The 144,179-nt window shown below is 41.7% G+C and overlaps 2 protein-coding genes across 16 annotated transcripts in view; both read right to left on the bottom strand.

Moving 5' to 3' along the window:
• The window catches only part of TRAF3IP2 (TRAF3 interacting protein 2), a 20,263-nt gene extending 5,084 nt beyond the window's left edge, over positions 1-15,179 (bottom strand). Inside the window, exons 1-8 of one of the 3 annotated variants that reach the window (XM_028723192.2) lie at positions 14,999-15,179; positions 11,966-12,038; positions 10,738-10,804; positions 8,379-9,134; positions 4,750-4,939; positions 3,812-4,008; positions 2,870-2,958; positions 1,507-1,575 (exon numbers count right to left, since the gene is read on the bottom strand). In XM_028723192.2, coding sequence (XP_028579025.2) covers positions 1,507-1,575; positions 2,870-2,958; positions 3,812-4,008; positions 4,750-4,939; positions 8,379-9,134; positions 10,738-10,753 — 1,317 coding nt within the window. In that variant the 5' untranslated portion in view covers positions 10,754-10,804; positions 11,966-12,038; positions 14,999-15,179. Of the gene's footprint in view, positions 1-1,506; positions 1,576-2,869; positions 2,959-3,811; positions 4,009-4,749; positions 4,940-8,378; positions 9,135-10,737; positions 10,805-11,715; positions 11,914-11,965; positions 12,039-14,998 lie in introns of those variants that run through there. The other 2 variants (XM_028723191.2, XM_077926077.1) reach the window with 2 other exon arrangements.
• Positions 15,180-30,977: 15,798 nt separating this feature from the next.
• Positions 30,978-143,944, bottom strand: FYN (FYN proto-oncogene, Src family tyrosine kinase). 13 transcript variants are annotated; one of them, XM_077926079.1, is made up of 16 exons: positions 143,406-143,944; positions 128,310-128,420; positions 87,296-87,368; positions 81,323-81,410; positions 74,382-74,535; positions 57,523-57,780; positions 56,500-56,596; positions 53,273-53,371; positions 51,697-51,800; positions 50,699-50,848; positions 45,913-46,077; positions 43,247-43,426; positions 38,257-38,333; positions 38,016-38,169; positions 33,549-33,680; positions 30,978-32,618 (listed from the first exon to the last, which is right to left on the bottom strand). In XM_077926079.1, the coding sequence occupies exons 6-16, from the start codon at positions 57,767-57,769 to the stop codon at positions 32,410-32,412; spliced, it is 1,614 nt and encodes a 537-aa protein (XP_077782205.1). In that variant the 5' UTR covers positions 57,770-57,780; positions 74,382-74,535; positions 81,323-81,410; positions 87,296-87,368; positions 128,310-128,420; positions 143,406-143,944; the 3' UTR covers positions 30,978-32,409. The 13 variants fall into 13 exon arrangements, with proteins under 13 accessions (XP_077782205.1, XP_077782208.1, XP_028579030.1 ...); XM_077926082.1 differs by lacking the exon at positions 81,323-81,410; XM_028723197.2 differs by lacking the exon at positions 81,323-81,410 and having other exon boundaries at positions 74,382-74,460.
• Between the last annotated feature and the right edge of the window lie 235 nt (positions 143,945-144,179).

Here is a 144,179-nt window from a genome sequence, read left to right as displayed (position 1 = left end):
GAGCTGTTTTATTTCTTTGAATAAAGAGTTAACTTCACTGACATCAGGGGCTTTTATTGTTTTATTGCTGACCTGCACCAGACTCCAGCTCCTGACAACGAGCCTGCCTGAGCATGAAGATCAGCCCCATAGGCCCTACTGCCTGGTCCACTAAGAAGATGAACAGCAACTAGGGACATGGCCTTTTCAGTGAGGCTCCCGTATTTACAGGATGCCCTTCTACAGGAAGTTAATATGCCCACCCTCGTCACTGGTGATTTTTAAAAAGAACCCGTAAGAGCTTTTCCAGTCTGTGCTTTAATTGCTGTGTCCAGAAGCAGTTTGCCAGGTGGGACAGAGCCACAACACCAGCTTCTTGGCAGGTGAGTCGCCATGCTGTTGTTTCTGCGACCTCCCCGTCCAGGTAAGCATTAGTGGCTCACTGCTGGGAAGCTAGCGTAGCAGCTGTGCCCCAACAGCTTCAGATTGTGTCTTGATTAAGTTTTACTTTTCATTTGAAGAGGTATAATGAGGATTTTAACTGAATTTTGTTCATACACACACACACACACACCCATGAGCAGCCAATTCACCTTGCTGAAACATTTTTGAGCCTGTTTTCATGGTTTGGGGCCCCTGGAAAGAACTTGTTTATTTTTAAATAATTAAAGTGAAGGCATGATTCAGCGTTCAGCTGTACACTTAGCACTAACACAATGTCATTGTGGAATGCACACAGCTTGTCAACAGTTATTTTAATCTTATGTAGGTCCTCCTTCCCCAAATGCTTTAGACTGCAAGCCTAAACTCCATTTTGCCAGGAGTAAGCCTCCCTCAATTCAGTAGAACTTAACCTCTGAGCAGATATGCTTAGGATTGTGCTCTTTCGTTTGTGATCCTGAAATACTTAGCGGTATCTTCTATGCAAAGCCTCTATGTCAACCAGGGTTCCAAAATGCATAGGTTTCCTATCATGAGGAAATTTGGAAATGGAAAGTGTTTACAAACTTTTTTCAGACTTCCTGAGAAGATTGGGGTGGGGTGTGCAATGGACATTGAAAGTGCACCCACAAGGATGTTGGGGCATGGCTGGCATAAATCCCCCTCCTTCCCCACGCATTTGGAATGCTTGAAAAGGCCTGATGTGTTAATTTTATTTTGTTTGCATTTATAAGCTAAAATCACAAATGTTTTTGCTTCTGCGTGCAACATATAAAAACCTAAACAAATAAATATGTGGCTAACACAGGCATTTTACAGATCTATGAAAGCCAAGTTCTCCTATCTCAGAAGGCTCACATTTTAAATTAGACAGAATGGGTGGGGAGGCAAGGGTAGGAACAACATGAATAATTAAGTCACAAGGGGGGCAGGAGATGCTTCTGTTTCAGTCCGTGGGTTCTTACCAGTATTGTCTTAAGGACTGATTCATTAAGGATTGCCGTTGAGCTTCCTATGCCCAAAACTGTCTTTGAGCTGCCTGTGGAAAATACTTGTACAAGAACCACCTTTTCCCCCTTTACTTACATCACTCAGGTAGCGTTCCATCCACTTGATAATGTCAATACCTCGAACTGTGTCCTCAAATATATCAATCTATAAGAACGGGGAAATATTAACATTTCTTCAGCTCTGTGCGCAGAGGCAAATATTTCCATCAATACAAAGAAGATTCACAAAGTATTTCCAATGCATATTGAAGGCATATGACTTCCCTCAAAAGAATCCTGGGAAGTTTAGTTTATTCTTCACAAAGCTACGATTCCCTGCAACCTTAAACTACAGTTCCCATAATGCTTTGGGGGAAGCCATGCTCTTTAAATGTTTATTGGATGTGCTTTGAAGGCATAATATGGTTCTACCCTCAATGTGTAGTTTCCCAGTTCAAAAGCTGAGGTGCAAGTGTACATAGTCTAACAAGGCTCTCTATTCACAAAGAGCCAGGGCATTTCTGCAGCTTGGTAAGTTTCTGCTAGCAATATCACAGCTGACAAGGAATCTCCAGGGACCTCAGCTAATTATTTTCCCCTTCTGTCACCTGAGGCCGACTCCAGATGGGTCTTTGACAGCAGGTGTATTCTGCAAAAACCGTACACACTTTCAGTGTATTTTAATGGTTTTGTTCTGGACCTCCTGCTTCAAAAATGTTCTTCTGTACTACTGCATTATTGACTCTGTACTGTCCTCCTTTGATTCCATCCAATGCTTTGTTTCAATTTCCATTATCTGCCTTCCCCTCCATGGTCTTTAGCAATACTGAGCCATGGCTCCATATCACCTTGCCTAGTATTCTGCAAGATTGAACCCCAGTTTGTCAAAAGTGGCAAAGAATCACTTCCCCCTCTAGAAAAAAAGAGGCATTATTCAGAGTTTGTGAGGTCATTCCATCTTGTCCCCTGTGCTGTTGTGTAGGATTCTTGTATTCCAAGACAGTTCACTGCCTGGGGTTTGGGCTGTGATGCAAAGTTTAGACCACTGTTTAACCTTGAACTCCTTCAGTGACCTTGAGGGAAAATACAACCCTATCCACACTTGCCCTGAAGCCCTATTGAACACAGTGTGACTTGCTTCCAAGCAAAACTGCATAAGCTTGTGTTGTACAGGTGATGTAGAAACAGTTTCAATGTTCCAAAGGATTGTCAGTACAACCTTACTCCACTTAGTGTATTACATAAACTTTGCATTGGAATTTCAAATACACCACTTAAGCCTCTTCCCCCCTCATTCATATATTTAGGGTTTGAGTACATGCCATTGCATACACAATTCATCAACGCAGGCAGGAACATTAAAAAGGAAGACAAAGCTTTAAAGATATAGACAACTGATTTCATACATTCTTGATTGAATTCCAGCAAAGGGAAACACCCTTCCAGAATAGAGTACTTACAGCTGTCTGAAATCCATTTACAAACAAAAAGTTCACAAATTTCATGACCTCCTCAGCTGTGTCCACAGAGTAGGTTATGAAGACTTTACCTAAGAGAGATGATCAAAGTATTGTTCAAAGTACCAGAAAAAGGCGCTTGCCTTTTCTTTGTTATACTAGCACAGAGCAGACAATAAGCTCTATCTTGTTTGATTTAGATAATAGTCATAATAATTTATTACTTATACTCCACCCATCTGACTGGGTTGATTCTTATTTGTACAATGGAGCTGAACTGGCTCAGTGTCTTGTGATCATGCTAGGCATCTCCATTAGAGACCTCTAGAATACCTTTAATTTGTCCCATGTCCCTGCTCCGAAAAGCATAAACCCTCAGAGTATATGACACTTTCAATGGAAAATGCTCCTTCTCCAACCACCTAATGATTCCCTGGACCCTAACATTAAAAAAATGAAAGTTCATAAATACGACTGTTATAAGCCATGAAAATATCACTTCCTCCTAATCCTTCTAGCTGTCTGTTCTCCAGATTAATTGCATGGTGCCTGCCTAACACTTTGAACTGCATGCTACTTTGAACCCCAAAATGTGGATGTGGTTAAATCAAGGGTATGGGGAGTAGCAAGAACCTCAGGCCTAGCAGAGCTGTATCCAGGCAGTCTCCACCGGGAATAGTTTCAGGCCCTTTAAGTATATAGCTCGGCTTCTGGTGAAAAAGATCCACTTCCAGGACAACTAGAAGAAACCAATTTTAAAAGGCCATGCCCTGGTGTTATCTGCTGTTAAGATGAGGCAGCACTAGAAGTTACTGTGATCAACAGGAGAGTGTGGTTCTATGTATGCATGATTCTGCTAGGACTGGTCCATCCACTTTCTTCACTAACCAATGCTATGGCTTTATACACAATTTTCCAAACATGGCGGTGGGGTGAGGGACTTACGCAGCTCTTCTGGCAAATTACTTGTCCTCAGTGTTCCCCTGACTGCAAAATTACTTGGAGGCCTTGGAATGGCAGCTGGGCATAGTGGGCCATTAGGCTGAGCCATGGAATCAGAAGGGCACCTATAGATGTCCTCATGAGCGCCATAAGCCTTGGATGATGCTCCACCATGCAGTAGTTGGTTCTGAAACTGGCCACTAGGAAAAACATGAAGAGTCATTATAAAAGCTGCTGATTCTAACAACACATGCGCTATTTTTAATGAGAAAATTTTCCTTTTACGAAAAAGTCACTTTAGCAATAAAAAGGTGGCTCAATGCATGACTGATCTCATGCTGTCAGCTCCTGAAGAGATCACAAATAGCCTAAGAGAGTCTCTCTAGGAGGCCCTCCAGCATCTTTCCAGAGGCTGCTTAAAGATCCAATAGCCCCCCAATAAGCCCAGGGCAGGGAGCATGTGCCACTAGCCCCTGAAGAGACCACCAGAGGTCTAAAAGAATTCTGTGGCCAGTGCTTTATTATTTTAGCTTTTAACTTTGCTTGTTCTAATATCTTAAATTGCAAAGTTCCTGCAGTGCATTGGCCAAAAACTGGGTTATAAATGTAGCAAAAAAGAGATAAACGTACTCGGCATTCTGAAAAACCCTCTCTGTGTGATATAAAAGCAGTCTGGTACTGTGAATCACCCAGGCCTTTATACCAGCTCCAGCTAGCACAGTCAGTGATCAGGGATTATGGGAGCTGTAGTCCAAAATGTTGGAAAGGCACCTGATTGGGGAAGGCTGTTTAGACCTACTTTAGCTGCCACAGTTAAAACAACACCTTATGCATACCAATAGCACCACTGCTACAGTCAAGACAGCCTCTGAAAAGCTTGCGTTAGCTTCCGCCAGTTTCTTGCAGCTGAAATTTTCCAGTGAATCTCAGGACAAACTTACTACAATCTTTGAAATTCTCCAGAAGAGCTCTCTCTCTCAGGGAGCCTTTCTTCATTGCATTTAGGAGAAGGAGGACTGGAATAATTTGGGATTATTTGCCGGCCAGGATGGATGGCTCTTACACAAGGGCCAGGAACAGGAAGCCGTGGTTGAGGTGGCTGTGCAAAGTGTTGGTAGCGTCTTTGCCCATCTAAGAGTAGAAAAGGAAAACTTGAGCCACTGCATAGTTAAGTCACCTTTGAACAACAGAATTTAAGAAAACAGCTAATGAATATGATCAAACTACGAATTTAACACATTGCACCAATTAGAATCGATAGGCTTAAGAATGAAATTGTGTACTAAAAAATGGTCTCTGTCACTTTAAGCAGAACTTCCAATTTGCTGAAGGTGATGCCCGCGATGTAGTGGCAGGCTGTAAAGTTCGCTTCACTAGTTGAGTGATGGAAATAGGTTCACAGTATACCTAATGGGAATGATCCACTTTTTTACTTCCAGAAAAGGTTAGCAGTATGTTACCTCACGCTGGAAGATATGGCAGATTTGGAATCGAGAATCTTGACAATTAAGAAAATTGCCAGTGTTGTGAACAGACTAAAATGGTGTGAAATAAAATTATGAGCATCAATACTGGAGGGTTGTTTTTGTTTAAGTTCACAGTGCAATCAGGTTTCTCTCCTTGAAAACCTTGGGCACAATTCAGCCAAAGTCAAGCATTTCTACTAGGGATTTAAGCATGTGCTTCACTGTCCCACTGAAATCAATAGTCTTAAAATTGGTTAGTTGTAGATAGATTGTGTTTTGTATTTTTCATGGTTTTCTTATGGTTTTAGATTTTAAGAAAACACCTGGCCAAATTAAGCACTCTTTCAGCAAACTAATGAATAGGATAGAGGAACAGGGCAACCCTTTGCATATTGACATCAAAGGAAGCATTTGATTTTTTGATTGATTACTATAATCCAGTTTGATTATGAGTTATAGAAAAGTGGGAAACAAATGTTGGAAATAAACAAATAAATAAATGAGGCTTACTTCTAGATCAGTGTGGGGAGGATTGTGGCCTTAGACACCATGTTAACTCATTGAAATGAACAAAGTCTCAAAGTGCTTCACTTTGGTGTGATCATAAACTCAAAAAGCTACAAAACTTGTGACGGAAATGCAAGAACTAGGAATGCTCCAGCTCCAGCAATTTATCTTGCCCTTCCTTCCATGGGAATATGAGCTGGTTTCACCTCCAGCAATCACATACCTGTGATTTGAATACTAGGAACTCCCTTGCAAAAGTAACATTCATTTCAGAAGGCATTATCATTGAGAGAATGCAGCTGAAATGCAGTGCTGAGTCTATTATGAATATGAGAGAGCAGATGCCCTGGCTAGATGGCTGCCTGGGAGCACAGCACACTAGATTGTTTCTGCCTAGAAGGTGCACATTAGAACACATTAAGTACAAAACCCTATTGTGAGCGATGATTGCCCAGTAATCATTGGAAATGTGAAAAGCTGTCAGGAAGCCATTTTATGCCTCGTAGAAGATAGGAAGTTAGTAAGCAAAATACTGCCTCCAGCTCTGAACAAGTATGTTGTTTGGGGTTTTTGTGGGGTGGGGGGAGGCTCTTGAAATATGGCTCAAATTACATAATGGCTCATGTTTTAAAGAAAGTGTTGTTCAAGTAGCACTGTTAAACTAGTATATATTTAACAGGGCGAGAAATGAGGGGGCGGTGTAGTCTGGGTCCATTTAGCAGGTAATTTTTGTCTTTATGTTCTAGGTTTCCCTAGTGGGGTGAATAAATCTGATGTGATAGTGGCTCAAACTTTGAACACTTCCATGGAAAGGCATGATGAACCAGACTGTCCCAGGCCTGGGGATTCCTGAGCATTTTCAGCTATCCTCCTAATTATCACTTATACCTTTTCAAATACAGTGGTACCTCGGGTTAAGAACTTAATTCGTTCTGGAGGTCCGTTCTTAACCTGAAACTGTTCTTAACCTGAAGTACCACTTTAGCTAATGGGGCCTCCCGCTGCTGTTGTGCCGCCGCCGCACAATTTCTGTTCTCATCCTGAAGTAACCCAAGGTACTATTTCTGGGTTAGCGGAGTCTGTAACCTGAAGCGTCTGTAACCCGAGGTACCACTGTATCATCATTTCTCATCATGGAAATTATAAATCTTCATCTAGTGCAGCTTTGTGCAAGAACGTGGCACATTATGGGCACGTGGTGGGATTGCTTCTAGTTGGAAGCATCAGGGTGCCAAAATGCAGGGATGACACGAAAGAGGACATGGCATCCAACTATCTGTCAGGTAACAACACTAGCAGATGGCTATGAAAGCCATAAGCCACCCAGGGAAGATGAGGCACATTGATGTGGGTAAATACACTATAACAGGGAATCTAAAAACAGCTATAACTTTTCACAGAAGTGAATGAAACTTGCAGCCCCTCCAGAGTATGGCGCCTGATAAACTGTAGGCAGATACCCATAGGGGTTTTAATGCAGGAACAGGGCACCTTTCACATTTCCCCCCCTGAACACAGACATTACAATTTCTGCAGTACAGCATGAACCTGGGAACTGAGGGGAGGCAGGGGTGTTGAGGGAAAGAAATTTCTACATTGATTTGCTCAGGGGAAGGAGGGGTGGAAAGTTAGCATTAATTGCCAGGAAGGACTGGGTTGGTGAAGAAGAAGAAGAAGAAGAAGAAGAAGAAGAAGAAGAAGAAGAAGAAGAAGAGTTTGGATTTGATATCCCGCCTTTCACTCCCCTTCAGGAGTCTCAAAGCGGCTAACAATCTCCTTTCCCTTCCTCCCCCACAACAAACACTCTGTGAGGTGAGTGGGGCTGAGAGACTTCAAAGAAGTGTGACTGGCCCAAGGTCACCCAGCAGCTGCATGTGGAGGAGTGGAGACGCGAACCCGGTTACCCAGATTACGAGACTACCGCTCTTAACCACTACACCACACTGGCACACTGGTGGAGGAAATGTCACCCCTAGTAAGGCCCTTGTTACTCCAAGGGTCCGTGGTGGTGGTCGGGGTAGACATTTCCCACCACAGAGTTTTGGGGATATGTTAGAGATCTCTCCAGAGGAGAAGGCATTTAATGGTGCAATCAGAAATGTGAGAACCTTCCCCAGATCACCCTGATTTGCCTTGTAATTTTGGGTACATACAGAGTTGATGCATACCCTTAGTCTAGTTTTAGCAAGTTGATAATAGGAGAGAAAACTATTGAATCTTCAGATTCTGACAGAAAGGAAGGAGAAAAATGATGGAAGTGATTAAAGAATGAAAAAGGGAAATATTATCAGGACAGGAAGTTATAGTAGAGAAAGGCAAGTGTCAGATCACAAAATGTGAGGATTAGATTTGCAGAGATTTCTCGTTCAGAAGTGTAAACATCTGAACTGCGCAGCTGATTTGTTGAATGGAATCCCCAGCCTTTATGAGGTCACTGGTATAGCTAAGAACTGCAAACATAAAAGTGGATGGCAAGAAATGCTAGAAGCCAGAAGCACACGTTTCTTATGATTAAATATAGTTGGAAAAACATTGTGCAAAATTCTCTAAGCTACTTAGGAAAAAAAGTATTCTGAATACCTGACCAGTTAACTTACATGGATTCTGGCAATGTAAATCCCCAGGAATGTAGTATCTAGGATGCCACTGAGATTGTGGGGAAGGATGGGCTAGTTGTGGGAACACAGGATATGGCTGAGGGTCCATCTGCGGGAACTCTCTGGACATCAGAGGCCTTGGAAGGTCTTGGAGGTTAAACACGGAAGTAAGTGGCAATGGAGGTTCTAGCTGCCTGATGCCCATAAGATCCAGAGGCTGAGAATCATATCCTGCATCTTCTGTTCGTAGGTCTACTGGTGGTCTATTACATTGAGTTTGGTTTAGATTTGCATTCTCCTGACTTTCACCAGATGAATTTTGGTAAATGTCAGATGAGCTTTGTTGCAGACCACTAGAATTGTGTCCAGTGTCAGGAGAATCAGCTGAAGGCCTAGACCTCAGCAGCTGGTTCCTTTTGTCTATAGATAAAATATGAAGTTCTGATGAAGCTGTTGATTCAGTGAATGGACCAGGAGGTATATCCCTTCTAGAATCCTGGCATCGTTGCAGGTGATTGTGGTTAGACGCTTCCAGATCAGCATTATTATAATCCACACGATTAAGGTGCTTACAGAAACATGATTGCCTAGTCAATGAATGAGAAGCCATTTGAGAGGGATAAGATCCTATGGGCACCAAATTCTCTATATTTTCACCAGAGGGGTCCAAAGCCTCTTCCAGTGAATGCTCTGGAAATGGCGACCAATCTCCAGTTTCATCATGTTCAACTGGTATACTTCGACCCATCGCAGCACCTAAAAATAGAAAAGAAATACAGTATAAGGTGTCTATTGATTTGTTATATATAAAATACAAGCAAAGATGTTTGATCTTGTAAACAACTTGGATAGCTCAGTTGGTTAGAACATGGTGCTGATAATGCCAAGGTTGCAAGTTCAATCCCCATACTACTACTACTACTACTACTACTACTACTACTAAATTTAATTATACCCCGCCCTCCCCAGCCAAAACTGGGCTCAGAGCAGCTAACATATATAACATATTACCATAAAAGCAATCAATTAATTAAAATGCACCCTAAAATCAAATCAGAATCAAAGTGAAATCCAATCAGATGGCAACCTGCAAATTAGGGATGGGGACCTTATATGCTCACCAGGCCTAACTGTTTATACTGATCTTGTATGAGCCTGTGAGAAAAGTTGGGGGGCCACTTTCATGCAAGTTCTTATAAGGAGAAAGGGGAAGTCAGATGGGACCCCAGCCAAAGGCCTGGAGGAACAGCTCCGTCTTGCAGGCCCTGTGGAAAGATGCTAGATCCTGCAGGGCCATGGTCTCTTGTGACAGAGCATTCCACCAGGCCGGGGCCACAGCTGAAAAGGCCTTGGCCCTGGTTGAGGCCAGACTAATCTCCTTGAGGCCCGGGACCTCCAAGATGTTATTATTTACGGACCGTAAGGTCCTCTGTGGGGCATACCAGGAGACCATATGGGACAGCTGGATATTCCTGCATTGCAGGGAGTTGAACTAGATCAGGGGTTGGCAAACTAAGGCATGGTGGCTGGGTGTGGCCCACCGGGCCCATTAATCTGGCCTGCGAAACTTGCCACCCGCTCAGTCAGTCCTTGTGCTAAACTGGCCCGGTGCGGAAGCCTCGCCGCGCAGGAACTGACTTCTGTGATGCTGGCGCGGCTTCTGCAGCCAATCTGAAGCTGCAGATGCCTCTGGGTGACGCCCCTTTCTTCTCACTGAGGTGGCCATGTATGGCCAAGAGCCAAGTGGGAGGAAGCAGCAGCGGCAGGGAGGCTGCCTCCACCACCCAGGCCAGCGGCTTGGGCTCTGCGCCCTGCGGACCCCTGGCCGAGGCCGACGACGCTGCCGAATATGAGGTGGCGGCGCCGCCTTTTCTGGAGAGGGGGGCCTTTCCGGGGGGGTGTGCTTTTGGGAGAGGGTGGGTCCGGCCTCCCAAAAGGTCTGAGGGACAGTGGACCAGCCAGCCCCCTCCTGAAAAAGTAAACTAACCCCTGGACTAGATGATCCCTTCCAGCTACAATTCTATGATTCTATGCTCAGATACCTGCAAGCAGAATTAAGTTGGGCACAAGTCACCTTGAGTGGCCCCTAACCCCCAATATTTTCGTTTCATAGCCAACCCTTTCTTTTCATAGCCAACCCTTTTCTCCAGGTGAGATGTGTGTTTTTATGCCAGTGTTGGAAGGCATTTGGCATTCTTTCAAGGATAATTTTTCACAGCAAGCAGCACACTGTTTACCCATCTCTGATGTGATTCGTGATTAGACAGCCAAGAGATTACGATGCATTTTATCGTCACTGGTTGAATGGCTTTTGAAGAATTAAATTAACTCTGCATAGTTGTGGAGCAAAAATACTAACCTGTTAGGGACGCCATTTCGATATTTTTTAAGAAATCCGTCGATAGATGTACCAACTGCAGATGCAACTGCGCAGGGGAAGACAAACATATCATAGCTGAGGATCAGAGCAAAACTTTTGATCACATTGATCTCTCAATATGGATTCTTAAATCTAGTGGCAGCATTCCTATCTAGTCTTCTGTACCACAGATGCTGTGTTGGTTTGGATCCTTAGAACCTGGTGTTCTGGTCTATTTTTTTCTATTTTATTATTAAAAGTGGGCTCTGGCTAAAAATAGGTTAATAAAAGGTTCATTTATGCAATATATTGTTAGTGACGGTCTCCAACACACCACACATCTTTTTTCACTATGATTTTATTTATAAAATAGTTCCATTCTAGCTATTACACCTTCCCAAAGGACCTTTCATACTTTTTAGGGTCTCTGATACACAAATAATAATAAATCCCCCTGCTACTAAAAATGTTTTTAGTTTGACACTGTCCTCCATGGTGTAACACTTCAGAACCAAGAGTTAATACTTGTTAAGGACATCCTACTTTAGCTCTCCTGCGTTTTCATTTTAAAGCATCCATTTGGGCTCTGGGTGTACGGGTAAAATACCCTGAATTTCATAGTTGGTGACTTATCTAAATTAGCAATTTCCAATTCCATATTGCATCTCTTTTATGGAGGCAATAAACACATAAAACTAGGTAGAGGTGAGAATATTCTTTGTTAAACCCCTTAGAAGTTTTAGTTACACTTAAGAAATATGCATTTTGTTACATAAATTTGCCACAGAATGTCCAAGTATGGAGTTGGCGGCAGATCTAGATTGGAAGGTGATGCAGGAGAGGGAGGGTGCAAGCCTTTGCCTTTGCACTATAGCCCCAAATCAAGCCAGCGCCCTCCCAAAGCTGCTATTACCCACAGAGGGAAAACCTAAAGGACTTAGGATCCTAACAAGTGAGTATTTGTTTCTCCATTCTGACCTGTGCAGCTCTCTGGTCCAAAAATCCGTGTGTTTAATTTGAGGAAGCACATGTTATTCATGGTTAATTTTTCTTGCCAAGTTTGGAAGAATAATAATGTGTTCCAGTAGAGCTGATTTGATGCATTCCTTCAAGCCTCACTCATTTTGCAGTTGCATAAAGGGAAAAGTTCAATATTAAAACTGAAACAAATCCAATTTAACTTCTTCAGTTTCTGCTGGAGAAACCACTGAAAACTGCCTGCACATACCTAGAGTCCTGTAGACTTAAACTGTAGTAACCTCCACACCATCAGAAATAATCACTTAAAAATGTTTTTCTCTCTGGAGGAACATAAACAGGCATGATGAAAATCTACTCCTAAATGAAATATAATAGGAGATCTGCTGACTGGGTCAGAGAACAATCCTGTCCCCCTTCTTTAACCTCTAAAATAACAGACTGAATCTCATCCTTTCCCAAAGGACTGCAGAACCAAAAAATACATGGAAAGAAAAAGGCACCCATTAGTAGCAGAAAGTGAGATCAAATGGACACTGCAACTAGACAATCACTCTACAATTTATTTTTAAAATGAATGTTTTTTGTTTCCTTTATTGCTTCATGGTCACAATGATGTTTTATTGTAACTGCAGAGATGTTGGAAGAGAATATAAAAGACCCAGGAGAACATTTTCATACTGTATCCTCAGCTTGAGAAAAGTTCATTCTGACTTTTGTTTCCAAAGGATTGGGGCAAAAGTAATTCAATCCTGGTTTAAACAGCTCTGAGCTCTGTCTATAATACGGTCTTCAACCCTCCACTTCCCAACTCATCTGAATATACAATGAATATATCAGTGTGGCAGGGAAGTAACAATAGTGCTGCAGTGCCAATGTTAAAAAAAAAATAGAGCAGGAGACTCTTAACCTCAGGGTCGTGGGTTTGAGGCCCACTTTAGGCAAAGGTTTCCTGCACTGCAAGGGGTTGGGCTACATGACCCTTGTGGTCCCTTCTAACTCTGCAATTCTATGGTTCTATGGTTTATTTAATTTATTATTACATTTCTACCTCACCTTTCCTTCAAGGAGCTCAAGGTGACATACAGAGTTCTTTCCCTTCCCTGTTTTATCCTCACAACAACCCTGTGAGGTAGACTAAGTTGAGAGAACATGACTGGCCCAAAGTTCTCCGGTGAGCTTTCCATGGCTGAGTGGGGATTTGACTCAGGGTCTCCCCGGTCTTAATCACACACTCTAACCACTGCACACTGCTATGAAAACTTATAGCACTGATCATCTGTTCAAGGCGAGCATATGCACAGATACTTGAAAGCATGGGAACATACCGTAGGTTTTTGCATTATACTGACTTACACTCTTGAACAGTCTAGCTCAAAATTGGCTGCATTAACAAAATTTAGGATCTATTAACTCCTATGTTTTCTCTCCCTTCCTTGTCAAAACTACCGTATTTTTCGCTCTATAAGACGCATGAGACCACAAGACGCACCTAGTTTTTGGAGGAGGAAAACAGCAAAAAAAATATTCTGAATCTCAGAAGCCAGAACAGCAAGAGGGATCGCTGTGCAGTGAAAGCAGCAATCCCTCTTGCTGTTCTGGCTTCTGGGATAGCTGCGCAGCCTGCATTCGCTCCATAAGACGCACACACATTTCCCCTTACTTTTTAGGAGGGAAAAAGTGAGTCTTATAGAGCAAAAAATACTGTACATTATGCAACACAAATTCCTTCTGCAAATTGCTCTGGAGGTCTTCAGTGAGAGATTTGGCAGAAAACTCAAGCTCTTGTGAGTAGGCTGTTCCAAATCTGAGTTGCAAAAGGCCCAGACAGAGAGGCGATCTTCCATTTGGCCTGTCAGCGTGGTTGAAGGACTAGGAAACACCAGAAGCACGGGAGCAGTTTCCCCTTAGCTAAAAGAAAGAGACACAGCAATGTTGATAACTAAATGACTGTGCCAATGGATAACAGTCATTCAGGCTTCCAAGATGTGGTAGATGAGTAGGAAGAGAAGCAGATGCTAATAACTAGCTAATAATTTATCATGGATGAGTTCATATTGATGGTTGAAATGCACAACATAATAAGATTCAGCATTTAAGAAAGATCACATCTTACTCTCATGCTCAGTTCCAAATTCACACTGCTTAGTACAATTCTTCACATAGATTGTTTGAAATCTGTGTAGTTTCCTGCTTAAAGGCTTGTGTCGGCCTACAGATTTCCAAAGAACAGGCCTCGCTAAACCAGCCTGCTTTTGATTAAACCTTTTCTGACAGGAAGAGAAAGAATGCACAGTGAAGAATGGCGTACTAGGTAAATTCCTCCCACTTCAAAGGCCTTCAGTTTCATGCTGTTTAAGACAGGCCCATAGCTAGGATTCAGGCATGTGAAGAAAAGAGAGGAAGCAGACTACTGAGTAGAGAGGGGGGCAGGCAGGCAGGCAGGCAGAGGGAATAAGAGAATTACACTTGCCTTCATATGCTTTTGTCACAGCATTTTTCTTAAATTAAAAAGTGTACAGGACAAAAGACGCATGTTCAAAATAACTATTCATCAATCTCACTATTCTGCTTTCAACAGCACTCAGTTCTGCATATTTCATAGAAACATTTAGCAGTCTAAGGCATGGAACCCTAGCAACAACCTTCTTCAGCTATAGGTCTGTGACAATTACCTCTCCCATAAAAAGTGTGTGTTGTTTATTAATGTATTTCTATTTGTTATCTTGTATTTCTATCTATTATCTATTATTTATTAATCTCTGACAACTAAATCCACTAACATTACTAACTGCTTAACCATTTAACTAGTAGCAATAACTTGTGAGCCCCGTAAAAACACACCTTTTGAAAATACCAAATCCATTACAAATTGGAAGCCATACAGAGGTCGACACTTCTCACACCCATATGTTTAAGTAAGCTCATTTTGCATTGCATATAGGAGGAGCAGAAGAATTGCAGCCAAGGTCTCTCAGCCTGTGAGGATCTGCTGTAGCAAGGCTTGACATTTCCCCACGACAGTACTGCAAATGTACAGGGCAACAGAAGCAAACTTCCCGTGGTTTCAAAATATCTGTCTTCCCCACTGATAATCGGATATAACTACCTGCAAAGTGGTCACCAAAGCTCTTAAGCGCAACCCTTTTGCTACTGGAGATAATTGGCAACCAAGAAGAGCACACCCAGACAGAGAAGAACAAACCACATGAGAGAAAGTGGGTCAGCAGCGCTAGTGAGAAATACATAAGGAAGTGGGGTGGAAGGACCTTTGAGAACTTACCTTAGACCCCAGAAGATGACTAGGGAGGCAGAGAGGACCACCCTAGCCTTGCTAGGGTCCTTCTTCTCTTAGGAATTCTTCTCTTCCCCTCCCTTTTCTCTCTCTCGCTCTCTTTTCCCCTGCCTTCCTCTGCCAGGTAAGTTGCTGAACAGGCTTCGTCTGTACCAGGAAGTAAAACAGTCTATGCAAATCACACAGAAACAGAGTGGGACGCCTCTTTCTGAAAAGCCCAGAGGGCAGACAAGGGGGGAAATGCAATCGATAAGAGAGCAGAACGACGTTAAAAATTGACTAGAGATTGTCTAAGGAGGCGAAGCTCTTTTTCTTTCAGCTGTTCGGGGAAGTGGGAGAAGAGGGCATTCTACTTTAATTTCTGACAGAGAAAAAGTATGAAGATCTTCACTTTGTGTTACAGAGTGGGAGAAGGTAGAACAGCTGAATCAAATATTAGTACATTAGCTACAAATACGCCACTACATTGTACAATTCTAAATGCTAACATGAGAGTTTTCAGGTTAGGATATGATGGGTGTTAATTTTATTGTTGAAAAGTGGGGTGTACATCAGTGGGCTTGGTTTTAGGTGCTGTTTGTGAAAATATGTGATTAAAAAAAAATCCCCCAACCAATGAGACTTAAACATCTCTCAATATAAAGTATATAATTTAAAGTGGAACATAGCACAATAGCTTGGTTTTAATGTGGCCAATCCTGGGAAACCTAGAAAACCTTTAAAAGCTGTGTGCTGGCAGAAGCTTGTGGGGTGTTTTCCCTGACCCCCATCTCTGCAGCAGAGCTACAGAAGAAGCTGCACCTATTCAATCAGATCAGATGTAGTCAACATGGTTCCTCTCAGCCACTGCTGGACTCCCAACTCCCATCAGCCCAGGTGAACAAGTGAATGGCCAAGAATGATGGGAGTTGCAGTCCAACCACATCTGACGGACACCACTTTGGCTTCCCCCACATCAGATAGTATCCACGTCTTCCTGAAGGTGCACAGTGATGGCAGGAGTGTGCACTGTTGAGTGTTGCTGCACAAAGATGCATAGAGAGCCTTGAGACAGCCGTGTCCACTCTTCCCCTCTTGCTTTTTTCCATTTGGAAGCTAGACAGGTGGGTGAGGGTTGTATGGAATTGCTGATTTGTGTGGCTGAGGCATTTCAGAACCCTTCACCACCCAGCTGCCAAGCGGTCCTCTCCTTCCTAGCAACTTCTTGGATGATCCCACCCACCTCTACTGCTTCAATGTTGGAAGGAAGACTGGCTGCTTGTCACGCTTATCAGACGACAGGGCCTGCTCTTGTCAGCTTCGGCCCTGAGACGGAAGAGCATTTTTGTTTTATTATTTGAAGCATTTTGAACATCTCTTTACATGTACTTATTCTTTGATTAAATCAGTTAAAAGGAATATGATTAACGAACTAAACATCTTTAATCAGTGGAAGGGCCTCAGCAAAGAGCAATGGTGATTAGAAATGCCAGGAGAGTCTTCATTCTCCATTTTGAAGAGTACTTACCTTGTTCCTGTTTGCTGGTGGAGTGGGGAAGCTGAAATGAAAAGCATCACAATTTTCAGCCTAATTTTTGCTAGTAAGAATATTTTGCTATTTATTATTTAAATAAAAAGAAAATGGTTATAGTTGTGTGTGCAGGACTGGCCCAAGATATTTTACTGCCTGAGGCAAAAAACAAGCCCCACACCTCAATTTCATATACAGAAGCTGACCAGCCTGGCAACTTTATTATTACTTGACATCTTTCCGCAGGGCCTGCAAGACGGAGTTGTTCCGCCTGGCCTTCGGTCCAGGCCCGGTTTGACCTCCCTCTATCGGACTCTGTAAATTACCTCTTTGGCCCTTTTATCGGCTCATGTGAGACCAACATGGATAGCTGGCCCTGATGAGAACTTGAGGTTCCCAACCCTTATGGTTGTAATTCGTGGGCAATCATTTAATTTTATCCTGATTCTAATTTTTAAGCTGTATTTTAATCAATTGTTCAATTGTGTTTTAATGTATTTTATATTTGATGTTAGCTGCCCTGAGCCCATCTTGGCTGGAGAAGGTGGGGTATAAATAAAAAATTTACTTACTTACTTACTTACTTACTTACTAGAGGCCAGTGTCCTCCCTTGTGTTGGTGAGCAGCAGGCAAGCTTTGGGCAAGGCAAACCACCCCATAGCACATTCCTCTCTGTCCTCTCACACCCTACCATTGTTTCCTTTCCCTCAGCCTCTGCTGCCTGAGGCAGCCATAACAAATGGTAGGGATGGTCCTCTGTGTATGTATTACGTCACATAATTTTTTAAAAACACATTTCATTTTGATAAGCCCAGTGCAGGCATTCTTCTTGAAATTAAATTTCTTGTTCTCAGGAGCTGTATCTTTTAATACTGTACCACCATTGTTGGAAATGTTGGATACCTAGCAGTGAGTCATTTAGAGATTATTGGACAGGTAAGATACATGCACAGGTGGAAGGCTGAAAATTAAAGGTGCTTTGCAAATCATAAATAATTCAGTGACCCTCTTCCATGAAGCATGAGATCAGGAGGAGGCCCTTCATAGCTAACTTTGTGGCTTGTTTCCTGGCTTCTCCTATAATTATATTGCCATAGGCAATAAAACAAAGGCATTGTGCAGTAGGTTGAGGGAAGAACTTAGCTTTGGCCTTTGCATTAAAATAAACCTTTGTGTAGCTCATTATGTGACTATTGACGTTACTGCATATCAATCTCAGTACTCAGAATTATACAACACAATCCTATACATGTCTGTTCAACAGTAAATTCCATTATTATTATTATTATTAAATTTGTATACTGCTCTTCATCTGAAGATCACAGGGTAGTTCACAACATAAAAACACAAAATGATAACATAAAATACATTTAGATCAATGGGGCGCATCCCCAGATAAATATGTACAGGGATTGCAGCCATTGTGACCTGCCTAGCTGCTGCTGCTGCTGCTGCTGCTTCTTCTTCTTCTTCTTCTTCTTCTTCTTCTTCTTCTTCTTCTTCTTCTTCTTCTTCAATCACTCGTAGCCGAGTAAGATTGTCTTCCATAAAGATGGTTTTAACAGTGAGTCCATAAGTGACTTTGGAGGCCAATTCTGGATCCACACGTCCTTCCACAGTGGGGACATTGGTTTCTGGGCGGGAGTCGATCATGGTGTGGATTTGCCAAGCATGCCTTCCTCTTAGCACGTTTCTCCCTTGCGTCCTGAGTTTGAGTGTCTTCAAAGCCCATGACACCTTTGGTAAAGGCTGTTCTCCAACTGGAGCGCTCGCAGGGCAGTGTTTCCCAGTTGTCAGTGTTTATACTACATTTTTTTATGTTGTGAGGGCAAACCCAAGCTTACACAGCATTCTGCAAAAAGGGCTTCTATCCTAAACAAGCTTACCAGGGAGTAAGCCCCATTGAACTTGTTAGGGTTTACTTCTGAGTAAACAAGGTGAGGATCATACTGCAGAATGCTAAGCAGATTATTATTATCATCATGCAATGCACTTTTGTAGCACCACTGATTTCGGTATGAGAGAGAGAGAAGCTTATCTCTTCTACTGAAAAAGTGATCCACTTTCAGTTTCATATCAGACCTAAAAATACTTTCTAATTTTTGCAAACCTGGCATGTTTATTTCTCAGGCAATTTCTCCAACAATAAAAAATGATATTATGCAAGGCAGACTTCTCACTGTGAGCTGACAGCTGTCTTCTGGTTCCCTGATTGCTCCCAAAAGTTTTCCAGACGGTGTTTGCAAGAATATGGCAGCCAAGTGAGGAAAACTATTCCCAGTTGTTGGCCTTGTTACTATTCCATGGTCCCATTGCCTTTAGAAATGAAGAAGATCATAGACTGGCAAAACATAAGGCACACAGTCTGTGTTTCTTTTCAGGATAGAGCTCAAGTTTGAGAATGTGTTCATCCTAAATATTTTGCAAAGGTTTTTATAGTTAAAAAACCCACTGGAACCAATGCAGCGAAAGGATATATAGCCGTTACTTCATTTTGTTCAACTTGTGGTGGATGATATAAGTGATTTGGCTTAGCCTTTTCTTTCTGTGGGGAAAGGGTATCAGATGTTAATGCTGTGTAAGCAGCTGAGTGAGCGTTGTACATGTGTGAAACAGCTGGGCATGGAAGCAGTACGTGTGCTGCGGAGTGCCCTGGAGTTAAGAAAGAACAAACTCGCACACACATTTTGGATTTAGAGGAACCTTTATTGCACAAAGGATTCACACTCTAATGAATTGAGCCACATACTTGTGTGATCACAAGAGGAAAGACTGGTGTGAATTGAGCAGTAAAAATGGTGTAGTGGCAGCGATCTCCTTGATTTTGTAGCTCATGCCAGGGAAGACGGCTGGCTCATACATGTTGCGCAGGGCATGCTAACTATTTTCCATGCTGTTGCTAACCCCTGCCTATTGTGTGGAGAAATTCATTGATATGTCCCAGTCGCATTACACACATCAGTTGCAGATGCGAATGTTAAGTTGTGGACACTTAAGTACAGAGAGCAGGAAGCACGTCACTTGTGCATCCTGGTATATCTGAAGCCGCTCAAAATGGTAAGAGGAAAACACTTTGCACATGCGTGCCCAAATGAATGCAGACTGTGTGGTTGAGCCTTGCCGTCAATCCTCACAGAACACCTGGCTTTACAGCAGTAAATTTTAGAAGGGAAGATGCAGAGGGTTTAATGGACCACAAGTTATTTGTCAGCAGAACAATACAGCAGCTAAAAAGGCTTAATGCATCAGCAGTGTTGCAACAACAGATATGTTATGTCCAGGTCATGAAAAGAAACAGTACTATTATATTCTTCTTTGGGTCAGACTTCAGTGGAAGTATGGTGTTCTGGTCACCACAGTTTAAGAAGTGTGTCAGCAAACTACTGGAACGCAACAAGGTGATGACGACAGTGAAAGGCCTGGGGACAAAGTGCTGTGAGGAGAGGATGAATGAACTGGGTGTATTTCACCTGGGGAAGACACAATGTGATAGCCATCTTCACATAGATGATGGAGCACCTTAACCAAAGGGTTCACGTTACAAGGAAAGGGATAAGTTAAATTAAGTTTTAATAGGTTTTTTTAAAAATACTGTCAGCTAAACATTAAGAAGAACTTCCTGATGGCATTAGCTGTTCAACTTGGATGGCAGTGGACTCTTCTTAAAAGTTTTTAAAGCAGAGAATGGATGTAGATGCTATGGATGTAGGCTATAGATGCAGATTTCTGGCATCAGCAGGCGACTGGACTGGACAACCTTTGAGGCTGTATGTGTGCCTCAAAAGAACAACATCAGGATGCTGGGAAGATTGCTGAGGGAAAGCCTGAGCCCTCTTCTGGCCCCGTAATTGAATTTCTTGTAGAAATCATGAACTATTAACCAGGTCTCTAGGCAGCTTCACTTCAGTGGTTTCTTTACTGTATGACCTGCCTGAACACATCCTCGTTCATAAGACCCTGACGGTGATGAATGAAGCAGAAAATGTGCTCCAGTGTGGCAAGGGCTGACGGCATGAGTTATGATTTGTAATACTGCTGGCAGCAGGAACAGGCTGAATTCATACACATGCCAGGCAGTAGAACAGGGAAAAAAGGCTGCTTGAATATTTCTCTGGTGTGCCAATTTCAAAATAGTGTCAAAAATGCATCTTTGCGCAAATAAAAACGAAAATAAAGTGTGGGGCTAAGGTTTGAAGCATGAGGAAGAAGGCAGTGAGGAAATATAATATAAGGGTGTCCACCTTGAACAGTTTCAAAATGGAGGAAGTTCAGAGGCTGCAAATTGCATACAAATCGTTAATATGTGGGTCTGGCCTGCTAAAAAAATTGGCAACCTAATTTCTGCTTATGTTGAACAAGTTCTTTTCCTCCATTTTAATTGGGATGTGTTATCTCATTTATAATTTCCCCCACATGTCTTCCTTCAAGGAGGTATGTTATGTATGTTCTAAAAAGAGGTACTTTCCTTAGAGATGCACCCTACCTCTAAAATGGCCTCCCAGCAAGGTAAGCCTGGCACCAACATGGCAGCCTTTTCTGTACCAAGTTAAAACTTCTTTATTTGCTCAGGCATTTTAAAGGGTTATGTTGCATCAGCCCGCTTTAATTTTTATACTTTCCTGTTACTACAATTTGTTGTAAATTATTTGAGGGATGTTGTTTTATTGTATTTTTCAAAATTAATTCATACATTTATTTTCTCATTAATTGGTGAATAAAATTGCAGGAGACTATTTTTTAGCACACAACTATTTAATATTCAGATTTTGATCAGTATCTCAAGCTTACAATTGTCACCAGAGGCTCTTCTGCTCCTAGCAGAGGACAAAACTATAGATTCTAGGTAATGCTGGATGTATAGGCCCAGACAAAACACAAATCATGGCTTTAGCATTATGTGCATGAGCCACAGTTCCTGTCTGCTTTGAGGAGGCTATAAAACATCTGATTGTAATTTTGAAGAGTTTCCTGTTTTGTCCAAATATGTGAAACTCCAACATCCAAACCATAATTAGTTAACGAACCAGGATGTCAAACCATGGTTTCTTTCATTTGGATAAAACATGACACTGTTATTTGTTAGAAACCTTGAGGGAAATATTTACATTTCCTTTCCTTGGGTGAAGGAGTGCAGAAGGGGAGGGGAGCACGAGACCCAAAAGTTTACAGCTGCTCAAGAATGCAATCTGTGGTGCACTATCATATCTGAAGGGGGACAGAGACACTAACTTGTAGCAGCTGGTGTGGGAATAGGTTCAATTCATTTCAGTGAGCCTCTAAAATCAAATAACTTATTTCTGAGGATCAGTATGAGCGGAGTAAGAATGAGGGGTGCTTTCTAGGTAAGCAGCCTTTTTCCAGCTATAATATTCTGTCACCTATTTACAACTTTGTGGCTGATGAAGAAATTATAAATTATTTCCATTTAGGGCTGTATGAATTTTGTAGCTAGCTGAATCTTCATCTTATTAGGATTTAAGGCTACAAGATTTGTTACACCCTGCTGAGATGCAAACAAAAGAGTGATCACAATGCCTCTATGTTAATTTATAAGCAACTTCCAATTAACTCCCTCTTAATGATAAAAACCTCTCTTGCTATTTATTACAGTTTTCCCCACAGCAATACATATCTCCTTAATTAAGATCAGCAACAAACTAATGCTTTCCTTATTCCCTTTTGCTTTCAATTAACTGTTCATTGATCATTACCTAGCAGACACTTGATGATTAATAGAACAAGAATAAACAATAGGGGGGGAGGAGAGAGAGAGAGGAATTTACTTGGAAATTATGCTTCGGGGTAAAGGAAAATTCAGTCACTATGATGAGAAAGGCGTCAAGAGGCAACAGGGGAATGTACTGGATAGGAAAAGACAAAAACACACATATACTTGGAAGTGCATGTAGCATTAAGAAAAGCTAAAGGAGTTTTTAATTCAAGGTTGAGCATTACACGTAATGAGGTGCCAGGGATTTATAGGAGAAGCAAGCTTCTCTGAGTGGATCATTTTTCTGAATTGGGATCCACATGCACACAAGGCTGCTAGTAAAATATCACAATCAGTACCTGGGAAAATTGGCTGTACCTGAAATTATCTTCACTCACTAGAGCACTCCAGGTACCTGCTGCAGCCTGCAAGAATCTCCCACCTTTTTTCACCAAATATTTGCCTGCTGTTATCGTTTCTGACAGTTCCAATCAACTTTTTGTAGGTGACTGGCTTTCAATTGAATAAATGTTTGTCTGCAGAAATCCTTGTATGCAAGACTATGTGTATGAGGCTTGAAGAATTAGATTTCTGGAATGTTGATGTTAACCGACCTGACTCAGAGCTCCCAGACTGATAGGTGGATTAGATCAGAATTACCATATGGATTTTGCACTTCTCCGAATGTTGTGATACACTTCTCACCTTAAGAAGCACATCAACAAGGGTTTAAAATGTGTGTTTCAGGATAAATGCATAGATTGAGATAGAGTGTGTGTGTGTGTGTGTGTGTGTGTGTGTATATATATATATATATATATATATACATTTTCCTCTCTTCCTCTTCCTCTCTTTTCCAACACATGAAAGAAACAGGACACGAAATTAATTTTGCAGATTCCAAATTGCTCTTTAACATGGAACATCACCACAAGAGAATAATCATGGAAGCCATCGAGATAGAGAAACACCCTCACAACATGAACAAGCGTGACGACACATCCCGCTTGCCAGACATCTGGAAATTAGCCCTCCCCACAAAATCTGACACCAGATCCAGAGGCACACAGAACGCCATCACCAATCAACCACACCAGACCCAAACCCAGACCCTCTCCACAGATGAATTACAGATACCATCCAGTAGCCAAACCATGGTGGCACCTCCGGATGCTGCACCGCCCTGCAATCCCTACACAGATCTGGCTGGCACAGGCCACAAAACCACAGCTCGCCCCTATACACGAAGCCAAGCCAGAGCACAACCAAATGCAGTACAGCCATCTTCTCAAAAAAACTCTTCACAAAGTTCAAGAGTTCAAGACACAAAGGCTTGAGAAACTAATCCACACCTAATGACCCACCTAAGTGGGATTCAGGATATCGCTCAAGAAATCACTCAAGATATCCCTCAAGTAATTAAGGAACAAAAGAAGAAAAGGCACACTAGCCTGGGAACCTCCTCTCTGCCCAAAACATTGGAGGCTATACACCACACCTTCAACAGTATTTATAGGAACTCAAACACTGAGATCCTGCTCTGTTCCAGTAACAAGAAGCCGAAAACACCAGCCTGAAGATGACGAGTGAGACCTCGTCGAAACGTCGCCTAGACACCCCAACTTTTACACGGGAAGACACCCGAGGACACCAAAACCTGCATATATATATATATATATATATATATATATATATATATTATCATAGAACTGCTGGAAGAATTGGAAGGGACCACAAGGGCAATCTGGTCCAACACCCTGCAATGCAGGAATCTTTTGCCCAATGTGGGTTTCGAACCCACAACCCTGAGGTTTCCCACAGCTGCCTTAGAGTCATTCTTTTGTATCAACAAAGGATTGGGAACTCAAAAGCAGTAGGTAGCACTGAAATGCTATTTGAGATAGCGGCTGTTTTGGTGTTTGCAAAAATTTGATCAAGATTGTCATCCATGCCCAGAGAATGTTATCAGGAAGCCTTACTTTCAGATTTAATCTTAGTTATTACCAAGTAACCATGTTTGACGCAGTTCAGACATTATAAGAGAGCTACACCAGATGCTCTCTCTACTGGACAAGTTCAAGTCCAAGAAAGCTCAGTCAATGCAGTCTTTTTCCCACAGAGCTCCTGGCTCTCCTGTTTTATTCTCTTGCCCTGTTTAGTATCTGTTCTCTGCAATGTAGTCGTCCAGGAGGGGTATGTGAGAGGAACGCAGTAGCTCTGTAGCAAAGAAAACATCTAAGCGGCTCTCCTCCAGGAAATTTGATTGGCATGTTTTTTGTTTGTTTTTTAAAAGAAGGCATTACTACAATGGCAAAAGCAAATGATGAAGTGCAACATCTAGAGGACTACTGGTTTCTCACTCCTGGTTCCACAGGGAAACTGGCATCCGTATTAATGGTCCATATATGCGCAAGCCTTTAATGGTTTTGAATAGCATCTTATTTTATAAGATTATAAAGTACTGTATTTTTTGCTCTATAAGACTCACCTTTTCCCTCCCAAAAAGTAAGGGGAAATGTTTGTGCATCTTATGGAGTGAATGCAGGCTGCACAGCTATCACAGAAGCCAGAACAGCAAAAGTGATCGCTGCTTTCACTGCGCAGCGATCCCTCTTGTTGTTCTGGCTTCTGAGATTCAGAATTTTTTTTTTTCTTGTTTTCCTCCTCCAAACACTAGGTGCTCTGAGACCGAAAGGCAAACTTAATAGTTAATAAAATAATAAGTGACATAAAACAAAAAGAAAAAAGAATGGGGATAGAAGAGAAAAGCAAGCAGATTCATATGTCAAATTTTCAAGTTAAATAACCTTAGCGGAATCATCTGAGCATGTGGGCCTCCCCGCCTTTAAGTGCACATATTCATACAACCTAGCTGCCCTTAATCTTCTGGGGGATGGAGGGTGCTGGACCATAACACCCCCTCATTTCTGCAGTCCCCATGCAAATGGAGCCAAGTCTTCCTGCTGGCAGGGAAGGAAGAAACTGAGCTTTCTGTAGCTGATTTTTCTCTGGCTGTGGGAGAGGACCATTTAACTGTGCTGTTCTTCCTGGGAGACAGGGGATATGCAGGCTCCCAGTGGCCCTTGGCCACCTGGTCAGAGGCAGAAGTTAAGAGTGTGTTTTCCGCTCAGTTATGCAGTCTCAGGGCAACAGGGATGAGAACCAAGCATGTCACACACACACACACACACACACACACACACACACACACACACATTTTCAGCTGGGGGAGCCGAGTACAGAAATGTTGCTGAAAGCTCATCCCTGCGCTCACCGACTTGCTCTCATTGCATAGTATAAATAGATTATGCTTGCTGCCCTACTAAGGAGGCTTGCAAATTCTGGCAGGGAGATCTGGAGCTCAGATCCCTCTGCGCTGTAGTAAATCTGATTACTTGAATCCCTGGCAGGCTCTCAGACACAGATGTTCTGAGCACAACTGGTCTGGTAACCTTTAAACCACTTGCATGGCCTGATCAGATTTCAAGGCTGCCTTTTAGACAGTCACCTACTTTTCCTTGGAGAAGGTCCTCAGAGCACACAACATTACAGGAGTCTTGCAAAAGCCAGAATAGTCTTGAACTCCTTGGCTTTCGCATTACACAGTACCAAGGGATTTAGAGCAGTGAGGTAATCACAGGAGTCATCTTGCGGCTGCTAGATGGTTTCAGAAGATTGCACCCAAACCTGTCATCAGATTGGGCACTTCATAAAATTCTACACAGGGCATTTTTAAACATATAAAATAGTGGGGAAATTCCACACCAGCCCCCATGAATTCCCCACCAGTGAAGTAAAACTTCCTCACCAGTAAAGTTCACCCAGCTTCATTCTTCTACATGATATGGATTCCTTTGCTCCTCTCCCCATGCGACCCATCCTAGGTTCTTTCTTAGGAAACACAAATCACACCCCACTTTTCACCCTGCTTGCTTTGTGACAGGAGACAGACTAAAATGAATGACACGAATCTTATCTGAAGGCTCATTGGGAATAATAGGAGCCGTGAAGGTCAGTTTTAATGATAGGGCTCCGCTGAAAGAAGTGCAAGCTTTGGTCTTAACAGCGATGAAATATTAACTGCTTGCTTAAGTAATTTTCTATCTTAGAATAGGAAGTGGATAGAAAATTTCATTGTACCCAGACTTTTGGATTGCTCCTGGTGTTAGAATGGGAGGAGGGTGAAGATTTAATCCTGTGTTGCTAAATACATAATCATTTAAAGGGTATTCTGCATGTGTGCTTTCATCTAATTTGGGGATCCTTACACAGTGTATACATGCCTTGAATCCTTTGCCAAGCACCCTTTCCCCTTTGACTACAGATTACTGATTTATTTGATTCTGTTCATTCATTTGCCACCTTTTCCAGAGTCGGGTGTGCCCGAAGCAGCTTACAACAAAAGTTGATTTATTTTCAAAATACAAAACGGGTGGGGTGGGGGAAGAAACCAGTTTACAAAGCATATAAATAAATTCAGATAGGACAAACACCTACTGGTCTTGCCTAATATTAATAAAGAGGCAGTCTTAAGTCTAACAGGGAGATTTTGCTGGACTATGTAAGCCAACTGGAGTATAAGCAAGCACCATTATGTACTCTTCCTTTCTGCGAGAGACAGAGAGGCCTGGGTTTGAGTCTCAAGTTGTGAGATTTGAGTCTGTAGACCAGGGGTAGGCAACCTAAGGCCCTGGGGGCCGGATGCGGCCCAATCACCTTCTGAATCCAGCCCACGGACGGTCTGGGAATCAGCGTGTTTTTACATGAGTAGAATGTGTCCTTTTATTTAAAATGCAACTCTGGGTTATTTGTAGGGCCTGCCTGGTGTTTTTACATGAGTAGAATGTGTGCTTTTATTTAAAATGCATCTCTGGGTTATTTTTGGGGCATAGGAATTTGTTCATTATTCAAAATATAGTCTGGCCCACCACATGGTCTGAGGGACGGTGGACCGGCCCATGGCTGAAAAAGGTTGCTGACCCCTGCTGTAGACAGATATCTCAAGAGACCTGGAGGAGGGGTGTTAATGATGCCAAATGCTAAAAGAAATGCGAAAAGGGAGCAGCTATAGGCACTCTTCAGCCACTGCTATTGCTACCACCATTGTTAAAAAGAGATGTTTTGGAGTTAAGAAAGAGGCTGATGCTCCTCAGTTGTATAAAAGAATGAGGACAAACCACACACACCCAACAAGAATTAGAATCTGCAGCAGATGATATACCAAAAAGTGACCAGCTGTGCTGGACAAAAGAAAACTAATGAAAAGGGAGATAGTTATTATCAAGGCAAAGGCTTGATGTGATTTATAAATGAATGAATGAATGAATGAATGAACTGAAAATATTTGAAGCTGTTAGGATTTGGGGTGTGTGTGTTATCTTGCCCACAAACTGTGGCTAGAATATTGAGGAAGGGGGAAAGTGCTCAAATAAGTGGTCTAAGAGCTGAAAAGAGAAGACGTGATTTCAATGCTGAAATATATTTATCACAGTATTGCTTTACTATGGAATTTTTAGCTTTATGAAATGTTAAGAGTACCTTTGTGCATGTTTAAATGAGTCCTTTTGAGTTCATTCCCCAACAGTTAAAATTCATTAAAACAGTTCTGCAGGCTTTTTACTAGCAGACCATTTTAAGGCTTGGTTGCCCACAACAGATTCAGATAGATACTTCAGGGATTACAGTCTTTCTGTGTTTTCTTTTACAGACTATTTTCCCCAACCCCCAAATCTAAAGGATTACTCATACAAAATACCAACCTCTGGGAGTTTCCTCTTCTGTTCCTGGAATAATTCATTCGTACTCAGAGATGAAGGGCTTTGCCAGAAGTAATTATTTCCGAAACCACTTGGGTGTCTTTTGCCCCTAGAGACAGCATTGTTCAAGGGTAATGTTAGAAACGAAGACTCCTGGAGATATGGAGATCCTTTCTGTATCATGCCACCAAGACATACTATAATCAGACAATAATTTATTGGCAAAAGCTGGCTGTACTAGAAGCACAAGAAATTATATTTGCCAAGGATTTAAATAACGCCAGGTAAGGAAATCCTCTCAGCAGCATTCTGAACAGATACGTTTGATACCACGCTTCAATAAAAAATACATGCATTCTTTTTGTCTATTACACACTCTGAATAACAATTGCTTTCTGGTGTGGCTGTGGCAATGCTGTGAGATTTTAGTATTATGAATGAATCTCTAATTTTTGTTGGCTATGAATTGAAACAGGCAAACCATTTTCTGAGCCAAACATTGTGTCCTCCACACATTTTTCTACACCATCCTTGTTGAGCAGCTGCTTAAGGTGTTTTCCACATAATTATATGAGCAATTATATGTCACAGCAACCTCCAACGTATTTTCACATATCTCTTCTAAGTGTTATAAATACTGTGTTTTTCACTGTAGAATATCAGACAATGTGCAGATTGGTCTACCTGCTACTTACCCTGAAAACATCTGGAGAACAAATAGTATTGTTACCCATTTTGCTTCGGTTGTCACAGGTCTGCTATACGTTGGCCCACCAAACTGAATACAACACACAAGCCTTATTTTGTGGCCTGTTAGACCCTTATAGATCTCCTTTTTTGCTGCTTGTTGGCACTGTTGGCAACAATCTCTACTCAGCCATGAAGCTCACTGGGTGGGCCTTGGGCCAGTCAATGCCTTTCAGCCTACTGTCACAGGGTTGTTGTGAGGATAAAATGGGGAAGGGGAGAAGAACTATGAGCTCCTGGGGGGGGAAAGGTGGGACATAATGCAACAACAATAACATTAACAGGGGTGGGGGAAGCTGGCAGGTCAGGCATTCAGAAGGCCCAATGTGGTGGACTCTATTCAACATGATGGTTCACAAACAATATAGGCATCAGGTAACCTAATAATGAAGATAAATGGACCTGCCTTTCACGGAGTCAGAGCAGTGGCCCATTGTACAGAGCAGTCTTCTGTGACTAGGAACAACTTTCCAGGGTCTCATGAAGAGCCATTTCTTAGCTCCAAGATCCTTTAACTTGGAAATGTCAGCAATGACACCTGGGACTTGGTTCATTTAAAGTATTTGATCCACCATGAAACTGGGGCTTCATACCTGACAATGTAGGCCTGTTTGTGATCAACTGAGATAGTGCCAAAATAATTTTCAAGAAACGAGATCCTAGCTGCTAGCCTGTATCAAAAGAAACCAGTTACTCTTTGAGGACACACCATGTTTGCCATGCTGTTACAGAGGACTGATTCACATAATGCATTTGTAGCTGTTTTAATCTCAGTCTGACTCTATACATGGTAATAAAACTTTTGTGCATTTGGACCATAAAAACAGATTAGGGATCTGCACAATGTTTGGAGAGTTGTGTAATTCACACACACTAAGTATGCAGGTGATATCGCATGCTTGAATTGAGTTCACAGATTAGAGCTAGCTTTTGAATTGAGCTAATCTTTGTCCCTTCAAATGTTGCTGGACTACAACTCCCATCATCCCTGACCACTTGCCAAGGCCTCGTGGGTGTTGGAGGGCCACAGATTGGCTGCCCCTCTATTAGATAAACAGCTGTTCAGGGGTATAATTCAGACCCCGCTCTTCCCTGCAACTGGTAGGTGCAATTGTAACAAATCTGAAAGGGCATTGTAAAGATTGACACAGAGCATTTTTATTGAATGGAAAAATGTCTTGTACTTTTGTAGTTCTAGTGAGCCTTCCTGATGGTAGGGGTGGGGTGGCTGTGCTGCGGGATTTGACATCTTTCCGCAGGGCCTGCAAGACGGAGCTGTTCCGCCTGGTCTTCGGCTTAGATTCACTCTGACCCCTTATATGGGATTTGGTATATAAATTTTCCCTTGGCTTTTTTGCTGGCCCATGTAGGACCAGCATGGATAGCTGGCAGAGTGAATATCTGATCTTTCCTCCCTTTATGGTCTTGATTTATGGGCTACTACTAAAATGAGGCTGTATTTTAAGCCATATTTTAATTAACTGTTTGTTTGTTGTTGTTTTCTATTATGTTTTATTGTAATTTATATTTGGTGTTAGCCGCCCTGAGCCTGGCCCTGGCCAGGGAGAGTGGGGTATAAATAATTTTTAAAAATATTATTATTATTATTATTATCTGCCTGGCTGAGTTGCTGCAGCACACGAGGAGGTGAGGTCATTGCAAATGTGCTGGTGGAGCCAATCCAGTACTCCCGCCAGCACATTTGCACTGCACTGCTCTGCCCTTGCCACCGATGCATCGCCTCCATTCTGGGATGCTGCAGTGACTCAGCAAGATGGGAGGTCAGGTAAACAGGGCAGCCCCACCACATTATCAGCTGCTGGTGGTAGTCTAGCAAACAAACACCCTCTAAGGTTTCTTGTAACATTTTTAAAGACCTATTAGCATAAATGACCCTTTGGATTCTTCCAGATATGGATAGGATTTTACGTTTGTTTTGCTTCAACTCATTTGCGATAAGAGTTCCAAGTGCGAACGTTGGGAAAAATATATTTATTTCTACATAGAAAATAGTCTTCCTTCCTTCTGACAACAGTGCACAAAGACTCACGCTAAAGAAAGTAATTCTTGAATAATTATAAGAGTACAAAACCCTTTCACTTCCAGCCACCCTCTTAGGCTGAATCCCAGCTGTTTCCCATCAGCTTCATAATACAAGGCTGCTGCAAGAGCCAACAGGCCAAGGACACTTCTCCCCTGCTACAAACCTCCATCTGGCTATGATTTAAATGAAAGAACAAAAATCCAAATGTAAAATACTCTTTTAATTACTAAATTAAGACGGTTAAACATTTTTAAAAATGTAAACTTGCAAATAAAAACAACAACAAAATGTAATTAAGACTAAAATTATTTTTTTAAAAAAAACTTAAAAGAGACATAGAAAGGATGTGGCTTTTTTGTTTCTTTTTGGTTAAAGGTAAGAAAAGAAGGTATCCAAGGCTGATACAGACAACTGAAAAAGTAATACTTGCGTGTATCCCTCCATTCCCTCCCCGTTTCCCCATAAAAGAAGTGCATAGTAATTCCACTGAAACACTTGCAGACATATTGAAAGTAATTTCATCAGCAGTACAGGACATTTAAAACACCTACTTTACGATGGGTTATGGTATGTGAAAAAGGTACTCTAGCGGATGCCTGATGAATGGTTAAGCATGGGGACATGATTAAAATGCTATGAGGTTGAGACTATTTGCATGTGGTTGCAATGTTTATTAATTTTTTTAAAAAATCAGAAAATGTTCAGTATACATATTTTGATACAGGAAAGTACTTGCAGTTTCAGTCTTCCAGTCTGAACAGGTAATGGCGCATTTTCTTGCTTTAATAAGTTTGTTATTAAATTTTGATCACAAATTCAAACCACGCAGTTGGCAAAAGTTGCTGGAAATGCTGCACATGATTTCTGAAAGATCAAAAGTTACAACGACCTACAGGTACATAGTCAAACCCAAAAGTGCAATCCAATTTAAAAAGTCATGCTTGGCAAAAGCCAAAAATTCAGTCACTGGCTTTCAGAATCTTCACCAGTGTTTCATGTCTACAAGGAAATTAGTCTTTTTCTGGGTGCTTCAGCATTATGGCTAATCCGTTTCTGAAATGAGTTTCCTCTGCAGTAGCACCCACAACTATATATACAAGTATGTATATATTTTACATATATCTTATATATAAAAGCAAAAAAGGAAAAGGAAAAAACCCAACCAACCAAACGAAACCAAAATCCCCAAACACTGGTCCTGATTTTATTTTGTTAGAACGTGAAAAAATGTAGACAAAAAGAGGCCACTTTTGGAAAATAATACTTTAGTTGAATCAGGAGAAGACTAGTTAAAATCACATAACTTTGCATTATTATTATTTTTTAAAAAAGGAAAGCACTAGGATGTTATTGGCACTGAATTACTATTTACACTGAACAAAGATTTTGCAGTTTACATAACATCAAAACAATGCAGTTTCTGAGTCTCTGATGAAGAACAAAATCAAGTGTTCACTTTTCTGTTCATAGAAGACATTCAGATCTTTACGGCAGGTTAGGTCTGGGAATTCTCAGCTTCTGGCTCCAGTGCTTTTTGGTGCTCTAAGATGCAGCCTTTGGAAGTAGCTAGTCAGCCTTTGTAAGCTGCAGTCGGAACACCTGATAACTGTAGTCTGCACAGACCAGAAAAATTACAGGTTGTCACCTGGCTGGTACTGGGGTTCAGTTGCAGTAAAGTAGTCTTCAAGGAAACCCTGCAAGTACTCAAATGTTGGGCGCTCTTCTGGGTCTTTCTTCCAGCAGTGGATCATGAGCTCATGTAGGGAGATGGGGCAATCCTGAGGGCATGGCATCCTATAGCCCCGTTCTACCTGCTCCAGGACTTCACGGTTATTCATACCTGCAAAAACAACAACAGAGAGATGTACTGAAAATGAATTTTGTTTGGGGAAAAAGCAATAGGGCTGGGCATATTTCCCTTAACAACCATCATCTTGTCAGGACTCCAGTAGCAGATACCAAGATGAAGTATTTATCACACATTATCATTATGGTCAGTGGCTTCAACGTGCCAGAACTATCAAACAGAATAGCAAATTCAGTATTTGGAGTGCCCAGAAGTAGTTTGTGGATGAACAATACTTAAATCTGCATTTGATGGCACCTAAATTATATAGGTGCATCAAAATTGTGATTCAGAAAAGGTGTTGTCAGGTGTCTGCTGCAAACACATGAAGAGCACAGCGGGGCATGCACCCAAACCCTTCTCTCAGTGTCCCCATCTCTTTAGGGAGTACAAAGTTCTGGAGGGGATTTCCTGTGGGTCTGCAGAACACATGCAGAAGCGCCCCACCCCCATGGTTGGGAACCCTTACTGAACAGGGTTCTTGATTGTGGGAAGGCTTCTATGTGTGCTTAGCCAGACACACTTAGAAATCCCCCTTCAGATCTTCCTACTCGACGTGAGAAGTTCAGGGGTGGAGATGATAAGGCTAGGGATGGAGCCAGCCCACGTACCCACATGTCCCCTATGTGATCTGAGCAGAGTTCAGATAATGCCCAAACAGGGCTACTGACACCATACAATTGAGAGAAATGGCCTCTCGACCATGGCAAGGATTTGAAGCGCAGTGCATATGCGGAGGAGATCTCTGTGTGCAGATAGAATTTCATATTGTTTTTGCTGCCTGAAATGAGGTGGGGGGTTTTTTGGTGGTGCTCTGCCATGCACACGTATAATTTTTTGGGATCCAAGCATTAAAGCCACAGATTTCACCCAACTCACATAAGTGTCTGAAATCATTTTCAGCATGGTTTCTTATTTCCTTACCTGGATATGGCACTCTCCCTTTTGTTACTAGCTCTGTCAGCAATATTCCAAAGGACCAGACGTCTGATTTTATTGTAAACCTTCCATACAATGCAGCCTCAGGGGCAGTCCATTTTATTGGAAACTTTGCACCTAGGAGAGAACAAAGCAGCTGCCGTTGAGGTATCAGTGGCTGGTAGGAGGTCACTTCATTTCTTTACTTGGGGAAATAATTCAAAGCTTCTTTCTACTTAATATCAACTTCAGGCCACAACATTCTTTTTTTCTTTTATTTCTCATATTTACAACATGATGCTTCTGGGTATATTTGCATATAAATGACAGCGATTTGTGTGTGTGTGTAATAATCAGAAATTAGGGTGCATTTGGCACCATCAAAATCTATCTGTTCTTATTGCAAAATCTAGAAGCATAATTATTTCGAACATGATGCTCGCATATGGAAAGGCACCTAAGTATCATGAAAGGTTTCTAGAGAAGTGAGGAACCTCCCATCACTCTCAAACACATGCCTGTAACACGCATCTAAACACCCATCTTCTCTCTTCCCCTTTTCCTCTCTTCTCCCCAGCTATTAGCATGTCAGATTCAAGGTTTTACTACTTGTGTATTAAACCCTATGTGGTTCCTGACCAGGGTATCTGAGAAGCCACCTCTCCCTCTACTTTCACCCTGGTCTCTTGAGATCAGTGGATGAAGATTTGTTGATACTGCAGCATGCCATGGTGGTGAAGCATGCTGTCACTTGAGCACATGATTTTATCACTGTTTGACCAGTTCTCCAGAATTCTTATCCCCTGCAAGTGAAGCAAGCCCCAATATTTTATACGGGGGGGGGGGGATTCTTTTCTCCCAAAGCTTCATGAATTAGCCCATTTTATTTCTGTAGTTTTTAATTTTTATTGGCTTAATGTTTTCAATATTGTTTTATGGTTTGTATTATATTTTCTGTTTTTCTACCATAGTAGCATGCTGCAATGAAAGGGTTAAACCTTTCCTCCCCAAGTGTCAACCCCCCTGGAAATCCTGCTCCTTCCATCCAGCATTGCAGTTAGACCCTTGGGGGGGGGGAGTGGAGTCTCATTTATGTAAAACTAGCTTATCTCCCCCCCCCCCCAAATAAAATCAAGATTAAAAAAATATACATAATTACATATGAAAATGCAGGCATTTTGTGTAGGTGTGTCATGAACAGGGATAGATGGATCAGTCTATTTATTATTAATTAAATCTGTATACCAACCTTCCAGTCTATGTCAATTTCAAGTGTGTTCATTCCACTATAATATGTTAGGGTTGCCATATTTCAAACAGTGAGAAAACAGACAGAAAAGTTGAGCTTTTTTGGGGTTGGGTTGCCATACGTCCACCGCCATAAAAACTGCTTCTGGCTGCAGTCTTCCAAATATGTCTGGGAAATTCTGGACGTATGGCAACTCTATGATATTTTTAAAAAACATGATCTGCATGGAAATTGGTACTGAAGTTGTATCTTATCATGCATTCTACGATTCTATGTTTCTAAATGAATGTTGCCCTTAAATACGCATTTCAAAGATGTTTTGGTGAAGGGCAAAATCCAAATGATAGTTACATTCCAATCCACACGTAAGTCTGGGAGGACTAGATCCAGTCAGTTCACCAAGGAATTCACAGAAACTTAATTTGTCAAGCACCTGTAGATCATGACCTGGCCACTCATTCATAGTGATCAAGACTTGCAGCCAGACTTGCAACACTATGCAGGGAAGAGTGAGAAGGCAGTAACAGCTTTTGTTGCATGCCAGGGAAACCACATGTCAGTGCATCCCCGTCCGTTGCTTCCACATGATTGATAGGAAATAAATAAGGCCTATTTTGCTCTTATAAATAGTCAGCGTAAATGTTAGAAAAACACTGAAAAATCAGACTCAACGAATAGTACCACATCTTATAAGACCACTGGAAATGGGTATCAACACCATCTGCTTCCTTTTAGCAATTTATTCAGGGATTCATAGGAGCACTTTTTAGAGAGTGGAAGAGGCAGGAAGTCAGTTCTATTAATGTCAAGTACACAAACTATCAGGTGGCAAGAGGAAAAAAATGAAAGCCAAGTGTATTTGACATGCAACCTTCAACGCTTAACAGAAACAAGCGCTTCCTGTCTCCAAAAGCAATTGCCAGCCTGTATCATACTTTCCCAGCCAGTCTTCTGTTCCTGTGTGCCAGAGACACCATAGGAACAGTAGCTGGCTAGATAAACACGACAATCCCCCAGCTGCATCCCTCTGGAAAATCTATGTGAGAGGGTCGTGGGGGAAAACATACAAAAACAGCTATTGCTTCAAAGTGTTACTATGCCATCAACAGCCCCTCTGGAGTTAAGCAATGTTCGGCAAGGGGAAATCTATACAATACCGTATTTAAAAGCTTGCTTGAAAAATTATTTTAAATAATAAGGGAGAAATTCCAGACAGACAGTGATCTGAGTTACAGGCTCTAGAATGCCTTTAGAGAAGTCATTGCCAATAGGTCTGCATTAATTCATGTAACTCAGGCTGATTATAGAATTTCCTCTTGCAGAATGTATATGCAGAAGAATCTACAGAAGAATCTGCCAGTGTATTACAATCAACATTCATTTAATTCTGCATTTTTATATAGAGCATACATTTTTTGGGGAACTATTAGCAAAGCAGTTTGCTTACTGTGGGCCCAGACAATGATATTAAGTTTGCCCTTTAAGAGAAGATGCTAATGCTTTTCACAAAAGCAAGGTCACTAATGGAGGCTCTCCTCCACAGAGAGGGCCTTTTAAGAACATATGATAATCCCTGCTGCCAAAGGCCCATCCAGTCTAGCATTCTGTTCTCAATGGTATTTACAGTGGTGAAGCCCTGTGGATGGAAATCTCTCACTAGGGAAATGTGCTTGGCTTACATGTTTTTGGTGCCCAGTAAGACCTGTGTTCTCTTGGGCTTTTATTTTTTTTCATTTTCAGACTGTTTTATTTACTACTTTTAATCCGCTGAGGGTTTTTAACTGTGAATTTGTTTTATTTTAGTTTTTGCTCTACTCTATTGATTTTACTGTAGCTTGCATGTCCTTATGTACTGCACTGGCAATTATACTGGATAGTATTCAAATAGTTATGATAAAGTCAAAGTAGCATAGTTTAAGTATGCTATGAATTAAAGCATGGTACACATTGTGAAGTAAATTCACTTCATCCAATAAAATATTTAGAAACTAACAAGGAAATTGGAGAAGGAACTAGCAAACCACTCCAGTATTTTGCCAAGAAAATACCATGGACATAAAAAAGGAGAAGCTTTGAGAAGGCATGCTCTGGTTCATGGGGTCATGGAGAGTCGAACACGACTAAGACGACTAAACAACAACAACAACAACAACAAGGAAATAATTGGTTTGCATGATTCATTTTTACATGATCATGCTACAACCAGAATGTCTTACTATTACATTTAGTTTTCCTTGGGATGATAAATTTCAAGATATGCTGGCTGCACTAATCCATAAGAGAAAAAGTACTATATGGACTGATCCATATATGGGCTGATCCATATATATGGAATGAAGAATTTACAGAACATTTTCTTCCAAAATGTTCTTAACAGTACACTAAGGAAATAATATTCTACTTTAGTTATAGCTGTTGTTCCCTTCGACAGGGTTTCATCCATTGGTTGCTTAAGCTCACACAGCTGATCTTTCTCTCTGTAGGGTCAAAATCATCCTGAACAATAGGAGCTATTCTGTATGGGCCTGTATGGGTCTGCAGTGCAGGGGATGAATTGCCTAAATTTGGGATATTCCCCTTTGCACTGCAGCCCCATATTAAACAGCCCTCATGATTTAGGCACCCAACTGATGTGAGATGGTTTTGGGGGTACAGAGAGCTGTGGTGGAGAGGCGCCAGAAAATAAAGATCATGTGCACAAGTTGCTGCCTCCTTGAGCAGCCATCTAACACAAGCCATAGTTTATGCTGTTGTATGGTACTGAGTTTAGGGCAGTCATAGGCAACTTTGGCCCTCCAGATGTTTTGGGACTACAACTCCCATGATCCCTAGCTATCAGGACCAGTGGTCAGGGATGATGGGAACTGTAGCCCCAAAACATCTGGAGGGCCGAGGTTGCCTATGCCTGGTTTAGGGTCTGTTTCATTTTCCCTTACACTCAGCAATAGAATCCCATTCCTCTTTGTCTTTCAGAAATTCTTATTGAAAACCGCTGGTCAAATTGGCCAAAGAGGTCATATATTATACAATTACACTTACATTTCCCATGTATTGGAACTGATAAACAGTTTCATAATTCCCTTTCTGTACTTGTGAATTGAACATTGATTCACATTTCCTTTTCACTAGATGAGTAGGAAGAAGACCCATCAAGATTTTGGCATGTTTTTCTATCAATCACCTTTGAAAGCTACAGTAAAAGTTATAGTGACTACTTATCCTACCTTGTCTGGCTGTGTATTCATTGTCTTCAATTAATCTTGCTAGTCCAAAATCAGCAATCTTGCATATTAGACCATTTCCCACCAGGATGTTTGCAGAACGCAGGTCTCTGTGTATGTAATTCATTCGCTCAATGTAAGCCATTCCTGCAGCAACCTGTTGGATTTACAATACACTCTACTTAATAAAGAACACAGAACCTTGACATGAGTACATTGTACTAAGCACATACTCAAAATTTACCTGTGCTGCCATATCCACTAGGTTTGGCAATTTCAGAGCTCTTCCTTCTCCATCTTTTAAGAAATCTAGCAAACTTCCTGCAATGCAATACAAAAAGAAGAAGAAGAAGAAGAGTTTAAAGAGGTTTAGGTACTCAGTGCTGGACAACACACAGACACCAATGTTTCTGATTGAATGTAATGATACTTTTTTTTTTTTTTTTTAAAAGTGTAGGTCATACAATGTATTGAAGATTTCAGGTAAGATAACCAGATGGAATTTACAAAGTTACAGAATCTGAAATGGTAGATTAATTCAAGTGAACTACAACCCTACTTTCATACTTCAAACCTATTACCAGATTTTCTAACACCTAACTATCCCAGCCTAAAAATCTCCTGATGTATATTATTATTATGATGACACCAGCATAAGATTATTGTGCTGTCATAGTTGCCTGTACGCTCCATCTTAAACATTTATGGGCATATATTCATGAAAAGGATTCATGAGAATCCTTCCAAAAATATTATTGTAGAAGTTACTATATGCCTTGTTTGGACTGGCCATTATGCCTTGCTCACACCTTTTTTCCCTTAATACCATTCATTAATTTACATTTTAATATACAGTGAAAGATACATAGTTGCATATAGAGATAGATGGGCAAACAAATGTTGAAAGTGTGATGTCTTGCTGTTTTGACACTTGGCTGGGACTGGGCTTTGAGATTTCTTTACTTGGAGTGCCTGGGTTCTAGCAAGTGAAATTCATTTTGAGCAACGTAGAAATGTGCATCTTGAGAAACTGTTATAATTTTAATTAACCTGGCTTGTGTGCCACACCAAACCAAACTATGTCTTCGCATGGACATGCAAGTGTGTGGACTCTGGGAAAGGCGACTGTAGCTCCTTTGCACCTTTCCAGTTCTGCTTCTGTGCTGCACTCTGCAAAGCCATGGCTTGACTTTGTGTGCAGTAAGAACCTGGGGTTCTGATTTAGATCTCTCTAGATTAACCATGAGCTGTAACCAAAATTTAGCCTATGGTTTACTGTTTGTGGTTTGTCTGGGAGAGCTAAATCCCATCCTGGGTCTGAACAACATGTTAAATCAGACGATGGCTTAGCTCAGCACAGAAGCAAACTTTTTGGGAAGGGGAAAAGTGGCCATGACCTCCTCTCTGGGAAACTACATACTTGGTTTGTGCTAAGCCATGGTGCAAAGCAGGCCAATATATCATGTCACCAGGATGTATGTGCTTTTCATTAACTATCACCAAAGTTACCTCTCAGAAGCAAATGGAATATCTAGCAAGTGTATTCAGTAAACTATGTTTCTGGATGTAGAATACAAGACAAGAATGCTTAACAAGATATAGTTCTTTTATCCCTAAATGTAAATGCAGCGGGAAGTGTAAAACAGCTTAATAAAGCCCCCTTTGCCGAAACAAAATAGAAGGGAAAACAGTGTTTTACTCTGAATTTACAACTTTTAGTTATCAGTTTGCATGAAATCAGAGCAAACCCAACAAAGAGCGAGTCTTTAACAAGATCAACCAATTACTTTGTATGAATATTTTTTTAAAGGTAAAAGATGCCAGTGCCCATGCATGGCTAACTCATCATTAATATGAGTTCTCACCACCCTAACAATACCTTTCAGAGGCCTTCTATGCAGGTAATGTATTTAGAAGGTCAGTTCAGAATGCTTCGTTAAGCATTCCCTGATGGAGAAGTGGCTAGATCGCACAACAATGCCTGAGCTCAGCAAATCCATGGAGCCACAATTGCCTTAGGAAGTGGAAATCAATAACCCTTTCCATTTAAGAGAGAATAAGATGGAGTAATATATAAAAATTTAAAGATACAGTGTTAAGGGAAAATTGCCTGGTATGGATTGCAGAGCAGCTAGGAAAAGCAAGATGGGAAAGAAAGAAATGGACCATTTTTCAACACTGAAATGCAAAAAGGGTTAAGTAGTTGTGATAATATAACCAATCTTAAAAAGGGATTTCTATTCTTTGTTATTCTGTAAAAAGAATGTAGCACAGAGGCAAGGGTTAATCTTTTGTGCCCTGAACCATAACTTACAGAATCATTCATGTCTTCAAAAACAATAGTAATATCTAAAGTGCTAGATTTTGCAAAATTCTTTTTAAAAATGGTTTCTGTCCTAAACAAACAAACAAAAGCAGATGTTCATCTCTATGATAACATGGTTGCTAGGAAATGCTCAGAGCAGTCTGAGAAGGGATGCGGAAAACAATCTGACAACAAAGTGAAAACACAATTAAAAATGCATAAAAGTATGTTTCCTTTCTAGCACTTAAAAATAGCAACTTAAAACTCTTTGCTAGATTGTCACCCACAATCAAGTGGGCATAGAAAAATATGCATGCAAATAATTATATAGAGAGAGATGGAGGGGTTTTGACAGGGAGATTTTGTGCAGTCCTCACTGTACAGCAGAAGCAACAGGGGCAGGAAGACAGAGGCAGTTTTAATGCTCTGGGACCAGAAAGGTTATAGTGAAGCAACACATTCTGTCCAAGAAAACATTGCCATTTGTGAAACAAATGCCCTTTCATGTGAATTTATATTGTGTGTACCTACATAATTTATTTTATGCTGCCTTGTGGGGAATAGTACTATTTTAGCGTTTTGGGTAAATACATGATTTAATTAAAGTTGATTAAATTAATTTCAACATGTTGTTCAATAGGGCTTCATGTGTATATGATGAGGGATTCAAGATTGTTAACAACAACCCTCATTCACTCACGCAGGTAACCCTGGTGTGTTCTGGTCAAGACTATCAGGCTGAATTCTAATCCCCACTTAACTTGGCACCCACAAAATATATAATTCTGACATGGAGTAAATGGCAACTTTTATACCCTCCAATTAATGAAAGGCTGTTTTCTTTACTCATTAAGAGTTTAATTAATGAGTAATCAATTCATTTGACACTCAAAGAAACCAGAGGCCATGTTTATACTATACAACTAGTCAACGCAATAATAATTAAAGGAGGCATTTTCCATTACTGCTTCAACAATGCAATGGGAAACAGTGGGGAAACATGTAATGTAGAGGCTCAGGTATAACATGCTGATGGCAGGTCAAATCCTCCTTAAACTGTCCTGTGAGCAAGCAGAGGATAGCAATGAAAGGCAGCAAGCAGAGAGTAGTGCTGTGAAATGCCAGAGACAGCATACTCACCAAGACATGAACTTCATCTGGGGGAATAGGCTTTGAGCAAGACATTCTTTTTTCAACAATATGGTGTAGTCAAACCTTGGTTCTCAAACGGCTCCATTTTCGAATGTTTCAGCTCCTGAACGCCGAAAACCCGGAAGTAAATGCTCCGGTTTCTGAACGTTTTTTGGAAGCCGAACGTCCGACGTGGCTTCTGCTTGAGTGCAAGAAGCTCTTGCAACCAACTGGAAGCCGCATCTTGGCTGTCGAATGTTTCGGAAGTCGAATGGTCTTCCGGAATGGATTACATTCAACAACCGAGGTTTGACTGTATCAGACTACAGCCAGGGAGACTCTAGTTTAAACAATCATTTATTCAATGAAGCTCAGTCAATGTGTGGCCTTAGTACAGCCAATCTGACCTATTTCACAGGATTGTAACGGGATAAAATATGGCTGAGGAGAACTTATTTATGAATTGCCTTTTACAGCAGTCTCAAGGCAACATGAAAAGAGCTAAAATAGATTTTAAAACAGAAAAAAAGAAAATGACTGTAAATGAAATATAGGCTTAAAAACAGCACAAAATTAACATATAAGGCAGAGATCTTTTTATCCAGCTGAAAAAGCTTGCCAAAAACAAAAAAAAATCTTCAGTTGTTTCTGTTGTATCTCAACTGGGATGCTGCTTCATAAAACAGGAACAGCCATACTGAAAGCCCTGCTTTGAGTCTTGATAGTTTTGAGACCTGAAGCAGAAACTCTCCTGCAGTATGCAGTGACCTACTGAAATGTAAGGGTTAGACAGGGTGGTCTGTCAAGTAATCTGGTTCCTCTAACAGCAGAACTGGATTGAGGAGCACCACTGGAATATGCACATGCTCCTTCAGGGAGAATGCAATCACATCCAGGACAGGCAATTTACTGACTTCTCAAACCTTCCACCAGAGCTTCCATCTTGCCAGAATACAGGCTCATTTTATTAGCCTTCATTCAGCCCAACACTGCATCCAGACACTGGTCCAGGGCCTGCTCACCCATTCCCAGTTGAGATGTTATAGAGAAAGCTAGATATAATCAGGGTACTAAAGGCACCTTGCTTCAAATCGTCTAAAACTCACTCTCAATGGCCTGTGATACCATACAGCTCTAGTGTCAGGTCTCTGGGAAACACTCTGCCAAAATCACATTCCCTGGAGTTAAGATGAGAAACGCTGTGGAACAGTGTTCCAATATGCATCTCTCATACAGTCCAGGTTACCATGATTAACGGTATCAAAAGCTGATGGGTGATCCACCAGGAGTTGCACTTCCAGTGTTCCTCTCTTGATAAAGGGTGATCAAGGCTGATTCAGTCCCAAACGCAGCTGTGAACCCAGATTGGAATGAGACTAGAAAACCAGTTTCCTCCAATGATGCTGGCAATGGCACCATCACAACCATCTTGTAGACCTTGCCTAAAAAGAGGTATTTGTGACTAGGCGGTAGTCGTTAAAACACCAACAGGTCTAGGGTCCCCTCCCCTGAAGTGACCATGCTACTGCCTCTTTCAAGGTGCCAAGCACCACCTCTTCCCACAAAGATGTGTTCATCACACTCTGGATCCACCCAGTCTTGTGTACATTATCACCTTTTGTCACTATCACCTTCAGCTCCTTGGAGAGAGAAAAAATGCAATAAAGAACAATTACTTCAAATGGGTAGCTTTAAAAATAATGGGAAAGCAAATGGTTGAAGGTGATGCTAATTTGCATTAATCAAGCTAGAGAGTAATTCCTGACTCATATCTACAAGCAGCACGGTGTTAACCTACCTTTGCTCATATATTCTGTGACGATGTAGATAGGTTCTTCGGACACCACAGCATACAGCTGGACCAGTTTGTCATGTTTTAGCTTTTTCATGATCTGAGCCTCCTCCAGGAATGATTCTGGGGACATTGTGCCAGGCTTCAGAGTCTTTATTGCCACTTTAGTATTTCCATTCCAAGTACCTACAAAACACCCACAAATGCTGTCAGCAGAAAAATCCAGTATCCGCAGAACTCACAAGACTCTACTTGCAGTAGGTAAACAAAGAACAGAAGTAGCAAAGATCAGTAAGTGAGACATCTAAGAAGCAGTGGACATTAATGAGGCTGTGCATTTTTGGGTTGCCAGTTACTGTAATCTAGATCTATACACTGTAGTGGCCAAAGGGATGAATACCCATATGCTAAGCTAGTTTTAACTTCTCTGTTATAAACGAAGTGACCAAGGACAAGCCATTGATCTTAGGCTAATCTACTTCATGCTGTTATTGCACAGCTGAGACACAGCCCTGAGCAACTTGGAATAAATTTTTCTGCCTCTATTATTAAAAGAGGCCATAATTTTTGAGCTCCTTACACAAATCAGCAGAAGTCTAATTTAGTTGACTAGTGCAGATTGATATTTCAGTGCTAAAATTAGTTCCATTTATTTGAGGGAATTCAATATAAAAAGACTTCCTAATGGAAGAAGAAGAATATATATATATAGCTTTGGCCAAAACAGCACATCACATAGTGTTTTTTATTTAAAATAAAACACAGAGCTAAGGAATTTATTCACTCTTAGTTCTGCATTGAACCAACAATGGTGAGTGTGTTAATGCAGGAATTCACACATTAGCTCAATACTTTTTTGGTAATATTTTATCTGTTTATTGCCAAAGGCTGTTCACTATCTATAGATTCCGCCTGCCCTGAAATGAGAGGCACTTATTTTGATCCAGAAGAGAAAGCTGGATCATAAAGGGGCTATGCTGACATGTCTATAGATGTTAATACACACAAGCAACTTGTTCTCACGTATTCTGCAGAATAGGTAGTCTTCATGCAACTTCATGCAACCCAGGGTTGCTTAGCTACTTATTTGTAACCAGTTTGATAGGAACTGAGGCAGTAGTTACTGGCAAGGCATCATAACTATTTGACCTCCTGTCACTGGTGTCACTGTGGCTTATCGGCAGGGAGAGACGTGAGGTGGTAGCAAGGTCCATGTGGTGCAAATGCATGGGCAGAACCATGGGCAGAACCAATCTCCTGCTCCTACCAGTGTGTTTACTGAGCTCATTGCCATCTCACCCCTCCTCCCCAGCAGGTTGCAGCAATGCAGGTGACAGGTCAGGTAAGCAAAGATGTCCTACCTCACTGACTCTACAGGAGAGAGTGAAGGTTTTTTCCTCACTACTATGAAGTCTCCTAATGTAGTGCTTTACTATTCCCCATTGACATGTGGTAGCCATACACATATATGTGGAAAAGTGAACTTGGGGACAACTCTTTGGCGAGCTTCAACCTGCCCAGTGCTGCCTGACCCTGGTTACCCTGAAATCTGGAGCAGGTTTTCTCCCTTTTCTAATGTATTTCAAATTATAGGTCATTTACTTTGTTTCATAGAACTCAATAGGAACTATTGACAAACTAGTCAGTACATATTTGCATAGCCCCAATCTTGATTTCATTTCTGGAAATGTTGAAACTTAGGAACTGGTACAAAGGGCTGTATTCAACCAAATACAAATGATATGCACTGTATTATCTGCCTGCAGTGCTAGAATAAATTTCTGCAATGTCAGTGTTGCAGTTTGTGACACTGCACAAAGGCAGTACTTGGTGTGGTCTGCTCAAAGCCCATGTGGACTTGCATAGCTAGCAAGTTGACAGACTAGGCATCAAGAGACCATATTAAAAATTTAGATTTAGGTGTCACTAACTTTAGATGTAGGTGTTAGATTTATTTCACTTGGTTTAATGATAGCTTTCTGATTTTGAAACGCACAGGTTTTTTTATGACGGCTTTAAAGTTATCTATCCCAAACAGAACAGTTTCCACTGCCTTACCACTCCACACTTCAGCGAAACAGCCCTGACCCAGCTTCTTTTCCAGAAACAATGAATCTCGTGCCACTTCCCATGCATCCTTAGCCAATCCGACAGTTTGTGGAGTGCAATTCGATGCAATCACAGTTAAGTTAAAACATAAACCATCAGCTTTTTCTACAGGAAAGGAAATTAATAAAAGAAATACTTATAATCCACACAGTTATTACATGCACAGAGAAAGATGGAAGGTGGTTTTGTCCTTCAGTGCCCATGCTCACTTAATTTCGAGGTAGAAGGCTCATCACAACCTTTACATAATTAACAGATTAGAGTGCGTGAGGCTTGATTCTTAAGCTGAAGGTAGTTTGTCAAACCTGACATATAGAGCCAGGAGAGCATATGAGATCATCTTTCTTTCTTTCTTCTTCTTCTTCATCATCTATAAATTACTCAGTGCTCAGAATGAAAGGTTTTCAAAGTCAGAAGCATGTTATCCTAAGTAATCGAAGACACCTGCTCTTTGATGTTGCTGGTCACGGCTCATTTTGCTTCCACATTCCATCTTCCATACTTGCCCCCAAAAGTTGGGAGACTATGGGATATATATATAGATATGTATTTTCTCTGCATACCCATCCATACTTCCCCAAACTGCCCATTTCCCAGTCTCTTGATCAACTGTAGTGACTCTCGTGGAATTTCCCAGACATCTTTGGTTTTGACAGACAGATCAGTAAGCCTTGGCATTCCTTTATGACAAGGGACTACTAAGCGGCAGCAAAGACCTGCAGCTCTCTCTGATGAAGCAGAAGTGAAGCAGAGGGAAAAGAAAAGAGTAACAAACATGAAACATACACAGGAAGCAAGAAAAACAATGCTAGTAAACAAGTTACATCATTTGTTAGTAGCATTCTCCCCCAAAAGCTTGAAGATAAACAAACTGTACACTTAAAACATTCACTTTTGAAATATTCACTCAAGGGCATTTATTAATCCCATTATTTGTTTGGCATAAGGAGTGGATAAATCATCTCTTAGTTTCTTCCTATTATTGCAACATTCTGCATTTATGGGCGACTGGCATAATGTAGTTCAAAATATTCATTTAATACTGTCTGACTTGATAAATTATTTATTCGTTAAATTTTCAAATTATTTAACAAGTTAAAAAAACAAAGCAGCACATAAAATGAAAATCCTCACACCTCAGTCTAAGTTTATTACCTTTATGAGAATCTCACTTTTTATAATAAAAAGTGTTTTAAGTTACAAATTGTGGTTTCCATTAAAAGAAGAAGCACATGCTGATGAGATTTGTGTTTCTTCTCCCCACCCCAAGCCAAGGAGGCCATGAATGGATGCCATACATGTTACATCATTTTGTATTTTAATGTCACCATGAATGTATTTTCACAGTAATGTTGATCTTTAAAATGGTTGGCATGACAAAAGTCTGCAGAATTCTTTGAGCTACAAGGAAGCATGTGGGGCAGGTGGGGCTGGGAAAATAACTTTAGCTTAGCAAGTCCACACAAATGTGTGAGCTCCTGAAGATGAGCTTGCAGCCACTTTGCCCTGTCCTGATTCTAAAACTTGGCATAGCAGCAAAAGGGACCAGGGAGGAGAAAATGGCTGGGAGCTCCCTTCCAGGAACCTGCATGTTCAGGCAGTCTCACCAAACCATGGTTTGGCTTAGCATACCCCACAAATCAGCTCCCTGTCTGTACACAATCACAGATGGACTGATTGTAAAGTTATCACCCCAGTAAGCTAAGCTAAGCTAAGCTAAGCTAAGCTAAGCTAAGCTAAAGGACCCCTGGATGGTTAAGTCCAGTCAAAGGCGACTATGGGGCTGCGGCACTCATGCTTTTCAGGCCAAGGGAGCTGGCTTTTGTCCACAGACAGCTTTCCAGGTCATGTGGTCAGCATGACTAAACCGCTTCTGGTGCATGGAGGACCATGACAGAAGCCAGAGCACACGGAAACGCTGTTCACCTTCCCGCCGCAGCGGTACCTATTTATCTACTTGCACGGGCGTGCTTTCGAACTGCTAGGTTGGCAGGAGCTGGGACAGAGCAATGGGAGCTCACCCCGTCGTGCAGATTCAAACCCCCAACCTTCCAATCAGCAAGCCCAAGAGGCTCAGTGGTTTAGATCACAGCACTACCCACTCTCAGTACTACCTACCCCAACTGCTTCCTTGTAGTGTTACTTTTTATTATTTTTTGCTTCTTTCTTACAATGTGTTAAGAGGTTCCAAGTCAGGAATTAACACAAGTAGTGAGGACAAATATTGAAAGGCAGGAAAAGGACATTTAAACTGTAGGATTGTTAAAATAACAGCTATTTGATGGGCTGCAGTATCTTCTGGGTGGCTTTATCTAAGATATAAATGCAGTAGTGGCTACTGGATTATCCACTACTGGGTAAATATATATGATTTACTTGTCATAATTGGTGCTTTAGGAATAAGGGACATGGGGAAACAAATGCCCAGAAGCAAGTTTGTGGTGCCTTGTTTTTATTTTTAAAAAAGCTGGCATTGATTTAAAACTAATATGGCCCAAAATGATCTAAGCCCCAACTATGTGAAAGAAGGCCTTCTCTCATACCAAATTGCTACAGTTTTAAGATCAGTAGGATAAGCACTGCTTGTGGTCCCAAAGCACAATGAGATTCATGGGGCAGGAGTTTGTGAGTAGACTTTCTCTATAGGGACCCTCAGCTGTTGCGGCTGGTGCTATCTGTAATTGAAGCCTGCATTTTGTTTTATGCTGTTTTAATTTTATTGCTTAATTCTTGCTTAGGTTTGTATATGTCTGCCCTGGGACCTGGTTGAAGAGCAGATTATAAATAAATGATAAATAAACGTTTTTCTTTTCACCCATGAGTGCAGAAATACATGGGTATCAGACAAAATCAATTAATGGCTATTAATACAATCAAGTTTGTTCTTTGGAGCTGATAGGTACATGTTATACCTCTATCATAATACACAGGAGCCTGACTTGAGAGTTTGTAAATCTTTTAAATGGGGTTTTCTGAAATAAACATGGAGCAGATGCAGCAAACTTTTGCAGGTAAGGAGAAGAAAAGGGAGAAATGGTGGATGGGGTGAAAGAGCTAGGGGAAACCAATTAATAGACAATTCAGGGTGGTGTAGTGCCAGAATATGTGTGGAGGATCTTGCAACTTGTTTATGAGCTAGCTCAAATCTAGGCACAAGAATTTTCAAAACTGCTTTCCTAACACTATCAGAATTTGCAACATGGCCAATTATGTTCCCAATGGAAACAAAACCATAGCTTGAGGCCGAGGTTTTTTGTTTCTTTGTGAATTTCATTTGTTTGTGACCTTCATAGCAGAAGGCCGGGGGGGGGGGGATGTAGTCTAAAAGAGGAAGGAGTACTGGGACAGAACACATAGCTAGGAGCTGTAGAGGAAAAGAGCTGACAGCCATATCTGGCAGTGGCTGGTGAGGTGGAGTAGAAAGCAAAAAATGGCTGCCACTGACAGGGAGGGGAGGCCTGCACCCTTATGAGTGGGCAGCAGAGACAGGCAGTGGCTCATGCAGCACCCATGCAGATACACTGCTGGCAAATGTAACTGACCACACCCAAAGAGAGAGATGCTGACCATTCATCAGCAGCACACCTGCACACCACAGGGAGAAGCTTCTCCCTGCTTCAAATACCCTCAAGCAGGCCCACCTTTTAGTTTAAGCAGCTTCCCAGGATAGAAGAAGGAATTTCAATAGATGTGGCTTGCATGACCATCTGTATCTGCTGAAATTCCTTCTTCTACACATGTATTAAAAGTTTAAGAAGCCCTGTACTTAAAAAGCAAAAAAAAAAAAAAAAAAACCAAAACAAAACACACACACACACACACACACACACACACACAACAACTGGCTACCCCAGACATCCCACCCTCTCAGTTTCTGTTCAGTGATGGCAATTTACTGCTCTCCATTCTATCTCACCAGCCATCACACATCAATTTGAAACAGCCACTCAAATTTCTAGGCTGAAGCCAATGTCTTTGCAGCCGCATATTTTCCTACCAATGGCAAAAATCTGTCAAATATAACATTTCCAGCACTACACCAATAGAAGAGCTGAGACTAGAAACCACAAAGTATTAGAATATGAAAGTTTGAATGCGTATAGGGATAGAATAAATAGATCTTAGAAGCAAGATCGAGGGCTTTGGTGCAATGCAAAACAGGGAGTCAATGTATGAGAATTAGCCGTAGGATTAATATTAAGAAATAGTTGAAGCATAAATTGTCAGCACTCCTCTAGTTAGCATAACCTTAGACCAAGCAGAAATCGAAGGTCAGATTTTCTTTTCAGAGAAGCTCTGAGTAATATTACAAACAGAAATAAAATGATGCAGCAATAATCCCAAAATGATTCCCCTCCCCCTACAGTTTATGAAACATTTTAAAGATCGAACAATCTTAGGCACCATTATAGTTATGATATCCTAGACTAGAATAAGCAATTTTAAATATAGTTATGAATAAATTTACTTTAAAATAATGGTAGGAAACATCTTGAATATAAGAACTTTGCAGAATATTTATAGAAATGTGTGTGCGTGTGCGCGAGCGCATTTGGAACAACATACACAACATAAAAGTACGAGGAAACTATTTTAAATGATTAAGCAAATTATACAGACATGCATTTCTAATTATTTCACAGCTGTGCTACAATGCAAAGTATGGATTATTACTAAAGATACAATATATGGAAATCAATGTAATAAAACATGCATGTTAACTATAATGTACAGTACTACCTGGACGGAAACAGCCTTACTACAGTTATCCATACTCTGGCAACCTCTTGTTTGGATTACTGTAATAAATTATATGGGGCTGCCTTTAAAAATGATTTGGGGGGCACTTAGGGGGATGCAGGATGGGGGAAAGGAAAGTGAAGTCCTTTTGTACAAGCAGAAGTCTGGTTGCACAACATTGGATAGCATCAAAGAAAGAAAAATTACTGATATGCTACATAGCTAGCAAGAATTATCCAGTCAATGTTCCCAATAGTTTCTTTGTGGTTTTGTACTCTAGCAGTGCAATTAATGAAGAACATTGCTTATGTAGTGCAAAGCTGCTTTTATTTTCTTGGTTTTTTAAAAGGAAACTGTTTATTTGCTCTCATCAGATATTGCTGTGTTACATTTGGAACAGTTTAATGTGTTTTGCAATTGTATCTGTTTTTATAATTGTATATTCTATTGTTGCAACCTGCTCTGGTACCTCATGGTGAATAATATCAAAATTATTGAATGAATGAATGAATAATTCTTTAATGTATTATACAGAAAAAAGTTCTATATACACTATTGATACCTTATAGGAACTGAGAATATATACCAAAGATTCATCTGCAAAATTACCTGAATAATGCTGAACAAGCTGTTGAAGAGTTTCAAATTGTGCCCTGGTTGTAATGTAATATCCTCCATTGTCAAGTTTGCGAATTTTATAATGTTTGACATGATCTCCTTTCATATCATCCCAGTCACGAATAGACAATGAATAGGCACCTATTAAACAAGTTTTTAAAAGCTACATATAATCAGAAGTAAAGGAAATAGTCTTAATTCAAACTAAAAGTAATTTAAATTCTTTTGATAACATATTACAGTCCAAAGGAAAAAAAAGACCATTCACTGTAATTACAAAAGGCATAATTAAGGCATCATATATAATGTATGCCAAAAGAAGACCTTGCTGGATATACAAATTTACAGCTACAACTTTCAGTATTTTAAGATAAGTGATACCACTATATTGTAGTCAGCTCTGAACAACAATTATAACACCTGTATAGGTTTTTTTTAAAATAAAGAATTGCTTGATTGCTTTGAATTGCATAACAGTTTAAAACTCATGTCTAGGGCATGCTTTAAGTGATGACTTAAGCAAAACTAAAAGGAAATCATACTATAAATGCTATCTCTGTGCACAGGATCCCTTCATCTTCAACCTCCGTCCTCCCCTTCTTTTAAATATATATTATATTGATACACTTGATCAAATTCTTAACCAATTGCAAACAGTGGTTTGCTATTTATTGTGTCGAACATAAATTTCTTTTTCTGAGCTTTGCAAAATTACACAAGCATGCAGCAGAAGTTGGAGAAGTTACCCCATAACCCTGCAGTTGCTTTTCTATACTTAGGCAAGGCACTACAGAAGTAATGAACTAGAAATGATGATTATTCAATACCAAATACTGGTAAACTCCACACTGACACTCATAGGTCATACAAACAAAAAATCAATGTATGTATGATAGACTAGGTCCCACTTGTTATCAGCTCATCGCTTTGTAAGCATCCACCCCCCACCCCCCCGGTTTACTTAACAATTAAAATACTGGCCATACTACCTTTGGTGGTTTCACTCTCACGAATCAGGAAAGTTCCTCGAGGATTTCCAAATGTTAGCAGCTGCCTCTCAGCATCCTTTCGTCCAAGTTTGCCAAAGTACCATCTACCAAAAACACCAAGAAAGAAAATTTCATTTTAAATAGAAGGCTGAGAAATATTATTTAATTTGTACAAACAGGAGGTTATTTAAGGGAGATTTGTGAGGATCTTGTGCCCTGAAAATACAATCTGGAAATTTGTTATGGATAGTAAATGGTACAGGACTCTTCTGGAAGCAGAAGATGGAAAAGGACAACTGCAATAGCAGTCAAAAGTATGGTTCACCTCATGAAAAGTCAAACCATGATATAATGGAGATGCGGGGAAATTATGATCCTCCAGATGTTGCCAAACTACAACACCCATCTCCTAGCCATTATCCATGTTTGCTAGAGCTTATGGGAATTGTAGTTCAGTAACATCTAGCAGGCTGAAGGTTGCCTACCCCCAGTTTAGTCTGAAGCGCGCTCTCTGAGAAGAGTTCATGGCCACTTTGATCCTCTCTGATGGTTTTGCTTTTGCGCTGTACTAAGTCATGGCCTGGCTTATCTGGTGGTCTGAACCTGGGATCATGAACTAGCTCTATTCAGACTAACCATGAGCTGTAACCAAGGTTTGCTCTATGGCTTATGACTCATAGTTTCTCTGAAAAAGCTAAACCATGAGCTGACTTCAAACGACATGCTAAGCCAAGCCATGTCTTAGCTCTGTGCAGTGCAGAAGCAGAATGACCAGGGAGAAGTGTGCATGCTCACGAAAGCTTATACCCAGAATGAACTTAGTTGGTCTCTAAGGCGCTACTGGACATTTTGTAATTTTTTTAATATATTTTGAGAGAGAGTAAAGTTATTACGGTAATTTCTCTGGGAGGCTGTACACTCATGCGTTCACACAAAGCCATGGTTTGGCTTGGCATGATGTGTGACTCATGCAGATTTGAACAACTTGTACCTGTGGTGACAACTGCCAAGACCTGACTCCTGACATTTATTTGAAATGCACAATGCAGAACAGAAGGATACAGCTATTTAATGTGCATTCAGAATAGTTTTCAAACCGAACCACTTATGCTGGCAGATCTAGAAACCATTGAATAAATATGCATGTTTAAGATTTAAATTTTCAACTTCAATGGACCTTGCACAGTACTGAAAATCCAGCAAAAATTTCCCATAGCATTTACATTTAAATACTGTAGTCACAATTATAAAAAGTTTGTTCAGCTTGCAATTATTAACGCCTTTATCTCTAGTGAATTGGCATGTGCAAAATTTATACAATTTGTCTTCTGTACTGACATACCAACTGCAACATGAAGGACACTCAGGCCAAGAAATTCCGAGTGCTCCTACTTTGACCTAATGAGAATGAGTTTAATTTCCTCCCTTCCACTAATTTACCCAATTATTTATCATTGAGCTGAAGAAGGAAACCAATGTGAAATTTGAAAATCACCCCAATCAATCACACACTAAACCTTTTGCACTTTCTTTAAGCACAGCTTTAAACAGTTTCCATAAAATTAAAAAAGCATACTCCTCTGCTTGGATGGAGTCGACTGGAGCCACATAATTACTGGGAATGTATCCAGTTTCTCCTGTAGTCAAAGAACGGGCTTCCCACCAGTCTCCTTCCCTGAAAAACAAGAGGAATAAAACAGTAAGAGAATTCCCACTCTGAATTCAAAGCTGCTTACCATAAACTGTTATAGACTTAATTTGACACCTTTCATTACAGAGTTCATAATGCATAAAAAGAGAAAATTAAAGGAACAGGACAGAAAGAGTCAGAAAAGTGACAGAAGAGTCAAATGTGTATTGAAACTATTTATTGGTTTTCATTTGCTACCGCTGCCTAGAAATTCCACTAGATGGAGATATTTTATCACATCCATAAATACTGTGGCTGCTGTCGTTTAATAGGGGCTTCTCCAAGCGAAATAGAGAAAGGGATTGTTTTGGATTGCCGCATTTTGTACAATTTGCCTCTCTGTTAATGAATGTGCCAGTATGAACAGCTTCAGAAGCTCTAAAGTATATGCATCTACACCAGGGACTTTTCTTAATGGCAGCCCCCTGAGGTGCATTGTAAGAGGGTTTAGAACAGGGATGGGGGACCTGTGCCTCCTCCAGATTCTGTTGCATCTGCCCCAGTCAGCATGGTCACTGACTGGTCAGGGATGGTGGGAGTTATAGTCCAGCACCATCAGGAGAGGCACAAGCTTCCCAGCCCTGCTTTAGAGGCATGTGAGTGGGCAGGACTCTGGAACAGGAATGTGAGAAAGAGGCTGTGTACACTTTACCGGCTTAAAGCACTACGTCTCCTGCTCCCCGTTACTTGGATAAAGCTGGTATCGGAGGGAGAAACACATCAAAATGTGGTATTTCAGGGAAAACCATGACAGGATAGTTAGAGGATAGGTGTAGATTATGGTTAATTTTGTGTGTACCCCCCTTGCCAAACCAGTGGTAAGGAGTGCCCTGGATGCAGAGTAAATGGGAGTCTAAAAATTCTGTGGCATGAAAAATGGTATTGGGGCAATTTTTCCAGTATGTTTATGAAAGCAATGATGTGTTCAGCGTATGGGTTGGTATAAAGCCTATATGAGAGCAGGGACAAACATGCTAAGCTTTGCTCCTGCACTGCTATCTCTGTCACTCTCCACAATCTGGAATACGATTATCTAAGGTGGGGAGTCTCCACAAGTAGGAGGCAGCTTCCCGCCTCACACCTCTCCCTCCAACTTGTGGAGGGGGGATGGAGACAGCGATGGGGTAGGGGAAGAGCTAAGTAAGCACATCCGTACTCATCCTCTTTGCAGGTAGCATTTACACTAAAGCAGAATGCCTAATCACACACTCTCTCTCTCTTTGCTGTGCCCAAGATTCTTGACAGCAGAGCACCTCAAACTCACCCATTGCAGTTAAGAATTTGTAATGGATTTGTTTATTATTCAAGCATTACTTTCTTAGGCTTGCAGCAGGAGCATTTTGAAGCATAAAGGAAAGTGTATAATGTAAATATTTTGTCAGCTTTTTTCACTGCCAATTTAAAAGAAAAGGGTGTTTTCATTTATAAATCATAGCTCAAGTGACTGTGCTTTCATGTGCATAAAAGCTGTTCAGGTAGGCAGAATAATGAAGTATTCCTTGAAATTATCTCCTCTTTTTACTTCACTCTTCCAGACATCACAATGATTTACTTGCAATAAATGTTAAACTATAACTAAATACTATAACTAAACATCCCCATCGTTCAGCCCAGACACTAAGGTCCAGCGCCAAGGGCCTTCTGGTGGTTCCCTTACTGCAAGAAGTGAGGTTACAGGGAACCAGGCAGAGGGCCTTTTCGATCCTGCCCTGTGGAACGCCCTCCCATCAGATGTCACGGAAATAAACAACTATCTGACTTTTAGAAGACATCTGAAGGCAGCCCTGTTTAGGGAAGATTTTAATGCTTGAAGTTTTCTTCTGTTTTTAATGTTCTGTTGAAAGCAGCCCAGAGTGGCTGAGGAAACCCAGCCAGATGGGTGGGGTAGAAATATATTATTATTATTATTATTATTATTATTATTATTATTATTATTATTATTATCATGCCTTTGGTTTGCACACCACAGTAAACTACAGTTAGAAATAAACACGGCTTATCATGGTTTACCATAGTTATTTTCTACTGGTCATGCAGACCAAAGATATTTGGTGACAGTTTGTGCAATGACTGCAAAAATTTACTTGGCTCTATGTTCTGCTACAAAAATCCATGAAGATAGTCACAACCTCATAATGCTCTTAATATTGTTTATAGTTTAAATGTGTTGTTTTAAAAACTTATCCAAACCAGAGCAATGTACAAGCATGGTCTGAAATAAACATTCTGCAAATTGCATCAGTATAAGCACTGACTTCTAAAAGGTCATATTTCCATTGCTAATTAATTTATTCCATATTTCAGATTCAAGGACTAAAATCCAATTCAGTATTTAGCTGCGATCATGAAAGGTAGGAGTGGATCCTTGCGTGAGTGGGTGGAAGCCAATAAGCCAAGGGTTTCGGACAAGTGAGAAGCAGGACTGTCTCAAGTATCCTGCGTCTCTTCCTCCAGCTGTTTAGCTTACAGCACCTGAAGCTGTGCTTCTCATGTCCACTTGCACCAGGAGCAGAAGTTGCTCTGAGTGTGAAGATTTCACATAAGAGCTCCGGCTGAATCAGAAAAGGCCCCTCTCTAGTCCAACATCCTGCTCTCTCAGTAGCCAAGCAGATGCTTACAGGAAGCTCACAAGCAGGACATGAGAGCAGCAGCATTCTCGCCACTTGTGATTCCCAGAAACTGGTACAGTCATACCTTGGAAGTCAAACGGAATCCGTTCCAGAAGTCCGTTCAACTTCCAAAATGTTCGGAAACTGAAGCGGAGCTTCTGATTCGCTGCAGGAAGCTCCTACAGCCAACCAGAAGCCATGGAAGCCCCGTCAGACGTTTGGCTTCCAAATATAGTTCACAAACCAGAACAGTCACTTCCAGGTTAGCAGCTTTCAGAACTAAGCTGTTCGAAAACTAAGGTATGACTGTATTAGGAGTTATTCTGCCTCCAGTACTGGATGATGTACACAACCATCATGGCTAGTAGCCTTTAGTATCTTTATCCTTCATTAATTTGTCTTAATCCCCTTTAAAGCCATCCCTGTACATCTTTTGGGAGTGCTGCTGAAGGTACAAATCACTCAACAAATATTAATAAAGTCATGCGGTAACATAAAACTTACGAGCTGTTAAGTATCTGAAATTTTTCTCCTTTATGAAAACTTAAATCATCTTCTGTTCTTGCTTCATAATCATACAGAGCCACAAAAAGAGTTACACCTAAAGGACATAAAACAACAGTTTACAAATTTGCTACTGCATAATAGGGGTAGGGGAAAATAGATGGCCAACAAATTCTGCCTTTTTTAAAAAAAAATACAGAATTTGGTTTAAAAATTGTTTTTTGTTCCACTTACTTCACAAAGTATTATTTTTGCAAAACAAAAACAAAAACTGTGCAAGACAGAGGACTATCGTTATTCCTGTACTGCAGATAAGGAGTGTGTGTGTCTAAGGAAGAGATAGCAGTGGCTTTCCAAAGGCCACCTGTTGAGTTCATGAGTCATACAGGTGATATCTGAACGAGGGAATTCACATCTCAGTCTCTCAACCATCATGCTACACTGGATTGCACGTGCACTCAACAAAACTTTATTATTTATTTAAATGAGGTAAAGATAGGTTAGAGACTTTGAAATCAGTGTAGCTATTGCCTGTAAGAGCTCTGGCTTCCGTGTACTCTGTGGAAAAGAGTTCAGCACAAACAGCAGTAGGCAATGTGAATCACAAGGTCACCTGTTACAGACTGCAAGTATGAATGTTGCATAAGTATGAGAGCAGCATGTAAATTACGAGTGCAAGAAGTGTATATACGTGAGTGCTGAGAATGAGCAGCATGAGGGGGCTCTGTGTGCACTGTGTGAGACAGAGAAGGGGGAATGGAGACAGAGAATATATTATACCCAAAGTCACATCTGACTTTGTGCAGGCCTCCATTTGTGTGCTCTGCTTACATTGTGAATTATTATTATATTGTGAATTGTGTCCTACATGAGCAAGAATAATTTCATGTCTTCAGATCAGAGGTGGGTGTTGCAAGAATGCAAATGATCCTCAATAAAAGACTGATTTTTTTTGTTTTTGTTTTTTGTACTGAAGAAACCTAATATACTCTGAAAAAGATAAAGTTATTCTAAACGATATACCTGTGCCTCCTCTTGTTCGCAGTGTGCCTGTATGTGATGAGGAATTTACACCACCGAAGACGGTCAGCCCCTGTCCACCGGCTGTGGGGAAGTTGTTGTAGTTTGGAATCGAAGTCACACCAAAATTTGGGTAATGTTGAGGGGTGGGATCTGTCCCATAGCGATAACCTGAACTCTGGTTTAAACTGCCATCCCTCTCGTCTGTCAGTTTTGTTGCTTCTTTATCCTTACATTGCACACAGCCCATTATCTAAAATCCTGCAGTAAACAAACAAACAAACAAACAAACAAACAAAAACTGTTTTCATTTTGATGTCTGATATACTTTACCAACATGATATGGCACATAAACAGTTAATGCAGAAACATTTTTGGGATACATCAGTATCAAGCAGCTAAAGGCAACATATCTCTTTTCTGGGACATGTCTAGAAAGCAACTTCTTGAACCTTCCATTTGGTGTTTGTGCTCCAACTGAGAAACATGGTTGGGCAATAAAGAAGTTTCCTTTACAACGCAATGTCCCCCTTTTTGCGTTTCTGAAGTGTGATTCAAACATGGCTTATGCCAGTCCTTTGTTTGCTGTGATGTGAACAGCAAAAAGACAGACTATGGACCAACACAGGATAAAGTTTCCTACAATTCATAAAAAGCATCTTTGCACCCAATGATTTTAGCCTCTTGTTAACTGATCTCATAGGTATCTATCTCTTCTGTAGTTCTCCTGTTAAAGTATTGACGTTAAAGTTGTGTTGGCTTTCTGAAGTCATCTCACATCCTTTCTGAAGTCACTTCACATTACCACTTTGGAAAATATTGCTCATGAACCACTGAGCATTTGGTTTCTGATTCTATAGTCTCAACTTCTCCCACCCCATTACAAAAATTCCCCAACATTGAGCAAGCTGCAAGTAGAAAAGGCCACCAAGCTCTTCTGTCTGTTGTATTTGCTTTGGCAAGAGATTTACTCATGCTCTAGCTGCCTGACCTGGGCAAACCCTAACCCCACACCAAGTGTCAGCTCAAGGTTCTGACCATCCTCAGCTAAGATTCTCTGGAGAGAGATGGATTCCATGGCTCCTCCAATAGTCTTCCTGCTCCACACCTCTATCCACCTATTCTCTACTACACTTTGGGATGGCAATGGCAGCTGCTCACCCTCAATATAGCCAAGGAGCTGGCAGCCATTTTTGAGATAGTTGCACTTTTATGCTAGAGGCTGTTACCTCAGAGACAGCTGCTGGTTTATTGCACATATAGTTCCTACATACATATACATGCTGCATTCAGAGTTTACACTGCTTCACTTTCCACACACAGCATTACTCAGAATATACCACTCATGGAAGAGATCCCAACAAAAGAAGAGTGGCAGATGAAGTTAATGGACTATGCCAAGTTCAGAACCAGCAGGACCAGACCTTTTTGAAAGACTGGAATAAATTTACATTGTATTTGAGAGACAATTGTAAACAACTGACATCGTTAGTAGGGCTACAAGAAGTTTTGTACGGTTAGATATATCAATTATTATCAATATGATGTTTAAATGTTGTATTTAAGATTTGGATTTAAGGGTAACAACAACAACAACATGCAGTATCAGAGCATAATTAGGAAAACCATTAGTTGAGGAGGAGGGAAGTCTCAGGCCAAGATGGCCAAGCGGTCTTTATATATTATATGTAAGATGGATGTTTTGTCAAAAAAATATTTATAAAATTCAATCAAAAAATTATATATATAAAAACCAGAATATACCACTCATATGTAAGAGCCATATGGGAAAAAATGGTGTGGTGTGGGTTTAACCCTCTATCCCTCCCCATGCAACCCTACCAGATGATTCTAATGGGGACAAATTTTGTATCCTGCAACATACAGCCTTGCCGGGTGGGTGGGTGCTCTCTAAGCATCTCCAGGGGCCAATTATATCACACTGGCTCCTAGAGGCCTCCACACAGGATTGGAGAGTAGCGGCACACTGTGATTTCAAACTGCACATATTGGAAAGGGCAGAATATGCTTTGGAGATCAGAATCCCAAAATAAAACAAATGAAACAAAAAAACTTCTGCATCCACATTTGTGCATATGAATTTATGTGGAATTTCTCTTCCACTAGGTTTAGCCCCCATCTCTATTTAATAGTGCTTTATAGATATCTGAGCACTTTCACAATCTGAATTGAGCAAGGATATACTTTATTACAGAGGAAGGGGAGGATATGGCCCTAAATGTATTATTCACACGCTGAGCCAACAAAAAAGTGAATTATTAACTTTGAGGTGCCAAAAAGAAAAAAAAAGGGAAGAAAGAAAAATGAATAAAGCAGCTATTCAAGAAATGCAGGCCAACTAAACAAGTAACAGAAAACTAGGCCAGCAATGAATAGGTACACAGGCCTTCCAAACTGTAAAAAAAGAGAGACCCAAATGAAACAGATTTTTATAAGAGGTAATAGTGACATCAGTGCAACATATTTTAATGAATATATTTTAGTCAGTTTCTCCTCTCTCTCTCTCTCTTTGCTGGCATGTATTTATTTGTGAGAGGTGGGGAGGAGCAGGCAGAAAAGTTTGATGGAGAGGTCATTTCCCTTTCTATTGTCCTCTTCAGCTTGGCTCCAGTGCCTGGGCAGTGCACGTATAAAAGCTGCTTGATTGCAGGACTGTGTGAGATGTGACAGAGGGTGTAACCTACATGTTTCTTTTCAAGCCAAGACTTTGAAAAGCTGTCCATTCGTTCTTGAAGACACTAGCTATGGATGATATCATTAGTCGCCTAGTTAAGTTTCAGGAGGAAGTACAAGCACATTGCTGGACTCGATTCAAAAGGACTCCAGGGTTTTTGTAGATATTTTTAAATACATCCTCCATTCAGCAGTAGCACCACAGCTCTGAGCAACCAGAGGGCAAGAATCTATTTTCCGCTGTTATCACAAAGCATCTCAAATTCAAACCTGAGCTGAATGGAGGCATTCATGGTTTGGTAGAGCTGAAAACATGCATGCTCAGGACAAGCGGTGATGACATCATTCAACAAAATCTGGAAACTATTTGTGCCAGACCCCTTGGAGATTTATGTTCAACACCACAAGCGGTAAACAAGATTTTAATATGGTTCTAATGGATGATGTATTTCTTCCTCAAATGTTTGGGTTGCTGGGTCATAGGACCGTTTCAAAGTTTGCCATTACCGTTACCATAATTTTAGCAGCTTAATCTTGATCCACTTTCCCAAAGCAGTATTAGGCATTTTCTAAAGAAAGCTAAACAAAGTTTACAGGAATAATGAAACTTCAAGTGATAGAGCACAAATTTACCTTTCAAAATATTGTTCAATTGTACAACAATTCTACACTCACCAATGTGTTAGTGAAGTTGCAACACTATACATCAGAAGTGGGGAGCCTGCTATACATTCTTACGTGGGCTCCATTAAACTTGATAGGCCTTACTTCTGAGGTGTTATGTATAAGAGTCACTACAAGGCTGAATCCCATGAGTAAGCCCCACAGTGGGGCTTGATTTAGAGAAAACATGCACAAAATTATGCCACAAGTGTCATCCTTATGCATGAATATACAGTGGATATCTGTGGAAGGGATGGATAGTTAGGATCAATGACTCATCTAATTCTGTGAGGAACCATGAGAGTCACCTAGTCCAACCCCCCTGCAGTGCAGAAGTCTTTTGCCCAACGTGGGGCTCAAACCAATGACCATGAGATTGAGAGTCTCATGCTCTACTGACTGAGCTATCCCAGCTGTTGAGAAGCTTTGTACTGTTGATGTAAACTTTATTAAACGTATCTTATGTCATTTGAAACAAGATGATCATTTAACTGACATGTTCCTGCTGGAAGCTAGAGGAATATGTTGTATTGAAGGTAGAATAGCAGACAGAAAAGTGTCAGTTAAATTGTCACTGCAGTCTAGCATCGGGGGTGGGGGGTGGGGTGGCATTTTGCTTGGAGAGGTTTCTGGCTTTATACAGGCAACGACCATTTTATGCCATGGTTACATTCTGAGGCACTACAGGTTTAAGTGAAATTGCGTATATCAGGAACACCATTGAAAAAGCCTACAAACACCCTCTAAACCTCTGAAAACCCTTGAAAACCCCTTGAAAAAACCAAATTCCACCACAATTGCTCCTTCCAAACTGCCCTGTCTAAACTCCAACTCTCCACAGGACTCAACAGTCAGTGCAAGGGCTCCTGAGATTGCACTTGCAAAGGCCTATGGGATTGCTAAGCACTGCTTTTACACTGTTTTTGCCCTTTCTGCATTCCTTTAGGGCCACTTTTGCACCTTTTCTAGTCACCTCTGGGTTTGTGGTGACGTGCACATGTTTGTGGCTATGTGTCAAGCACATATTGAACGCATGTAAAACGGTTGTTGGTTGTATTGAGACTCAGTCATCAAAAGGGTGGTCAGTTTTAATTTGTCCATTAGTGCAGTGTTTCCCAACCGGTGTTCCGCGGCACACTAGTGTGCCGTGAGACCTTGCCTGGTGTGCCGTGGGAGGGAGGCGGGAGAGGCGGGGCAGCGGCGGCATCTCCTGCTGGATGCAAATCCAAACATGGCGGGCGCCTCCCTCGCTCCTTTGTAGGCGGACCATCGAGAGAGAAAGAAAAGGAGGCGAAAGAGCGAGAGAAGGCGCCTGCGCGGAAAGAGGAGCGAGCAGTGCGCCTGCGCGCCGCGGCGCCCGAGATCGCTTCTCCCCACCGCCCCTTGCTTCAAAAGAGGTCCGGGGACAGCGGGAAGCGCTTCGCGCTGCCCCCGGACCTCTTTTGAAGCAAGGGTTTGCGGGGAGAAGCGATCTCCCCGCAGCCCCTTGCTTCAAAAGAGGTCCGGGGGCAGCGGGAAGCGCAGCGCTTCTTCCCCGCTGCCCCCGGACCTCTTTTGAAGCAAGGGGCTGCGGGGAGATCGCTTCTCCCGGTGCTCCGAAGCGGGGCGGTGGGGCGGGAACACCTGCCCCAGCCGCCCCGCTTCGGAGCGCTGCTCCGAAGCGGGGCGGTGGGGCGGGAACCTCGCACCCCGCCGCCGGGCATCGGAACGATGCCCCAATGGCGGGCGGTGGGGCGGGAACCTCTCCCCCCGCCGCCGGGCATCGGAACGATGCCCCGATGCCGGGCGGTGGGGCGGGAACCTCTCCCCCCGCCGCCGGGCATCGGAACGATGCCCCGATGCCGGGCGGTGGGGCAGGAACCTCGCACCCCGCCGCCGGGCATCGGAACGATGCCCCAATGCCGGGCGGTGGGGCGGGAACCTCGCACCCCGCCGCCGGGCATCGGAACGAGGTCCTGGACCTCTTCTGAAGGCAGGCGGGGGCAAAAGTCTTTGCTCCCCCCGCCTGCCTTCCCGGGACAGCGGAGACTTCTCCGCTGCCCCGGGCGATCTTAAAATGCTGGCGGGCGGGAGCGAAGCGTTCGCTGCCGACCCCCAGCATTTTAAAATCTCCTCGGGGCAGCGGAGACTTCGCTCCCGCCCGCCAGCATTTTAAAATCGCCCCGGGACAGCAGGGGCTTTTAAAATCCTCGCGGTCGGCAGCAAAGCCCTCCTGTCCCCGGAGCTTGCGGGGCGGGAGGTGGGAAGAAGGGCTTTTCTTCCCACCGCCAGCCTTCAGAACAGCCTTCTGAAGGCTGGCAGTGGGAAGAAAAGCCCTTGTCCCCCCCCCCCCCAGGCTTCAGAAGAGGTCGGGGGACAGACTGTCCCCGGACCTGGTCTGAAGGCGGTTTCCCTAGGAACGCATTAATTGATTTTCAATGCATTCCTATGGGAAACCGTGCATCGCAAGACGAAAAACTCGCAAGACGAAGAGACTTGCGGAACGAATTAATTTCGTCTTGCGAGGCACCACTGTACTTTTTATATAGTCAATATAGGCACAGAGTTAAATTTTTTAACATTTTCTAATGGTGGTGTGCCTCGAGATTTTTTTCATGAAACAAGTGTGCCTTTGCCCAAAAAAGGTTGGGAAACACTGCATTAGTGGACATTCTACCGCGTCTTATTGACTCATAAGTCAGTAAGAGGATGGAATTTCACCCAAATTTTAGTGACTGCATGGAGGGTCTTGGCTGATGTAAATAAAAGGCCAGGTTTTGTATTGGGTGGGTAGAGCTGCTCTTGGAGCTGAAGGAGGGGTAGGATTTAGGAAGGGGCCACAGTGAGCTGGACTTAAGAGGCAGGCATCTGAAAGGTCTGTCATATGTAGCCCTGAACTGGACACAGGCACCTTGGAGGATGGACTGAACCTTCCATTGACTTTGGGGAACATGCAGGATCCCGTGTGATGAACCCTGGGACTCCTTATGAGGAAGGGTACTCCTCAAAAGGGAAGAGTTCTCTGAATACCCCTAAATAGCAGCAACTGCGATTAGGTGGGGGGATGGAAAGACAGGCTATATTAGCCCTTACTGTGAGCTTCCCAGTTGTGAAAAGCACAGTCCCTTAACTCTGTTCAGCCTGACTTCTTGTTCCTGCCTCCTACACTGAATGACCGCTGCTAACCCCTTGCTTTTGAAATTTTGCCTACTTTTGGACTGCTTAATTTTGGCTTTGTCTCATGTCCCTGCTATTGGACCACATCCATGCTTGGCTTGCATCACTGTGCTTGACCTCAGCTTCTCCTCTGTGTTTTTGGATAGCCCTGATGCTACTACTAGACCAAGATAGGACAGGGTAATGAAGATTCAACCCAGGAACTGATAATACTGGGGCAAAGAGCTGAAAGTGGTTTGCTAACAAGAGAACAGGATTGTATGACAGCCCTCAAGAAAGAGCTATAGGTAAATAATAGTTGGTTGTTGTGAACCTGATGCTTGAAGGTTGAAGACCAAGGCTGCAATCTGTGAGCAGCCTGAAGGACTCCAGAATGATGACCACGTTGGAGTCTCCATATAAAGTCCTCTAGATGTATTAAGTTGTGTGTCAACTGGGGAAGGAGAATGACAGGGTAATTGGCAAGGGTTCAGTTAGGGGATGGAAGTTTAATCTCATATAGTTACCTCCTTAAAGGGACGGTAATTCTGTTGCTTATACAGTGTCTTTTATTCAAATCCTTGCACTCCTTCATGAACTTGGGTTGTTGTGTACAATATGGCAGGTGTATAACAGATAAAAATATTAAAAATACAGCTTTGATTTTGGAACTTGTGTAAGCAGTATGGTTCAGAAGGGGAAAAACAATTTTTTAGACTCTTTTGATCTTGCTAAATGGGCTAGAACCCGTTAAATAATTTTTTGTAAACTCTTGCCCTTGTTTTCCTCCCACTCACTGTGGTCATCAGTTTTGCATGGAATAGACAAGAGCTGCCAAATACACAGAGTCCTTGCTACAATGCTAAACACTGTGCTGTTTTCATTGGGTACTGGTGCCCCCCAAAGGAGGTGATACTCAAATCTTTCCAGGCACCCACCTCACCTCCTGTAATCTGTGCAATGTTGTGAAAGCAGTCACCTAAAGGAAATGCCCACATAAAACATTCTGTTCATGTAAATTATACTGTCAGCTGTTCCATATGTTCATAACTCTCCAGCTACTGAGCAGCTCCATTCACACAGCACAGCCCCTAACAAAGACAACATAGTTAGAAACACAAAACTAGAACTCCAAATGCAATGCAGAGCAGAACACTGGACAGGTATACCCAGTTGCCGACTACGCATTAAGTCACATTCAACTACAACGCAAAACACATTAAAGAATTAAATGGCAAAAGTGAGCAAAAACCTTAAAAATAGGTTGAGTCACACTTCTTCATTATAGGCTCAAGGAGCCAAGTATGTAGATAACTGTTATCCGTTTTAGAGATGGAAATAGTGAGGCAGAGACAACTTGCATAAGCAAGGCTTTGAGCACTCAGGCACCTGCCTGGTGACCAATACAAGGGAATTAATAAATGGACCTCTAAAGTGTTTTACTTTTGGATTTTTTTTAATCTGCACAGAGCTCCAAGTCTAACCAGAGCAGCAGTACTATAGTGGTAATTTATCTGCCTTCACTATTTTACCCAGACTAATTCATTTCCTCACACTGTTATAATTTTAAAAGGCACAATTCCCTTAGCATCAGGCATCCTTTTTTAGTTCAATATTTTAAAACATTCTGAGCAGTTTATCCCAAATAAGATTTCTAATTCCATTGTCTGCACATCCTGCTTTCTGTAGGATCATCCCCCTCTCCCTCCAATTCTCTAATAAAAAATGAGTCACAGAGAAAACAAAGTGAGGTAGGTATTGCAGGCTTTCGACTCCTCTTGGATGAATAAGTGCCTTGCCTGCTTCATCATGCTTTTAAATCAGAGTGTACTCTTAATATATATATTCCTATCATTTTCTGCTTAGCCCAGAATGTAGAGAGGCATCCTAGTGGAATGTGACAAAAAGATAAATTCATGTCAATTCTGCCTTCTATTCACAGGGACCTCATTCCATTTTCAATGCAAAGTATTTTATTCCTTGACCCAGTGGGAAGAAACATCCGAAATCACTAATATTTGACAAAGTCCAGACAGGTATAACAGCAAACAACATTCCAGGCAACATTGTGGTGTTTCCTGCTTATTTTCCATGATGGAAATAAAAAAGGGGAAATAAAAAGAACAGAGGTTCTTTGGCTGGGACGGAGCGACATGGGATTGAGGGGGCAACTCCCATCTCTTGCGGGGGTGCAATTAGTGCCAACATCATCCGTTAAGAGTTTGGGTGTAATCTTCGATACCTCCCTCTCTATGGAGGCGCAGATTACAGCTATAACAAAGGCGGCATTTTTTCATCTCCGCCAAGCTAAGCAGTTGGCTCCTTATCTCTCTCGCCCTGACCTAGCCACTGTGATCCACGCGACGGTCACCTCCAGACTGGATTATTGTAACTCGCTCTACGTGGGGCTGCCCTTGAGACTGACCCAGAAACTCCAGCGGGTGCAGAATGCCGCGGCGAGACTCATTATGGGGTCTTCGCTGCGAGATCATATCCATCCGGTATTATACCAGCTGCACTGGCTCCCGGTGGAGTACAGGATCAGGTTTAAGGTGCTGGTTTTAACCTTTAAAGCCCTATACGGCCTAGGACCCTCGTACCTACGGGACCGCCTCTTCTGGTATGTCCCACAGAGAAATCTACGGTCTGCAAATAAAAACATCCTAAAGATCCCAGGCCACAAAGAGGTTAGGCTGGCCTCAACTAGAGCCAGGGCCTTCTCGGTCGCGGCTCCAATCTGGTGGAACACTCTGTCACAAGAGACTAGGGCCCTGCAGGACCTGACATCCTTCCGCAGGGCCTGCAAGACAGAGCTGTTCCACCAGGCCTTTGGTCAGGGCGCAGCCTGACCCCCTCCTCTGGCAATCGGCAATATGCACAGAATTTGGCTTGATGGTTGCCATTAATTTGATTTTAATTTAATTTGATTTAATTAATTTTATAATGAATGTTTTAGAATGTTGGATTATTTTTATTGTTGTTAGCCGCCCTGAGCCCAGCTTCGGCTGGGGAGGGCGGGATATAAATAAAATTTATTATTATTTATTATTTATTATTAAAAGAAAAGTGAGAAGAGGAAGGAGAAAAGTCCTTCACAAAGGAATGCTGATCTCAAAGTCATGTGGTCTTTTCTGCTGCATAGAGATGGGAAAATGAGGCGGAAATTAAGTGACTTGCCAAAGTGTAAGGTGTGATCCAGAACCAAGCAAGAAGCATAATGTGCCAAGTGGGAGGTATGCCTGTTTAATTATGTCAGTAGTATAACATCTGTGTTGCTAATGCCAGATTTCTTTACAGGGAAGGGATAGGCCCTGCTTTAATTAGGACCTATTACCCAATACTTTTAATTCTCTCTTTCTTCAGTGATAAACAAATTTTTATTTCAACGTTTTTCATACTAACACTAGGATTTATTTATTTATTTTTTTAAAAAAGATATTTTGTAACTCTCTTGTTACCTCGGGAACTGAGGCACTTTCAGCCAGGCGCTCATGGGCTGGGACAACGCAGCTTGTTTGCACAATTCAGCTAGGAATCGGGAAGGTTGTTCCTCCTTCCCAGCTGAGAAAGCCCAAGTGCTCCTCCCGCTCACAGGTGAGTGGGCAACCACGAACCGCGCTCCCTTCAGCTGAGCAGTTTCACGGAGCCCCCACTCCGCTGCCGGCTCACGGGAGCCAGCCCTGGGCTGGGAGCTCCTTTAACTGCTTGGCTGAGGTAAGGACAGCTGCACACTCCTCAGTTGAGCATCTTAAAGATGCAGAGGGAGGAGCAAGCTGTACCGGTGCCTCATACTGGTCCTGGGTGAGATAGCGATATATCGCCCAGGCCTAGTATGTAAGAGAAATGGCACTGTACGCCTCACAGATCATTTGCCTGTTTCTTCTTTCTGTCTTAATGACCTAGCACCCCAAGAGCAAAATGGCTGAGAGATGTATATGAAGTCAGTCTCACATGGTACTCTCCAGTTCTCTTGACCTGAACATGCAGCTGAGAGGAGCCTTTGGTCAGTTATATGCACACAGCTCAGCTTTGGAGTCCATTATAGTTTCTGCTTATAGCATGCTTATTCCAGGACAGCTGCTACTCACCTCTACCTGCTATAGAAATGGCACATGTAAAGACGTCCTTGTTGCCCACAGGAGACAATTTCCTGGCATTTGTCAAGGAGGAACACAGACAACAAAAAGATGACTTATTTACTGTACCATGTTAAGTATGCCCTTTCTTGTTTTCTTTTCTGCTTCTCTCAGTTGCTACTTTCCATATCTATGTTACATGGAACAAATTTATGATTATATTGTGCTATTTCACAGCATTGATTCAGCCCCCAATTGGCACTGATGTTTACAGCCAATAAAGACAACAGCAATGTTACAATTATGGATGTGTTGCCTTTGCTCTGGTGGTGGTGGGGTGGGGAGAAGGACACACACTAGAAATAAACCCCCATGATCACCTTTTCCTGTTAACAAAACTGCCCCTCTCCAGAACAAATGCTGTAGCTTATGAGCTATCTTTCATTTTATATGTGCAGATAAGCCTCACAGAAAGAAGCTGATGGAAGGAAACTGAAGAAACCAAAGTAGAGCACTCCATGGGATGAAAATCCACTAGTATTTTGGGCGATGCAGTAATCAAGAAGAAGAAGAATTATCTTGCGGACCATCATCAAAAGCCATCTTCTTTCTTTTGGCATTCTGAGAACCATTGAGGTACTTTAAAAAACAACAACAACCCACCAAAAACAACCTTAGGATATATTCACCACTAGCTGAAAAGGAACAGGAAAGTCAGTGTTCCATCTGGACAGCAGTAGCAAAAACTGACTTCACTTGCTGTGCTTGTTTAAGGAACAGTCGCTGTGGTGGAACTGGCAGGGTGCCCATGAGTCAGGGGGTCACCTGGCAAATCCACAAGAAAACACATTAGCACAAAGTGGCTGTTTGAGCAGGCGTAATCAAAAACTCTCCAATGCAGGAAATGAAAGGGAAGGAGGCTCACCTCCAAGCTCCCAACAAAAGGCCACTTTGCCAACTCTTCCCATTTTGAACAGAGTTTCATTGCCAGATAATTCTATGAGTGTTAGGGCCTCCTTTTTTTGTTTTGTTTTGTTAATAGTGAATTCTTTTTCCATTCTCTTTGCTTGTACCAGTTTCAGTCAAGGAAAAGAGCAGTGTTCAGTTGGAAGGAGAGTAATTTCAGCAAACTTGTTTAAGCAAGTATCACTGAAATCCATCTGCAAGACAGGCAGATTCTGTCATTTCCCCAGAAATCTATTTATATTTTATAAAAAGAACTTATGCAACCTTTATATCATGGAGCACTAATTAGTATAAGCTAAGAAGTAGGTCTGTTTTATTTTTAAAGAGTGGAGGCATACTCTTCTTTGAAGAAGAAATATATAAATTGTAAAGATGTATTACTATTTTTTTCAAATTCATACTGTTATTAAGTTATGCCCTTAGTTTTAGAAGCTCACTTTGATTAGCCCAATCATATTTATTGTGCACTAAAAAGGAAAGTTTAATGGAAGATCCAAAAGACACACCTTTGTATCCTTTCACACTGCTTTCACAAAAGTTTAAAGCTTTTTGTACTCTTTAAAAGGAAGGGATTATCTTGGTCACTTTCCCCACCACGTTTTCCCCCCATGAAAATACTAAGAACGAGGAGGAAATGACACTGTGAGCCTCTCTGTGCAGTCTCATTACTTCTCTGTGAAAAATATAGCTGCTCCACATGATTTCTTACCACTCTTAACTATTTACATTTATATGCCACTCTTAGTTACCAAAGTAGCTTGCAACAGATTATAAACAAAAGCAAATCAATGATGCATTATCATTTCAGAATAGACTACAATAAAGCAAGTGAGAGACAAAATACAAAACCCGAAAAATTGCAAGTGCCTGGTAAAAATAAGGCTTTAAGTGCCCTTCTAAACAGTCAACAGTCATTTCCATGGGGCATATAGCAGATCCAGGATAGGACTTTCTTTGGGAAAATGTTATCTAGGGGCCATCATGACAAGCATCCATCAAGTGCTTGTGTTAGGGAACAGCAATCCCCTTTGCTCTATGCATCGGTTAAGAGAGCAGAGGAGGAGGAGGAGCTGATGTAGGTACAAGCAGGAGTGATAGAACAATTAGCAATGAGGAGTACATAGTACTAGCAGAGCACTTGTGCGATTTGGCTTTTCCATTCACTTATATGGGGTGTATAACTTACAATACATGTGTTCAGATCATGCTTTCACCATTTGGTCAACTAACTCATCAGTCAGATTAGAAAGATGCCCGCAATTAATTGAACTGAAGGTTTTGTTTTTTAAAACTGTTTTAAACTTAAGTACCTACAAAAACCAGAGCTGATAAGTGCCATAGTGTCACAGGGGAACTTCTTTCCCTCAGAAGTAGATGCCTGTTTCAACACGTGCAGCAAAATATATACACCTGAGAGGTCTAAAAGAGTAATCTTTTCATATGTTAGTTACTTGGTACTCCAACTGCTACTAAGGACGATAACGAAAGCATTTTGTCAACATTTTATAGGATACAGCTTCTAAGGACTTTACCCAGCTATGTTTCCTTCAGACAGCATTATAATAACGAAATATTTGAAGCTCCAGTGGCCTATTTGGATGTGTATGAATATGTAGTAAAATGTACTTCACCCTGCAGATAATTCTCCTGAAACTCAATTCACTGTTATGAGCTTAAAGACGAAAATGACTTGTAACAATGAACTGGCTCCATTTTAAACTCTAGGGAGCAAGTAAGTTTAGGAAAAGAGGAACTGTTTAAACCTCTTTGATCTGAATCTTTGTCTAGAATGTAAAAAAAAATTAAGGAAAAGATCAACATTATCTTTATGTATTATGATATAATATGCACAAATGTATCCTTCTGAATACATTTTAAAGTACAAGCTTCGTTGGTTTTTGTTCTCTGCAATTGTTGAGGCTACATTGCAAAAAGAAGCAAGAAAAAAAAAAGAAAAGAAAAAAGATAAGCGTCTTTGGTGTGTTTTTTTTTTTGGGGGGGGGGTAATTTCTCAGCATGCTGGAATTCCAAAGAAACTGGACTTTTTATCATAGAAACATTGGGAAGGAAATACCATGGGAATAGTTCCATGTTAAATATGTAAAAATTGTTAAATAAGCAGAAGCATTTACATGCTGGTGACAGCAGATGGACAAGTCTATTGCCAGTAGTGGAAAAAACTGGACAGGGAATAGGGAATGTTTTCCTAAATGACATCTAGAAACTTGGAGAGATTTCAGTCCACGTAGAACAGGGGCACAAAACCTGTTTTTACTAAAGATCATATTGTGGAAATAAATCATTCATTCATTCATTCTTTCACCACCTTTTTTCCCTGATGGAATTTAAGGTGGCTTACAAAAAAAGAATTGCTAAAAACACAGGGAAAAAATCATTAAAAACAATCAAACATTAATAGAATTAAAACTATATAGATATATAAAATCTGTTTAAAACATACAAATAATTACAATGAAAACAGCACTGCACCAGCCCTTTCATAAAAAGCAGTCAGTTCCCCAAAGCCTGCTGAAAGAAGACAGTCTTCATCTGCCGGCGGAAGGACAATGAGGGAGCCAGTCTAGCTTCTCCAAGGAGGAAGTTTCAGAGTCTGAGAGCAGCCACCGAGAAACACTTTCCTGTATCCCCACTAAGTGGACCTGTGAGGGTAGGAAGACCAAGAGAAGGCCTCCTCTGAAGATCTCAAAACGCCGGCAGGTTCGTATGAGGAAATACGGTCTTTCAGATAGCTTGGGCCTAAGCCATGTAAGGGCTTTATAGGTCATGACCAGCACTTTGAATTGTGCCCAGAAACAGACAGGTAACTAGTGGAGCTTTTTCTAATACGGGAGTTGTCTGCTCCCTGTAACCAGCCCCAGTAAGCACTCTGGCTGCAGCTCTTTGAGCCAGTTGAAGTTTGTGAGTGCTTTTCAAAGGAAGCCCCGCGTAGAGCACGTTGCAGGGGCCATTGCTTTACTAGTCTTAAACATCATTGGTTGTGCTATATAACCTGTGAAGAATGCAAAGCTTTGGCAGAGTTGGACTTAAGTGCATGTCTGATTTTATCAGGTGGGATAGAAATTGCAAGCTTGAAGAACTCTCGAAGGAAGGGCCTTTTGTTATAGGAGTCACCCTCTCTGGCAATCCGTCCGTCAGCATGTGCATTTAGTGAGCTCCAAGGACACAGTGCAGGCTTTTGTGCTCCTTTACGTGGGACCACGGCCAGGGGCTTTAGTCCCATCAATGAGTGTATGGGTGGGTAGTGGCTGAGCTGGAAAGAGGGGAGTTGTTTGGCCCATGGCAGCTGCTGTCTTTAGCTCATTTTGATTCCTGGAAAAAATCCCAGGCAGCACAGTGCAAGGAGCAGCAACTATAAGCTCTATTAAAAGAAAGGGAAAAAAACCCGAGTAAGTGGAAATGTACTTTATCTAGAAGCTGAACCACATATTTCAGCTTCTAGGGTTAAATGAGGTATAATCTCAGCTGTCTAAAGGTTTATTTGCTAATAGAATTTTCTATATGGACTGACTGAACCTCCAAGAAAATGTAATTTGGAATCTCACCCCCCCCCCTATTATCCAATATATATTACTCTTCCAATTTCTTAATTTACCTGGATTTTTATGCAAGGAGGCAGCATGGGCACCGATATTTTGGATTTACAAATCGTTTTATAAATAGATACTTTTTGCCCCTTAAAAGGGTCCCCCAAGTGGTTCCTATACATAGTAAGAATAACAGCTGGACTACAGATGCTCAAAAGCATACTAATAACTAAATGAATCCAAAAATAGCCTAAGACTGGCCCTTGCATTATGCCTGTGGTGCAGTAGTGGCAGCAGCACTGATCCTTCCTACACTGCCAGGGATATGCACCATACATTTAAAGCACCCCCTGAATCCTGGGACCTGTAGTTTATCCATCACAGAGCTGCAAGTCTGAGCACCCTTAACAAACTACAGTTCCCAGGATTCTTGGGGGGGGGGGGGATATGGCTTAAATGTAATGTGGTGTGCACAGCCCATGTGAGAAGAGTCTTTTTCCTATGCTTGGATGTCACCTGACTGCATGGGAAGGAATGGCACTGCTGCAACTCCTACGGTGCCAGAGTAATGCAAGAGAAGCCAGCCCTGGTGCCGCCCTGAGTAATCCATTCACACACCTATCAGCTGATTGTTTTGCTCAATTTTGCATATCTTTCTGCATTCCAGGAGCAGAACCTACCAAAATGTATTTTACAACAAAAAATCAATCAATCACAGAATCAGAGTTGGAAGGGACACCAAGGGTCATCTAGTCCAAACCCTGCATTACACATTTCTGTAATCAAGGCACAAATGATATCCCCTTTTTGTTAGTGTTTATATGGATTAAATGTATTGTTTTTAATATTCAGTTGGAAGCCACCCACAGTGGCTGAGGAAACCCAGCCAGATGGGCGGGGTATAAATAATAAATTATTATTATTATTATTATTATTATTATTATTATTATTATTATTAAAGCCTGCATTTTACCACTGCAACAAGAGCTAGATTGTCCACCTAGTAAAACTAATTCGTATTCATGTCTACTTTAACGTCTTAAGGCATTAAACACGTTCAATTTTAATAGTGACCTATCAATACATATCTCATTGCTTTGCATGGCTTCAAAGAATCACAGGAACTATACTTTGTAAAGGGTACTGGGAATTGTAGCTCCATGACAGGGAAACTACAAGTCCCAGGATTCTTTCAGGAAACTAACATGTTTTAAATGTACACTGGATGTGCTTTAAATGTTTGGTGTGGATCTTCCCTTAGTAATTTGAATTACATATTCAGTTAAAAATGTATAAAACAATGGATTACTAAAAGTTGTAAAGAAAAGCAAATTACAAATGGCAGCTGTGTGATTCCCAACACAACTTCTAACATTTCTTTACACTTGTTGTGGGTTTTTTTATATAACTTTCATGTCATGCCTAAACAAAATTCAAATGACTAAGCAATGCAGTATGTTTCTGCTGTTCAGCTCCTTCAGAACTGTAAGTGCAAACACTTAGCAGAAATCAGTGGTTCTGGTCTCAGTTTTTTCCATGGCATGTTGCAAAAACTTTACTCACTTTTTCCTTATAACTGCTTCTTATTAATAGATGGTATGTGGGAGCTAATGACCACATTGGTTGTTATCAGCAACTGAGTACAAAGTGCTACCTAAGCAGCAACTAGACTTTTTACCCATATTTACGAACTCTCAAGGTACCCATGAACCAGGTCAAACAGCTTTCCATCTTTGCCCATTATGAAAAATTATGAATTGTTGATGTGATTCAAGGTACTCACTAAGAGCTCATCCAGACTTCTGTTTGTCCCTTGATTTCCAGTCACAGGTCTGAAAAGTTCTTTCGTCTTGCCACTTTTCCTGGGAAAACAAATGCCAATCAGGTTTTCTGCAGACTGACGTTTGTTCCGATTCAGCAGTAAAGAGCAGGTATTCCTGGGGAAAGCAGCAGGAAAAAACTAAAACCTGTCAGACCCGTGACTAGAAATCAAGGGAGAAAAAGAAGAAATCATAGAACAAACAGAAGTGTGGATGAGCCAGCACAAGACAGAAGAAACTGTCAGAAATGTGTACTTTAGCTTATACAAAAACAAAATTAAGCTTCTGAAACTGAATTCTCCTTTGCTCAGCTAACTTGCCTTCCGTCCAAAATTTCCAGGGCAGTTTGTATTAAGGGCAGTTTGGATTTGGGGGAGGCTGATTCTCAGAATATGTACACACACACACACGGTCTGCATGTATTCAATCTGCTAAATTCAATCTGCCTTCTTAACAGTAATTAAAGCATTAATAGGATTGCTCAGTAGATTAATTCATTAAGTTTAGATTTAGAAGGTAGAGTCTTAGCCAGATCTTAATCAGATTTGTCACCACCGTGCTTAAGATAGTTTCCCAAATAATACATTGTTTGTATGTCAAATAATCTTAATTGTAACATAGTTTTTATTCGTTTCCATCTTTAAACTGTTTAACATGGTTGCATTGAGATATATCTTTGTCTACATTAGAGCATATGTCATGCCACAATTACATAAAATTAAAAATAAAGCAATAATAAACACTCAGATAAACATTTCTGAATATATTAACAAACTTGTGTCAAAGTATATAGCTCAGTCAGTAGAGCATAAGACTCTTATCATCTAATACTATAAACAAATTAAAACCTTAAAAACTTCACACAACTGTACACACACACACACACATTTCAGAATGCACAGGACAAGAGTCAAGAAATAACAGATAATCAGCTATATTCACTACATTCCAAGACTTCTAAGCAATTGGGTATTTTTCTTATCAGTGCAATTGTTAGCGGGGGGGACGGGGGACGGGACAAATGCAGCTCTACCTAGAGAGGGTTCCACACTGGAGGTGACATCTAAGAGAACACTATATCTCTTGCCATTGTGAAACAGGCTATGCCCACAGATAGGGCCATGAGCAGGGCCAACACCACTGCTTTTAGCGTATGAGCTGGCAGTATTGGAGAAAGTGATTCTGCAGTCATCTGTGCTTCAAACTATCCAATCCTTCAAATACTAACACCTTGAATAGAACCCAGTGCCTCACAGGTAACTAGTGCAATCCTTTCACAATTAGTGTTACAGTCCAACAGCTGAACAGCCACATTCTGCTCTTGCAGCAGCATCCAGACCAGTTTCAAGGGCAGTCCCATGTACAGTGCATTGCAGTAGCATAGTCACAAGGTTAGCCAGGCATAGATTTCTGAAGTTAGACTATTCTGATCCAAAAACAACCATGGCTTGCCACCCCAGTGTTGCCTGGGATGTTTCTGCACAGCATCTCCTAATTCCGATGGAACTGAGAGACACAGCCAAGTAGCACCAGCATACTGATAACACTGTGCTGCATATCTTCAGATGACACCTCTCAGTGTCATCATACAGATGTTAAATATCATGGGGGGCAGAATGGAACCCGGTGGGATCCAATAGCACAAGTGCTAGGGACCAAGCAGATGTTCGTGAATGCTATTTTCTGGTAGCAGTCCTACAGGAAAGAATGAAACAACTGTAACATGGTGCCCCTGACTCCCAATCCACAGAGCTGCTTCCGCAAGATATGGTATCATCTTCTCCCCAAAACGCAGTCTTCATTCTTCACCTTACTGTGCACATTCAAAATTGACTTTAGTTAAGCTGTTACATTTTACATAGCTGGACAGCAGTTTCCCTACAAAGAGTCTAAGATAGATAGATAGATAGATATAGATAGATAGATAGATAGATAGACAGACACACACACACACAAAAACTTATATTCCCATACTAACCCCCCTCTCCCAAAAAAGCAGAGAGGGAGAGTAGGAGAGAAAGAGAGAGAGAGAGGAACAAAGAAAGAAAGAAAGAAAGAAAGAAAGAAAGAAAGAAAGAGAAAGCTGGAAGTTAATTTTGTCCACTCCTGTTAATATTTCTGTAAACGCTTTCTCATCTTTAGAATAGTTTTCTTGAAGCATAACAATCAATACTCTGGCTTTGTTTGTAGCTATTCAGTTTTAAATGCTTTTAATCACTGCGGCAAGAAAAAGTAAACAGAAGAGTGTTCAGCACCCCTCATCATCTCAGTAGCCTATTTTCTGCATGGGCAGCTTTGTCCTTTAGTTTCTTCAGCATAGAACCTAATCATGTCGTCCCTAATTGTAAGTGATACATACTCGTACATCTGTTTTCTCTGTAGAGCCTTTTAGAATTCTCTGAAGGGCACAGGAAGGATGTGGGCTCCTTTTTAGATTCAAATGAGGCAAATTAGCCTTACATTGGGTGCCACAAAGTAATGCCTATGTTACATTTAAGCGTGAGAAAGCGGAAGGAAACACAACACACACCATTCCTATGTAGGTTAACAACTTTGCCAAAGTTCATTTTGCCTTCCCGCTCAAACTGATTTTAAAACCTCTGAGGTTTCTTTCTTTCTTTCTTTCTTTCTTTCTTTCTTTCTTTCTTTCCTCAAGGTAAGGAACGGTTGCCAAAGAGACACAGGGGAAAGTAAGAAAAAAGTGCAATAATTATGCAACAAAGAAAGTTAACTATCGTTTCACCTGTAGATATTTTTACATGCATTTACATGCATCAACAGAATGCACAGAACCTATTTAAATGCAGTGCTCTTGAAACAATTCCACACACTTGGGGATTGAATGGCATTTCATCTGTCCTTGTTGTGAACCCACGTGGTTTCACTTCAGCCCTAGTATTGCATCTCTGTAGGAAGCAAGGTAAGGTTGGGAGAGGGTCACAGCCCAATGAACTGCAAGATTCAGGGGTAAAACACATAATAACTGTATTTCACAAAGTCAGACAAATGGCGCATATCACCTGCTATTGTAAATCTCCAGTGGCAGGTTTGTCCCATGGCCTCAAGCAGAGATCATTTTCAGTCTTGCTACCAGAAATGGCCAGAACAGAAGATGAACCTTATACGTACATGCAAAAGCACCCAACCCACTGAGGCGCTGAAGTGGATCTTGCTCTTCTCCCGCACGTTGCTACAAAAATTGATTTTTTTTTAGTGACAATGGCCTGATTCGCATGCCACAGCAAGTCAAACCTTTGCTTAGTATGACCACATGAGCCTGCAGGCTTCCAGAGGAGAATGTGGTAATGGTTTTAGCTCTCCCTGGCAAATAATAAGCTGGAAAACCATAGTGCAAGCCTTTGATACAGCTCATGATTAGTCTGGAGAGAATGGTTTCAGACAACATGCCAAGCCATACGTTAATGCATGAGCACTAAGCTGCCACTGTGGTTGGTAACTGTGAGAAATGGATGCTGGACTAGATGGGCCTTTGCCCTGATCCAGCAGACTCTTCTTATGTTCACAGTAGTAGAATGAACAGGGAGGAGCAAATTAGCTGAACCTCCTCTCCTGGAGTCTACACACCCACACATTCATGCTAAGCCATGATTTGGAAAACTACTCGAGAAATGGGATTTGGAGATTAACTAAATTTGGAATTCCTGGGTACTGTATAATTTCCAGACCTTGTGATGAACATGCAATGCTTACTGAACATGCAACTGCTATGTAAAAGTATGCCATTCATTTGGTATAAGAAGAACTTGCTATTTAAAATGAAAGTGACTTTCTAATTTAGCGGGTTCAGATTACTAGGCACAGAGGCTGAGTCCAGGCTGAGTCCAATTAATCAAATTTCAAGGCCAAGAGTTGTCTGCTCCGTTTGTCTCTTCCTGTTTTCCCAAAGTAGAGCAGGTCCCAGTCACAAATTTTACACTAAATACTGGCACTTCCATATTACTATTGCCTTACACTGGCAGTTAGCAGAGGAGCACATATAGCCATGCTATACCTCAGGCACAGCAGGATTTCTCAGAGCTCATTGTAAGTTTTTTTTATAAAATTAAATTTGAGAATTCCCCACTTCAAAGCGTGAAATGCGATGACTGATAAAAGTAGCGAGGAGAAGAAATGAGTCTGAGGAGAACAGCACAGTTTCAGATTAAATGCAACTAGTCGTCCAAGCAAGTTAGAAAAAAACTAATCATGTGAAGTTAATAGGTATGCATCTTGTAATTAAGCCTTAATTTAAAATTATCTTTCTTCAAATACTTCTCTAGGCAAGAACCCTATAATTATGCCTGCATATATATATATATATATATATATATATATATATATATATATATGCATGTCATAATAAAATGCCAGTCATATGATTTTCACATACATTTAACTTTAACAATTATTTATGAAAATGGGAATAGGAAAGGCATATATTGGTGCACAGGATTTTCCAACAGGACTAAAAAGGGCAGAGTGAGAGTAAGTGTAAACTTTCTCTTTCTCTGTGTGTACACAATGTATGCAAGGTTCTCTTTCCCCCAAAGTCAAAGGTTCCTCTCAGTGAATTGGGTTAGACAGAATCAGGGGTCAGGTGGCCGTTACTGCCAAGTTCATTCCATTGAACATTCACTCATACAACTTGGGGTGTGGGAGCCCCAAGTACCCAATGTTTGGTGTAAGAGTCAAGTTGTGTCTCACAACAATTGTATTCCATTTTCTTTGTGCCATTTGAACACAGCTCTCATTAAAAACTGATCTCTCCCAGCACAGGTAGTTTAACAGTGGTGAAGATGACATGTGCGGGAGGTACAAATGGAGCAGCAGAGACATGTGCCCAGGGGTTCAGAAGGAAAAGGAGATGGGGAGCGTGAAACCACCAAGTCTCAACTCAAAGCCTGTCTCAGAAAGAAGGAGTGGGCAAACCGGAGAAAGGTAGTTAAGAAGCTGAGTACCACAGTGGAAGGGCAGGTAGTAGTAATATAATTTATTTATACCCCACCCATCTGGCTGGGTTTCCCCAGCCCCTATGGGTGGCTCCTAACAGAATTAAAAGCACAATAAAACATCAAACATTAAAAACCTCCCTAAACAGGTAGGATCAATTATAGGTGCTGAGCAGAGAGAAATATGGTAGTAAGAGATAAGCAAGGTATGAGTGCATCTAAAGAACAATGTTTATGCAATTTAATCACATTTCAACTAGGAAGTGCCCGTATCCTCCAGTAACTCTAGGCATTCATTCTTCTTAACAATGAATCCCTTAGCCCTAGTACACTTGTTTGTGAGGTACAATTTCCTGCTGTGTTCCATGATACAGTGGTACCTCGGGTTACAGACGCTGCAAACCCAGAAATAGTACCTCGGGTTAAGAACTTTGCTTCAGGATGAGAACAGAAATCGCGCTGCAGCGGCACGGTGGCAGCAGGAGGCCCCATTAGCTAAAGTGGTACCTCAGGTTAAGAACAGTTTCAGGTTAAGAACAGACCTCCAGAACGAATTAATTTCTTAACCTGAAGTACCACTGTATAGTTATAACCCCCTATCCCTCTTCATTACCAACAGGCATTAAGTACTAATTGCCCCATCTGTTGTGCATTCTACAATTTCCAGATTATTCAAGGATTCATATTCATGAATTTAGGTTTCCTCTATAACCTTTAGAATAAGAACCAATCTATGTAATTAGCACATTAATTACAGCTTAATCACATACTCAGTGATGACATGCACAATGACCTTACCTCTTGAATTAAATACTTCATAATGCTTATTCATAGCACCCCACATATAATCTCAATAGCTACTAGTTTATATTAAAGCAGTTTTCCTTTATGTTCCACATTCATGAGATACATGTACATAAGGCATAAGCAACAAACCTAATGTAGCAATACCAGCAAACCTAAAATGCTGATTTGCAAAGTGAATTGTATCCTAATAGCCAATAATGACATATAATCTATAATAAAATTTATAATATACTTTAAAATAGCCCCCCAATGATAAGCTCTTTCAAGGTGGGGATCAGAAACCCAAAATCACACCTAATTTAAACCCCTAAGTACCACACACCTCATTTCAGGGGGAAAGTTCTTATTGGAGAACATTCAGCACAGCCTTTTCTCATCAAAAGAATAGAGTTCTCAAAATATTTGGAAACATTTTGGTAAGCAATACAACTTTCATTTTTAAAAGGTGTACTCAACAAGAACAGATATTGGTTCAGCTTTTGTGGCTGGAAGTAAACATTATTAAGTCAACTTGTGTAGGACAGGACAGCATGTATCTGAAACTGAGTGTAAATGGCTATCAGATTTTGAAGAGCTGGAATCACTGCATCAAGCTCATCAATTTTGTTAACAGTTAAACCAAATAGTTTTAATCAGAGTTTGAATAAATGTGCAATTACTTTTGGGGAAAGAAACTTTCATTTTTAAAACAAAATATTATCAAGGAACTAGAACAGAATCCAAATCAAGACAAAATATGAAAAAACAGAATGAATCACGTAACACACAAACACACACTATTTTCTCATAGCCATTTGGGTTGTGAAAAGACTAGGAAAACCTGGTATGACCTTTTTCCAATGCCAGTGGCATTTAATTTAATTGATTATCTGCATATTCTGAGTAACAATCATGCTAATTACCCATGGGGTTTAAAGCAATCAAAGTACTGATGAGAAAACAGAGTGGCACATGTGTCTGCGTACAGGCAGCCTGTGTTGATATTTAAATGCAGATCCTCTATAGTACAGTTGTCTTGAACAGAGGAGCCATGTCTGCAGCTGTCACATCAGCTGACAAGGGATCATTACTGCTATTTACATACAGCTGACAATTAAATAAATTTCCTATGGAAGCAGAGCAAACATTGACACTTATGTGAAAAATACCTTTTTTCTGAAGGTATTTCACATTCTTGTGCACAGAAGAAAACAGTGCCAGCTCTGTAAAAGTTCATCTGCATACTTTGCTGTAAACCTGAAATAATTCAAAAATACTTTTAGAACAACAGGTGATTGCACAAATTCAAGTTTTAGACTGGGATAGCTATTTTGCCTTCCCCAAACCAATGGATTAATGAAATATGAGTTGAACCTCCTATAGTTTGGAAATAAACTGAAGGTTTGTGAACACACAGACACACACAGACACAGACACACAGACAGACAGACAGACACACACACGATAAATCTCTTTAGTTAGATCTTCCCAGATTACCAGGTACATGTATGAATGCAAATAAAAAAATATTACAAACTACACTTAAGCATCTGGACTGAATTCAAATATACCCTGAATACTACAAAGAAAATATACGTTGAGCATTTGAAGAGTCATAGTAAATGGATCTATTTATTTATTCTGCATATAAGATTTTCTGTATTTCCTCATGCGTAGTTGTCTTCGAATCTAAGTCAGTTTATATTCCACATGATAAACAGGATTATAACTGGAGAGCTAACATATAAACCAAGAGGAGGGATAGCCCTTCAGATGATGTTTAATTCCAACTTTCCTCATCCCTGACCAATAGCTATGCTGACTGGGGCTGATGGAGTCCAACAACATCTGGAGGAAGAAAGATTAGCCAACTTTGAGATAGATGAATGAGTTTGAGAAATTTGCTGGTTTAAACCTTGCTTTAGCAACAAGCTCAGGACCAAAAGAAAGGTGACGTTATTCGCTCATTTACTAATTGCAGAAATGTTTTTAACAGTGCAATGCTGTTCAGTAGTATGTACCACTGAGTTCAATGGGGCCTACTCCCAGAGTAGCGTGTACAGTTCTGCTGCTCCTAAATAGCTGCTGCAGGAGGCCCCATCTGGATTGGAAATTGGGGAAGGTTTTTTTTACTCCTTTGCCCCTGCAATATGAGAATAACAACACCAATCTACTTTAGTGGGCTGTTCCTAAGATAATGTGAGCTGCTTTGTACATTTGGAAAGTACAATATGCTTCTCAAGTTCTATACAACAAAATGGCTCTAACAGTGCAATCCTAACTATAGAAAGTGTGTAAGTTACATGAGTTACGCTAGTGTAAGATACCCCATCCCAAACTTCATTCAGGAGAAGTTTGACTGACACTACCATTTGCCAGCTGAATTCTGCTGGGTTACTAGATCACGTGTCCTAGCTGAAAGGGGTCTAGAATAGGTATGTCTTTCCTTACCCCACCCTGCACTGACCATGTCCCTTTTTGGGGCCTTTGGTCAGTATAAATTCTACCAACTTAAATTCCACCAGCTGAGCTGAGCTGAGGGCCTTACTCTGGCACATCACCAGCTTAGCCAGGGTGAAGGACTTCTACTGGTGTAGCCCCAGCTAAGCCAGGAAGACCTAGGATCCACTGAATCCCAGCTCCCTTATCCTGGCAGGTCGTGGGTTTGAATTGCACTGTTAGTTATTTCCTGAAACGAAGAAGGGATAAAGTTTCAGGCTTAGGTGCACCTTCCCCTGCTCTTCATTCCCCCTTCCACTCCACTTGAGTAGAAAGCAATCCAGCCCCAATACTGTGCCTCTCCAGATTTGCCTCTACAGTGGTACCTCGGGTTACATATGCTTCAGGTTACATACGCTTCAGGTTACAGACTCCACTAACCCAGAAATATTACCTTGGGTTAAGAACTTTGCTTCAGGATAAGAACAGAAATCGTGCTCCGGCGGCGGCGTGGCAGCAGTGGGAGGCCCCATTAGCTAAAGTGGTGCTTCAGGTTAAGAACAGTTTCAGGTTAAGAACGGACCTCCGGAACGAATTAAGTACATAATCAGAGGTACCACTGTAAGGTGGTAGGTAGATATATTGAAATATATGGTGCAGCAGCCCCTAAATCATATCACACTAGTATTGGAAATACTAATCCAAACAAGGGTGGAAAAAAGGGAGTACAGCTAAAATAAGAGTGATGCAAGTTTCAAAATCGCACTGATTAATAATAGATAGTACACTTGGGGATTTTACTACTGATTTATTGAGATTTAAATAAATAAACCATCGTAATGGGTTGAGATGGCAAATAATTTAAAAGCATCTCCTCCCCCCCTCCCCTTAGCCACTGCTAAGGCTCTTGTTAGTAGTGGTAAAGTGTACAAAATGCATAAACAACAAAAATAATCTCACTTCTGGAAAAATAAGGCTTCTCTCCCACCTCTCAACGCAAAACCTTAACAATGCAGATACAGACAAACCTAATACTTAGAAATGGATGATCTGTCAGCACGTTAAAGAGAAAACGTTATTTTAAAAATGGAAAAGAAAGAAGCCACAATTTCTGGGGTCTTTCTAGAATTCAAGCCACTTCTGAGCATATTAAAGAGAAGTGTTATTAAAGAAAGGACAAGAAAGAAACCATAATTTCTGGGGCCAATCTACAGTTCAAGCCACTTCTAAGGATATTAAATGGAAACTATATTTGGATTTCAGTGAGCAAAATCTGTTCGGTTTTGTGGCAGGTTTTTTGTTTTTTTAACCCTTAGCACAGCGCCCCCACAAGTACAAAGCAGAAGATATTCTATTCTATTAAAATCCTCCAAAGATGTCAGATATGCAAGATGTTATTCAGGCTGGTTGCCAAGCTCTCCAGAAATACCCACCAACCCTGTTCCTTCATATTGCAACTTGCCCACAGATTGCACATCAAGGAAAAATCAAGTTATGTGCTCTTAACTGGGTTCATGCTAGATGTATCACAGTTTCACTGCAACATCATGGTGATCATGGTGTTTGCTCTGTGTCAAAAGCAGTGGCAGCACTGGGCTCCCCTGTGCCATATCTCCCCACATGGCAAGGGTCCTTCAGACGTTGAATTCCAACTTCTAGCAGCAGCATGGGCAACAGCCAGGGATGGTGGGAACTTGAGCCCAACAATATCTGAAGAGGCACAGCCTCTCTCCCCCAACCCCATATAGGATGTGATTCTGTGCTGGCACAGCTATTGAGGCAGACTTGGCTTTAAAATCAAAGCTTTCCACAAAGTGAGAGCTTTAAAAGAAGGGGAGATAAAGATGAGAAGTCCAGAGTTTGCCCCATAATGTGGGTGGCATGAAATATATTTGGGACATGTCATGGTGGATATATAATCCTGAGCCACTCTTGACAGCGAAGTCTCAGCATGAATGTGTGTGTCAACATACTGTGTACCTAGAACATAACTTAGGGGCATTAATTAAAATGGATCTGGTCTGAGTAAAATTTAGTTGACCACCACTCATAAAGTTGGGCACACTGAGATCCAGATCACTGTCAGAAAGCAGCTGAATTCTAGAGCACAGACGTCTGCCAACATGCCAGTGACAGCTTCCTTTTTGGGGCTAACCAACAGCTTTAAGGGGGTGCTTCTTCATAAGGTTTATGGTAAGGGGGGAAAGGCTTGCCCTCCTTCCCCATGTTCCACGGCCCCAATCCTGGTCTTCCCTCCTCCCCTATTAATGCTATTTAGAATAAAATAACTGGACATATTAAATTTAATCCCACTTTGAATGTTGCATCTGATTCAACCCTCAGGCAGAGGCATTCACATTACTACCTACCCAGTGTTTACAGCTGGAGATGCCAGAGACTGAACCTAGGGACTTCTGCCTTGCAAAACACATGTCTTACTATTGTGCTATGGTTTTCCCCTGCTTCATTTTGGGGGCCTTCATTTTGAAAATGGCTACTGGTAATTGGCTAAGGATGCTATACTGATGGAGGGTTAAGATACCAAATGTTTATTATAAATAAAATCCTACATTGAATAAGTATTTTTGTTCCTATTCACAGTATTTAAAATACTGAATAGGCATTAGAAAGAATGCAGAATCATCCTTTGAAACAGTATTAATATAAAACTTTGCACCAATATCATACTAGATAAGCTTTTCTACCTTATGATTTATATGAACAAATCCTATCAATGACCACAACTATCTTGCCCATAATTATCTTTCTTCAGTACTACCATCAGAACCAAATAATCCTTGAGAAATGAGACAATACGCAGGAAAACATCCTAAGTCCAAGTGCTATGCATACATAGAACAGATGCTTCTTTTTAAATAGCTATGATGAAAGTCCTCCTGGGAATTTTTTTTTTAACCTAGCACATGAGCATCATTATTCCAGTTCCTGTTACTGGTCAGCTGGGATGCTTTCCCAGGCTTCTGCCTTAATTTGAGCTCAGCAACCTGATTAATAAGCAACCCTATAAAAAGATTTCATCATGTGTTATTCATTTTTTTTTAAATCACACCAAGCTCCAATGCTGTTTTCATAATTCATGTGCCAAAGAGATTAAAAGAAAAACCTGGAGAGATCTTTTAGTCAGCAAGCAATGTGTAGTTTTGTCACTGAGGCCACATCCTTACTGTTGAGGTTGTGCATATGAGCGTACAGAAAAGCCATAAATATATTTAAATAAATCACATAATTATGTCAAGGCACTAGTATGCCATGCTTAGTGATATGGAAATGAATCTATGTTGCTTTTGCAGAGCAATCCTACTGAACGGTTGTGTAGGGTGAAAACTGATGGCAGAGGATGTAAGATCTCCAAAGTCCTGCTAAGCAGGCAGCAAAAGGGTAGAAGAGAGAGCAAAGTGGTGCTTGTGATTTCCCCCCCCCCCCATGGGCTATTTTTTTAGTTAATAGATACATGGCATTTAACACTTATAAGACTCAGCTATATAGAGAAAACACCCTCTTCAGCATGCTGGAGATAATGCAAGGTAATTGGCATGACTTTCCATATGTGATGGACATGGGAATTTGTGCAGCCATTTGGGGAAAGGTTATTTACAGAAATAAGCAAAAGTATGAATCACAATGTACAATGCAACCCATGCCTAGGTTTATTAACATTTTTTAAATCACTCAAATTATTGCACAAGGAACTTATCACTTTTATTCTGGTAGCAGCATGATTGCTCATAGCAAAAATATAAATAAAAAATTGGAAAGGACTGGATCATCTACACATCACACAATGGAAACAGAACGTATGGATATTGCTTTATCTGAAAAACTAAGAGAGTCCATGCCCTGAATGATGGCAACTGATACGGACGATTTTGCTGAAATATGGCACCCCTTTTATAAAGTATTCAAATGAACACTCTGATGACTGGCAACTACCATCTACACATAGATTTATTACTCTTCTGTCCAGGGAGAGGGGTAGGAGGGGAAAAAACCCAATTGTTTAGACACTAATATCTTTCACCTCTTTCCAAGCCTCTAACAAGAGTTACTAATTTCAGTCAGCACACTGATGGACAAAAAGTTGAATTATATGGGAAGTCCTATCCTCCAATGAGAAATCTGCATGGATCATCTCTAGGGAGTTTTATATGTCATTGTCTGATATAACAAGGAGTAACATTATACAAAATCAGTCCTCTATAAAAAAAGACATGGTACAAGAGATAAGAAACAGATGCAGTATGTCAGTCTCCACACTGTTACAAAATCATTTATATCAACCTTTTAAAAATAGTTCTATCTGAACCATAATACTAGTTTGCATGATGCCATAGGAAATTTCTTTTTTAAGGCAAACCTTTATAATATCCCTCCCTTAGATTTTAGCTCCAAGGCTTTTAAGTACTTTATAAAAGCCACAGCACAATAAGTGGAAGCTGTTTCAGAAATTAAACTGTCTAGTGCATTCCTTGCCTCAAGGCTCAGCTTGATTTCTTTCAAGACTTCTCATTATAACCCAAAAGTCTTCATGCAAAACTAAAATAAAGGAAAATACAAAAGGAGGAAAATACTGCCCACACCAGTAACCAAATTATAGGTTTCCTATCTAAGTAGAAATTAAAGCAGAACAGTTGAAACAATTTAATGGGCACAACTGCAAAAGCGTAAGATATAGAGTTGCTTACCAGAATTTCCCCCCTGTAAACAGAGCAAGTTTTTATTCACCACATTTTTTCAAGAGCTTCTGTAAGACTGGACCTGCAACAAAAGAGGGAATTGCTCAGTTATGTACTTCCATCATTATTTACTTACACAGTGCCGAACAACTCTGGTGTTTCTAACAAAACTCCTTTTATAACAATCTTTGGATCAGGCTGTGCACCAGTGATGGGACTGGAGCATAACACCAACACAGGGAGTTGACCTGTTTTTCATTTTTTTTAAAAATGCCGCTATAGAGTTACCAACGGCCAAGAGAGCAGAACCAGTGGATGAAGGCATTGTCCAATCTTTCTTTCACAGTATTGATTTTTCCTCTTTGTAAAAGGTATACTTGGGATTGAGCGTTATTAACAAAACATATGGTCTGTGATAAAACCAAAAATAACGTACCCTTCAAAATTACAATGCCGACATAATTGGAATTTTCACATATTGTTAAAAGGCCCCATCCAGCAAGGGAAAGTGTTACAATAAATACAATTAATTCCTTCAGACCTGCTCAGTTATTGGCATGTTGGTGTTTCACATAGCAATAAAGTGTCTCAATCATGTGCAACAAAGTAGTTGTAAGAATGGAAGTCTGCAAATTGCTTTCCCACACTCAGCAAATTGTTACAGCTGCAATTGTATCTTTTTGTAAAGTTACAGTTTGCTGCAACTGGTTTACCCTTTATCGTTATACAAAATCAAAAAATAAGCAATACAATAAGTCTATGATCATAACTGGAAACAATTTTCCAGTTACTGAAGGCCATACAAACAGACATGGCATAACTTGGGCACTGTAAGAAGTAAGAACGGTAAAATGAACAGGTGCCACTATTTCACCAAAGTTAACTAATTTTTTCATGGCAGCTACTTGAGTTCTTTCCTTGGGCTATATACATAGACAGAACAGCTTGCAGTGCAGACAAGCAGCGCTGTCAGAACAATTTTTATGGCAATAATCATTGGGGAAAAGAAGAGCCTGTGTCTTGTGGTAGTATAAGATTTGAGAAACAGAGCAAACAAGATCTTGGAGTGGTTGGAGAATGAGGTACAATGCCATTGAATGCCTGAAGATTAAGGAAGAGAACAGAGGTACAGTACATTCTCTACGGTTAGTTCAAAACTGTTTCCTCAGCATTGAGAGAAGGATAACAATTGTGTTTAAGGTACACATGACTAAAGACTGAAGGCATAATCCTGCTTGGCCACAAAGGCCCAGTTCACAGATCCCATTAATTAAACATAGGTTTAAATTAACTATGCTTTAATGTGAATTAGCAGAGTACTTGTTCCCAGGGCACACCTCCTGCTACTGCCATGAAGCAAAGCAGAGTGTCTGTGTCATGGGTAGGAAAACTAAGGCCCGGGGGCCGGATCTGGCCCAATCGCCTTCTAAATCTGGCCTGCGGACGGTCCGGGAATCAGCATGTTTTTACATGAGTACAATGTGTCCTTTTATTTAATATGCATCTCTGGGTTATTTGTGGGGCCTGCCTGGTGTTTTTACATGAGTAGAATGTGTGCTTTTATTTAAAATGCATCTCTGGGTTATTTGTGGGACATAGGAATTCGTTCATCCCCCCCCCCCAAATATATATAGTCCAGCTCCCAACAAGATCTGAGGGACAGTGGACCAGCCCCCTGCTGAAAAAGTTTGCTGACCCATGGTCTGTGTCATCTGGCAGAGTTGTGTCATCTCAACCTAGGCTTATGGTTTGTTTTCCCCAAAAAACCATGAGTGGTGTGTCAAGAACCCTTGGTTACCGCATGTAGTTTGTTGGGGAAGAATCAACCCAGCAGCCCAGGTTTTGATAACATTGGTTTGGTTTGTTTATGATACGGAAACAGCAGCAGTGCAGAAGGAGCACCATGGGGACACCTGTACACGGTGTACTAGCAAGCTTCTTATTCACATTAAACCATTGTTTGTTTCAAACTGTAGTTTAATTTGACCTGTGAACCAGGCTATAGACCGGCTTCATTAGAGGTCAGTATGGCTCTTTTCTCACCCATGCCCACTCCACATATGCTCTGCCACAGCTCAACTATTCATTTCAAGGAGAGGCTCTCTTGAGATGCACAATAAAGCAATCCAGGAACTGCATTTTCCTTAAGCCCCTACATGAAATACTGTTACTCTGAAAAGTGCCTTATTTATTTCCCCTTCCCCTGGAAAAATGTATTGCTGGCTTTAAGAAAAAAATACTATGGCAATGAACAGCATAAGATCAACAACAAAAACCCAACCCGAAAGTACAAAATTCATCACAAAAATCAGTAAACCAGCTTATTACACCAAATAACACATCTCAAGGAAAGTGTGCGTGGTTCTATAGAAGCCACGAGGCAGTCATGGCGTTTCCTTGAAGTGAACATTCATGATACAATCTAGAGTGTGAGGAGAGCTGCTGAGTACCTAGGGCAGATGTTGGGGAGGCAAGAGTTATAGTGGTCTTTATATATCTCAGGGTATGGTCTGAATGAAGGCACGTGAGGTCACTGCCTCTGTCTGATCAGTGCTTGGATGAGAGATTGCCTGGAAACCACATGTATTTCCACCTTGCGTTCCATGACGAAAGAAAGGCAGGATATGAATGTAAATACATAAATATGCAAGATAAATACATAAATAAATAAAATGGAGTCTCTGCATGAGTGGCAAGAGTGCTTCACAGGGGAGTTTTTTAAATATATTTTGAATGGCATATGTAAAAAGAGTTCTATTATCTATGTTTTAATCACACACACACACACACACACGAGATATGACTTCATCCCACATTAGCATGCCCTGCAATTAAGATTCTCCTTGGAGGTTAGTCTTTGGGTCCTTCTTTAGATGTTAGGCAGGTTGTAACCTGTGACAGCTGCCCTGCCTGTGACACTCTCTCCACAGGGAGGTTTTCCAGCATCTTCTGGGTATCAGGTAAAGACTTCTGGGGTGGGGGCAGATCTTTTTGTTGCTGGCTTTTACAGTGTGTTTTAACTTGACTTGCAATTGTTTGCATCCTAAGAATCACAAAGTGAATTCTTGAATTGTGTAAAATGAGAGTTTCCCTCATGCAAAATGCCTCTGTCTGGTTTTGGGTAATTCCTTCTTCCAACACCAGCTCCCCATGCCGTTCTCATGCTGTTCAGGAACCTTTTCACAGCACAAAGGGGAGGGTGTTCAGAGGGAAAGGAAAAAAAACCCTTCCATGAGCTTCTATTTGTGTATTTTTTCTTCTTCAAATCTAAGCCATCCTTTTTCTGCTGCTTTGTTTTATTTTGATTTTTTAAAATGTATTATGGTCATGTTTAAATAATATGTTGGCTATGGTTGAATAATACGCTCCTAGAGGCTTTGCAAGAATGAAGTAGAAATCTTTTATTTTTGTACTTGATTTTTGTTTCAAGTACAGTACCCAAAAACAGTGATCAACAAATTATGATGTTGTAACTTAAGAACATCCGGCACAACCCACTGTATTCAGGGATGTTCATCCCCTACCATATTGGACTTGTGTTTTCTGAACTACTAGTAACAAGACTAGTGGCTTTTTTTTAAAAAAAAAAGAATATGCTGACAAACCAATGGAGTGATATCTGATTTGTTCAGCAAACTATAGAGTCGGCACATAAATTAAGTATGAAAAGAGCTGTGGTGTATGTACAGAATAAACAATAAGTAGTGTATTCTTATAGACTAATGCTGATTCACTTATTTTTGGGAGGCCAGATTACTATTTCAGAGTGTATTTTGTGACAGATCAGCACTGAAGTAGATAGAAAACACAGATAAAGAAATATATAGATATATATTATGAGCCAAAGCCTCAACGTGTGCATTTCTACTGTCCACCGCTCCCCAGCTATAAACACTAAGGAGAAAGAATTTTCCCATGTCTAATAGATATGAAAACCAAGGCAACAACTATATTTTCCCCTGACCTAGAATCCTTATACCCCCAAACCACAGTGAAAGGAAAGTCTAAAGATAAATGAGACGTTTTATTACTTGATTTCATTCAGATCACATTATGCAAAGCAGAAAACAATAATTACTGGAATTTCTTATTTCCCTCTGACTTCTTCCTGTTCTGCTCAGAAACTCTAATAAATTTGCAAATAATTATCTTGCTTATGTTAATTAGCTTGTTAGCTACACAGTAGCTCAGCTTTTGCAAAAGAAAAATGCTTGCCGTAACTGCCAATGAAATTGGTTAGATAACCTCACCTTTTTTTTTAATTTTAAAAAATGGAACAAATCTGAAGAAAAGCCGAATACAATATTGTATGATATATTCAGATTCCAAGAGGCAGCCCTTACAGTGGTACCAAGATATTTTTGTTTGCAAGTCTGGGCCATGCTAATGCAGAAGATATTGGTTCAGATGTAATGCTCCAGGCATCATAAACCATGGTTTATGAAACCAGGAACATGCACAGGGCTCACATCTCCCCCTCTCTCCTCAAAATGTGGAACCCTGGTTTAATGTTGGTAAATTAACCAGAATAGTTCTTCCCAGCTTAAAAAGTATGGTTTATTAAATCTGGAATGGAAAACCGAAACCATGAAACGCTGAAGGCCACTGAATCTGATTTAAGCAACTCTGACGCATGGCCCTCAGGGTCCCTTCCAATTCTACAGTTTCATGATTCTAAGAAACAACTCTAGATCAGTAAGTTCCTCTGCCCCCTTCCTCCTCACTCCCAAACTCTGGATTTGGAATATTAATCAAGTTGAAGCATTCCCTAATATTATTTCTATTATTATGCACTGTAAATCATTTGTATTGCTACCAAATGATGATGCAAATGAGTGCTCTAATTTGTAATTATATTATCTATGTTATGTTTTTATTGTTAGCCACCTTTAGTGCTTTGTGTGTGGGGAAAAAGCACAAGCTATCTCTGGGAATACAGTTCTCAGTTTTTGCTGTTATGTTGCTACTCATTTTATGGGTAGCAGCTAAAAACAGTCCAGAAGAAGCACTGATAAGGACAGATCAATATTTGTTCCCCATAATGGTATTATTATATTATTGTGATTATTTGTTTCATTTACGAATCATTTCCTATGAAGCATTTCAAAGTGATTTTGCAAAACAATTAAAAATAAATTAACAATTGCATACATAATAACAAGTTCAAATCCAATATGAATACAAAAGGAATTTTCCACCTAGAGGGCACCAACATATGCTGAAAAGACAAACGTAATCGTAACCATGAAAGATGCTTAGCAGAACTGGAAAGGCTTGGGCCCTTTATGATTCTAACAGATATATGTTGCTTTAGATAATGATAACACCTATTATTATTTATTAGATCTTTAGATTGCCCTTAATTCCAAAGGATTCCAGAGAGAATGACAAAGCAATACAAAAACCCAGCTCACATTGAAATAAAAATTGATGTACAATTGAAACAGGGATGGCTAACCTCTCTGGATATTACTGAACTACAACTCCCATCAGTAGCATAGAGCATGGCCAGGAATGATGGAAGCTGTAGTCTGGCAGCATCTGGAGGGCCACAGGTTCTCCATTCTTGCTTTAAAACAATAATTGCAATAATTAAGGTTCTATAATATGAAAAAAGCCCAAACCGAAAGGTAGGATCAGTAGGGTGATTCCAAACACAGCAACCAGGAATCTTCTGAGGGAAATTATCTCTTTCCCCAAGCTTCAGCAAACTGTAACATCACAACAATATTACTATATACAGCAAGTCTAGACAAGCCAGATCTTTCTCCTGACAATGCAAAATGTTATAGTGGTGAAATCAAGATAGCAAGACAAACTGCTTTCCTTGTTTTAGGTAGATGTCAGGTGCTATCACGTAGGATAGTTTTCATATGACAAAAATGCACCCTTGAAAAACAAAGAGAATACTATACATATCTTAACACATCTAAGAACTGCAATGATAAACATTTCATAATGAAGTAGATTATGTTTAAGATCAAGTGGCAAACACAACTGTATCACATAATTAAGTGGTGAGGAACTGGTCATGGATGAAATAGGGCCTGCAAATGAACACTACTGCACACTACTGAATCATGGCCTTAAAATGAATAGAAGAAATGTCTATGCAACCTTCTCTTAAGTGGCTTCAGAGTACCGCAGATACTGCTAGAAACACATGAAAATACCAGGCATGTTTTATAGTATCCTTCTCACTCCAGGTAGCACTACGGCTTCCAGCCATAGACAGTTGCAAGTATGTAGGAGTCGGCAAGAAAGTGAATGAGAACCCAAAGTCTCAGTGGCAGAGGAAGTCTCCAGGCCACCTGGGGTGGGTGGGTGGATCTGCGTTCACAGCATTGTGCATTGGACACCATGGGGCCAACATATTGGGCTGAATGCCTGGGCCCATACTCCATGATTTGGCCTAAGGGGTATGACATGCGATGGCCTGCTGCCTTGGCTGACGTTGTGCATTGCAGTGGTGGGTTCCCCAGATGCCCTGATCATAACTGTAATGATAATTATATGGTCAGAACCGTTGGAATGACAGAACAGGAGCAGTGCTTTGGAGCCTGCACAAGTCAATCACACTTGGAAGAAAATGAACAGGGTAGTGCAGCGCGGAGTGTTGGCACTCTAGGGTCAGGTGATTTGTCACCTTGGCATTAGATTTGACAATGGGGCTCTATACAGACCCACTGGGGTGCACTTTCTGCAGGGGGAAATGAGGGCTAGCTGCTCAGTGTGTGTAATAGCAGCAGGGATTGGTTGAAGATGCAATTGGTTTGGCAGTGAGTCAGTGGGAAGGGACTAACTTGTGTGGTGGATAAAGTATTAGGTTGGATCCTTAGTCTGTATGGATGGTGGGCTGAGAGCGCGCCCCCCCCCCGGTCCAAGAAATCAAGGTATCCTGTTAAATGAATCCAGGGTGGGGGTGCTTCTGTCCAGACACCCAGATGGGCGCTGAAGGGCCACAGCATCACCAATATTGAGCGGGATTGCCCTGATTTGATGTACATCATAGGGCAACCCTTAAGCTCGGTTAAGCCTGTCAAACAATAAAGCAGCAGACAGGCAATTTGAGCCAGGATACACACCCAAGGCATGTGCCTGTAATCAATAAAGTTGTGGCCTGTTTTATATCCCAAGTGGTTGTCCTCTGTTTATTTGCAATTTCACCATGCCTTGGCCCACCACCCATTGCTTTACTGTGCCTGGGGCCACAACATCAGTCTCACATACTACATTTCTACACCACTTTTGAAGTTCAATAGTGCTTCAGAATCAGTTTATGCTACAGCATGATGGATGGATGTTGCTTTTCCAAGAAAGTCCTGCAGGACACACAAGCCTTTAGGCATGCCTCAAGTAGTTCCCCTAATTGCCACTGTTATCTCCTAGCTGTGCCTTGCAAGTCTGAACAATTCAATCTGTAAAAAAATTGCTAATATTTAAGCATTTAAATTCAGTGGTCTGATTAAGAAATTAAGACAACAAAACATTCAAGCAAGGGGCTATGCTTAGGCTGCAGAAGACATTTGTATTCATTAGATTTGAGATGAACTGTTTTGTTGTTGTTTTTAGAGCTTTCTAAATTGCATATTATAAACGGCAGACAGAGTATGGTGTTTTTCCTCCCACTTATGAGTGTTGAAATTGGGATGGGAAAAGTATTACTGCCTGTGGCATGTATACTAATCCCACTGTTCTATCTGGTCACAACTTATTGGTAGGTTTTTTTTAATCTGCACAACAAGTCGGGCCGAAGATGGCAGCAGGTCAAAATAAATGAGAATGTATACCATGAGAAACAATGCTTCTCTCACACTGTGCTCAACTTTCTTAAACTACTGTTTGCCTCCAGTTAGAAAGAGTGTTTTATCATTCATGAGAATGAAAGTTGTTATAATTCCTTGGGTATAAAAAGCATCAAGTTCTAGCATAATACAAAAAAAAAAAAAAGCAGGCAGGAATCCTTCATGACTTCAAAACAATTCCATAATAAAAAACTTCATACCAAATGTTTCAGAGTGTAGCCAGGAGGCTACCAAAGTTAACAGGAAGACAGTCGCCTTCTAAACTTGTCACAAACTGTGTACAGAGTTAGATCAAATTGAAAGCATGCTCAGGGGTCACAGAATGCGATCAGCCATTGTGGCACACTAAACAATTCATTGCAAGTTCCACTTGCCTCCATTTTTATTCAGGCATCATCTCTTTACGCTGAATGAAAGAAACACAAGTCAACAACCCCTGCTTTCTCTTAAAAATCATTTTAGCTGCTGATCCCCCCCTCCTCCAACCACAACAAATATTGAAACCGAGACAAGATCAGGGATTGATGTTAGTCCAAAACAACTGATCATGTAAACTGTCAAAAGTGTTAATTCATTTGTTTAAATTTATAGTATGCCTTATGTGAAAGTCGAACCTAGAAATTATAACTCCTTACAAGATAGCTAAGCTAACTGCATTACAAATAATTCACTATATAGTCTTCCCCGCTTGCCCTTGAGGAGACAAGAGCTCACACTGAAACAGGCACATACTATGAGGCAGCCACATACCAAGCATTTTGCAGATGGGAACAAAACCCCCATTTATAGGATTCTTTCAAAGAATGAACTTATGTCAATAGAGTGAGTTGTTTATAGCTTGAACCATACTTGGTGACTGCCCTTTTTAAGAAATCACATTTCACAACTTGAAAACTCTTTTGAATCCCAATAACTTACAACTTACAAGTTCTTGTTCCATTACACATATTCTGCCACCAGCAGACACAAAATCTCACTGTGTTTCCGGCAAAACTGTGCTGAACACAGCAGCATTCTTATACTTGCACAGTATTATCAATTATTTTTCATTTCAGAGCTGATTGCTTAGGACTCTCTCTGTTGTGTTCTAATCAGGGAAATAATATTTTGCTGCAGTATCTACTGCAGTTACTACTAGTCTATCAGCCACACAGTTCATATGGTCCACAGATCAAGTGCTCAGTACAAATCACTTTCCAAGAGCAGAAGAAGAACATCATTGTCCACTTGCACATACTAATTCAAAAAATGTAAATGCATTTTGCAGGCCATTTCATTCCCTTAGATCTACTAAGGATTTAATCAAATTTAAAAGGACTTTCTGTTTTTGTACAGAGAGGCGCTCTCTCTCTCTCTCTCTTGTGTGTGTGTGTGTGTGTGTGTGTAGAGAAATCTACCTCACAAGCCAAACTTTTTTTCTTCATGTAGGAAAGAACAGCAGAAGCCTTTGTCTTTTGTTCAAAAAAGAATCGCAGAAGCAGAGCTCCGAAGATGCACTGGGGCTGCTAGAGTTACAAGACTCCAGTTGCTAGATCACAGACATAGGCTCAGACCAAGGTATAGTAACTTTTTATTATGTTCAGATGTTGCAATACAGAGCGGCCACTGGAAACATATTATTCTATTCTCAATATCTATTCTGGTTCTCAAACACTGCAGAAATGATGGTATTTAGTTACTATTAACATCTACATCATTTAGTACCAGGCTATCTTAAGAACCACCATCTCTCCATACACTTTAAGATCATTAGAGGTGGTCCTGTTAAGAATTCGTTTCCTACAGACGATGGTCCTTCCTGGTGGTTCCCCTCAGGCTATGGGATGTACTAGAGACACTCACTGGGTCCACTTTCTCTTGGCATGTATTTCAATTCAGCCTTTTTCTGATATGTTGTTTGGCCTTTCAATTTTTTAAAAACCACTATATTATTTGCATGAATTGTAAGGTAAAAGGTAAAGGACCCCTGGACGGTTAAGTCCAGTCAAAGGCGATTATGGGGTGCAGTGCTCATCTTGCTTTCAGGCCGATGGAACCAGCATTTGTCTGCAGACAGCTTTCCGGGTCATGTGGCCAACATGACTAAATCGCTTCTGGTGCAACAGAACACCGTGACGGAAGCCACAGAGCACGGAAACACTGTTTACCCTGTAACTTTACTTGGCGCTTTACTGTTATTTAAGTGTGATTTCATTCTGAGGATTTTGCTTTTTTTTTTTTTAACAAACAACAAGATGAGCTTTGTTGAATTTCAGAATCATGAATTGAAGGTATGAAGTTGCATTACACCAACTCTGACCATTGTTCCATCCTCCACTGTACTGTCTGTTCTAATTGGTATCACCTCTCCAAGGTCTTGGGTCAAGTCTTTCCCAGGCTGGTATCTGTGATCCTTCTAACTGGGGATCCTGGGAACTGAACCTGGGGCATTTTGCAGGAATATCATGTGTTCTTCCCCTTCCCTTCCCATGTCAGACAAGCAGCCTGATTGAAATAGAAGGCTTTTCTGATATTATTTTAGGAAGCCCATTTACAGAGCTGTGCTTCACAGTAGTTCATTAGAACCACCTTCCCTCATCTACACCACTGAGTATCAGGGCTAAAGCATGTCCACAAGTAGTAAATTTAAGCTAAGCAGGTAGATTTAAGAATTGCATTTCACGTTATTTGTAGCAGTGTTACCATGAGCCACCCCATGGTCAAGACTGAACTACACCCTACCATTCCTTAAAATATTGAGTGCTTAAGAAACATAAGAGCAAAATGTCTGTCCATGTTGCAAGTCCAAAATTCCTGTTGCTTTCAAGGAGAACATATATTTATCCAATATTTTAGAATTGTATTTTTAAAAATGCCGTAATCTAATTACATTTACAACCAGCATTAGAAATTTTTGTGGACTGCAATTCACATTTGGATCCAAGACAATTCATGCACTTACTGGGCCTATGGCTGGCTTCTTACTACTTGCTACGCTGATGTTTTTCATCGGCCTAGACTCAAGAGCGTTTGTGGTTCGCATGAGTGCTCTGTCACAATGTGACACATTTCCTGTCTGGAAAGCAATTCGGCGCAGGAAAGAGTGTTAAAACCCACACATAGTACGTGATGACTGAATATCTGCCTACTACACCTTGTGCACATACGTGTTGTGCCTGCAAAGACACAATTGCATGCAGTTTACTGGCTCCTGTAAATCTTGCATAAAGTAAAATAGGTAAATAGGTAAAGGTAAAGGACCCCTGGACGGTTAAGTCCAGTCAAAGGTGACTATGGGGCTGTAACGCTCATCTCACTTTCAGGCTGAGGGAGCAGGTGTTTGTCTGCAGACAGCTTTCCAGGTCATGTGGCCAGCATGACTAAACCGCTTCTGGTGCAACAGAACACCATGACGGAAACCAAAGAACATGGAAACGCCCTTTACCTTCCCACCACAGCCATGTGATTATCACACATGGCATCCCTACACATTGGGATTTACAATTTTCCTTCATTGAAGCTTTCTACGTAGCTTCCTTCACAGTCTACACAGAACATACATTTTTGATGACATGCCTCAGCATGCCATTGCCCAATCCAATTCTTATTTGTACCGCAGCCCTGAAAAGCCTTTTGTGCCCATGAGAGTATATTCTGTGCACATGGACAAGTCCTAGGGCCTTCCAAGTTAAATGCCTTTAGTGTATAGGGCCATCAAAGCTCAAGTTTTGGGAATGCATATTGTGTGCTTTTCAGATATTTATTTTCCTTGCATGTATTGGACATATAGCTGTAAGTAATGATGACACACAAAAGGTTTTCATTTGTTAATGTAATTTTATTTCAGGCCTTGCTTCAGAGGAAGGAAACCTTGGGGAGCTACAATATTTACTCTGAAGTTCAGAATGCTGACATGTAGCAAATGTTCCACAAAACGGATTCTCAATAGCTAAATTCCCTATAGGGAGTCAGCATCAACATCGTGTTTGAAGATTCGTCCCTCACATACTCTCTCCAAAAAAAGAAAAGGGAAAGTGTCAGAGCAAGCAACTGTGAGTCCCAGCTGTTCAAACCGTTCATTTTTCATAGCAATCCTATTCTTAGTCTAGAGCTCAACGGAATGAAAAGAAATATTGCCTGAAAGAGATTACTTTTCTATGGCAGCAACACTAAGCGCAGTTACTTGAAAACTCAGTGTGGCTTACTTCCAGTTAGACATGCAAAGGATCATGCTGTAAAAATGCAATTAACTCTGTGAAACCAATCTATAAAACTTATTGGTTGCTTTTTTTAATGTCATAGTAATATTGGATTCATAGTGTCTACTTGCTGACAGATGCCTAATGGACAAAATACAATCCTACCAGGGTCTTTTTCTCCTCTAAGCAGCTGGATGCATTTTCATGTGTCCAAATATCCTTTGGCACTTCCTGGCACTGTAGTACTTTAAAAATGTACTCAATAGGTTTCTGTTATAGACCTTCTATGTAACATAGACTACTCTTCTCTACAATGTGTTAATTGTTACCCCTCTGCTGCATAACTCTAAATGGCACAACTGGCAAATTACTGTCTTGGTAAATAAGGTTGTTTGTTTTAAAATTCAAATTTTGCTAGGAAATAAACAGTGCAGCATAGGATGCACAAACATAACACGTACAACTTAGTAGTTGTATGTGCAAGGCCCATATATGATAGATAAGAAATAAATATTATCTTGTATACATAAGGTACTTTCCGACATTCCGTCAATTTTCCCAAACACAAGAAAGAAAGTCCAAGATGGGGCCATACAGTTTGAAGCAGGCTTGGGTCTGATTGCCAGTTGTTAGGGGCTGTTCCAATGATGCCATCGACTGCTTCACATATATACCGTATTTTTCGCACCATAGGGCGCACCGGACCATAGGGCGCACCCAGTTTTTAGGGGGGGGGGGAATCAAGAAAAAAATCTTTTCCCCCCTCAGCCCCAAAGAGCAGCGTACAGGGTGCGCACAACCTCTCCCTGCCGGAGGGGTTGCGAGCAGCTATGGAGCAAACCAAGTTTTGGCTTCCCCTTTAGCCCCATGCAGCCTCTCCTTGCCGGGAGACGCTGCGCAGGGCTAAAGAAGCCATAGCCCCATGCAGCCTCTCCTTGCGGAGGGGTTGCGCGCAGCTATGGAAGAAGGCAAGGCAGCAAGCGGGATGGATCCCGCTCGCTGTTTTGCCTTCCCCTTTAGCCCCGCGCAGCCTCTCCTTGCGGAGGGGTTGCGCGCGGCTATGGAAGAAGGCAAGGCAGCGAGCGGGATGGATCCCGCTCGCTGTTTTGCCTTCCCCTTTAGCCCCGCGCAGCCTCTCCTTGCGGAGGGGTTGCGCGCGGCTATGGAAGAAGGCAAGGCAGCGAGCGGGATGGATCCCGCTCGCTGTTTTGCCTTCCCCTTTAGCCCCGCGCAGCCTCTCCTTGCGGAGGGGTTGCGCGCGGCTATGGAAGAAGGCAAGGCAGCGAGCGGGATGGATCCCACTCGCTGTTTTGCCTTCCCCTTTAGCCCCGCGCAGCCTCTCCTTGCGGAGGGGTTGCGTGCGGCTATGGAAGAAGGCAAAGCAGCGAGCGGGATGGATCCCGCTCGCTGTTTTGCCTTCCCCTTTAGCCCCGCGCAGCCTCTCCTTGCGGAGGGGTTGCGCGCGGCTATGGAAGAAGGCAAGGCAGCGAGCGGGATGGATCCCGCTCGCTGTTTTGCCTTCTCCTTTAGCCCCGCGCAGCCTCTCCTTGCGGAGGGGTTGCGCGCGGCTATGGAAGAAGGCAAGGCAGCGAGCGGGATGGATCCCGCTCGCTGTTTTGCCTTCCCCTTTAGCCCTGCGCAGCCTCTCCTTGCCGGGAGATGCTGCGCAGGGCTTTCCTGGCTTTTCTGGGAGGTGGGGGAATTCCCCCACCTCCCGCAAAACCGGCAGAAGCTGCGCGCACTTTAAAAGGGCTGCACGGCTTCTTCTGGCTTTCCTGGGAGGTGGGGGGATTCCCTCACCTCTCGCAAAAGCCCGCAGAAGCCGTGAGCTCTTTAAAGGGGCTGCGCGGCTTCTCCTGGCTTTTCTGGGAGGTGGGGGAATTCCCCCACCTCCCGCAAAACCGGCAGAAGCCGCGTGCACTTTAAAAGGGCTGCACGGCTTCTCCTGGCTTTCCTGGGAGGTGGGAGAAGGGACTGATGCGGCCAGTCAGTCCCTTCTCCCTCCTGTGGAAAAGCCCGCAAGAGCGCACGGAGCTTGTGTGCGGCTCTTGGGGGCTTTTCCCGCCTGCCTCCCCCCTGCATTCGCTCCATAGGACGCACACACATTTTCCCTTGCTTTTTAGGAGGGAAAAAGTGCGTCCTATGGTGCGAAAAATACGGTACTTCATCTATATGCTTAAGTCTAGTGGTGGTTTGCTTTCTTGTTTGTTTTTTGTAATGCTGAATTTATTCTGTGTCTGCTAAATTGTTTATTTTTGTTACTTTGAATTTACCGACATGTTCCATATTTTGAAGTTTTACTTGCCAACTAGGAATCAGAAACTTAGGAATTCTTTAATGAGGTGTAAAGTTTATGGCAAGGGATGCAGGTGGCGCTGTGGGTTAAACCACAGAGCCTAGGACTTGCCGATCAGAAGGTTGGCGGTTCGAATCCCCGCAACGGGGTGAGCTCCCATTGCTCGGTCCCTGCTCCTGCCAACCTCTAGCAGTTTGAAAGCACATCAAAGTGCAATTAGATAAATAGGTACCGCTCCTGCGGGAAGGTAAACGGCGTTTTCGTGCACTGCTCTGGTTCGCCAGAAGTGGCTTAGTCATGCCCCGGCCACATGACCTGGAAGCTGTACGCTGGCTCCCTCGGCCAATAAAGCGAGATGAGCGCCGCAACCCCAGAGTCGGTCACGACTGGACCTAATGGTCAGGGGTCCCTTTACCTTTTTTAAAGTTTATAGCAAACAGAGAAGTAACAGGACAGCAAATAAGACAGGAAGAGTCAAGATCAGGAGCCAATCCACATATCGCTCCTGAACATGAATTGTCTCCTTATTCATCTTAATTCTGGGTAAAGTTATGTTGACAATGAACTTAGACATAACTAACACTGCTTAGAATTAACAATACAGGCAACTCTCAATTTATGTGATGGTTACGTTCCAAGGCACTGCGTGTTTACGTGAAATCATGTATATCTGAAGCACCATTAAAAAACCCTGTAAACACCCCATTTTGCTCCTGCCCTGCCAAGTTTGGCACAATGTGCCTAAAACAGTCACTGCCTGTAATGCTTAAGATTGGTGTTAATGTAACCCTTCGCCATAACTAGCTATAGTTAACTTGGGGTAGGGTAATTCGAAGTGGTCAAATCTTTACTTCACTTTCTTCCCCTTAGAAAAGCAGCTGTTTTGCCCAACCATGTTAAAGGACAACAACTTTTGGTGAGTGAATGAAGAGACTGCCAAAAACCATGATGATTGTGGAGTGCATAAAATATTGCTGTTAGAATCTATCCTGACACAGCTCTAATGAACTAAAAACAGGATTAGAATGAATTAGAAAAGCAACACAGGAAATCAATATAATGGTGTGTACCACTCCAACCAACAATGTGGTGGAATACAGATAGCTGTACTGAATACAGGAAATGTTAACTTACAGCTGAAGCAGCATAACAACAGACTTCTCTTGGTTTTGTAGTGGTTTGGTAGCCTCTTTGTGTAAGAGAGGCTTTATCTAGAACTTCTGATACACACTGTGAAGACAAAACTGGCTTCAACAGTTTTCCTGCCATAGCTGATTTAAAATGGTTGCAGAGAGTCACCCAATCTGGACTCTGATGATTTCCTGCAAGCCCCCATCTTCTCTTGTGACACTACCTGTCTGTTCCTAATCACCCTATTTTCAGCTGCAGAAAACTTTCTGGAAAAGCAAAATTTTCCATTTTCTGAGTTCACTATTAATAACAAATGAATGCCCATTGCAAAATACAATATTAAAAGTAAAAGAAACATTTCAAAATAAATGAGTCTCTAGGGCATTTTCCAGTGCAAACTGAAAACTTTCTGATGCAAAGTACAGTACCATATGCAAAATTTCCATTCAAAATTTTATGGAAACCTACATTTCTGCTCCTTCCTCAGCCTGTTTGAGGTGTCCTCCTCTCCACTGGCATAACCAACTGCACATTGCTTCTTAACTGCCGTGCTGTGTAGCCCACCTTGGGGAAAGCCTATTTATCTTGGCAGAGAGGGCAGTGGCTTAAAGACAACTTTCATCCTGTGTTCCTTCTACTGCAGCGTCGGAGAACCCTTTTGGCTCCACAGACCAATTTTAGCATGTGTGCAGGTGTACCTACCTGTTGATCATTTGACATCAAAATAACAACAGGTGACTGGATGCTCTGAAGTCCCAAAGTAGGGACCTCCAGGAGACTTCTGCTCTACTGCCTATCATCAGTTGAATTCTGCTTTCCATTGCAAATACGCAACCAGGAGTGAACCCAAATGTGCACCGGCAGCTGCATCTATATGGGCATGGTTTGATGAACATGGCCTTGTTGGCCAAATCTGAAGTCCAGTCAAGCCAAGTTTGGCCTGTGGATCTGAGGGTCCCTACCACTGTTCCATTGGGATGGGCCTGACAATGGGTCTAATGAACACAGCTGACTACTGTCAGCCAAGGCAGCACCGGTCAAAGCAAGGCAATGACAACACTTTAGGCTGACCGGTGCTATATATACTATCTACCTTTGCAGAGGATTCAGCAAATCAAACACTAAGGGATGTGCTGCCATATCTGAAGGGAGGAGATGAGAGAAAATCACACCTGTTGTTTCCACTGTGTGTCAGGCCTTATGGACAGCTGTGAGGGTCCAAACATTAGCATCCTACTCTCCATCATATTATGTCCTCATCTTAAAGATATCTGATGGCAAGGAATAAAGGGACAAGACACCACAGATATAGTGTGAGAAAATCTTGCAAGTTCTGTTCACATTATTCACCTTGCAATGATATACAACTCCTTGAAAACTAGAGGATGTAAACAGCTGACTACCAGGCACAAACACTCAAGTGAGATGGGCAGAGCTAAGCATACCTCACTTTACCAGTCCACTCACTTTACTTTATGAAATTTCTTGTCGACTATGGCTATTAGGTAGGTAAAACCAGTTATAAAATGCAAAGCTGAACAAACAATCTTCAAAGTATCAGGACAAAGTGTGGAGTAAAACAGAGGTGCATGAGAAAGTTGTGTTGGTTCAAGTGTTAGGTGAAACGTAAGTAAGAATGATAGCTATGATAACAATGCCAATTCCAATACCTGATTGCACATAGTGGGGAACCTGAGGCCCAGACATGAAGGCGGCACTTCAGGTGTCTCTATCTGGCCCTCAGGACTCTCCCTAGGCCACATCTCCTTCCCAAGCCACATGTCTTATTCCCAGGCCACACCCCTCACTCTCTCTCTCCTCCGCATCCTCCTTGAGTGCCCTTGTGTGACTGGAGCTGTGATAATGCTTCCTGCTTGCCTCGATTGACAGTGTGTGGGTGTGAGTGTGTAGAAACTTCCAACTTTTGCATGGCTGGAATGAAGCCCACTGTATAAAGGTAAGAGCCACATCCATTGTTACACCCATTTCTGCCTCTGCCTCTACCAACATGCAGCTCTTGGAAGGCTCCTGCTGAGAGCATATAACCATCAGGCTGAAAAGAATTCCCCACCCTAATATAGTAAAAAAAGAAAAGGTCTAACCAAGAGAGCATTGTTAAAAAACAAAACAAAAACAGCCTGCAGGTGCAAGCCTGGATTAAGACTCCTTCATAACACTATTAGTTATAAGAAAACATTTCTATTTCATTTTTAAAGGAACTGCACTTAAAAAAATAAGCCATATTTTAAAAACTGAACTGGTTTTTTAAAAAAATCTCTTACACAAAGCCATTCTTGTAACGCTAATGTCTCCTTTTTGAACTTGAGCAATAGATAGCTACATCACACCACAGGAGGAGAGAAAATGCCACCATGTGCTTCAAATGTCAGCCTTGTTCTACTTTGCTTTGACATTAGAAGTCTGGCAAGATATTCTAAACAATTGCAAAGAGTTCAGAAGAGAGCACTCTGGAATTTGATAGAGTGGAAGGGTAGCCACAATTTCAGAAGTATTTAATAGGGGTGAGAAGTGACCACAAGATTTGCCTTGTATCTGCCGTGTTTGAGAGCATCCTGATCTGTATTGTTTTGATTCAATTCTTTATTTGGGTCCAAATCTGATACGTTAAATCTGCAGCTCTATTTTATCCCCATATAACGGGGGTAAAACACATTGTTATTTCAACATCTCTCATCCACAACACTGCGATTGAAATGCCCTGGGAAAGTAATTCCCAGTGGAGAAGATGGAGAAATGCTATTGGGTGACAGAGAGAAGGCAGAACTGCTCAACACCTACTTTGTCTCTTATCTTCACCCAAAAGGAAAGCGGTGCCCAACCTTGTGATAATAGAATAAACAATGTAAGGAGGGTGCTGCAGCCCAAGACAGGAAAAATAGGTAGTAAGGGAACACCTAGCTACTTTAAATGAATTCAAATTTCCAGGGTCTGATGAGCTTAACCCAAGGGTGCTAAAGGAGCTTGTGGATGGTCTCAGAAGGTCTCTCCATAGAAGGAAAGGAGCGAGAGGCTTCCCTGCTTTTCTGTTACATCCAAGTGCTACTGAGTTCTCTGCTTCAGCATTACATGAGATTTCAGAATACCTGTGGAAATTACTTCCATACATGCATGTAGTAACATATGTAGAAACAGCCCAGGTAAATGAAAATGAGTTTTTGGAGATCAACAAGACAGACTTTGCTCAAGACAACACTATGCTCAAGCAATTTCTGCAATTCATTTTAAAATCTGCTCATCATGACTTTCTTTTTTTAATATTTGATTTTTACAGGGTTATTCATTCAGATCTACATTTCATTTTCTTTTATCCAATCTTCTATCCAAGTAATGAACCAATAAACCAAGATGAGTAAGTGCTGACCTATTTCAATCAAATGCCTTAATTTGTATTAAATTAAAAGTGTAGGAGGTCCCTCAAAGCACCAGATGCTGCTCCTAGCTTCCCTCCAGCTTCAAGCATCAACCTTTGTTTAACTGGTGCTGTCACTACACCTAGTTTCCTGAACTGCATGCATGTACTTGGGTCCCTATGAAAGCTATGCTGTACCAGATCTATATTTCGTGCTGAATAGCTCTTTCCCCAACTCTGGGAAGGGTTGTGGGGCTTTAATATGCAGGCAAAGGGATAACACAAAATGAGACATTGAAAGTAGGACAAAAAGTTAGAGAGTAGGTACTTCCAGGCAACCTGCTTATTGAACATTCATACTAATTTGTTTGCAAATAAGAGGACACTAGCTCTTTATTGAGGATTTGTTCTGATTTGTGTGCAGGGAGTTCAGCAAATGTTATCCCACACTTTTCAGGGCCTTTCACTGTTGCAGTGGTACCTCGGGTTACATACTGTCAGAGCTGCCCTAGGTCCCAGCTCACAAAGGACCAACGCCAGTTCGTTGTTATATAAAACAGTCTTTATTGAAGCTCAGTTTCGCTTTCACAGCCGCGGCGCGCAGCTCTACGTCTGAAACTCTAGACCGCCGAAGCTCCGTCTGAGTCTCCTCCCCCCAGACACCAGTTTAAGACTCTAGCCTTGCTCCACCTCTTCCTCTGCTCTCTTCTCCTCTGGGCCCGCCTGTCCGCTGGGGTCTCGCCTCTCCTAGACTCTTCTGACGCTGAGTCTCCTGAGTCCTCCCCCTCCCTCCGGCGGGCTTTAGGACCTGGTTCCCAATCCGGGTTTCCTGCTGTGCCGCGCGCCTGTACATTCGAACTTGGCGCACGCGCCCAGCCGGCCACCTTCCTCCTGACCGTTACACTGCTCCTGTCACTGCTTCCCCCTTCGGGGAGGCTAGCTGCACCTGACTCTCCCTCCGTTCCCTCACTCTGCGATGGAGGCGTGGCCACCCTTGACTCATCCTCTCTCCCTGCTGGAGGAGAAGCTGGCCCTGATACATGTGACTCTTCCCCCTCACTACGCTCTGGTGGAGGAGCTGGTCCTGCTCTCCTGCTGCTGCTTTGGGAGTCCCCGCTGGCCCCTTGCTTCTGGTGTGTCCCCCCTGGGACCCCCCTTGCCCTGGCCATCGGCGCCCCCCTCTGGGAATCTTCTGATTCGCTGTAGAGACTCATGGAATCTCTCGGGCCAGTCTCATACTCCCCTACGCTGCCCTCAGATTCTTCCCCTTCGCTCTCCATTTCCTCTCTCCCCTGTGCCTCTGCTCCTGAGCCCCTGACACATACGCTTCAGGTTACAGACTCTGCTAACCCAGAAATAGTACCTCGGGCTAAGAACTTTGCTTCAGGATGAGAACAGAAATCGTGCTCCGGCAGTGCGGCAGCAGCGGGAGGCCCCATTAGCTAAAGTGGTGCTTCAGGTTAAGAACAGTTTCAGGTTAAGAACGGACCTCCGGAATGAATTAAGTACTTAACCCGAGGTACCACTGTACATTTCTTATTGCAAAAAATCTGATTTTGAGAAGTAAATTTCTTGCAAAATAGTTCCAAATCAATTCTAATTGTGTAGCCTGAATTTGATGGTCTGTGATTGAATCTCAGCAGGAAACAGTGACACAGTCTGGAGGTGCCCAGTGACAGAGGAAAAGGAAAGGGAATAAATATAACCTGACCAAATAAATTGGTTCACACCTCTGCCACAATCAAAGCTAACAAAGACCATAGAATGAACACCAATATAATGTACAGCAGAGGTCTAAAAGCACACCCATCTCTGCAACTATGTATGTCTAGGCCACAATGGTGTCTGGGAAACCATTTTCATACATTTCTTGTATACATACATGTGTGCAAGAGCAGTCAAGAAACACACACACCTACATGGTTTTCTATTCATCATTTTATCTATAACTGGCACAAAATCATCAACACACAAGGACGTTGCAATAAACCATTCTGATGTTTCACAATGATAAGACCTATAAAATGCCTTCCTTTCACACATAGAGCTCACACAAGATGTAATGCACAGCTTCCTTCACTCTCATTATGTCTTGTTCTTGAAATCAGCATTTCAGTGCCTATTATTTTGTTCAAGCTTCTGTTATTAATGCTGTTTCTATATCCAGCACAGAGAAAGCAGGCATATTTTTTCTTACTTACAGAAATTTTTCTAAAATAACATAATGAGGGAAGCAAGATAATCCGGAAGTTCAAGTACACCGGAGATCTCAATTAGATTCAGGGTGTATTCTTTAGCTTTTATTAACCCCTTTGTATTGGTCAAATGCCACTGAAATAGACATTCTTCCATTTCTCTTTGAAAGTACTCCAAAGAGTAGAAAATAACATATACAGTGGTACCTCGGGTTACAGACGCTTCAGGTTACAGACTTCGCTAACCCAGAAATAGTACCTGGGGTTAAGAACTTTGCTTCAGGATGGGAACAGAAATCGTGCTCTGGTGGCAGCGGGAGGCCCCATTAGCTAAAGTGGTACCTCAGGTTAAGAACAGTTTCAGGTTAAGAACGGGCCTCCAGAAGGAATTAAGTTCTTAACCCGAGGTACCACTGTACAGTTACAAACAGGAGGAAACGACCACACAAATAAAAGTTAACAAGACATGCATCGCCACCGCTACTAGTCTAGCTGTGCTGTGGTCCTTCTTCCCTGTCAACCTTCCTGTAAAGCATAGTTCGATAAACTATCCAGAAAACCCTAAACCCACACACAAACTCAAAGGCTACATCAAATATATCTTGCCCAGGTGTTACTATGAATTCACAAGGAAACTTTTACCAACCTGGTGCCCCCCAGAGTGGCCAGCAGCGTCCTGACCAGTATCTCTTGAAAGGTCTCAGTAAATACTCCCTTAAAATCTAAAATGCATAAAACACTGTTTGCTCTTCTTATCTGCAGTGGCTCAGTCTCTCATACATTATATAATCCCCCCTTAACATGCATACTTTTCATTGGATGCCAGGACTGGGTACCCTCCCTCCCTCCTGTTCTGAACAGAGGAGAGGTGCAAAGAGCTGAAGTGACACAACCTGCAAGTGTAACCACAGTGCTAAACAGATTGTGCTCAGGAAACAACAGTGTGAGCTTTTGGTTTCTGCCTACTTGAACACTTCTATCTCTACAGTAAGGAGGTTTCTGGAGCAATAATCACAATCGTGTTCTAATCAATACAGATGTACTGCAAACCATGGTTTACAAACTCATTTCAAATCATGGTTTCTGGTCATTTGCAAACCATGGTTTAGCTATTCCGATATAATGGCATGATGTAGATGATCATTCCAGGTTTCATAAACCATGATTATGAAGCCAGAACAAATGCCAGGGATGGGTTTTTCTCCTCTTTCATAGCAATGTGGCACTTCATTTCTGGATTGTATTAAGACAGTTACCCCATTATGTCCAACCAAGGAATTCTAGCTTAATGTCATATCTAGCTTAATGTCATATGTTGATATAACACACCTTAAGCCAAAGTGTCTTGTTCTGACATAAGAGGGAACTGTGGCTTAATACAAGCTAGAAATAAAGCACTGAAGTGGTACATGAAGGAAAGAGCACTAGTTTTGTTCTTGGTTCCAGATCATAGTTAAGGAAGAGAGAGTTTAACCATAATCCCTGATCTGGATGATACAGCTGCTGTATCACGCTGAGCTAAAAGGACCAGCAAGAAACAAAGTGGGTGCAACCTAATCTCCAGAAGATTCGCACAGTCCTGATAAGCCATGACTTGGTTTACTGTGACATGTGAACCAGGCCACTGTGTTGATGGATGCCTTACTGTGTGTTCTTTACTGATGACAAGGTATGAAGCTTTCTACTTCATCGCATTGGAGATAGTTCCAGGAAGGTCTCCTCTTTTTCCTGATGTTTAAAAAAATTAAAGTGTAAGGTAACTACAGTGTAAAGGCAGTGCCTTCCTTCCTGGAAGTACTGTGTGATATAGGTGAACGCTTCCAAGAATGATCTCTAATGCAGTTGATTAGTGCTTCTTTCAGATTGTTGATTTAATTCACCCGGCTGTAATAGGTAACACTTAGAAAGTGCTGCCCAAAGGAGAAAACTTATAAAAGCAAAATAGAGCCATCAGTTTAGTAAATCCCCTCAATTGCCTAATCCTCCAAAAGCCCTACTAGTAAAAGTATTTTCAGGCTTGCTATTTTTTAAAATTGAAATTATGAATGATTTAATAAGGTTTGAAATAAAATCCATTCTAGTTTGCAGTTAGCACAGAAATTTGTAAAGCTGTATACAGATGCATTAAAGGTACCCCTGCCCGTACGGGCCAGTCTTGCCAGACTCTAGGGTTGTGCGCTCATCTCACTCTATAGGCCGGGAGCCAGCGCTGTCCGCAGACACTTCCGGGTCACGTGGCCAGCGTGACAAGCTGCATCTGGCGAGCCAGTGCAGCACACAGAACGCCGTTTACCTTCCCGCTGGTAAGCGGTCCCTATTTATCTACTTGCACCCAGAGGTGCTTTCGAACTGCTAGGTTGGCAGGCGCTGGGACCGAACGACGGGAGCGCACCCCGCCGCAGGGATTCGAACCGCCGACCTGATGATCGGCAAGTCCTAGGCGCTGAGGTTTTACCCACAGCGCCACCCGCGTCCCCACAGATGCATTATGACTCCTATTTAGAATCCATTTATAACAATACGCATTACTCTTCCTAAATCTCAGGTGGATAAGTGCACACAAATCTGAGTTTTGCTGTCGTATTCCAAAACACATGTCAGAGGAAGTACTGAAAAAGAATGTGGGACAGGTGGATCTCTGGATGCTCTGCATATCCCTTTGCATGACCCCATACAACACTGGAGATCAAAAGAGATTTGCAGAAGGCAAATGAAGACAAAGGGCTGTGTTAAGGATTTTTCTTACCTGGTTAAAAAATCCAGCTTACTACATTTTTTAAAATCTCTGTACCCTTTGCTTGGCTATCCTGCCTGTATTTAAAAAGATTACTGGTTGATAGCCTTTGGCTTTCACTACTGGTTTACTGTCTCCAACTTATGTCTTATTAGAACCCACAGCAATAGGATATACAGTGGTACCTCGGGTTACATACGCTTCAGGTTACATATGCTTCAGGTTACAGACTCCGCTAACCCAGAAATATTACCTCGGGTTAAGAACTTTGCTTCAGGATGAGAACAGAAATCATGTTCTGGTGGCGCGGCAGCAGCAGGAGGCCCCATTAGCTAAAGTGGTGCTTCAGGTTAAGTACAGTTTCAGGTTAAGAACAGACCTCCAGAACGAATTAAGTACTTAACCCGAGGTACCACTGTATTTTAAAACAAGATAGGTTTTTGATAGTACAAACAAGTTTCTAGAGAATGTTCTTAATCACTGTTAATGTGAAATGATTGTCAATTCATTTCCTTCAAAAACGAGAATGAAAGGTGATTTCTTAATCTTCTCCTGGAAGAAAAAGGAAACAAGCAATTGATAATTTCCAGAGTTATACATTACAGAACTGAACTGGAGGTTCCTTGACTGAAAATTAATTCACTACATTTACTGCTGAGGAAATCCAAAACTCGTGCAAATTTATTCTACTTTTGAAGATTATGTTAAAATGCAAAGCCATATAGATCTACAGTAACTTCTGGTATGATTATAGGCTCTGGGGAAAGATTTGTAGCATAAATGCAGCTGTCATGTTAACAACTTTCTAACCTCCAAAGATATTTTTAACTCCATCCATGCAATTACAAGTATTGATTCCTTTCTTTCTATTTTATCCAAAGCTACAGTTGCCTCTGAAAAGTATAAAGTCAGCCCTTTGAAGTTCTTAACTTTTTCAAGCTATACTTTCCCTCCTATATATTTATAGAAACATCAGATATTCTAAACTGTGTCATTTAGCTTGCTTATAAGTCTCACTTCCATTTGGAAGCAGTTTTAGCATTCACACAGATCTATTTCACAGAACAAATGCTGAGCAGAAAAGACAAGGACATTTTTATATATAAGCAAATGCACTGGTCTACTCAGGAAGAGCAAAACACAGCTTTTTGATCTAGTAACAGGCTCCGAACCACATACTAGTGCCACATGGCATATAATATTTTAAAACTAGTTTTAGACCAAATGATAACTTTAGAAACGCATTCAGTGGCTTCCCATAGCACCCAAAGAGAATCAAATAACCACTCAAAGAAGCATACAGGCAACTTTTCATTTGCAAGGGGGTTGAATTCCAAGGCACCGCACAAGTTGGCAGGACGTACGTGAGACCCCCCCCCCCTTTCCGGTGCTGAAAACAGTGCACGGATCAGTTCTACGTGCCACCTTTCAAGGAAGGGGAGGCCGGGAGTGTTAGAAGATCGAAGCCGTCTATGGTAATCTCTTCCTCATCCCATGTTTCTTGGAATAGAATGATATTAAATGAATTTATATACTTCCTGAATTCGGGGTCTGATTTTTTGGTTCTCCAACCAGCAATGTTCCAGCTAAGTATTGATAAACGTGCCTCAAATGTGTGCAAATGGGGAGTTGCCTGCATCTGGTACCCAACATCTCTATCCAATTAGCATATTATGTTATTTATTAATTCATTTAATTTATGCCCTATATCCTCAAGCAATTTCAAAGTTATCATGCCAATTACAGGAAGAGTCGACGTATTGATACATCAAGAATATAGGATAAATGCACCTGCAAAATCTGAAAAGTTGTGGAATGGCTTCATGTGTAACCTACCTAGCTCACAGCACAACCTGCATTTAATCAAGCTTTGGCTCAATTTGCTTCTGTCAGTTTTGCGGTTGCACGGCAGGCTTAAATTGCTAGCTAAGCATATGATGAGGCAATCACACAACTTCACCAAGAGCCACAAGCAAAAAGAAAACGCAAGCAGGGTACTTCATGTATGAGAGGAAGGTTTCAGAAAAGCATACCCAGGGCGCACAGATACTACAAAGTTTCATATTGGTTGGGGAAGAAATCTTTAACTATCCCGGCCTTCTCCTAAGAATCTTTTGCTGTTTGGCAAAAGTTTAAAGAATTTGCTCGGATTCTAGCACTGTAATCATATACATGTTTACTCAGATGTAAGTCCTACTGTTTTCAATGGGCCTATTCCCTAGTAAGTGTGTTTAAGATAAATGTATGCTCTTTTGGAGGACCATTCATCCTCCATAAAAGGGAGGGGATGAATGGTTACTTTGGGGGTGGGCAGGTAATGGGGAAGGTCACTCTCCCATCCCAGGGACATGGTGTGGCCAAGAGCAGCTAAGCCTCTGTACAAAACCCCTGAAGACTGAATATAATTGTTTTTGCTGCAGCCCCAAAATTGACATGTAAAAACTTCAGACCAGCATCAATTAGGGATTGCATCCCAGGGTTCTTTAAGAAGATGCAATTACTATTAAATCAGTTAAAAGTTTACCATATAGCAATGCATCTAGAAGTATTACTCAAAACATCTGTCAAAGCATAGCGAAACTGTTTTTTATTAGTTCATTAAAATATAATGTGGTTTTCCATCCAAAAACCCCTTGAACAAGGAAATGGGGGTTAAAGCAAACTTCCCACTGAGAACTAAAATGTGAAAAGAAACCCAAATTGCCCTTTCGACCAAGGAGAAGCTAATCCTCAAAAGTTAACAGAATATCTCAGATTATCTCAAGACTGAGTTCTTTGCGTGACTCATTTGTTCTTCCAGCACAACAAAAATGCCGACAATCAGTGTTAAGTCTTGACTGTGTAGCCCGATAATCATTCCATGTCTACAGAACATACCACCACAGGAATTATTAACACATCATGGGTTGCAACATTTTCCACTTAGTTCAAGTCACCCTCCAGGTTTTTTTTCTACTTAAAAACTCTAGGCAGCCTGCAAACTCCAAATATTTTCACTATTTTCATCCAAGAAGATGGAATAACAGACTCATTGACATGGTAAGGTAAAGGTAAAGGTAAAGGGACCCCTGACCATTAGGTCCAGTCGTGGCTGATTCTGGGGTCGCGGCGCTCATCTCGCTTTATTGGCCGAGAGAGCTGGCGTTTGTCCACAGACAGCTTCCGGGTCATGTGGCCAGCATGACTAAGCCTCTTCTGGCAAACCAGAGCAGTGCACGGAAACGCCATTTAACTTCCCGCCAGAGTGGTGGTACCTATTTATCTACTTGCACTTTGACGTGCTTTCGAACTGCTAGGTTGGCAGGAGCAGGGACCGAGCAACAGGAGCTCACCCCATCGCGGGGATTTGAACCACCAACCTTCTGATCGGCAAATCCTAGGCTCTATGGTTTAACCCACAGCGCCAGTCATCCCTTAACACACTATTCAGAAGCAATGCAGATGCTGCAGAGGTGTTTGCCATGGGGGGAGGGTAGAACAGCACTGAAGAAATGGTATGTGATTGTTAAAAGTGAACAGACTCAACTAATCAAAGCCCATGAAAGGAATCTTGTAGCCCCAGGTCTGATAGGAAACTGATAGTTAGAGCTACTTCAAGACAATGCTTACCAAGAGTTACTTACCAAGGCCTACTTAATCCAGAAGATAGTGGGCCATGGTGAAAGTCCTTAAACATGTATACTTCATATGTGTGCTCAGTCACATTAAAATGTACCTGCCATGTATGCTGCCCAATTCATTTGTAAATGTAGCATGCCAGTGATCAATGGCCTGGTTTTGTTAGGATGATGACATTACACATGAAAGGGAAAGCACACATGGTAACTGCATTTAAATGTAATCAGGCACATGTGAAGACTTTACACAGGTAAGATCATGCCTGTATAAATAAAGCCTAAGGAGAAGTTACAAAATTAGGGTTTTCTGTGTCTCTGCATTTTGCCACCAAAATGTTTTAAAAGAACATTGTTCAGTGCCTTCACCCAAATTCTCTTCCATTTGAGGAGTATGACTTTGGACATATTCATGTCACAGGAGTAGCTGAGGGCACAGGACTTGATGATCTCTTGCTGCTTGGCTTTCCTTAGCTTTCTGCATTACATCTCCTTCTGGGCTTTTGCAGTATCTGTTCCTTACTTTAGCATCTAAAAGCACATTCTGATGCTCTCCCTCTCCATTGCCCAGGGTTGCTGGGGGTGAGGAAGAAAGAGAAGTAGTGTCAAGGACCCACCCTTACGCTAGGAAGCTCATTTCAATCTGTGGATTCATTCACTTATGGGGTGGGGGGAACTGTGGTGAACAACCCACCCAGCCTCCTATTTCAGTTTTGCTGTGGGCCCATAAACCCTCCCCTAACTTCTGCCAGTTCGCACTATCCTCGCTTCTTTTTCAGTGGCACTGCTGGAATTCAAAATGTTTCACTTCCTTTTTATTTTTAATCTTTCATGTTATTCTTTATAAAGCACAGACTTCTGGAGGCTTCTCCTACCCTCACAGGGCTTCTTTGGAGGTTTTTCTTGATTCAAAAGTAAGGAAAGCCAAACAGAAAACAACAAATGCTATCACTGAAGTAGAATAGCTATTTTCCTTTTTACAAATCCTCTCCTCAGAAAAACTGACACAAGAGCATTGTAGTCTACTATTGGATGCAATTGCTGCCTGCTGAGTTTCCTTCGTCTTCTGTTCACAGTTTCCATCACTGGCTGAACTATTTTTATCAAGGCCGTTATAACCTGCAAAAGCATGAAATGGACTTTAGTCCATTAAAGCATATACCATAATAAATTTGTCCGCTTTTAAGATTCTTTTAAGCCACAATACAATTTTGTTGTTCTTTCACATATATAAGGCTGCATACGTCTCTGGGCAAATGAACTCATGTATATCTTCCATCTTCTCCTTAAAAGCTTTGCTTATCTGGACGGGAAGTACCAGCAGAAAGCTCAGAGGAAGGAGAAATTAACAGGCTAGTTATGGTTTTCTGTAACCCACTACCTCAGAAGAAATGCCTTTCAAATGCTTCCAAGAACTACATTTGAGGAAACCCCATGATGACTGACAGGATACTTGGTGCCAGTGCTTTAGTAATACCACTAACTAACTGATACATCAGTTCCTTCCCTCGTATCTTATCTATTTGTCAGATACCAAATCACAAGTCTGATTGGTATGATGGGGGGGGGGGGGACAAGAAGGGTGCTGAGAGCTGCAGCCAGTTCAGCAACACTACAAGACTGATAAGAAAATAACTACAGTAGTAGCTTGGTTTAAGAACAGCTTAGTTTATAAACAACTTGGATTAAGAACGCTGCAAACCTGGAAGTAGGTGTTTTGGTTTGTGAACTCTGCCTTGAAATAAGAACATGTTTCGCTTCCTGTTGAGTGGGTTCCATTTGTAAATTGAGTCCGCCGTTGCTATGGGAAAGCAAGCCTTGGTTTAAGAATGCTTTGGTTTAAGAATGGACTTCTGCAACGGATTAAGTTTGTAAACCAAGGTACCACTGTATTTAAATACACCATAAAGCCAGTTACATGCAGAAGGTGAGCAGAAATTAGGACAAGCCATTTCCTAGCAGAGGACAGTTAATGCAAGTTAATGACATACACTTTTATGTCCAAATGGGAGCTTTACATTAGTGACTGGTGCTAAACTGTTTAAAGATTCATTTTACCAGATGTAGGAATATATACTAAGTCACACTACTAGTCCATCTATCTATACTGACTGGCAACAGCTATTCAGGCTTTTAGGCGGGGGTCTTTCCCAGCCCATCCTAGAGAGACCAGGGATTGAGTTTGGGACCTTTCTGCAGGTAAAGCAACTGTTCTACCTCTGAGCTATGGCCTTCCTAAACAAACAAGGCGGCAGCAATGCTAAGGAAAAAACAAGACTATAATCTCTTCTATCGGAAAGGTTTCAAAATAAAATGAACCAAAAGCCCAAAGTTCCACACTCTTTCTAGCTGTAGAGGAAAACATGTCCTCTCAGCAGCCATTGCAAAACAGATTAATAGATTTATCACTAAAAAAAACAAACCCCACAAACACAAATTAATGTTTGTTTTAAAAGTAAATTAACGGTAGTTAAGGGCTTTGTTTTGACCTATAAAGCCTTAAACAGCTCGTACCCTTAAACCAGAATACTTCAATAACTGCCTCTCCCCATATGAACCAACCTGGACCCTGTGATCATCATCTGAGGCCCTTCTTCGTGAGTCTCCTCCACATAAGGTCCAGAGGGCCTCTTCTGTGGTGACTCACCATTTGTGAAATGCTCTCCCCAGCGAGGCTTGCCTGGTGCTGACATTGCATATCTTTAGGCGCCAGGCAAAAACATTCCTCATCTTCCAGGACTTTGGCTAATCAAACAATCGATGGCCTTTTAAACAGTGGCGGGGGGTGTTATTGTTTTTGTTTGTTACTATGTTATGCATTGTTGTGTTTTTATATTGTAAACCACGGTGATCTCAGATAAAGGGTGGTATAGAAATTTAATAAATTATTATTACTATTGGAACAAAACAAGAAGTCATCTGCATGATATCTTCCACAGCTTTTCTACTTGTAAGCAAACGAGATTATGGAAGATATAGCCCCAGTCCAAGGGATCCCAGCACTACGTAAGACAGCATAGAAAGGTTAATGGTACAGTGGTGCCTCGCAAGACGAAATTAATTCGTTCCGCAAGTCTCTTCGTCTTGCGGTTTTTTCATCTTGCGATGCACGGTTTCCCATAGGAATGCATTGAAAATCAATTAATGCGTTCCTAGGGAAACCGCCTTCAGACCAGGTCCGGGGACAGTCTGTCCCCCGACCTCTTCTGAAGGCTGGGGGGGGGGGGACAAAGGCTTTTTTTCCCACTGCCAGCCTTCAGAAGGCTGTTCTGAAGGCTGGCGGTGGGAAGAAAAGCCCTTCTTCCCACCTCCCGCCCCGCAAGCTCTGGGGACAGGAAGGCTTTGCTGCCGACCGCCAGCATTTTAAAAGCCCCTGCTGTCCCGGGGCGATTTTAAAATGCTGGCGGGCGGGAGCGAAGTCTCCGCTGCCCCGAGGAGATTTTAAAATGCTGGGGGTCGGCAGCGAACGCTTCGCTCCCGCCCGCCAGCATTTTAAGATCGCCCGGGGCAGCGGAGAAGTCTCCGCTGTCCCGGGAAGGCAGGCGGGGGGAGCAAAGACTTTTGCCCCCGCCTGCCTTCAGAAGAGGTCCAGGACCTCGTTCCGATGCCCGGCGGCGGGGTGAGAGGTTCCCGCCCCCCCGCCCCGCTTCGGAGCAGCGTTCCGAAGCGGGGCGGCTGGGGCAGGTGTTCCCGCCCCCCCGCCCCGCTTCGGAGCAGCGTTCCGAAGCGGGGCGGCTGGGGCAGGTGTTCCCGCCCCCCCGCCCCGCTTCGGAGCAGCGTTCCGAAGCGGGGCGGCTGGGGCAGGTTTTCCCGCCCCCCCCCGCTTCGGAGCAGCGTTCCGAAGCGGGGCGGCTGGGGCAGGTGTTCCCGCCCCCCCGCCCCGCTTCGGGGCAGCGTTCCGAAGCGGGGCGGCCGGGGCAGGTGTTCCCGCCCCCCCGCCCCGCTTCGGAGCAGCGTTCCGAAGCGGGGCGGCCGGGGCAGGTGTTCCCGCCCCCCCCGCCCCGCTTCGGAGCAGCGTTCCGAAGCGGGGCGGCTGGGGCAGGTGTTCCCTCCCCCCCCGCCCGGCTTCGGAGCACCGGGAGAAGCGATCTCCCCGCAGCCCCTTGCTTCAAAAGAGGTCCGGGGGCAGCGGGAAGTGCTTCCCGCTGTCCCCGGACCTCTTTTCAAGCAAGGGGCGGTGGGGAGAAGCGATCTCCCCGCAGCCCCTTGCTTCAAAAGAGGTCCGGGGGCAGCGGGGAAGAAGCGCTGTGCTTCCCGCTGCCCCCGGACCTCTTTTGAAGCAAGGGGCTGCGGGGAGATCGCTTTTCCCCGCAAACCCTTGCTTCAAAAGAGGTCCGGGGGCAGCGCGAAGCGCTTCCCGCTGTCCCCGGACCTGGGGCTGCGGGGAGAAGATCGCTTCTCCCCGCCGCCCCTTGCTTCAAAAGAGAAGACCCGCTGTCCCCTGGGCAAGCTTCGTTTTGCGAAGCAAGCCCATAGGGAAATTCGTCTTGCGAGGCAACTCGAAAACGAAAAAACCTTTCGTTTTGCGAGTTTTTCGTCTCGCGAGGCGTTCGTCTTGCGGGGTACCACTGTAGTTACTTTCAAAATTATAATAACATGGAGAATGCGGCTGCAGTATAAACAAAGTAGGTTCCAGAGATCATTTAGGGGTTATAGTGGACAGCATAGCTGGTTCTAGTTTTGAGTAGCCTCAGCAGTATCCCATCAAATGGGTCATCTGCCCACCACTTTCCTCTGTTCAGTGCAGCAGTGTTGCCCTCTGAGGACACTGAGACATCAGTAGCTGCCCAATGGTAGACCCCTATAATGTCATCCAAGTATGCAGGAGGTCAGCACTGGGACAGAGGCACTAAGCTACAGTCCTCACCCAAATTCATTAATCCCTGGCCCTCAGGCATGAAGCACCCACCACATTAGCACCCAGATAGTTTTAACATTTTAAAAGAAATAATTTTTGTGTACCTAATATTTTATTGCTCCTGACAGTTGCCAAAGAGCACTAGCTTTGAATAATTCGTTTATGAACTGAACAGTTGTGGTATAGGCAAGCTTCCCACACACTGCTTAACCATGTGGCTTCATTAGGAAATGGAAAAGAAAAGCTTATTCAGTTTTTATGACTATTCACCCTTTAGCATCTCAGCTGAGGGGGACAAGTGATCCTATTTATGTGAGCTGCAGCCATTACGTTTTTTTGTTTTTGTGAGCTGGAAGCCACAAGCCTCATTTAATGCAGACCAATGAATATGCCAGCCACGTTCTGAAAATGCTTATCTTAAAAATATCGGGAATTGTTTGCACTTTAAGCTGCAAGCAGATTTAGAAATACTGAGCAAATTTACTGTGTGTATGTGTGTGTGTATTGTATTGTATACACATTTGAAAAACACATATTCTACTAGGAATGCAGGCTTTTTTTTTCAAGAAAAAAAAATAAGGGCAGCAATTGTTGTCTTTTACAACAAGGATAAAATGTTTGAATATACTTTCATCAACCTCTTGATGCACTCTGCAGAAGAATACTGAGCTAAACAATGACTCAACTGCACTTTCCTTCTCTGTTCCTTCTGTGCACATCCAAGCCACTGCCACATTCTGCCTCTTAGTCTAGTTACTATATAACCTCTTTTGCTAGCCTCCACTCATGCCAAATACCTTGAGAATGGATGTCCTAAAGCTCTCTCTCTCTGCCACTACACTCATTACCATTGTTCCAATCCTTAAAACCTTTAAGTCTCACCTATCAGTTTACAAACTGAAATGAATTGACTAGTATTTACCACTCCACCTCTGATTATTTCTCCCCCTACACTATCAGTCACTGATTTGTCCTTCTCCTTTTGTCCTTAGTGCATAGCTCTATGTGCCTCTAGCCCAAATCACATCTGCATTTTCAAGCAGTTACCGGTAAATTGCTATTCAGGAAATTCTCCCTGCTTCACCCCACCCACTATTCCTGTGGATTATCCAATAACCTGCTTTGGATATTGTTACTGCCACCCTCCCCTCTTGATAGTGTGTGGAAGGTAACACTTTCCTTTTTTGCCTATCCGGTGTACTGGTCCATACTTTCCTGCAACTTGATGCTAATAAAATCCCATCATGTCATTGTTGGTGACTGTCAAGAAAGTGTTTAACTCACATTTCTGCACTACTCCTTCCTACCCACACTTCATTCGAATATTTATTCATTCTCTCTTCCCTTCTAGTTTCCTGTGAAGCTGACAACACCATGGAAAGCCCTGGTGAAATCGAAAGTTATCTTATCAGCTGTTGGTTTTTAAACAAGAACATAAAATTATACATGCCCTTTTGGAAAACAACGATGAAATAGACAAGGCTTTTTCTTGGTTTTATCAAAGAAGAAAGAAAGGTTTGGAAGATGCTGACACAATCATAGAAAAGGAAGTAGAATTGGGTAAAGGAGCTGAACCCCTTAACAGTAACCAAAGCGACATAGTGAGGAGAGATTAAAATGCTAAAAACATATTCCCAAGTAAGCCAAGCTCTATGGAAAATAGTTGGTGGATCGCTAAACTATTGCAGATTTCGAAAAAATCTGCTCAACAGCAACACACATGAAAAATGCAGAATGAAACATGGTTGTAAATCTATCTTATATGGCCAGCAATCAATTTAATAGCGTTATACAGTACTGTACATCAATTAATGCTTCATTTTTGTCTTTCACACAGGCACAACAACAGTGGGAAAGAACCTCAAAAGCCCTTTTAAGCATGTGAAATCTGTCTTTGTCTTGTATACTCCTGTCTTAAATGCCTCTTGTCACGCTTGCATCAGCCTTATCCTCTACATCAACCAAATTAGCACATTATTCTGCCTACAGATTTCTCCTTAAAGCAAAATATACTTTTGCCAAGATTTTCCTGGACCTCACATTTTCTACACACTGCTGGGTCAGCTAGATTCTATTGCATTCCCATGTAGCCTTTAACAAATCTTATCCTCTTTCCTCTATTTTCGTCTCATCTAGCTGCGTCCTTTCATTAGAAATTACATCAGTCCTGTCTACTCTGCAGCATTTCTACGATGCTGGCACGAAGCAGATATGAAATAGTATTCAGGTCAGGAGACGGGTCCCAAACAAAGACATTCTTTGCCCAGTGGCGGAGATTCCTTTCTGGCTAACAAGGTTGAGTATCTCCCATGCAGAGTCTACCAGCATAGTCTGTAGTCCAAAGGCTCTTCCAGACTAGCAGGTGGTATTCAAAAACATACTTGAAATTCAGGTTGTTAAATTAAAATGGATTTGGTATGCTTGCACAACAAACAAACAAACAAACAAACAAACAAACAAACAACCAGTTGTAGAGGATCAAAAGAACACCCATCAGTTTACATGGGGAGGAGGAAAGCCAGTTCCTTTGTGACTTTCACTATTAGGGTTCTTGTTGAAAGTTTCAATATATGGATTTCCATAAATTTATTTCACCTATGCTAATATAAATCTTGACCGTTTGGCAGGAAGGAAGAAAACTAACTAAATAAAATTGTAGCAACTGTAATGCAAACACAATTTTTATCTCATACAAAGAGATGGATGCAACATGAATGCCTGGGCCGCCTTTTTGAGCCTGATACCAACAATCTTACTTCTTTCCATACATTTTCCATTAGAATCATAGAATTAAATAATCTCTTCTTCAAATGCTGCTCCTACAGACATTTAGGCTGCAATCCTACTCACACTTACCTGGGAATCAATCCCTAGAAATAGCTCAGGCTTACTTCTAAGTACAGGATTGCGTTGCAAATCCACTGAAAATATCTCAACTATCCTGCACTACACTCTTTAAATTCACTCAAACTTGACTGTCCTTTACCAATATATAAGAAGAAGAAGAAGAGTTTGGATTTGATATCCCGCCTTTCACTCCCCTTCAGGAGTCTCAAAGCGGCTAACAATCTCCTTTCCCTTCCTCCCCCACAACAAACACTCTGTGAGGTGAGTGGGGCTGAGAGACTTCAGAGAAGTGTGACTGGCCCAAGGTCACCCAGCAGCTGCTTGTGAAGGAGCGGAGACACGAACCCGGTTCCCCAGATTACGTGACTACTGCTCTTAACCACTACACCACACTGGCTCTCATTAGAATCCTCCAGTAGCTACATGACAGATTTAATTCAACAACAACTTGGAAAAAATGTTTGAAGACCACTAAGCTTAAAGCAGTTAGCCCTGCAAAGGCATTAGTATGCTTTATGCAGACCCAGGTAAGAGATCTGATTTGATTTATTCTGCATTCACATCTCTGCAACCACTTTAAAGATAGTACAGAATGAGTTTGTCATGCCGCCTTAAACCGCATTTTAGCTGCAGTTGAAGTTGGTGACACTGAATATGTGAAGGTCCTGCCAAAAGTACAAATTAAAGGACTAGAATTCTCAACATTTTGATTACGTTGTCCCAAGGCTATCCAGATTATGTAAAAAAAAGAATGTTTATGCAATCCCAGTATGTGACAGGATTGCTGTTCTCTGTGATACACAAAAAAACTCACAAACGTGTTTCACTGCTGGAAGCTTATTTCCAATTCCAGTTTTAGACAATTAAGAGACACTAACTTGGACTGGCAATGGCTGATGACGATTTGCAGTGGATTGTTTTCAGTGGAATGAGCATGTGGATGCACATTTGGATAAGGCCCAAATGCTCACTCCAGTGAAAACAATGTAGTGAAAATAACTGAGCAGCACTCTGATCAATGATGCATGCCTAATTAAACAAAGGGAAATCCATGCAAAGAAACATGTTTCCATATATGGAACTTCTCAGATGGATTAATACAACCTAGCTAGGATAACCATTGCATTGCCTCTGCTCAACAGGGCAGCACCTAGCCAAGGTATAAGGACTGGGGTGGGTCTCCCTGAGCTTGGCTCCAAACACCCATCTCTGCAGGTAGCTATTTCTGGTCTCCATATGCCCCATCTGGGAAGTAACAGCCTCAAGACCCTCCAAGAAACTACACCTGGCTTGTCTTTGGCTTTATGACTGAAGGCAGAAAAACCAGGTTCATCTCCTGAAGTCACTGCAGTGGCACCGGCTCATGGTAGGGGCAAGGAGGGAGAGAAGTAGCTTGTTTTCTCTCCCTTTCACCCACTGAAGCCACCAGTCACAAAGGGCTGTGCTACGTTGGGATAATGCCTCCTTTATAGTTTAAAAGCAGAGGTGGCAAACCTCCAGTTCAGTGGCCTGATCCAGGCCATGTGCCTGTGTGCGAGTGCAAGAGTGAGGTGTTGCCTCAAGAAGGTTGGCCAAGGCTGAAAGAGGCCTTGCTTTTTTTAAAAGGCTTGACACTTTTGGGGTTGGAAGTCTTGTGTGCAAAGAAATCAGTACTGGAAGATGTGCATGTGCCTATGCACAATTCACAGTAGTGAATTGCTGGCGTTCTTGTAACTTAAATGGCAGCATGTTGCCTCGTGGTTGGAAAGATTAGGAGGGGGAACTGGGATCTCAGGAATGCAAGTATCTTTTCAGCCCAAGGGCAGTGTGCATGTGCCTTCTTCTTCTGCCATTTTGGTCTGTGTCTGTTGTTGTTGTTGTTGTTTTAAAGAAGTGTAGATTTTCCTGCACAACTCAGGAGCAGGAAGTGTGCCCTGGCACAGATAAATATACTCATCTTCTCTTTCTGACCCATTTTATCACTGATCATGTTAGCACATGGGACATCCACTTGTGCCAAAAACAGAAATGAACACATGTCAACTAATCAGACTAACATTATAATTTGCAGGATTTAGCCTATGGTTCCTCTGAAAAAGAAAGAAGAGGCCTGATGTTGAATATAATATCTCATATAAACTTATGCATTAACCTTCTCATACATGGGACCTATGAATTTCAAGGGTGTTCACTACTGATAATTTTATCCATAAATATGTATGGGCTTAAGTAAGCTGTTTTCTGACCTATGGAACAGTCTTTTAAAATGTGTTTTTATAAAAAAACCACGATTGTTCTTATAATTAAGTGTTCTTTGTATAACTACAACATTAATATGTACTAGGCAACTGTTTTGTGAAGATTACAAGTCTGTGCTAATATGCTGCTTTGGCCTTTTGCCCACTAGTAATAATAAACTTTTGAATTAATTTTCTCCAGGGCTACAATTTTCAATCGATTTAATTGATAGCTTTACTAAAGCTTCAATGACAGATTAAAATTAGTATTACTCCCCATTTAATCAGTGGGTTTGAGATTAGGAGCAAAACTGAACATAGAGACAGATTCAAATGAGTAGTCAAGTTGCCAAATTATACATTTCCTTGCTCAGATACATTAATTTTGGTGGCTTGCAACCATCATCTCAAATATGGGGCAAGCATCCTAGCCCTGCAATGTCTCTGGTTTGGATTAAAATCCAAGCCAGTCAAGATTTTAAGTCCTCCCTTCCACCCTGACAGATGCCAGCTGCGTGAGGAAAAATGCATTTTCAGCATGGCTATAACAACATGCCATGCATCAGAGGGGTGTGGAAGGGAGGGAGAGACCTGCTGGTCCTAAGATCTGCAAAAAAGTAAAGGTGATGGAAAGTAGCTGAAGAAAGAAACAAAACATTATCGTGCTCCCAAGGACATATTTAGGAATATCATATAATCTGATTTGATTGACAATTGGGTGAGAATAAATTGAGCAATTTTCTGAGTAGAGTAACATATCTTGGTTTTTGAGCTTACCCCATCACTACAGATCAGGCTGAAAATAGCATCTTCCCTAACATCAGTTGGCTGCTTTAAAAAGTAATAGAAGAAGAAGAAGGGTTTGGATTTGATACCCCGCCTTTCACTCCCTTTAAGGAGTCTCAAAGCTGCTAACATTCTCCTTTCCCTTCCTCCCCCACAACAAACACTCTGTGAGGTGAGTGAGGCTGAGAGACTTCAAAGAAGTGTGACTGGCCCAAGGTCACCCAGCAGCTGCATGTGGAGGAGAAGAGATGAAAACCCAGTTCCTCAGATTATGAGACTACCGCTCTTAACCATTACACCACACTGGCTCTCATTTCGGGTCATAGCTGAAATTACGCAACCATCAGCAAAATATTATGGGCTGGTTCCCATGACAGAGTAGGCAAAAATATAGTGCAGAGAGATGGCATGAATGTGTGGGCTCCCAGAACGAAGCTCACAACCTCTTTGCTTCCCCCCAGTCCTTTTTACTGTTGTACCACTTTGAACTAAGCCAAGGTTTGGCTTCGCATGTCATCCAAACTGGGACTTGTGGTTAAGCTTTCTCCTCACTAACTGCGATCTGTTACCTTGGCAAAGTGACTGCAAGGTTTTTGCCAGGACCACACACATTTGTGGAGCCTTGCTAAGCCACACTTTGGCTTACCATGCTGCGAGAACCAAGCCAATGTTATGTACCAAATCAAAGAATTCCAGTACATTGCCTAGTTAAGCCCCACCCCGCATAATCAATCAACTTTGCAGGGGGCCAAGCCCCCTCAAATATTTTATTCTGGGGGCCAAACCCCCACGGCCCCTAGGAGTTGGCTCCTATGCCAAGAAGATATCAGTCCTGTCATACTGCTGCTCCTCTACTTTTGGAACTTGGATCCTGTCTGATAGTCTTTAAGATAAGGAATTGATGAGACCGATCCACTATGAATAAGCAAAGTTGTAGCTCCCCAAGAATGAAAACTTCTGTGGCAAAATGCAAGCTATTTATCCCTATGAAGCGGGGTTCTTGAAGTTCTCTTGCACATGATAAAAATGTTAAATATTCATGGACACACTTTCCTTCTTTTCACTGTATATCATATGAACCTCAATAGGGTTTTTTAAAAAAAATTCCAATGATCTTTAAGTTTAGGAGCAGAAGGCAGAACAGGCATTCTGAGAACACATCTGACAATATTAAGTCAATTAATACTGATACGCCAATAAAACCTTCAGCAGAGCAAAATTCCACAGAAGACTTCCAGCAGCGTCACACACACAAAACGGCACACTTTCCCACTCAGAAAATACATTAAAGCTTTTCACCATTTTGCCCCCTTCCACACTAAAACTGATAAGCATAATATAAAAAGCAGTTGAACATTGGAAAATGTGGTTGGAGAAAACAGCAAACAGATGGCTCAGCAAGATACAGGGCTGCTGGTTTTGCTCTTAATTTTAGTTGTATTTTAAAAACATTTCTAACCACCCCAATGGATTTACAATGCTGCAAGTTAAATAGATCTTTTTATTTTAAGTGCATTGAAACGGGCACACCATACATAATAATTCTTGTATAACAAAAGTCCCTTTTTATTATTTTTAAGCACTTCAAATAAGAAACCTAATGACTTCACCACATGCAAAATATATAGCATGAGATCTTACTTGTTTAATAGCACAAGACAATTATGAACCCCATGGGAAGCACCCCACATATTTTTATCTTTTTCCCTGGGAATTTTTGTTCAAACTAGTAACAAAATAACAGTGTTCCCATATCCTTTTTTATTTTTTATTTTTAAAATCAGTGCAAGCCAGTGGGAACTTTGTCTTCAGTATTAACTGTTGCAGTTGGGGATCATGCAGTCCCAATGAAACAGTTGAAAAAGACTTGCCCATTTAATAAAAAAAACACACACTCCTGCATGTGATATTTATTTATTTAATCTGCATTAAGGCACACACAGAAAGGGGGCAGCATTAAGGTGCTTAGCCATATCCTGATGATCCCACCCCACCCCACAATTCTGCATACCTGAATTTATGTTTGGATACCCTACATTGCATTCAGTGTAGCACTATGGCGAACATTCTGTCAGTACAAGGATTTCGCCTTGCATGAGGGAACATCCTTCTCCCCGCAAGTGCCCCTAAATCTGCTCTTGGGGTTTCCCAGAGCAAGAGTCTGTGTTGTTTTCCCCCTTGCCCTGCTCCTTTCCCAGGGAAAACCTGTTCTTTAGTGCTAAATTGGACTAAACTTCAATATGGAGAGAAAACTCACAGTGGATACTGTGAGAACAGGATGCTGAGCCAGATGGGCTCTTCTTATGCTCTTACCATGTCTGGAGAGCAATTTGGACACAGCACTGACCTCCCCAGTTTCCTTTTATCCTGTACGCAATAAATTCATGAGAAAGCGGAGAGATCTTTCCCCAACCTTTCATCTCTGAAAGCAGGAACACTACAAATCAAGATTTCAGAATTAGTGTTCACAAGTGTCTGACTCTGAAATGATATTCACACATATCAGTGCCACTCAAGTTCTGAACCTGCAAAGGAACCCAATGCCCTTAACATTTATGAAACTCAAAAATCATAGAGTGTTACAAATGTCAATGCTAACGAAATACTATTTCCTGACCCTACCAACAACAGAATAGAGGAGAAAAGAAGTTTTTTGGTGGCACATAATAACCTATGTGAAAGAAAAAAAATTGTTAAAGAAGACGGCATGTTTCGGCACTTTCTTGCCATGTTTCTTGTTAAATCTGGGGAAGGCTATCAAGGAAGAGAAATAAAATAACCTAAAAATAAAAAATGCAAAACTTTTCAACATTCAGTGGTTGGTTAACTTGTATTCTCAGATACCCAGGTTCCCAAATACCCCAACCAGGTCCATCTGAATAATTTCTCAGTTGGTTCTAGTAAACAACTTAGATAGTGCTTTTAAGGGGTCAAGGCCTAACAGTGTCTTTTTACAAGGTTTCACAATTTCATTAAGAACATGAAATACATACCTGCATATTGAATGAAATAATACAGCAGTAGCTCATCTCCAGGCAGCAGCTGGGGCTCTCATGCAAACGTCGCTTTGTGTCAAAGCCAAGTCAAGAAGATTCTGCTGTTTTCTTTGAGGACAAGAAGATTTTGTTTTCATTCTCATATGAACCAGTTTTTAAATATATCAAAGTGTTTATATGCCATCATACAGGATGAGCTAGAAATCCATTTCTACATATTCTGCTCCATATTTAAATGTCACAGCAGCCACTGAAAAAAACAAACTCAGCAACAAATCCTCTTATTATCTGCTGTTTTTACTACTCAGCATGTGATGTTTTAAAGTATGACGGCAAAGCATGTTTCCTCCTATATTCTCTTAACCTATACAATTTATTTTGCTCACTTGACATTCATGCTCATATGTTAGTAAAAGAGATTCCACTCCAGATTTTAGCTTGCCAGTAACTTCAGCGTAGGTGAACAATGCCAGAAACTAATGAATACTCAATCTATTCACTGAATTGCAAATCAGACAAGAAACTTCTTCCTCCTCCTATGACTTCTTTCTAAAAGGTTTCTTTTTTGCATCTAGGTCTCTTTCCTTATAAGCAGAACCCTTGGAATCCACAACCAAAATACCAAGCCTTTTGTAAACATCGTAACGTTGCCTTCCTTTAATTTTTAATATTGTGAAGAGATCACAGCAGCTTGCAAAACTAGGAATCAGATGACACTCTTGAGATTGGCAAGTCTTTTTCTCTGGCGCCACAGGATGCCAGCCAATTATACATATATATATAAATCATTACATTTTCACACCAAAAAATGGGCATGTAGTCATAAAATGAATTGTATTACAATGCATTAGACCCAAAAAGACTTTCGGAAATCACTGGAAGCAAGTATGTTACAAGAACATTTTAAATGTTCTTATGTAGCAGCTACATAAATGGCACATCTAAAGGCAAGATGAGACAATATTTGCAGAATTTGCAATATTTGGCAAAATCACTGGGGCCAAGAGTGCAGCTGTCTAGCTTAATTAAGTTTCTACTTGCTGCAAGGATTTAGGTCAAACCCTTAAAGTTACTCATGGGATTTTACAATCTGACATTTTCTTAAGGTCTGCAATGCAGACAGTAGTGTGTAACATGCAAATGAACAGGAGATCAGAGGAATCTAAGATACATAACATCAAGATCCTTCAGGGTCACTAGTTTAAAATTATACAGGTCACAACAGTGGCATGTACAAGTTGCTGCCATATGTTGGCTCCTTGGTCTCTCCTATGGGAAGCAACTATAGGAATTTCAAAACAGTTTCTATTTGGGCTGCTGTCCATAGAACAACTCCATATAATTTGCATCCTCAATAATATTAGTTGAGGCCCAGCACAGAGTGGACACAGTGACACAGCTGGATTTACAGGTTCAACAGCAGTGTGAATAAACAAAACTCTGAGATTTTTTTTTAAATGCAATTAGGAATGAAAAACTTTTTTTAAATGTATGTTCACTAATTTGCAACAGCCACATGGCTAACACGCAGACATGCAAGAGCTTTTAATAACTGAGACTTTGTTAGTAGTATTTATTCACTGCTGTTCTCAAACAGTAAGTCAAATCTTAATCTCATTAAAATCTGTCAACAGTCCATATAAGAAACAGATTTCACTTTTCTGCACACAAATACACACGCTGCCCCAGCCATATATAGACAACTAATGAGGAGTGCTTGGTGATGCCTGGGAATTTTTAGAAAGCAATAAATATTGTGATTTTTAAATGGATAGTGTAATTTGTGAATTTGGATCCATCATACCAAAAATCAGGTAAAGTTATGTTTTGGTCCACTATCTTGATTCAAAATGGTGACCAGCATCCAAATGTCTGCAAAGACCGTCACCCTCATCTCAGGAACCCTCATACCCAGTTCAGTGAAGAGGCAGCTGAACCTATGTCAAAAATGGATGAAGTCACACGAAACTGGTGCTTTGGTCCACCATCTTGATTTAAAATGGCACCTGGCATCCAAATAGCGACAAAGTCCGCTGCCCTACATCAGAAACCATCGTGCCAAGTTTGGTGATTATATCCTGAGATGTGGCTGAACCCATAGAGAACAAACATACAAACAACCTTCCAAAATACAGTACTGTATATAATAGATAAAAATAGTGAATATTCCTGCTACCCTTCTCCAGTATACAACAAAGGAGATGAAGGAAAGCACCAGGCAAAACAAGAGGAGAGAAGCTCTAAAACCTAGACGATCCAGAACTACAAGTTCTGGAGGTTACAAGTTCCTTACCTCTGAACTAAAGTCTACTGACTTCATTCAGACTAATATGTTTTGATTTATAATCTTCATCTGTCACTGTAAAAAAGGTAACCCTCTTTATCTTCCGCTTCTGCTTATAATTGCAACTATCAAAATGCAGTGAGCTGTATAGATAAAATTTAGTGCACCTTAGGGGCTGTCACTTCACTATACAGCAAAACAGTTCCATTCATCTCCACCCCAGAGTTCTCTTTTCATTTAATAAACCCCTCATCTCCAAATTGAAAGCTATTATTTAAACAAAAATATTTTTCTTCTTTGTTTGCAAATATTTTTTAAAGAAGAATAGCTGTGAACCTGAGATGTAGCCTCACATGGGCAAGTGAGACTCCTCCACTGAAAGCAAAAGCAAGGGAGAATGTCTGATCATAATCTGTAAAAAATATATACTCAGGTACTAAATTCAGAGTAGGGTACATAGAATAGGAGAATATATGTTAATGATCAACACTTTTGGTGGATTGCAGTATATTAAACAAAATGTTCAGTAATATTGTTGCCATCTTCTGGATTTGTTTTTTTTAATGGTCCAGTGTACAAAGTTATTCTCAGCACATATAACAAGCGTTTGCCTTATGAAAATACACATTTGTAAAACAGCAGGCTGTTTATACTAGAAACAAGGTTACATTTAACTTTAGATGAGCATTAGAAAAGCAGAACCTTATCTAGTCCAGCATTCTGCTTCCCACTGTGGCCAACCAGATGCCTCTGGGAAGCACACAAGCAGGACATCAAGGCAATAGTCCTCTCCTGTTCTTGTTCTGCAGCACAAGAGGCTTTCTGCTGTTGATCCTGCGGAATGCATGTAGCCACCATGACTAGTAGCCATTGATAGCTATATCCTCTATCAATTTGTCTAATGCCCATTTAAAGCCACCTAAATTGTCAGCTGTTTCCACATCTTATGAGAGCAAATCCCATAGTTTAATTTTGTGATGCTGCCTTGGAAACTTCAGCTGGTGCAGAATGTAATGACTAGATGACAGAAACAGCCACCAGAAACAGCTCTATTGACTTATTTGTTTGCAGCCATAATTCTGGGCAGCATGAGTTTCAAAAGCCTTAACAACCATATACGGAATGGGACCCAGATACCTGCATGAATATCACAGGAAATGAGACGTAAGAGCATAAGAAGAAGAACCCTACTGGATTAGAACACATGTCCATCTAATCACACAGTGACCAATTAGATGCCTATAGGAAGCCCACAAACTAGACCTGAGTGCTACAGCACTCTCCCCACTCATGTTCCTCAGCAACCGATATTCAGAAACATACCGTACTTCTTCTGCCACTGGAGGTAGTACATAATCACTACGGTAAATATGATAGTCATTGACAGCTTTATCCCTCCCTGCCCCAATAAATTAACAGAACCCCCCTTTAAAGCTATTGAAGTTGATAGCCATTGTGCCATGTTAGGGGACCAAACTGTACCATTTAACTATGTGCTCTGTGTTTTGCTGTCATAAGAGACCCTTCTTTGTGCTCCCTTACATTCGGAAATGAGGCAGGTGGTGATGGCCCCCTTATGAATACCCTAGAGACTCACATGCCACCTTCACTCCCAAGTTTCAGACAGCAGGTCAAGTTATTTTATTCACCAGGCATTTTAACTGGCTTTATGGACAGAACCCAAAAGTTTGTATATGAATTGATTTTATTCCCTGATTTTAAACTTCTAGGGCTATTTTTTAAAAAAAGAAATTGCTGATTTTATTGTTTTTAGTTATTTGCTGGAGGTGTTTTTTGTTTTTGTTTTTTCAAACCCTTCGACCTTTACCTGTTTTGGAATTGGTTTACAGATTGAAAAGAACATAAAAATATCTTTAAAAATGAATAAGTACAGTTACCTGTGCAAAATTAAGGCTAGAGGGAAAATACATAAGCTCAATTTGCAACAGCAGAAGCATTACTATCAAATCCTCTGAAGCCACAACTAAACATATTTCATGTGTAGAAGATATACAAGCTCACGAAGAAATGAGTGATTGTATATATTTGGGGTGTAAGATGGACTAAATGCCTCAAGGCAAAGTTAAGATTTCCCCTGAAAGTAGTGTTTTGTGTTGCTTGTTCTGAAGGGTATGTGTGTGAAATCATCTATCAGAATAGTGGCTGCTAAACAGAACGATGGTTTCCATCTTGAAGCCATATTAATAGACTGAAGGCTCTCTCTAAAGTAATTACCTAGACACAAAAAGGAAAGGGGGAAAAATCATTTGGGGGAGAGATGAAAGTGCTTGCTGGGAAGAGTGAAAAGGTATCAGGTGTCCCTTGCTTTGCTTCTGGCCCCCTTCATTGCCCAGAATATTGGCAAGGAAATTGCTATTAAGTCACCCTGAGCTGAAAGGACAAAGTGGTATTGGTAGCGCTTCCAAGCATTTTAGAACAGTTAACCTAGAAAAAGACAACACATTCCAGTGACTGTTCACAAAACAGAAAAGAAATCCTTTGAGCCTGACATTTACCAGAATTCTGAAGCCCATTCCATCCATTTCTTACAAACCAACCACCCACTCATGGGTTCACAATGATTACCACAGAATCACAGAGCTGGAAGAGACCAGAGTCTCCCAAGTCCAGGCTTAGGCACCTACCTACTGATTAACTTTCAAAATTCAAACCACAGGATACTAAAACCAGAGAGAAAATGTGAGAGGACATTTTTTAAGATAAATTAATGAACACAAATAAATCCCATTCACTATAAACTACAAGCTTTACTGTGTACAATTTCACATTATCCAGTACACCATATTTGTGATCCATTGAAGTACATGAACAAAGCATTTCCATGTATGATGGGTAGTTGTCATCAAACAACTCTTCTGGCAATGGTGTCTCATGCCTCATGGAGTCCTTTCCCACGAGAAGGAAAATTCTAGATGCTCCAGAAAGAAATAGGTAATTTTGATTTTATTTTTTTGCTCAGTCCTTGAGGCATGTTGCCCCATCAGCCTTCACTGTCCTCATTTCCTTTCTCTGAACTCTAGATTATTTGTTCAGGAAGTGACTACAAGAAAAAAGCTGGAGAAATGTGCTGCATCTTAGGTTCAGGAGCAAAGCTGAAGTCACTGAAGTTCTAGGAAAGGCTCTGCAATCTGCTGGTATCCTGTAGCATCTCTGAAATAAGATGCCAGCTGAAGGTAATTTCTCACTCATTTTATAAATGTATATCTTTCTCAAGTACAAAATGCATAAACTTCCTATTAGTTGGGAACAGCTCATACACATTGAAATTGCCACTTTTCCCAGTCAACTATATCTAAAAGTGGCTCAATTCTTTCTTGATGCTGTCTGTACACATTTAATGAGCAAAAGCAGGGATTTAACACACACATGCATCATTCTCAACTAAATCAACATGATGCCGGTTTATTAAACCAAGGATTCCATACCCAGGTAGGAAACGTAAGCGAGAAGTAGTCTTGAATCTGAGTGAAACTGTCAGGCCTAAACAAGGCAATTGTAGAGTGTAATCATATGCACTTGTACGCAGAAGAAAGCTGTATTTGTTCCACAGAAAGTGCTCCCAGATAAGTGTGCACAGGATTGCAGCCTTAGTCTGCAACTCGGATCATCAGCAGTTGTTTTTTTTAAGTGTAAGGCAGGAAAGTTTATTTAGTTTCCAATTTCAGATGCCAGCTAAAGACAAAAACAACCAAAAACCCTCCCCTAAACCTAAAGGATGAAATTCTCTGCATTTTCTGAAAACACAACCACAAACTTCTTTTCCTGTGGTCATGCCTGGTTTTCCTCTTATTTTCTCTGTGTCTTTTAACTAGAGTTTGTAGCCTGGTCTATGAGAATGCAAGTCCTTTCCACTGAGCAAGAACTTCCAAAATGTAATACATGTGCAAGCCCTAAAAGAAGAACAGCTGACTCCTGAGATGCATTCATTAAACACAGAGGCTCCATAGTCATGCTAGTGTTCCGTTCTCTCTTTGCACACCACACCACTATGAAGGGGTTTAGAAAAAATTACCGTATTTTTCGCCCTATAGGACGCACCGGCAAATAGGACGCACCTAGATTTTGGGGGGGGAAATAGAGGGGAAAAAATTTATTTACCCACCCACCCAGGTGCGGGACTGGGACAGGGGAAGCCCGAGCTTCCCCCGATCCCAGCCCCCAGAACGGGTCCCAGAGCGATGCCGAAGCTGCGCGCAGCTTCAGCATCGCTCTGGGAGCTTGTGCAAACTTTGGGAGCCCGGCGTGGCTTGCCGCCGGCCTGCCAAGGGTCGCACAGAGCTGCACGGAGCCCGGGGAGCGCAGGCAGCTCTGTGCGACCCTCCGGAGGCCGGTGCGGCTTGGCACCGGGCTCCGGAGGGTTGCACAGAGCTTCCTGAAGCCTGGAGACCGAGAGCCTCTCGCTCTCCAGGCTTCAGCGAAAGCCTGTATTCGCCCCATAGGACGCACCCACATTTCCCTGTTCATTTTTGGAGGGGAAAAAGTGTGTCCTATAGGGCGAAAAATACGGTACTTAAACTACTCTAACGGGGTGGGAAATCAAGAGTTTCAGCTACTCAGTCACAGACAGACTATCATATATGATGCAAATATTTTGCTTTATGGGGAATGAAACAGAATTTCCAAAGAGCAAAAGCTCATGTTGTAATACAGCATCATTCTGCATTGCTGTTATGTGAAGCCACCAAGTCATGTCACCGTACAGGAAAAATCTGATTACAAGCAGGCATGCTGAGTATGCTTAATGCTTTTCTTTCTCTAGGATTCAATACATTTTACGTGTTTTTAAAAAACAGAATGTCTACACCAAAAAGGTGACCTCCAAGTAGCAGCGCTAAAAACACATTGTCATATATTAGAGCAGCATTGACCAACTTGATGCCCTCCAGATGTTTTGGACTACAACTCCCATTAGACAACTAGCTATGCTGGCTGGGGCTGCTGGGACTTACTAGTTCAAAATATTTAGAAGGTACTAGAGTGTGGAAGTCTGCGTTAAGAGAGCTGCTGCCAGTCAGAATGGACAATATTGAGTTGGCTGGACAAACTATCTCAGCAGAAGGGTTCAGTTTCACTGATAAAAGAGGCAAACGCAAATGGCACCCTAAGCACACAGAAGCACACAATTCGAATTCCTATCAAATTGAAAGTTAATAATGCTGAAGCAGTTCTTCCCAAATCATGAAATAATGCATGGATTTTCCAAATGTGAGTTTCACGGCAACATTCATCAGCATTCAGTTATCTGCATGGGGATACACACACACACACATACAGAATTATGCCTTATTAATTTTGCTTGCATTATTTTCAGCTCTTCTTTCTTTTTGTGCTTGCCCTACCAGCAGAACTACTAAAATATAACTATAAAACAATATATTAAAGGGAGATTTAACAGTCACTCAGCATCCATTATGTATAATAATAATAATAATATATTATTATTATTATTATTATTATTATTATTATTATTATTATTATTACCCCATCCATCTGGCTGGGTTTCCCCAGCCACTCTGGATGGCTCCCAACAGAGTATTAAAAATGCGATAAAACATCAAATATTAAAAATGTCCCTAAACAGGGAAGCAAACCTTACTACTTTAGTCTGAAAAAGACCAACAGTGCAAATTAAGGCTACAAAATTTTGTTGAACATCTGTCACTGAGACTTCCTACAGTTTCCTAGATTGCAAAAATATGAACCAATCTGGACTCATCATCTGAGGCCCTTCTTCTTGTGCCCCCTCCATGAGAGGTCTGAGGGTAGCAACATGAGAACGGGTATTTTCTGTGGTGGCTCCCTGTTTGTGGAATGCTCTCCCCATACAATGATGGTGCCATCATTGTGTATCTTTACATGCCATGCAATTCCCCCCCTTTATAACTGGGCCTCTGGTCCTTTAACTATCTGTGGCCTTATGGAAGTGGGCAGGATATTTTTAATGTATTTCAGGGGGGTATCTGTCTATTTGTTTGGTTGTAAGTTGCTTTGGGCTGGCCTGGAAAAAACAAAGTCACTAAATAAACAAATAAACAAATAACAGAATGTATAAATAAAATGCATAATAAATTGGGGGAAAATAGGATCCCCAAAACCTGCAGTTTTAGTCTAACTGCAATGACTAAAAAATACTGTAATGTGAATCATACTTCTGCAGAGGCTAGACAGTTTTAACTTGTCCAATCACATTTTTATTACACCATAAATTTACTGCAAATCATATCATGCCTAATGAAGCCCATAGGGCTGTTGGCCTCAATGGTATCTTCACATACTGCTCCATATTTATTTATTTATTTTAAATATTTTTTATTGCGTTTCTTTTCATAATTTTGTGCATTCCAAACAGTACAGAGTAAATCAAATACAAGAAACAATTTTTTGATTTTTTTTTAACAAAAGAAAAAGAAAAAAAAAACCATTGTACTTCCCCACACCTTCCAAATCTGCATTCTTTGTAATATCAATGTCAGCAATTTGTTACCTTATTTCAAACCTTGTAACAACTTTCAATTATTATGTATCCGTATTCAATATATTGTATCTCAAATTTGATACCTTTAAAATAAACATAATATGGTTGGTTCACTTTGTCTTCTTTTCTCTTTTATCACTTATTTTGCCATTTACTTAATCATATTTGCTAAAGCATAACATTTCCAATAACATGCACTATCTTAGGGTTCATACACGTTCATATTTATATATATCTGGATAACATTACTCAGGCTCCTCAAGCAGGATAACTGTTGCGTACAGTACTAACACATTCCACAACTGCAAATTCACTGTTTTATACATAGGAAGCATCTGTTTTAGAAGTGATCTTCTTTGTTGGAAAACTCCACAAGCAAAAGTTGTCACATGCTATGCCTTGCATTTGTACCCTCATACAAATCACCAGATAATCCCTACATCAAAAGCCCACTGTTTGTCCATCTGACAACTGCTTCCAAAGAATGCCATCTCTATCAAGTGGTAACAAAGATTACTACAAGTGTTATGAGTTGTGTGCCCAGGACTGAAGGTAAATAAACATTTTGCTGCAGATGGGTAGCAGAAAATTGTTACTACTTAGGTTTTTTCTAATGCCAATGTGAGCTCAAACATTAATTTTAAATAGCACATCTGAATGTTCTAACATGTATATTGTTTGATGAAGTATATATGCTTCACAGAGGAAAAAATGGAATTTGCTCAGTAAAGCAACAATTATCCACTATAGGCCATGTCGCTTATGGGAAAAGGATGCTCATTATTATAACGACACAGTTCCAGGCGTAGTTAATGCCTGTTTTCAGCAGCTCAACTCTTTCCAAAAGCATACATATGAACTACAGTCAAGAACATTTATTCTGACATGATTAAAAACTCAAATCCTATGTCCCACTGTGCAAAGACAACAGAGCACAGAATTGTGTTCAGGGTTTTCAGACCCGTAACAGTAGATTGCTATGCTGGAAGCCTGCTGTTCCTATTATTATTATTCAATGTATTTTTATACCACCCTTCTCCCATAGGGGGACGCGGGTGGCACTGTGGGTAAAACCTCAGCACCTAGGACTTGCCAATCGCATGGTCGGCGGTTCGAATCCCTGCGGCGGGGTGCGCTCCCGTTGCTCGGTCCCAGCGCCTGCCAACCTAGCAGTTCGAAAGCACCCCCGGGTGCAAGTAGATAAATAGGGACCGCTTACTAGCGGGAAGGTAAACGGCGTTTCCGTGTGCTGCTCTGGCTCACCAGATGCAGCTTGTCACGCTGGCCACGTGACCCGGAAGTGTCTGCGGACAGCGCTGGCTCCCGGCCTCTAGAGTGAGATGAGCGCACAACCCTAGAGTCTGTCAAGACTGGCCCGTACGGGCAGGGGTACCTTTACCTTTACCTTTTACCTTACTCCCATAGGAGTTCAGGGCGGTTCGCAGCATAATAAATTATTACCAACACAAAGCAATAATTAAAACATCTAAAACTGCGTAGCTAAAATCAAAGACACAGTGCAGCAAACATCAATAGTAAAACTGTTGGGGAGGAATTTAATGTACTGCTAAGCAGGCCACTCCACCAGTGCAAGTATTTCTGCTTCCCTGATGGAACATTCTACTTTCTCCCCTGACCTCAGTGTTGTTCTAGCGGTCTCTCAATTCCCTTCACAGCCAACTTGGGTGGCAAGAGAGGTACCTGGAAGGAGGAGCAGGGGAAGCCCTATTGCACTAATGGAAGCCCTTGTGTGGGCATGACTAGTTAGTTGAATTCGTCCCATGGACTCCGTAACACATTTATGTCCTCAAAGCCCAGGCAAACAAATGCATGATCAGTTGATACCTAAAGCTTGTCAACATAGGAGACTGACTCACTTTTTCAAGAAGAGAACTTCACAGTTGGCACACTACCACTGAGAAGACTCATTTTCATGTTACAACACCACAACCAATACTCATTGGCTGGACCATGAGCTGTGCTTCCCCCATTGATCTCAAAGCATGAGCTGGTAGGCATTAGAAGAAGCACTCCTTTAAGTTCTCATGCCCCAAGCCATTCATATATCAGTGGTAGCACACTGAAATACACATGGTAGCTCACAGACACAGAGTGCAATTCTATAAGGATTACTGACATCTGAGCCCATCCTGCTACTTGACTAAACTCTACAATTCTATGATTCTACAATTCTAAACTCTGTGATTCTATGATTCTATACCAGCTGCAGCTACAGGACTGTCTTCAAGGATACCGCCACATAAGGTCACATGGTCAAACTGTGAGGTTAATACTGCTGAAGCTGGGCTATCCTAGTCCTAGAATGGCCATAACTAGTGAACCAGTCATAGTTGGATATCACTCAGGCTTCTAGCAACGGCTTGGCATGAATGAGTACCCACAAACTATGTACCTATTTTTTCAGGGGAAGTACAACCCATTCCAAAACAGGCAATTCCCCCAATTCTTGGACACAAGAAACACCTGTCCGTAGTTCCTCCATCTTGTCAGGATTCATTCTCAGTTTACTGGCACTCATCCAGGCCATCACTGCTTCCAGACATTGGTCCACCTCTCCTAATTCATTTGTAATGTAGTGTCATCAGTAAATCAGTGAGACCATGCTCCAGATCCCCAAATGAACCTCCTAGGAATTTCAATAGAATGGAGGACAAGTAAGTTCCTTGTGTCATGGGGCTGAGTGGAAGCTCCTCAATGCTACTCTCTAGTAATGACCCCACAGGCAGAAGTAGAATCACTGTAACTGAGTCCCAACCTGCACAACTGCTCAAGGATATCATGGTCAGCGATACCAAACACTGTTTGTCCCCTGATAAAGAATCAAGATGACCAAAGCTGTTTCAATGGTGAATACAAACTGAAATGGGCCTACACATTATCCATGCATGTCTGCAGCAGGTCAGCCACCACTCTCTCAATCCCCTTGCCCAGGAAAGAAATATTTGCAACTGAATTGTAGTTATCTAATACCTTGGGATCCAGAGACAACCTCTTCAGGAGGGACCACACCACAGTCCCTTTCAAGGCAGCAGCCATGTACCTTCCCACAATGAGGCATTAACCACACTCTGGGTCCAGCCGGTCAGTCCCTCACTGTTAGATCTTAAAAGTCATGATGGCCTACCCCTGCAACACCCAGTCCATATTGTCGGGATACAACAACTGAAAGTGATCCCATTAACTTTTACCAGATAGTGTAGGACCTGCATGAACTGTGCTGTCAAGTTCAGAGTGGATAGGAGCTCAAAACGATCGCAATAATTAGCACTGCTATTCTAGAAAAAGAAAGTATTGCATGGCACAACAGGCAAATTTTCGGTATGTGTTTTTCGGATATGAGCGTTATGGTATATGCAGCTCCTTGCAACCCTTATGAAGTAGCACCAACATGAGCACCACCACCTTGCAAGTGCCAGTCATTCCTTTGAAATAGCAAGGTCAGCAGCTCTCTGCCCCAATTGTCTCACATAAAATACTGTGACACTGTTGCAAAGGCAGATAATGCTAGCATTTCCTCTGGCATGGTACTGAAAAGTCTGAAGATAGTATATTTGACAAAGTGCCTGGAACAGCTACAGCTTTCTGTTCTTTCCTTCTTGCTTCTTGAACATGAAGCCTGAGAAACATCCTATACAGTATGTACAACCCGAAATACTGCATCCCACGTTTTAAACATGATGTAATTCAAATAAAGTTACCATTTCACTTGCTCTGTGCCCCCAAAGCTTGTAAATTATTAAATTATATTTTACAACCTTAAATTTTAGAACCAACAGTTTATTATACCAATTTAATTATAAAAAGAATAAGCACAATTCAGCCAAGATAGGTATTCTGAAGCCCATTACATGAGGTGTTTGCAGATCCAGACATCTAAAATGGGCAGGGGGTTGCTGCCACCATGTCTAATTTGGATCTTACTGTCTTTGATTCCACTGTAAGAAAGCACAGACATAATTTAAGAATCAACACGTGCTTCACTTTGCTCCCTACAATCAGTGGTTATTTTAGAGCACTCAATTTACATTTTGTCCAAGAACTGTAAATTGCAATAAAATGGTGGGCATTTGAATAACTATTCTCCTTTTTCTGTAACTGAAAGATGAACTAAATTAACTGCAAAAACAGGACCCTTCAAATTTACCTTTCAGACTAAACCACAACAAATTGTATCATCTGCAAACATAACCAAAAGTGCTCAACAATTGTTTAAATGCTGACAGAGTTCTCACAAGAAGAGTTTGTTTAAAAGAACTACAAATTGTTACACAATTTTTCAGGTAATACAAAGAAGAATGTGGGGCTGAGAACACATGTGAGCAGGTAAGTATCCTGGGAGAATTTTCAATTTCTATGCATGCCTTTCTAACACACCCTGTCCCCACTTCTGAGCATAAGAAATGAATGTACCACAGTAATGGAGCAGTGGTAGGGGGGAGAAAGAAAGCATTTTACAAACACTATGTCTTTTAGGCTACAATCCCATACACGGTTACCTGGGAGTAAGTCTCATTGATATTGATGTGACTTACCAGACATGCACAGAATTGTGCCCCTGATGTTCTACTAATTTCCCTTCATTCATCATCTTTCCTGATGGAAGCAGCAAAGATCACTCTATGTTTTTTAATATTTCACAGGTTAAAAAAAGGGGGAGAGAGAGAGAGCTGGCTTTAACATATAAATTGTGATTCTGCAGGCACAGCAAAATGCTGGCAATCCATGTGTGGTGTTAGGAATCCTTCACTAGACTAAATGTGCCTGGAAAGATACTGAGAACAGTTCAGTGGTATCTTCTGGAGAAAGAGAAAGAAGTCCCAGGGAATAAGCAAACAACAACAACAACAACCAAAGGAAGAAGGGAGGGGGAAAAGGGGTCTCTTTCAAACCTCACTACCCTTGAGCATTGTGTGAATCTCTTTTCTTCGCTGAAAGCCTTCTTTGTCACACACACACACACACACACACACACACACTTCAAGATCTATTTGCAAGAGGGGGAGGAGTCACTTTATTTATTGTTTTCCTCACTCCCCCTTTTTGCAGTTAAGTTGCAGCACATAAAGCCTTGTGATGAATCTCGGCTGTTTCCCCCCTCCCCTCTCTAAACTAGTAAAATCATCAGTCTGTGTGAGTTAAGAAGGTGGGGATCTGGACACATTTCAGCATTTTTGCCAAGAAGGAAGGGGGAAGCAGCTTGTGCATGTGGAAAACTCTACTGTAAAGTATAGGACAACTATCAATTATTAAAGGATTACATCATTGTAGTTATTCTCACCCTCTCCCTCATTCAACGTGCCACAAAACATTATCTAATTGATCCTCTTGCAATCACAATGCGTCCCCATCAGGGGTTGACAAAGGTCCCTTATACTGAAGCGGAATCCCCTTCTTTTTAAAAAGAAGGTTTTTGTATTCCACAACATCTCAGCACGTAGAACCTAGCAGGCAGCAGTCCTCATTTGAGAAAGCCCAAGCTCTACTCTGTAGATCAGAGGCATCATCTCCAAAGTGCCCCTGTTTTGAAAATCCTGTCATATGGCCACGCCAGTCACCAACCCCGTCAGCAGCAGGGTCACAAGAAGGGCCAATCCTACAGAGCAGACAGCAGCTCACATAAATCTCTGCTTTTGATAGCTATGAAGCATTTCTGCAAAGGCGTGGGACAGGCAGCTACACACGCACACACAACATCCTATAAATCTCAAATGAAAAACTTCTTAACTGCAGACTGTTCCTCCCAGAGGCCAGCACAGGGCACCCTTATCCAACAAGAGCTGGACACAAATGGCATATGGGCTTTAGAGAGCTAGTAAATACGTTGAATGCCATGCTTTAGAAATGACATTACGGTATTCTGGCTCCCCATCCACACCTCTCTGCCATGTTCGACGATGCCGTTATTGCATGAGGAATGAAAGCGTTCTGTTCTGGTTTCCAAATCTTCTTTAGGCCCAGCCACCACCACGCCTCTCGAATTATAAACGGACCCATGCCTCTGGTCCCATCATCACTCCCTTCCTAGGTCCCATCCCCTTTGGTCTGGCGTTCACACACACACGGCTCTAGAGGTGGGAAACGGCATGCAGCAAGACAATTGCTCCCAGAGCCACTTCAGGAGAAGAGCGCGCGCGCACGCACACAGATACACACACACACACACGCCAGCACAAAGCGGGGAACCCAGCCCGGTGGTACAAAAGCCGGCGCATGCCTCGTTGCCCTCCCTCCCTCCCTCCCTCCTATAAGGCAGGGGCTGCGGGAAGTCCGGGCGGCGCGTTCTCGTGCTTACCTGAAGCGCAGCCGGACTTGGGTCTGCAGCGCCGCCTTCACCCCAACGCCCCCTCCCCCTCGCGCTCTCTGCAGGGTCCGGAGGGCGGCGGCGGGAGGCGTCCCCTTTCCAGAGAAAAAAAGCTCCGGGCGATATCTGTCGCTCGCTCCCCCTTGCTATTCTTAACGTGAGGACCGACGGGAGGAGGGGGTGGGGTGGACGTCCCTGCCTCAGCTGCCGGGGGGCGCCAAATGGCCGAGGAGGGGGCGGCAGCTTTGTCTGGCGCGCGGGCTGCTTGTCCCGAGGAAGATGGGCTCGCGCTGCGCGGCTCCGTTGCCTCTCTCTCTCTCTCTCTCTTATTGTGCCCAAGACTCAAGCCAAAGCCGCTTCAGTCTGTCTCCTCCCCTCCTCCTCCCACCACCGCCACCCAGGCTCCTGACAGATGGCGCAACCGCAGCATCGCTGCTTTGGCGCTCCTCCTGGCCAGCTCGCGCGGATGGAGCCTGGACTCCTCCACTGCCTTGCCTCGCCGTCCCTCGCCTCCTCACCCCTGCGTCAGTTCACTAAGCGGGGAGAGGATGGGGAGGGGGCGCACGCACGCACGCGCGGAGGAGGACGGAAGACTGACATCCCTAGCCGGCCTATGGCGAAGCGCTTTTGGGGTGGGTTAGGCGGGGAGAGGGGACTCCAGTTCTTATTGGCACGCGCGCCACTCGGGAAGGCGGGCGCAGTGGCATTCGCTTCTGCACATCCCATCTCGGGTTGCTCTGTGGGATGGATGGGGTGGGTGCGCCC

This window comes from Podarcis muralis, chromosome 3 (genome assembly GCF_964188315.1).
Source record: "Podarcis muralis chromosome 3, rPodMur119.hap1.1, whole genome shotgun sequence".
NCBI classification, from domain to species: domain Eukaryota; kingdom Metazoa; phylum Chordata; class Lepidosauria; order Squamata; family Lacertidae; genus Podarcis; species Podarcis muralis.
The sequence above is the reverse complement of the archived record's forward strand: the minus strand, read 5'-3'. Positions and strand labels throughout refer to the sequence as shown.

Excerpts from the sequence above, each read along its gene's own strand:
- FYN (XM_077926079.1), bottom strand. The coding sequence starts at position 57,769 with ATGGGCTGTGTGCAATGTAAGGATAAAGAAGCAACAAAACTGACAGAC. Across the intron at positions 56,597-57,522 it reads GCGAACAAGAGGAGGCACAG|GTGTAACTCTTTTTGTGGCT; the intron begins GTATATCGTTTA and ends TATGTCCTTTAG. Across the intron at positions 46,078-50,698 it reads GCTTGTTCAGCATTATTCAG|AGAGAGCTGCAGGTCTTTGC; the intron begins GTAATTTTGCAG and ends CTGCTTCATCAG.